The 144,179-nt window shown below is 39.9% G+C and overlaps 1 protein-coding gene across 1 annotated transcript; it reads right to left on the bottom strand.

Annotated features, from left to right (window-relative positions):
- Nucleotides 1-53,372: 53,372 nt before the first annotated feature.
- LOC126259377 (glucose dehydrogenase [FAD, quinone]-like) lies at nucleotides 53,373-125,099 on the bottom strand. Its single transcript, XM_049956127.1, has 6 exons — nucleotides 125,006-125,099; nucleotides 93,714-94,024; nucleotides 71,350-71,580; nucleotides 70,145-71,221; nucleotides 62,888-63,052; nucleotides 53,373-53,736 (listed from the first exon to the last, which is right to left on the bottom strand). The coding sequence occupies exons 2-6, from the start codon at nucleotides 94,008-94,010 to the stop codon at nucleotides 53,476-53,478; spliced, it is 2,031 nt and encodes a 676-aa protein (XP_049812084.1). The 5' UTR covers nucleotides 94,011-94,024; nucleotides 125,006-125,099; the 3' UTR covers nucleotides 53,373-53,475.
- Nucleotides 125,100-144,179: the final 19,080 nt, after the last annotated feature.

The following is a 144,179-nucleotide window of genomic DNA, read 5'->3' as shown; positions in this document are numbered from 1 at the left end:
AGAGTTACAGGGTGCTGTTCCACGTCATACCGACGGGGACGAACATCGTTACGAGTCGCGTCTCCACCCGACGATTGAAGAAGGAAGGAAGGGACGTCACAATACGACAAGCGCCACTCGGCTTGATCTAATTTGATGTATCATCGTGTGGCGTAACAAGGCCCACTCTTTCTGAAGAAGATATTTCTACAAATATCGAAACCTAGGTCAAGGGTTAATAAAGCTTTGTTTGCTACTGGATGGCTCATTTTTCACCCTCTTCAGATTTACATAGTTGCTGTTTCGCAGCCATTTTGAAATACGTGGCATATAAGGAGCTGCTCAACCATAGTATCCCATTATTTTACACTCCGAACGGACAGTCCACACGGTAGCTGAGCTGGACTGCTGGTAGCACTTCGGAAGACGCCCGTGATCCCTTTAGCTCATTTCACACGATTTGTATACAACGACCGTTCGCATTGCTTGTCGATCCCTGTCGCACAGTAAATGAGGGACGTCTGGAGTTGATTTACCTGTTCTTGCTCCTTCGTTTAGACGCGGCTGAAACATACTTGATGGATTGGTTACTCAGATGACATCCATTGAGTAGCTCACATTTGAATTCACTGAGCCCTCCTAGTTACCTCGTTCAGCTGTTGCTGCCTGACTACTGACAATACATTACTCCCCGCCTCATTTTATACCTGTCCTGACACCCAATGGTCAATTCAGCATTGTTTAGCCGTGTTCGGATACTTTTTTTCATGAGATAACATATTTCCGTGCATGAGATAGAGCAGCAAAATATAAATAACATATAAAAGACATTTAACGAAATACTGTTGCAAGGAAAAAAACTCGTGATTTAGCGCCGGCCGGTATGGCCGTGCGGTTCTAGGCGCTTCAGTCTGGAGCCACGTGACCGCTACGGTCGCAGGTTCGAATCCTGCCTCGGGCATGGATGTGTGTGATGTCCTTAGGTTAGTTAGGTTTAAGTAGTTCTAAGTTCTAGGGGACTGATGACCACAGATGTTAAGTCCCATAGTGGTCAGAGCCATTTGAACCATTTTTTTTTGTGATTTAGCAAATTGAAGGACCAGTACTAATCTTATCAGAGGACAAATACTCGTGAAGATGGTGCGTTTCTTGTATTACTTCAAGGGACGCCTTGCTATGTGTATGTGTATACGCTTGTGTATCTGTGAGTGTGTGAGAGAGAGAGCTTAAAGGAGATGGGCTGGTTGTAGATGTGTGCGTGTGTGTATGTGGCTCTCATTTTCGCAATATCCTGCCACTTCCGCTTTATGTACATACTCGCGGCGAGCCCGTGCCGCTTCCATCCTCCGGGCCGGTCGCTCTCCGGCCTCTTAGCCTGATGGCAGGGGCGTGCAAGTCTCCCCCAGCCACATTCCTCTCTGAGTGCACCACTCTACGGCTCCAGCTGGTGTTGGGCTTCCGCTGCAACTTCAGTCCCGCTCTTTGCGTCTCTGCTGTCTGTGGTGGCCCTGAGCTCAACATCAGTGGCACCAGTGCCAGTCACAACGTGCTGCACGAGTGATATTAAAACTGTCCAAAAATCTACAGTTAGTAACACTTATCTTTTTGGCTCATCAGTCTTGTGGCTGGTGTGGTGTGTCCAGCCATAAATTCTTCCCTTGTGCCACACCTTTCATTTCAGTAACTGATATTACACTGCTGGCCATTAAAATTGCTACGCCAAGAAGAAATGCAGATGATAAACTGGTATTCATTGGACAAAAATATTATACTAGAACTGACATGTGATTACAACTTCACGCAATTTGGTTGCATAGTTCGTGAGAAATCAGTACCCAGAACAACCACCTATGGCCGTAATAAAGACCATGATACACCTACGCATTGAGTCAAACAGAGCTTGGAGGCCGTGTACAGGTACAGCTGCCCATGCAGATTCAACACGATACTACAGTTCGTCAAGAGTAGTGACGGGCGTATTGTGACGGGCCAGTTTCTCGGCTTCCATTGACAAGACGTTTTCAATTGGTGAGAAATCTGGAGAATGTGCTGGCCAGGGCAGCAGTCGAACATGTTCTGTATCCAGAACGGCCCGTACAGGACCTGCAACATGCGGTCGTGCTTTAGCCTGCTGAAATGTAGGGTTTCGCTGGGATCGAATGAAGGGTAGAGCCACGTGTCGTAACACATCTTAAATGTAACGTCCACTGTTCAAAGTGCCGTCAACGCGAGCAAGAGGTGACCGAGACGTGTAGCCTATGACACCCCATACCATCACGCCGTGTGATACGCCAGTATAGCGATGACGATTACACGCTTCCAACGTGCGTTCACCGCGATGTCGCCAAACACGGATGCGACCATCATGATGCTCTAAACAGAACCTGGATCCATCCGAAAAAAAAAATACGTTTTGCCATTCGTGCACACAGGTTCGTCGTTGAGTACACCATCGCAAGTGCTCCTGTCTGTGATGCAGCGTCTAAGGGCAACCGCAGCCATGGTGTCCGAGCTGATAGTCCATGCTGCTGTAAACGTCGTCGAACTCTTCGTGCACATGGTTGTTGCCTTGCAAACGTCCCCGTCTGTTACTCAGGGATCGAGACGTGGCTGCACGATCCGTTACAACCACGCGAATAAGATGCCTGTCGTCTCGACTGCTAGTGCTAGGAGGCCGTTGGGATCCAGCACGGCGTTCCGTATTACCCTCCTGAACCCACCGATTCCATATTCTGCTAACAGTTATAGGATCTCGACCAACGCGAGCAGCAATGTCGCGAGACGATAAACCGGAATCGCGATAAGCTTCAATGCGACCTTTATCAAAGTCGGAAACGTGATGGTACTCATGTCTCCTCCTTACACGAGGAATAACATCAACGTTTCACCGGCCAACGCCGCTCAACTGCTGTTTATGTATGAGGAATCGGTTGGAAACGTTCCTCATGTCAGCACGTTGTAGGTGTCGCCCCTGGCACCAACCTCATGTGTGTCAGTTAAATTTCGCGTCTGTAGCACGTCATCTTCGTAGTGTAGCAATTTTAATGGCCATTAGTGTAGTTGGACGTATTCCACTCTGCCTCTCCCCCTAGTTTTCTCCTTATACTGCTCCCTCCTGTGGCATGGATGCTTTTCCGTGATGTCTCAACACATGTGATAACAACGTGTCCCCTTTTCTCGTCAGTGTTTCGCACACGTTCGCTTCCCCGCCGGTTCTGTGCAGATCCTCCTCAATCCCTTCCAGTGCACCCGACTTCCCACATTCCTCTCTAGCACCACATATTAAACACTTCTATTTCATTCTACTCCGTTTTTCCCATAATTCTTCATTCACTACCACGCAATGCTTTGCTCCAAATGTACATTCTCAGAAATGTCTTCCGCAAATTATGTCCTGTATTTGATGCTAGTAGGCTTCCTCTGGCCAGGCATGTCTTCTTTACCAGTCCTACTTTCCTTTTTACGTCCTCTTTGCTTCGTTTGTCATCTACTGTGATTCCAAGGTAGTAGAATGCCTTTACTTCTTCAGGATTCAACAGTGGAATTAAAATTCAAAGTGATAGGATCTCAGTGATAAGATACGCTGATAACATTGCTGTCGTCAGTGAAAGTGAAAAATATTGCAGGATCTACAGAATATAATAAACAACCTGTTGCGTGCAAATTATGGATTGAGATTAAATCGAAACAAGACGAATGTAATTACATGTAGCAGAAACTTAATTTTCCTTCCTTTGTCAAAACACATGATAATGTGCAGAAAGAGAGTGTCACATTAAACAAGCACCTGCTGACCAGTGAATACCTTACTTTGTTACGTTACAATAACATAAGTGAAGAAATGTCATATTTGTTATCATACTAACAAACTTTGGTCTACCACATGTCGATAACTCGTAAAAAATTACGTTACCACATTGAAAAAGAAAATAAAGTACTACAACTACTGCTGTATCACCACAGGTAAAGAAGTTCAGTGCATTTATTTTGTGGAAAAATATTCACCCCTTCGCATAATATACACTACAGGCCATTAAAATTGCTACACCAAGAAGATGACGTGCTACAGACGCGAAATTTAACCGATAGGAAGAACATGCTGTGATATGCAAATAATTACCTTTTCAGAGCATTCACGTAAGGTCGGCGCCGGTGGCGACACCAACAACGTGCTGACATGAGGCAATTTTCCAACCGATTTCTCATACACAAACAGCAGTTGACCGGCGTTGCCTGGTGAAACATTGCTGTGATGCCTCATGTAAGGAGGAGAAACACGTACTATCACGTTTCCGACTTTGATAAAGGTCGGATTGCAACGTATCGCGATTGCGGCTTATCGTATCGCGACATTGCTGCTCGCGTTGATCGAGATCCAATGACTGTTAGCAGAATATGGCATCGGTGGGTTCAGGAGGTAATACGGAACGCCGTGCTGGCTCCCAACGGCCTCGTGTCACTAGCATTCGAGATGACAGACATCCGCATGACTGTAGCGGATCGTGCAGCCACATATCCATCCCTGAGTCAACACATTGGGACGTTTGCAAGACAACAACCATCTACACGAACAGTTCGACGACGTTTGCAGCAGCATGGACTATCAGCTCGGAGGTCATGGCTGCGGTTACCCTTGACGCTGCATCACGGAGAAGAACGCCTGCGATGGTGTACTCAACGACTAACCTTGGTCCACGAATGGCAAAACGTCATTTTTTCTGATGAATCCAGATTGTGTTTACAGTATCATGATGGTCGCATCCGTGTTCGGCAACATCGCGTGGAACGCACATTGGATGCGTGTATTCGTCATCGCCATACTGGAGTAACACGCGAAGTGATGGTATGGGGTGCCATTGGTTACACGTCTTGTTCGCATTGACGGCAGTTTGAACAGTGGACGTTACATTGCAGATGTGGCTCTACCCTTCATTCGATCCCTGCGAAACCCTACATTTCAGCAAGATAATGCACGACTACATGTTGCAGGTCCTGTACGGGCCTTTGTGGATACAGAAAATGTTCCACTGCTGCCCTGGTCAGCACAGTCTCCAGATCTGTCACCAATTGAAAACGTCTGGTCAATGGTGGCCGAGCAACTGGCTCGTTACAATACGCCAGTCACTACTCTTAATGAACTGTGGCATCGTGTTGAAGCTGCATGGGCAGCTGTACCTGTACACGCCATCCAAGCTCTGTTTGACTCAATGCCCAGGCGTACGAAGGCCGTTATTACTGCCAGAGGTGAAGGTTGTGGGTACTGATTTCTCTGGATCTATGCATCAGCCGGCCGAAGTGGCCGTGCGGTTAAAGGCGCTGCAGTCTGGAACCGCAAGACCGCTACGGTCGCAGGTTCGAATCCTGCCTCGGGCATGGATGTTTGTGTTGTCCTTAGGTTAGTTAGGTTTAACTAGTTCTAAGTTCTAGGGGACTAATGACCTCAGCAGTTGAGTCCCATAGTGCTCAGAGCCATTTGAACCATTTTTCTATGCATCCAAAATGCGTGAAAATGTAATCACATGTCAGTTCTAGTATAATATATTTGACCAATGAATACCCGTTTATCATCTGCATGTCTTCTTCGTGTAGCAATTTTACTGGCCAGTAGTGTAGTTTTCCAAAACTCGTTTTAATACTTTAAACAGTTTGAGAGATACAACTGATGAAACGAATATTACATTCTCGCTCGATTACAGCCTTACACGAAGAAGTGAACTAGCTATATCAGATCGATTTTATAGAGATTTGAGGCACCTACAGACATCCTCCCTTGTTTACATAAATGGAAATTTTCAGTTCGTCTAACATGAACATACGCAAAATTATAGCTACCGCCATTTTATAATGGCAAATTTTCCATACTTCTTGCAGTCTCTTACTTATATGAGAAATATGACAACGAGGGTGGCCACCAGCTGAAAGATGTGAACTTGAGTGTGAAGACATACAGAGCTATACACTGAGATGACAGAAGTTGTGGGATACCTTCTAATATCATGTCTGACCTCCTTTTGGCCAGCATACTGCAGCAACTCGATGAGGCATGGTCTCAATAAGCCGTTGGAAGTCCCCTGCAGAAACATTGAGCCATGCTGAATCCACAGTCGTCCATAAGTGCGAAAGTGTTGCCGGTGCATGACTTTGTGCACGAAATGGTCTCTAGATTATGTCCCATAAATATTCAAGTCGGGCTATATGAGTGACCAAATCATTCGCTCTGGGTGGCTAAATCATTCTCTCGAATTGTTCAGATTGTTCAAGCTTATCACGAACAGTTGTGGATTGGTGACAAGACGCATCGTCATCCATAAAAATTCCTTCATTGTTTGCGAACATGATGTCCATGAATGGCTGCAAATGGTTTCCAGGTAGTCAAAGGTAGGCATTTTCAGTCAGTTGGCCCATAGAACCGAGTCAGTTCCATGTAAACGCAGACCACACCAGTGTGGAGCCACCACTAGCTTGCCTCGTTGACAACTTTGGTCCTTGCGCCACACTCGAACCCTACCATCAGCTCTTACCAACTGAAATCTGAACTAATGTGTTGAGGCCACGGTTTTTCAGTAGTCTAAGGTCTGTTAGAATAGACACCCGCGTCGGTCGTCGGCTACCGTGGTTCACTGGCTCTCAATTTCACTGCGGTGTCCAACGGATACGTTTTTTAATTGACGCAGTGTTACTTGTCTATTAGTACTATCAACTGCTGCTTCTCGCGGTCGTTAAGTGAAGGCTGTCGGCCACTGCGTTGTCCGTGGTGAGAGGTAATGGTAGAAATTTCGTATTGTCGGCACATACTTGACACGATGGATCTCGGAATATTGAAATTTCTTAACGATATCAGCAATGTAATGTTCCATGCGTTTAGTTCCAACTACAATCCCGCTTGTAAAGTCTGTTATTTCCCGTCGTACGGCCGCAATCCCGTCGGACAGCTTTTCACATGAATCACCTGCTTGCAAATGACAGCTCAGTGAACGCACTGCCCTTGTCTACGCGAAGTAAATGTCCTCGGAGTAGTGAAGCAACTTAAATCACTTAATAAATGCAAGTCTTTTGGTCCTGACTGTATACCAGTTAGGTTCCTTTCGGAGTACACTGATGCATTAGTTTCATACTTAACAATCGTGTACAACCGTTCGCTCGATGAAAGATCCGTACCCAAATACTGGAAAGTTGCACCGGTCACACCAATATTTTAGAAAGGTAGTAGGAGTAATCCACTAAATTACACGCCAATATCGTTAACGTCGATATGCAGCAGGATTTTAGAACAGATATTCTTTTCGAACATTATGAATTACCTCGAATAAAGCCGGCCGTGGTGGCCGAGCGGTTCTAGGAGCTTCAATCCGGAACCGCGCGACCACTACGGTCGCAGGTTCGAATCCTGCCTCGGGCATGGATGTGTGTGATGTCCTTAGGTTAGTTAGGTTTAAGTAGTTCTAAGTGCTAGGGGACTGATGACCTCAGAAGTTAAGTCCCAAAGTGCTCAGACCCATTTGAACCATTTTCGAACAAAAATCGTTCTTTTACTTTTTTACCGAATAGTTTCCAAAAATCGCTTAAGAAAGTCTGCAGTGCGCAACCCTATTTGTCAGGGCAATGCGTCGTCACGGATGCTGTAAATCAGTGCCCCGTGCTTTCCCGCTCGCTGGCAGACACGTGTCTGCACCAGACGGCGCCGCCAAGTGCCACCATTATGTGATGCTCAGTTAGATAACAAGGGGTCATTCACAGCCCAGTTTGAAGCCGTCTCACGCTGGCCTATATTACGCATGTGACTCACTCTCTTTGAGTGCACATTCTAGACCAGCCAACGATGACCGGAAAAGGTAGAGCACGAAAAAAATATCTTGTAGTCGCAAATTTATTTACAGTGGTAAGAGGTAGTGTAATGAACAACATATTAAAAATCCTCACCGGTTGGGTACATGCGTGGAGTGTGGCGGCCGTTCAAAGGTGGACTTTTAAAAGTTTTTCTTGGATAACTGGAAAGCCGCTGTTTCTAGTGAAAATACTCCTCTGTACAATACTAAATTCTATCAAAAAATATCGATGTCTTTGTTCCTCTAGGACTAATATGCAACTCCCGGGTTGCAGGGAATGGAAAAACAGCAAATAGTGTTCGAAGGGTATAACATTACTGTTTTCCGTTAAGTGGAGTGTCTTAAAAATAAAACGTTCAATATGTGCAACTCGTCTGAGGGCAGTAGAACGGTATTACTGGACGAAATATGTTCTGAGTCTGTAACAGGATGGAGATGCATGAGGGTGGAGAGTAGAAACTCGAGGGAATGTAGGTCACCAGATTGTCACAGTGCACATCCCTCCTTCATAAGTCTGCAGACAGAAGAGAGAGAAGGTGAGTCCCCACTATATGTACCGTAGCACGTCACAAGGAGCAAGTACAGGGCGTTTCACAAAACTATACTGACCCCGAGAAATGCGCACTACGAATGAATGGCGAACAGTGCACAGACACGCGCGGGTCATTGGGGGGGGGGGGGGGGAGGTCTGTTTGTTTACTGTAATGTCAAGGGGAGGCCACGATGTTGGGGTCACGGACTGTCTTAAAATTTTGTACATCTTTTGTAGTCCATTAAAACAACATGATAAAATCGCAATAAATGTTTTACTTGTTTTGTGACTGATCTATGTGCGCAAAGTAACAGTTAGTAAAAAATCGTATTGGTCAAGCGGTTAGCTTTTGTGCGTTACAAACGATTCGAGGAGGAGGTAGCGGTTCGAATCCCTCTTCCGCTTGTTCCTACTCAAAATTTTCGGTCCGTGATCACGTTTAATTTACAGGTCATTTGAAAGGTAACATAATGAAAAAACTAGTACCTTTTCATGAAGCTGTAGTGAATTCCATACGTTATTTGAGTATTTGCTGTCTGTAAATTTTCAAGGACGAAGGATAGGCTTGGAAAGCTCAAGTCAAACCTCGATAAATAGAAATCGAAATGCCGTGTGGCTAGGTCCTCCCGTAGGGTAGACTGTTTCCCTAGTGCAAGTCTTTCGAGTTGACGCCACTTCGACGACTTGCGTGTCGATGGGGATGAAATGATGATGATAAGGACAATACGACACCCAGTCCCTGAGCGGAGACAATCTCCGACCCAGCCGGTAATTCAACCTGGGCCGTTAGTTATGACATTCCGTCGGGCTGACCACTCAGCTACCAGGGGCGGACTACCTCGATAAATAATGATGCGGATGAAGTTATTCGCAATTAGTAATGTAGGATGCCACCATTCACCAGATCACAAGAGTAATGTAGAATTAGTCATCCGATGTGCTCTATACATCACACGTTGCAGGAGGTATTTGTCATAAGGGAATGGCAAACATGAATTATAACTTCATGCAAATAGAAGTCATTTTTTTTATTATGTTATCTCTGAAATCTCATATAAATTAAGTAATGTTACCAGTGACGAAAACATTATTGATTACGAACGTATGTATGAACTTTACTTGAACCGCCGCCCCTGCTACGACCCGTTTGTCCCGGCGAACGCTAACCTTTTGACCAGAATCACTTCTTGAGGCGGGACCCTCCGTACAATACATTAATTATATAATAGACCCTTATTACTTCCGCGATTTTCTAGGAACTGCTAGAGTAGTGGACCTTATTAACTACGCCTTTTGTTGTTTTAATGGCTTACTAAAGGCATACGAAGTTTGAAGTAAATTTGATATCCCAACGTTGACGCCTCCCATTGTGAGCAGTCTATTGCAGGAGATACAGGCATGAGTTAGAAATAATAATAATAATACAAAAGACCCATAAGGACACATCGGCAGTAGTATATTTGGCACCTGAGCCGCTTTTTTGATATTCCACTTCAACCGTCCTCTAGCTGGCGTACCGAAAAAGCGACTGCAGCTGCCCAGAGCGTTCAGTATAATAATTTTAAATTCATCATTGAGTTTCAAAAAGGTTTTCCTCTGTATTGTCTGCACAAATATTCCACCCTGCAATGCTATATAAAACGTTTACTTGAAGCTCGCCCGTCTTTTTAACATAGTGCTCCGATTTACATTGAATAACATTTATATGTAATAAAATTTATATATAGCCATATAGTATCAGGTCATAATTTTCGAGAACAATTCTTTTGTCATAATAAAATGAAAATTCTTTTTGAACTTGTTTTTTGACAGATTTTTTTGTTTTTATGTCTCTAGTTACTTGGTTGAACTGTAATGATATTTTGTTCTTTACTTCATCCTCAGTTAATCTTATCATAGATTCGCCATTCAATTTTCGTAGATTTTTATAGTTCTCAGTGTATACTATACTGTCTGTGTCATAATGTATAACAGCTTCTCTGAAATTACTCTTATCTTTTTGTGTAATGTTATTCTTGCATTTGCTGTAGTAATGTCACTATAAAATTATTTGTAGATGAGTTACTTTCTACATAATTATCTTTGAAATTGTTCGATATTTCTGTTAGTAAAATTTATACCTATATTATCTAGTCGGTCATCCAATAATATCGTGTAAAATCGTTGTAAATCTGTAACATATTCAGTTTTACTCACATTTTGGCTTTGTCCTAATTTTCCTCATAAAGAATCCAGACATATCGTAGCAACAGCTCGTTTTCTAGAATTTCCACTGTTTTATTGCGATCTTACTCTTTAGTAATTTTTCTTTTCAGATATTTTTTATGCGCTTCACATCTTCAAAATTGTGTTTACTGGTTTCTAATTATCTTGTCATAAATTCTTTCTCGTAATCTTTAAACTATATCACTTTTTGCATCAAAGTTCCACACATGGTAGATATATATAATTTTCTATCTTTTTCTATTGCTTTATTGACTTCATTAGCTAGCCAGGTTTGAATAAAACCCTTTCTCCATCCTTTGATTTCATTTGTTTATTACTTTTTCTGCACATTTGACATACAAAGGAATAACAGTTTTCCATTTTTTAAAATTTTTATTCACACTGGCTGCACTGGATGATACAAGCCTTTCGATGCCAATATTTCACATTTCATAAAATCATGCAACTCATTATTAAATTTTTCAGGGTTATATATTTTTTCTGGAGAATGTATGGGATAATAATCATAAACTGTTCAGTCAGATAAACACTACAAATATCAGAAGGCAGTATCTTCTTTTTATGATAACCATTTTCATATTTAAGTTTTTTATACACAGCTGAGAAAACCCAATTACATTCACATATTTCTACTAAATTACAACCAGCTTCATGTATTTTGGCATTTCTCATTATTATGTTTTGGTATAATTCGCCCGTTTTTCTTGATTTTGATTGTTGATTCTCTCATTTTTAAAACATTTTTTTGACACTCTGCCAAAAGCAGCTATGACACTGATAACCACTATTTGTTTCCTTATGAACTCCATCTGCATTTCCTCTGGCTATTTTTACTTCTTTACCATTAAGTACACATTGAATACTCTTATTGGTTAAACTATTTAACAAAGCTATAGATTCTTTACTTTAATTTTCTTTTTCTTCTTTATCGATTACTGTGGTTGTATTTCCAAGCAAATATTTTCATCTGTAAATTGCCATACTAACTCCAGCCATCGTTAAATAACAGAATGGATGGATATTCGATATTTATAGAAATTGCTTTCATAGTTCTAAGCAACCTCCTCTCAAAATATCTACATCAGAATACCAATATTCGACAATTTCTTTTTCATATTGACTTCATAATTTTCTTTGTCTTTTGACTATGGCATTTCACAATTTCATCTGCATATTTTGGTTTCATAGTGTCAGCACAATAATGATCGACACCGGGAATCAGTCCTACATAATTTTCCTTTTCGTTTGTATTGAACAGATGTGTGATGTAACCTTTCTTTAGTTCTTTCAAATCAAACATTTCTGAAAATGTAATAAGTTCTGCTTGTAGAAAGTCGTTACTATCTATAATGATCACACCAAACTGTCTGATCTACAATAGCCTTATTCAGTTCCACATTATATAGTACATGGTTTCATTGCATTTTCATCACAATGCTTCAGAATGAATGGTTAATGATAGCCTAATGTATATGGAGCAATGAATGTAAAACTTTTGATTTCTTTAGATATCAACTACTTAAAGAATTTGTCATTTGGTTTAAATTTATAAGCGGTACCAGCATTAAAACTATAAGGAATTATGAAATGTGGAATTTGTATTCCTGTTTCTTGTTGAACTTCATATTCAAAAAAGATGTATTTTTCTGTATGTGTGTTCTTAATTGTATTTTGCTTTGCTTCCTCATGGTAGTACATAAATTCTTTTCTGTCAATTATTGTCTCATTATTGCAACATTTTAATAAGTAACATTTCTTAAATTTATTGTTAAAAAACAGCCATTTTTCCAACATTTTGTACAATGTTTGACTTCATATTTTTCGAATATCCCTTTCGCTAATAGTGCCTTTTTGCAATTTGTATTGAACTGAAATGTGTAATTTTTAATTTCTTCTCATTGTTTGCAGTTTCTACAAAATTTAAGAGAGAATTTATGTTCTTTCAATCTTAAACAAAACGTTTTATCTCTTTACATTTATAAGTTTTGTCACAAAATCTTTGGTGAATGCTTAAACACTCGTCATAATAAGAGATTCTATTACAGTTTTCACTATATTTTATATATTTCACAGTTTTGTGTTTAGGTGTATTGCATAACATAGATATTGCTTTCTTGTATTTTGCATTCATGTTTCTTCTTGTTGCTATATGGCTTATTACATTTATCAAAGAAATATGAGGATCCTAAGAACAGTGTTATACTGTCAATTACATGGAAATGGTTGTTAATTTTATACAGATATATAGGCTGTTTCGTAAGTGATGGTCATTGCTGAGGATATGATGGATTAATCATTTGAAACAAAAAAGTCAAGTCGGTTCTAAGATGCATACCTTAAGTGCTATGAGCTATTCTTTATCTTCTATATTGTGAAACAAATCTGATAAACTGCAAGCTCTTTGTTTTCCATATTTTGGAGTGTGGTAGATAATGAGTGTACTCTAAATAAGGTCAACCTGAGGGAATTCGATTGTGAAATGGGACACTTAAAGTAGTAGATGAGTTTTGCTGTTTGGGGACCAAAATAACTGATGATGGTCGAAGTAGGTAGGATATAAAATGTAGACCGGCAATGGCAAGAAAAGTGTTTCTGAAGAAGAGAAATTTCTTAACATCGAGTACAGATTTAAGTGTCGGGAATTATTTTCTCAAAGTATTTGCGTGGAGTGTAGCAGGCAACTATTGAGAAGGTACTGAATAGAACTGGGGAGAAGAGAACTTTTTGACACAACTTGCCTAGAAGAAGGTATCGATTGGTAGAACATTGTTTCGAGGCATCAAGGGTTCATCATTTTAGCATTGGAGAGCAGTGTGGAGAGGAAACACCATAGAGGGAGACCAAGAAATGAATATACTAAGCAGTTTCAGAGGGATGTTTGGTGCAGTTGTTATTTGGAAACGAAGAAGTTTGCACAGGATAGAGTAGCATGGAGAGCTGCAGGAAACCAGTGTCTGGACTGAAGACCACCACAGCAACATCAACTTGAACAACTAGTCTAGCATTATTTGATGCTTTATAGCTTGTAGAAATTGAATGAGACATTCTCCAATTTAACACTTTTATGTTCAGCTCATCTCCTTACCGAATATTCGTTGTTCCTTTAGCTACTCTTGCCACAGACATGAGTGCTTTCATTATGTAATCTGTTCTTTTGCTAAAAAATTCGAGGTTACTAATGAAATTGGAGTTAAAAATTAATTTATATTCAAAAGGGAAAGCTTTATTGTTTTCATCTCTGATAAATAAATTTCAATGGCATGTTCTCTTTTTCTTATTTGAATTGTTTGCTGCCGAATGGATAAATTTGATCAAATGACACTATTTTTTCTTGCTCGCTGAAAGTTTTTTTCCAAAAATGTGATCATCAAAACTGAAAAAATAATTTATATTTGGCACATGTTTTGTTCTTGTTCTTGTCTTTTTGAATAATTCTCAACATATGGAAATTCTTGTAACAAATTTGAAGTAATTAATTCGCATTTAGTCTTTTTGAATAAATCTTGTAACACAAGTGCGTCAATTAATTCTGGTTTATTTAGTCTCTAACTGTCATAAATGCTGAGATTTTTGCTTTGTTTCTGAATTAGGCAACTCTGAAATTATTAAAAGTTTTTGTTGGAATATAAAATTTATTTGATGTAATTAAATTAATAAATCATCTTTTCTTTACCTGGTTGAAATAGTTAAATTATAATTGTTGTTGTGGTCTTCAGTCCTGAGAGTGGTTTGATGCAGCTCTACATGCTACTCTAACCTGTGCAAGCTTCTTCATCTCCCAATACCTACATTAAATTATTACTTCCACAATAATCATGAAGTTGTGCAAGTGTGAATTTGCATCACACATCATCCATTTTTAGTCTTCTATTTGTAAGAAAAAATTAACAATTAAAAATAAAAACAAATTGAAATCGTTTAGATTGTTTGTTTTTCATATAATCTAAAATGCATTATTTACATTTGTTACAACGTTTATCTATATAAGATGCCTTTCAATAAAAGCAATTTAGAGTTTTAACTTCTTGACAAATGATACATTTCTTTCCTGCAATTTCATTTTCTTGTTCTTTATCTCTGTTTATCAACAACAATATCTTCGAATGTTCTTCACTCTGAACTCAGTATAAGTGAGTTTTATAATAATACACATAAATGCTATTTTTTGCAGATACAATAAACTTGTCTTGTATGATATTCATTCATACATTGTCAGCACATTATTCTACAACTAACTCATGTGTAATTCTGTTGAGTATAGTTTTACAATATCTGCAGAATTTGGGTTGGCCACAGGCCAGAGCTTGTTTCAACTTTCACTTGATGCAATCTGAAGAGCAGTGTTGCTTCTTTAGCTGACTTACACTGATGTACAAAAGATTTCATTTATTAAAATATAAAAGTGAAGATTCAACTGCTTTTCCATATTTAAATTTTGTACAGCAATCTTAACGATTTTTGTATACATCTAACACACGAAATTGATTCATACTTTTAAGGTGACAGTCAACAGCCATTAAGTAATGTATAAAATGCATATTTGACCCTCAGCCACTTTTATTTTAGCCCCAACCACTGACCTGTTACAGTCATGGACCACCTTAAAGGGAAAGAGTTAAAATAGATTAAGACATAAAATACATTTGTCATTACGTAAATAAAGTGTAGAGCATGTCATGAATTTCAATATACCATACAGGTCTTTTAGAAACAACCATACTAACAACTAGTGCACACAGAGCCACATTTCGTATTAGTATGCTTGCTTCTGAAAGTCCTTCAGTTTCAAATATTTCTGAAGATCAATTGTCTGTTAGTCCTTTCTTCGAGATTATCTTTAATTTATTGATTTTTACTTTATCACCTGTTTTATATTTAGGCCAAGTATATGGAAAATTATATACATAAACAGTTTTCTTTCAGGTTGTTTACTCATGTCTTCCTGTTTCATTTTTTCGTTTAATGTTTTGTGTTGCTATATTCATCAGTTACATTTTTAACTAAATCGATCCATTTAAAATTATGGTTAAGAGGAAGTTTTTCCACAGTCTTTCTTTCAATGTACTGTTCAATCTTTCTACTCCATACACTTTTAATTTAAGAAAAGATGAATAGTGATTAATGCTGTATTTTTTCACAATTTCTCGAAAATGTATATTATATAATGCTTTTCGATTTTTCAAAAGCATCAACTACATCCTTACCTGTTCTATCTTTAGCCTGAATAGCCCAAACAAATTTTGGAAACACATCAATAATGGTTGTTAAATATTTATATTCTTTATTTATTTTCGAAGCTCCTTTTAATTGACTGAATCCATTTCGACAAAATCAGTCATTAGTACGTAGAGAAATGTCACTTCCTCTTTTAAAATTGGTTTATATAATTCACTAATACAGGGGTCGCGCCAAATGTAATGCGTCCTATTTTTTGTGTTGACTTTGGAGGTCTGTGCTGGATGTCATTAGTGTAGTGCTGATTCTTCAACATTTACTCTTTCATTTACGAGTGGTTCCGTTGTGCTGAGGCAGTTGGTGCCAAGAGAGGAGTGGTCCAAAATGAAGTCTGATGTGGACACAGGCATAAAACAGCATTGCGTGATTGAATTCTTCACTGCTGAAGAAACTGCAGCAACTAAAATACATCGACTCTTGCTAAAGCTGTACAAAGACGACACAATAGACGTGAGCAATGTGATACTAAAGGGAAGGCCTTTTCAAGGTGGTGGAATGTGTGTGAATCACAAGCCAGAGCCCGGTCAATGCTGCACAGGTGTCATCGCTCGCAATGAACAGCATCTTGGTCAAAGCATCCGTGAAGATCGGCGGACAACGACCAGAAAATTGTGTTGAAAAGCTGAATGTCGGTAGTAATGCCTTGGAAACAATGTAGGAACATTTTGGTTATCGCAAATGCTGTGGACGGTAGGTTCCACAGATGTTTACAGAAAAAAAACTCATTGAATGGAATTTTTTCAGGACCTACTTTACCAATCTGAAGCAGAAGGGACTATTTTCTAAATTGTATCGTCACCAGAGATGACACATGGTGTCTCCACTGCGAGCCAAAAACAAAATGACAGTGCATGGAATGGCGACATGAGAATCCTCTGTCAAAGAACAAGTTCAAGCCACAGCCATCTGCAGGCAAAGTGATGTGCACTGTCTACTGAGTTACACAGGGTGTGGTACTTTTGGATATCCCGGAGCCTCAGAGAAACTAATTCCGCACACTACAAGATGACACCTGTGACATGATAAGGTCAGGCCTCACGTAAGTATTTCGACAACAGAATTCATTATGGAATTCAGCTGGACTGTCTTACCACATCCACTATAAGTGACTTCCGGCATCCAACACTTTGGGCCTATGAAAGGTGGACTCGTTGCAAATATTTTCAAGACTCGAATTCTATTGTCATAGGTGTAAGGAAGTGGTTAACCACAGCTTGTTCAGACTTTTACAACCACAGTATGCAGGCTGTGGTTCATCATTGGCTTAAGTCCATAATGAATTATGGTGACTATGAGGAAAAATCATAGTCTGTGTCTGAAATATTTCTCTATTTAGATGTACTGTTGTGATTTATGTATCTCTTGCAATTTCCACGGATAAAAAAGAAGGCATTGCTTTCGGAACGACGCTCGTAATTTCTTCTTGAATGCTAACAGTTTTCAGGCTACCACTTACAAAATTTTTTAACGAATTTACTTTCTTTAGTTTTACATAATGTGCAAAGGCCTTCAATTTTTGTCTACTATTTTTAGTTTTTCACAGATTATGTGTCTCAGTAAATTTTTTGCATTTCAAGCACCACATGGTATTGTCATGAGGGACTGACAGACTGTCCATTTACAAAGATTGAAAATTAAATAATTATTGGCACATTCGATCATCATCACTTGATCCTAAAATCAGTTCACCAAACATGAGTAATTCGATTGGAGTAGGTGCAATTTTATCTGATTCATTTAGTCATATTAATCATTTATCTTATATTCCCATTTCAAGTAATAGATTATTTAACTGTGTCAGTTATAATATTTGTGTCATGTGTAAAATTTACTTATTAATGATATTATATCTTTTTATCTATTTTAAAATCATAAATTGATGGGCCAACATCTATATTGGATCCTGATAAAATAATTGCGTTGACTTGTGTCTTTAAATATTTCATCACTCCTAGCAAAATGTAATTTTAGACTGAGTTCGTCATACATCCTTTTTTGAAGGTCGCATGATTAACTAAGTCATGGTGCTGAATGTGCCTCTGAGAAGTGGCTGAGAATATTTTAAAATCTCCAATCTTTGTAAAGTAATTAGTTAGATTAGTTTTATTAAGTTGTTGTTATTAGTTTTATTAAGTTCATTACTTCATTAAAATGTACTGTAGTGACATAATTACTGAATTGTGTTAGAATACTTGAGTATTAAATTTTTTGTAAAATGGCTGACTAAAGTCTGCTTTAGCTGACACAAAGTCTTCTTTAGCTAGTGCTAACTCATTTTGTAAATATTGTTTAGTAACAGCATCATAACCACTAATTGGTCACTCACTTCTCCTAATCATCTATCTTTAAAAGAAATGTTGTGCTAGTTGCTTTGAAAAACTGACCTACTTAATTTTGAAATTGTTTAATAATATTTCCTATTTTTGGATCTATCTTATTAATACCTAAATCTAATGAATTTAATCATTTATTAATATTTGATTCCACTTGTCCATTAAACTTAGTTCTAATAAATGTACTCGTTCATTAACATTTGGTTCTACTCCCTGACTAAGTCAGAGACAAAAGTCTGTTATAGCAGTTGCTAAAACATATTTTATAGATTCAAGTGGCTGACTGAAATTGTCAGTAACTGATGAGAAGTCTGCATTAACTAATGCTAATTCCTTATTGATATTTGATTCTCATGATTCTTCTTGCTGACTTAATTTCTGACTATGTCAGTAACTTAAGCCTTTAGTAGCAGGTGCTAAATCCACTTTAGTTGACACTAATGACTGAAAAAGTCGCAGATTAAAGTCTGTGGTAGCTGATATTAATTCTTCATGCATTATTTTATTCCCAAATTTCATTATAACGATTATACGTTTTAACGATCTGATAATAATTTTAACATGAATAAACACAGATGACATAAAATGAAATCGTTATAATTCTGTATTCCTCATGTTGTAAGTCACATTTGCCTAAATAATTAATTAATTTTTCCAGTCTATTTCCACCAAATGCATCAAAATCGAAATTCGTATTTTTCAATTTATAATAACAAATTCAATTAGTACTGACATTATAGAAGATATTTAAATTAACTAACTGAAGTTCATATTCTCTGAGTCGAATAGGCAGTTCATCAGTCATGAATACACCAGAAAAGTGTTTAATTCTTAAAACCCCTGAACCAGATTTTCTGTATGAAACTCACATAATGCATTATGATACAAATGGAATATTTCTTTGATTTTTTTCCTATTTTCAGTCCATTGTCTTTCTTGTACACTACTGTATTATGTCTCTTTGTGCCTGTACTTTTTATGAGCTTTTTGCTTATTGACTGCTGTATTATGTCTCTTTGTCCCTATATTTCTTTATGAGCTTTTTGTTTATTGGTAACATTTTACACAATAGCACGTACACCACCATCTAATGAATTACGTTTAACGCTGCCAATAAGAAAACAACATTCATGCGTTGTTATCTCCTTACCTTGTCTCTTTTCCATTAGATATTGTATATTTTTTTCACAACAGTAATAGCTAATGTTATAAGCAAATTTTGGCCAGTTTCCTCTCTCTTTCTATTTTGAGCTTCAGATAAAAATTATCAATACTCTGTAACTGTTCAATATTGAGGTTAATTTTAATTGCCTTCGGTTTTGCCTTGCCATTAGGTAGCAAAGTGTAATCAATGCTGAAGTTATTCATTTATATACACTAAAAAAATCAACAAAGAATTTTTATAACCCCAGTAATTTTCATCGGTTTCAGTACCCATTACTAATGTTTATTTTCCATATATTATCCCTCTAACAGCTGTTGCCGATCCTTTTCACCAAATAAAGCATCTTCAGCATGCATTCCGCCATATGCAGCTAATTCAAGTTCTTTACAGGCTTTGTGTCTTTTTCCAAAACCTTCATTATCTCTGTAGGCAATATCATGTTTTTATAAGCTTCATCTAATTGACCAACTCTTGATCACCACATGCTAATCTTTCTTCTAATTTTGTTCCTGAAGTACAAAAACTGCAACTAGGTAGAATAATTTCAAAAACCAATTTATGAATTAAGGTATTAACCACTTCTGGGATATTGGCACATATTTGGCTTATGCTGAATATGCTGAAAAAAATTAGTTACTGTAATGGGCAGTGGTTACATTTGTGGCCATTGGGCTCCATTAAGTTACTACACAGTCCATAGTTTATTACCTCTGATTGTTATGGAGCAAGATGTTTTATATCTGTGGATAGTGAGCGGCTGCCTGTTGTTTCGTATGTGCGTTTCAAATCATAATTTACACTCTTTTGCAGCAGAAATTTTCGTCTATAATTTTTGTTGTGTGTTTTTAACTTTTATCATTATAGTGTTACGGTTGAAACAATGATATCTGAGAACTATTTTGCAAAACTCGACTGTTTACAAATGTGGGCATTTATGTACACAGTGCAATAGGTAACATAACTTGAAATACAACGCAACCACAACTGTCTCAATTATAAAATACTGTTTTTGTCATTTTGTTACTTTAATTTATTTTACAGTTTTTCTTCCAACATTGTTAAAAAACGAATCGAAGGAAAAGATTGAGCCCAGAGGAAATTTTACACGTTTTAGATTCTGTTGATAATGCCAATTGTTCTGATTTGGATGTAATTACAAGTGATGACGACAGAGATATTCCTGATGACGATTCTGATGATGATAGTGTTGTTGGTGATGATGTTGTTACTAGTGGTGATATAGCTGTTGATAGCGCAATTACGCCAGTAACGTTGAAGACAAATAGTGCAACTAGAAGTACAGGTGCCACAGTTTCCAGTTCTCCAATATCTTCACGTATTATATGGTATTCAAATAACGACAATGAGTTCGTTGGTAACAGTCCTGCACTCTGTGGCGTTTAGAAAAGTAACAGTGATCCTTCAGTAGAAGATACACTATATTTTTACTACTGCAACACGTTCATTCCTGAAGCACTGGATGTGATTGATAGAGAGACAACACGGTATGCTTTTTCAAATGGTGAATGCAATTTCTCTGCTCAGTAAGTGAAATTCATTGCATCTTAACGATTAATTTGGTTATAACATATACTATGTATTGGTCAAGTAACCCAACTTTGAGAATGGATCTTATTCCTAATATTATGTCACTAAAGAGATTTGAGAAAATTAAAACGAATTTACATTTTGTGGACAATGAAAAATCCCTGAAAACAACACTGACATGTTCGTGAAGGTGGAATGCAATGTGGACATACTGAAAGACACATTTTCAGGGACAGTAACTCTTACTGAATATCCAACTATAGATGTAATGATTATGCCCTTCAAGTTTAGAAGCAGGGCAAAACAGTATACAGAGTCCTAACCCAAAATGTGGGGATTCAAGGCATGGGTATGATCTAGCTCAGATGGATATATGACATTTTTGGAGATGTACTAAGGGAAAAGACAGGAACAGAATTACACTGAGGGCTAAGTTTGGTCCTAATGGGAACACTGTCGTAAAATATTGCCAGGTGTCAGAAGGAAAGAATCACAAGACCATTCTTGGCAATTTATTTACAATAATCCCATTGCTTACGTATCTGAAGCAAAAGAAAATTCATGTATTGGGAATCATAAGGTCAAACAGACTGAAGGATGCATAGAGTAAACTGACCAACAACAAAGCTCTAATGAAATCAGTTCGAGGTTCAATGTCTATTGCTACTTCTAATGACAAAATTACAGTTGTGCGATGGGTGGATAGAAACATTTCCACGTGATATCTATCTATGCTGGAGGGTCACCAACTAATACTCTCAAAAGATGGGACATGAAGAACCATGCTCACATAGTTATAGAGAGGCCACATGTTGTACAATGCTACAACAAATTCATGGACGGAGTAGACATGACTCACCAGATTGTTACACACTTTGAGAATATTCTCCACTTTTATAATGTTGCACTAGTAAATGCATAGATTCTTTACAAAAGAGACATGCAAAGAAATATTTCTTTTGTGGAATTCAAAAGATCTGTCGCTACAACAGTTATAGAGCTTGGAAGCCCCCAAAGGAAGCTTAGCAGACCATAGAATTTCCCTGACCATGCTCACCTGAAGAAAAGGTGATGTACTGGGTGCTCTGTAGGTATATGCCTACAGGTATTACCTGTAAAAAATAAGGAATGTAAAAATCCTTCTACGTGCAGAGATAAAAACTGCAAAAGAAGAAAAGATACATCTGCAAAAAATACAAGGTTCCTGTTTGCCCAGGATGTATCTAGTTCTTTCATAATACATGATCTGAACGATGTCTTGTTACTTGAATTTTTCCATTAGTTATCATATTTTTTGGTTTCTTTATGTTTTCACCATGTTTGCTCTCATGTAACTTACTGTGCACCATGTACACAAATGTGACCATTTCCTATTGTCATTGTTGTACAGTAAACTGAAGCATTTGTTGAAAGAATGTATTTGTAATGACGTCATAAAATATCAAAAATAGCGTTAAAATAGTTGTCATAATTGAAATTATTGAAAAGTGCGTCCCTGAAGAGGGTTAACTAATTCTTTTCCTTATTTCTTCGATTCCCAAAACTTGTGAGGAAGACTATTCAAATATCTAATGAAATGCTGAATTCCTTTTGGATTATTAATAATAAAATAGTTAAATTCATTTTTTAACATTTTATCAACATCTTTTTCATTGCAATAATTTTTATTGGCTGCTAACTCTTCACTAGGGATTACTGCCAATCTATCGATTAATTGACAGACATCATTCATCCAAACACTTTTGATGGCCTATGGGCTACTCTATATTTTTTGACTAAACCCATGCCTGTCCTTTTATTTGCATTTTCATTACTTCATATCTTGTACCACAAAAGACGAAATATATTCATCCAATTATATTCCTTAGTTAATTGTGTTCTGTTCCTATCAGCATCATATTTGTCATAAAATAAATTTGTGTTGATTCATTTTTATTTATAGTTATTTAAATCATATTATCTATCATCACTATTGTGTATAATCAGTATTGTTCAGCTATTTTCCTGTTAACAGTTTCAATAATCCATCTGCACCAACCCATTTTTTATCTTTAATAATTAATTCATCAAAATAAAAAAATGTAACCTTTGCATTTCCAACTAAATAATCAACACTCACAGTTGTAATTCCGAAAACGGTACCATTAGCATTCATCAGATATTTCTTTAAATTTGGCCCAATATATACAGTGAAACGCCCCCTTAGGAAGATTAGTGAATTACTGTGCTGAAAAAGCTCTTACATTATTTGATTTTCAAACAGCTGAGCAGACATCTCTCTCTTTACTTATTCTGATCAACACTAAACTGACAAACAATATCTTTAATGCAACACAGTCTGACTTTCAGTAATCTCTACAAAAGAATGGCCCTGACTAACAATAACCTATACCTTTCATGAATCACTTACCTCACAAAAACCTTCGTTACTCGAACTACTGCAATACAGCAAGCGCCAATACTGCCAGCTAAATAAAAGATTCTAATTACTGAAGGCACTAACTACTGATATCCATAGTTAGCAAATGAAAGATTTTGATAGAAAACAAACAATGTATTTACCTTCAAAGTCATTATATATATATATATATATATATATATATATATATATATATATATATATATATATATACGTCCAGATCAACCACTCTCAAAACTCCACCATCTCACTCCCCACATCCACTACTGCTGGCGGCTCACCTCCAACTGCACAACGCTACATGCTGTTAACATACAGCTGCCCAACACTACAATAGAGAATATCACAACAATGCCACCAGTCACAGACTGCACACAGCACAGCCAGTGATTTTCATACAGAGTGCTATGTGGTGTTACCAATATAAAAACCTAAACAGCCTACTTACATAGCCCCCATGCTCCCTACTAAAAATTTTACAAATTGTTTAGGGCAGTGGCCAATGCAGATTTGAAATTTTTTTTCATAATTACAATAACAAAGAAATCAAAGCACACATTTATCGATACAATGTTGCCCAGAAGCTAAAATTTTCTCACAGTCCATAAAGACTATCCTGATCATTCATCACAGTAAAATTGCTGTGTTTTTCTCAAAGTTTTAGCAGTAAAAGAAAATGCACGCGGAAGTAGTGGATTTCCATACAGTCTTGAAGAAGGAGTGTTGTCCTTCCAACGGAAAGACAGTGCTGACTCTTGACATGCAGACAGGTAATAGGCAACAACAAAGCAAACCCACAGCAGAGCTAGTCGAACTTTAGAAGAATATTGGTAGGTAGGTCATCAAAGAGCAGACCCACTGTAGTCCTGGTAGAGAGTATGGTATTGATGCGCCATCAAACGTGCAGACCCACTGCACTCCTTGTTCAAATTATGGTATTGGTGGGCCATCAAAGATGCAGACTCACAGTAGTCCTTGTAGAGATAGTAATGTCTAATACCTATGTCAAATCTTAACACTAGAATGATGCATCACGATAACTTACTCTAGCAGATAAGTTACCAAGTCGTAAAAAAATTACTTATGCAGTTCCTGTTAAGGGAAATGTCTATTTATGTTCCTCGTTTTCTTGGAAGTAGATCATAAAGTTATTATTTACTGGATCTGTAGGCATTACATTACTATATTAGTGCATCTATTAAATTTAATTTTAACCAATGCTTCACTGCACCTAGAAACTAGATATTAAATGAAATGTTCAAATACATACAAAGCAATATGTGAAACGTCATTCACTAGGCAAATAGCGTCTCCAAAGGCAGTAAAAAAAATCTCTCAACTAGAAAGACAATAGATGTAAAACGTTTCTCAACATTTAATTAGGCATTTTAGTAAACATCATAAATTAAGAGCTCCACAGTGTAATCATATGTTTTCAAGTGTGAATGTGTCGTATTTACGATGCTTTCTACAAAGAAATGTGAATAGCGAGGATAATGGCCTCTTTTTGTTCACCTATTTGCTGTTTCTCCAGGTGGCTGGCACAGCTGGACACCCACAATGCATTATGTCAAGGTCACATAGCTTTCTTACCGAAATGTTTACGACAGGAGTTTCCGCTACAATGATAGTCTCACATAAACATTTTCACAGGTCGAAAATTTGCGTTACAAAGGTGTAGAAACAAAAACCTATAAATATAACAGTGTCCAAAAATTTTCCTTGGCATTGTGATACATTCACGCATTTACACAAATTCATAACTCTTGAAGTATGATTCTTGGTTTCCAACATCTGTTTTCACAAATCAGAGTCCCTAATCACTACTCATTATTTCTTACCTTATTACTCATATGTTTTACTTTCCAGAATAATACAGAAAAACTGTTCAGATATAAAACAGATACACCACAAAAGCAACAATATAAATTGTGTCACAAATTAGTGATATAGTCGTGTAGCTATCAAAGAAACCAAATGCTAAGTCATCTTTAGTCTCACAGAATGTATTTCAAGTAAAGAATATCTTTTCAATTAAACCAAAATGTTGCATTAAAATCTCATTAGCAGTACCGGTATATGTTCTAAGTATGTGAGCCTTATAGTCATTAAGTAATCGTGCAACTAACAAGCAAGAGTGTACATACACAATAACACTGTGTCATCTGTTCACTATAACAATGCATTTGTAAATACTTTCTAACTATGTTCCCTAGGTTCTAGACTGGATAGTTAAATTCAAAACATTGTTGCATGTTAACAGTTTGTCAGTGGGACAAATTGTACTAGTAGCGTGAAGTGAAAAATTTTATGGCAAAGTTTAATTCAAAAAGCAGATTATCTTTCAATAATGGTTTTCCACGTGAAGTGTGGTGTAAACCTTAACTCTTCCTAGTACGCAGATTTTCAACTTCAAAGCAATTATCATGTAGTGTACATCGGTAAGGAATGCTAGAATTTTTCTCAAGGCTAGTGACTATGTTATTTTTCGCTGAGCGAGCCGGCGCACGTGGCAACCTGCGGTGCGAGTCATTGTCTGTCTCTTTGTTGGAGTGCGTCGTTATTGGGATGAGGACACATAACTTCTACAAATTCACCTTGTCAAGAGGGCCCTGCCCTGTTTGAATCCCGCCTGTTCTAATGTAATTCAGGTTTGTCGTTACGATTATATCGTCTGTCGTCATGTCAGTAGATTCCATAATTTCTTTCTTGTCGGTCACGTGGTGGAGAATTTCTCCCTGAATTGTAACTGTTGCGTCTGAAGTTATTCTGTCTCCCTTGATAATAATTATTTGCGTTTCCATATTGTCTGTTTCTCTGATTGTCTCTGTGATAGTCATTACCGTGGAGAGGTGACCTTTCCCTATAATTATTGCTACTCTGCCAACGGTTGTCATACAGGTGGTGTGTGTTTTGGTCACGATTTACGTTGTAAGAATAGCCTTGTCGTGTCCAGTTATTATTTCTTTCGTTGCGGAATTGTGATGGATGTGACCTGTAATTTTTGTGCTCCTGTTTTCGCGTTCCGCAGTTGTCAGTGTCAATTTCCAATTGTTGTAACAGTCCCTGAAAAGCTTCAATGTCGTCTTTGCAACGTCCTGACAAAACTAATATGTCGTAAATTTTCAGGCAATTTGATTAATCTAATGCTGATGAAATCTGAGGGGCTGTTTGGGTTTGACAGGTACTGATTCTTGTGCAACATGTCTTCAAAACATTTCACAAGACTGGAAGATTCTGATTGTTTGAAATGTTTCATCATAATGATTCTATGTTTTACTCGGTCTTGTGTGGCTTGAGACCAATATGTTGAGAGAAAGGCATGATAAAATTCTCCTTCAGTTTGACAATCTTGAATGACCGATCGCATCCTTACAGCTGGTTCTCTAAATAGCCACACATAAATTCTAATCTGTGCTCTAATGACAAGTTGGGAGGAAAACAATGAGAGAATTGATGAAGCCACGCTTGTGGGTAAATGTCGTTGCCGGAATTCTTAAATGTTTTGAATTTACGTGTAGTAATAAACAGCTTATAGTCAAAATCATAATGTCGGAAAGTCTCATATCGCTCATTGTTACTTCGTTTCGGCGGTTCCATCACAAAATTCGGCGTACCTTGCCATTTTCTTTCATAATTTCCGAAGTGCCCCATGTTATTATTTTGTGGCTGTTCCGTATTTCTATGTCCCTCTTCTCGTATTGGAGCGCGAGTGTCCTCGCAATTACGTAATTCTTGTATTACCTGTGTCAACTGATCTTGTACTTCCCGGATTTCTCTTTAGTGTTGCGTATTAATTTGATTTTGAATTTGTTTGAGTTTCTAATTTGTTCATACTCTTCTGTGTCATTAAAGACTACCGGTCTTGTGTCATTTAGATTATCATCTACCTTCATAGATAAATTATTTAGCTGATCTGAAAGTTCGACTACTTTCTCTGACAATCAACTAATTTCCTCCATGTGTCTTTCTAAACCAGGTTTCAGAGTATCTACTGTATCCTTTAAGTTCTCCTGTGTTTTTGCAAGTTGTGTAACCGAATCGGTAGATGCAACTGAGTCAGTTTTAGCTTGCAAGGTCTCATGATTTTCAGGAACAATAGTTTGCAGTTTTTTTATGGCTGCTTCATGATTCTGTAATGCATTGTCATGCTGCGAAAAAAATAGGTAGAAAATGCTCACAAATTTGTGTTTTTACGTCATTACAGACTTTTTGACATTTTGATTCCTTGTTTTGTAACTCAGTAGTTAAATCTTCATGTGTTTATTCAAGCGTGGTGTCTAACTTTTGAAGATTTGGTCCCATTGTGTCTAACTTCCGAAGATGTTGTTCCATTGTGTCTAACATTTGAAGCTTTTGCTGTGTTTCTCTCTGATTTTGTTCCATTGGGCCTAACTTTTGAAGATTTTGTCCCATTTGCTTCTGACGTTCTTCAAGCTTTGTGTCTAACTTTAGCAGTCTTTGTCCCATTTGTTGCATTAACTGTAATAACAATGCACTGGTGTCTGAAACATGTTCTTCAGTGCTATTCGGCAGTCCATTTGAACTGGCAATATTCGCATTTTGAAAAGCAGACAATGTGTTTTGACTTATTTGAGAAAACGGTGAGGGCGCAAAACCTCAATCTACAGTATTTGCAAGATGGTGTGCTGTCATTTCGGATTCCTGAGGCGAGCTGTTGCCGACCGATCGATCGATAATGCTTCCCTGTTCACTAATTGTTTCACTGTCTACGTCATTATTTGCCACCCACTCGATTTCCCTATGCACAAATACCAAATTACTACTTTGAATTTCTGTTAATTCATTACACAGTGGTGCTGATATGCGACACTCGTTGTCACTATTATTTCTCCGTTTACTCTGGAGCCTAGTGTTACGTTTTTCACACGCCATTATTGTCACAATATTTCACACGATAACACAGAAAATCACAATTTGAAGAGCAAAATAAGAAAACATATTAACATAGCATTGAAAATAATATCTACTTAATCGCAAGTGCAGCTGCGAAATACCTGGTGCAAATCTACATGCATGCCACAACTGTTTTACTGTACAACAACGAAAAACTACAGCTACAAACGAAATTCTCTCTATAATTATGTGCTAGCAATAAACAATAGCTACACTAATTACACAAACTACAAGAAAAAAATCAGAAGATTCCAGTGAGGTATCCTGGCAAGGGTCGCCATATGAAATGTCCCCTTAGAAAAATTAGTGAATTACTGTGCTGATAAACCTCTTACATTATTTGATTTTCTGACAGCTGAGCAAAACTGAATGTACTCAGACATTTCTCTCTTTACTTATTCTGATCAACACTAAACTAACAAACGATATTTTTAGTGCAATGGAATCTGACTTTCAGTAATCTCTACAAAAGAATGGCCCTGATTAACAATAACCTACACCTTTCATGAATAACTTACCTCACAAAAATCTGCTTTACTCGAACTACTGCAATACAGCGAGTGCCAATACTGCCAGCTAAATATAAGATTCTAACTACTGAAGGCACTAACTACTGATATCCATAGTTAGCAAATGAAAGATTTTGATAGAGAACAAACAATGTATTTACCTTAATAGTGTTCAAAAGTCGTAATATATATATTAGTTCATGACGTCCAGTCTTACAAATTTACTCTCTCTGATGGACACATGTCCAGATCATCCGCTCTCAAAACTCCGCCATCTCACTTCCCACATCCACCACTGCTGGCGGCTCACCTTCAACTGCACAATGCTACACACTGTTAACATCCAGCTGCCCCACACTACAATAGCGAGTATTACAAAAATGCCAACCAGCCTCAGACTGCACACAGCACAGCCAGTGATTTTCATACAGAGCGCTATGTGGCGTTACCAATATAAAAACCTAAACAGCCTACTTAGAACTGTACTTGATGAAATTTTTAATTGCCCTTTTTTCATAATTTTTTCTCTCTGCTGTCGTTCAGTTCCTTCTGATATTTTCTCGAAATGCTTCTTTGTTGTTGCTGGTATGAAATCATTGTCATCAGTTCGAAATAAACTCTTATTGGAAGATGATTCATAAGATGCTAATGGGATTGAAAACATACCATCATAATTTTTATGGCAACATGGAACAATTAGTTTTTCTGCTTGTACATGTCCTTAATTTGCTTGTGACATGTTATCACTTCATCCTTCTATTCCTTGTTTAACTTGTTGAGTTCCATCACTAATGGGTTGATCTTCATTTTTAAATTTTTCATTTGTGTTCCTGTTTCTTTAAAATATTCCTTTAATTGTTGTTTTCCTTTTCAATTTCGTTTAAGTTTTTTTAACAACCTCTGGGTGATATTTCGTAAAAATTTATTAAGCATAAAAAACAATCAATATTTACAATTTGTATCCTGCTTAACATTCTTGTGTCTTGCTTATCTTTTGATGTTCTTGCTCAACATTCTTGTTTAAAGTACTTATTTAACATTCATGTTTAATGTTCTTGTATAATTTTTATATTTAAGTTACATTTAAAAAAATTCAATCTTGTGTCTATATTTACCAGATATGTATCGTAATAAGGCCTAATTCATCATTATTCTTGCCTTTGCTATGCATTTCTTTAAAATCACCAAATATTAAATGGTCGCCAGTAAATTTGTGACAAATATGATTTGTGTCATCCTGTTTAAAACATTTAATAAATTGAGATTACTTCTGACGTTAGAATTGCATGGAGAGCTGCATCAAACAGTCTTTGGACTGAAGACCACATCAACAATGTCTCTGAGCTAAATAAAACAATATATTCCTTTTTGTCTGCCTCTAGTGAAATATTATCTAACTACATCTTGATTTTCAAGAACTAAATGATCAAATAAAATAACTGAATTATACTCACATTCATCTAACAGAATAATTTCGTCGCTGTTTTAATAAAAAGAACAGTCTTCTCATTGCAATTATCTTCAATTTGTTCACATCTTTCGATACATTTTTGATATTCTGGTATATCTAAACTTTTAGAATAAACATAAAAATGATTAATTTTATTATAATTCTACCAACCAGATGCCAAACTATTAACGTTGATCATTAATGTCGTTTTTCCACATACACACTGACAAGTTATAAGATATCAGATAGAATTTGGCAAAGACTTGCCAGGTTAACCTTTGTCCACTTCTCTGGAATTCTTATTTTCGGTTCCCAATCTGGTTTGCGACTGCAAGAGCAGTCATGGATGTATTTCATTTATCATTATTGTGCTCTTCAGTCCAAAGACTGGTTTGATGGAGCTCTCCATGTCACTCTATGCTGTGCAGGCCTGTTTATCTCCAAGTAACTACTGCAACCTACATCGCTCTGAATCTGCTTACTTTATACATACCTTGGTCTCCGTCTACAATTTTTACCACAGCCCTCCACCCCACTGGTGATCCCTTGATGCCTCAGAATGTTTGCTACCAACGAATCCCTTGTTTCAGTTAGATTATACCACAAACTTTTGTTCTCTGCAATTCTGTTCAGTACCTTCTCATTATTTATGTGATCGATCCATCTAATCTTCAGCGTTCATCTGTAGCACCACATTTCAAAAGCTTCTATTCTCTTCTTGTCTAAACTGTTTGTCCTCCATGATTCACTTCCATACATGGCTAGACTCCATACAAATACTTTCAGAAAGGTCTTCCTGACACTTAAATCTATATGTGATGTTAACAAAATTTTCTTCTTCAGACTCTCTTTTCTTGTCACTGCCAGTCTTGCCTTACATTTACGCTAAATTTAATTATTATAATTTTTATTAATAAGAAGAATTCTGTTTTTCAGCTCAGTGGTAAATCATCCATTCTTAAAGAAATATTAACTGTTCATGTAAGAGGTACTTGTAAAAATGTTGCACCAGACGCTTTTAATGCAACTTTTTAACACCACACACAAAAATTATATTATAATGCAGAAGCAATAGAAATCCCTGTTGGTCAATATAACTTGAAAAACTTGGATATACTGATTCAATCATTAAAGCCTAAAATACAAATTAAAAAGAATTAAATTTTAAATAGAGTTACTATTGAGAGTGTTGATAAATTGTACATGGCAAAAAATAGTATTTGGAGTGCTCTTTGATTTACTAACCACCATGTTGGAATTATTAAAAAGACTGTTGTTAATGATGTCCGTATAATTATCCTTTACAATTTAATTGACATAAATTTTAATTTGACCAGCAGTATCATTATTCATTGACAAAAAGTTGTTATTGTTTCATTCAAGTTAAATGTGAAACCAATAATTTATTAATTACATTATCTTGTGTATGTTCCGATTTTTCAAAATATACAGGATTGACTTTATCACAGCTACTCTATCAGGTAATTTAAAAACGTTTTAATAATTGTTTTCCTTTAAAAATGAATAAGATTGAAAGTAACCATTTTGACTCATTCCCAATGAATAAGAAGATAATTTAAATCTCGCTAGTAAATTAGTGGAGATTAATATAAATATTACAGACCATTGGATTCACCATAATCATGCACTATTATTGAAGCTGATGGTACAGATGGTGCAGAATATGATGGAAACTACAGTAAAATTTAGTTGATAATTATGTAGCAAAGTTGTTTGAAGTTATCACAATAGAAAAAGGAAAAAAAAAACATTTTGTCTGGGATCGAACATCCATTTATTTCTACATCCACTGTTATTTGGTTAACTGTGGAAGGTCATATTCTTAATAACAGAATAATAAAAGGAAAACAGGAAGTAACTTATCCATTAGAATTATTCAGTGGAATATTTAAAGAAATAATTTGGAAAGCAGATTTAACAGTAATTTTTTTCTTGGAGTTCAAGTGCTATTCTAAGATGGTCTGATAAAATTCAGACAGTGGTTGAAATAAATGATACCTTCAAAGAGAAAATAAAATTGTTCTGGAATGTATAGAAATCCGTGTTCCTGTGGTTAAAAATGAAGCTAAATATTCGCTTGAACTAAAACAAGAAAGACCAAAAATCGAGAAATCCATATCTTTCTTTGAACCTCAAACTATGGAGATTGCAGGAATAAGTGGAAAACGCAATTTTAGCGCAGATATCACTAATTACTATAGTTCTACATAATTTGAAATGCTACATTTCATCTTCTTTGTTTTCCAGAAAAAATGAAGGATAATCAACTGACTGATTCTTTTATTGAGTCATGTTACATTACAGAATATCTATATAAAGAACTGTAGAAATAAAGTTTTTCTTCAGGGATTATGGAATCTAGATCAGAAAAATATTTTTTTAAAAACTTTCGAAACATTTGCAGATTTTAATAGAGTAACATAATTGAACACTGATATTAATGCAAATCCATTCAGTTTTGTAGGAAGTTATCCAGTCTGTGATATAAATATGACGAGAAGAATGAACGTTCTGATCTATAGAGAAAACAACTATGAAACTATGTGCCACTTAACGATAACATTTTCTGGATGCCACACTTTAACTTACGATTCACAACAGACAACCGTAACTGAAAAATTTTCATTATATTAACTTTTTGAATTATTAAAATCAAAATATTTCCCAGCTCAGGGGCGCAAATATTACAGCTCCTGCCTGGCGCAGCTTTCTCAAGCGACTGACGACTGTGAGACCTGTAATCTGTAGTTATCTGCATCCAACCGACCGAGTTCTGTTATCTCTGCCCTGTCGCACCTGAAGCCCAGCCAATGTCAGAGCGGTCTGCCGCTCGTAGTTGGTACATTCATTCAGACATGGCGCAGTGGCTGCCTGTCGTTTAAAATTGTATTGTAATATACTTCGCTTTTCACATAAAATATTCTGTTTCAACGTTAATTTGAGTGTTATAATTGGCATGTACATGTTCTTTGCAATTAATCTCTTCAAATAAACCACAATACCAGCTAAAATATCATATATCATTTTATCAATGACCTTGGGCGCTCGAAAATGAAGACGAGTCGTCATGTCTTCGTTTCATGAGCGCCCGAAGTCATTTATCCACTGGGGCCCCCGGGGTCAACATGGCGGCGGTCCCTGTCCCACTGAGATAATTTGTCCTTTTAGGACAATTATCTCAGCAAGCACCCACACCAACAAATGGTTGGCACGTGTAACAGTTATCGTTATGGAGTGACAGACATGTCACTGAAGTTGGTTAGGAACCAGTCCAGTATATAAGGGGCATGGTATTGTCGTCTGCACATTATGTCCTCTGAAACGACCCCGAGAACTTCTATCGTCGCTAACGAGCTGCCAGAAATAGTAAGTACACTTCTATTACAATGGAAACTTTGTACAAACTTGCATGAATTGCTGTTTGGGGGAGACTCCAAAATGCCTGGGATGTTTGTCACTTGGGGTTACCACAAACTATACGGGAAGATATTCTATTGGAATTTCGTGTTTCAAAATTTAATTTCATGTTAAATTCGTATGGGTTGCCAGAATGTTACATATTTAATAAAAGTGAGAATGTTCCCATGATTTGTGAAATCATAAGTGATGCAGTAGAAGGTTGTGCAAAAATAAGAGCGGGAATTCCAGTTCCATGGGAAACACTTGGTTTGATTACAATGTCTTCTTCTGACATTAGTACATTCTGGCAAAGTAGATTCAAAATTAAAGTATTTTCTTACGAAGTTACTTACAATCATTTCGTATATACTATTTGTGAGAAATGTTAATGCAAATTATCCGATTGATGGCAAAACGCGCTACTGCAACCACTTCTTATTGGAATGAAAATTAATATGGTAACCAAGACACCATCATTTTCATATGGTGTAACTTGTCCGCCACATATTAAACAATATAGTCATTGGTGCATGTTTTGTGCAAATAGTCCATTGTTCAGAAGTGTACATTGTGGTGGCTCGTTAAGCAGTGTATCGGATTCAGAGGAGGACGATAATGATATAGCTAATTTGTTGTTTGTAGACTAATGCAGAATCTCTTGGAAGCCGTCCAGACCGTCTTCACTCTATTGGAGGCAGAAATACCAACACCGTCCTTGAAGGCAATGATATACTTAATAACGAGATTGAATTGCAAGCTGGCACAGGGAGATGGACTCTTAGGCGAATATATCTTTATCATTTTGAACTATTTGATGCGATTCGAAAGTTCTTCATTAGTCTCGTCCTTTGGTTTCCAGAGCTTCTCCGAATATCTGAGATCTCTGAAAGATGGTATTGCACTGACGTTATTGTCCTCAGAGGAGAGAACGAAATTGATGAATTCTGTAGACGAATTAATATCATTGCACAAACCTACCCTGGCTAGATTATCATGTGGAAACATGATGGGGACCACATCCACCTCATACATGACTGTATCTACTCATCAAGACGATGTTGCTGTAGGTTTCGAACTGACGGATTTATTGCCAGTCGAATTAAAAAACAACAACACGCACCAGAGCAATCACAGCCATGTCAGACATCGACTGGCTCAATATTCTTTAATATCCCTACTTGCAAAAACGGCCAAGTAGGGGACAAGTTCGGCTTAGAGGAACCGATAAGCGATTGCCTGGTGAGCTTGAAATTATACAATGGAACAGTTTCGTCGAGCAATCCCTCACAGTACTGGAGGGGCAAGACACGGGACATGTTAAACAATGTGGAAGCGAACTCACCAGTGATGCAGCATGTAAATGGCCTCATAGCAAGAGCCAGCCTATCGTTACAGGAAAAGGGTGCAATGCTGAAAAACAGCGAAAAAGGTACTATCCCTTTTATTAAGTTATAATTGTATCCCTCCAGAAAATATAGTCAATGTAATACCATCTGCTCATCCATATTTTATTAATTTGATTGACCCTAAATTCAAACGTTTTTTTGATATGGGCTTAGAATTGTATAAAAGAACAATAAATAAATTGGATTTACATAGTATAGAAAATTTGTTGTGCTCTGGTTCTGAAGATAATTTTTTTTTCACATTCAACAAATGTTTGGGAATATTATTATACTCTTCAAGATTCTCTTTCTTCGCTAAATAAAATTTTATTATTTCAATGTGAAGATGATACTGATGAGGCTACGAAATTTTTAACAAATCTTGTATCTTGGATTAATAAGATAGGATTATATCAATGGCAAGAATTTGAAGGTAAAAATATATATGTACCAAATAAAAAGTTGAACACATTATGTATTATTGGTTCGCCAAAATGTGGCAAAAATTGGTTTTTTGATTGTATAATTTCACTTGGTTTAAATGTTGGCCACATTGGACATTGTAATAATAGAATGAATCAGTTTGCATTGCAAGATGCTGTTAACAGACGTGTCATTGTTGGAAATGAAATTTCTTTAGAGGAGGGTGGAATTGAGGACTTTAAAAAAGTTTGTGAAGGAATTGCATGTAACATCAGAGTGAAGTACAAAGGAGATGCTATATTAAGTGGTACTCCATTACTGTTAATTTCAAATTCACAACCAGTTATTTGTTCTCAGCCAGATTTTAAAGATATTCATGTACGTACAATTAGGTGGAGAAAGTTTGATGAATTAAAATATGCTTGTGAAAAGCTGTATCCTCAGGCTTTCTTTCAATTACTTCAAATGTATAGTATTGATTATTGAAATGTAACACTGTTATAATGTAGTAATTCATTTATTTACAATTTTGTACAATACAAATGTTTTTTACAATAAATACAAGATATTATATTCAAGCTTGTTTAATTTCATATTGTCCCTTGTACACTGATGATTCCTGATTCTTTTTCACATTTGACGTATAAATCATATAAGATACCTGAACATTTGGTACATTTGTTCTAGGATAATGAGTTTCCAAACCATCTGAATAAATAGAACATTCAGCAATAACGTCAAACAACATTTGAGTATCAGTATATTTAACAATATCATTATTTAAACTGTCAGTGATTAAAGCATATGTAGGGTTTATGCCTACATGAAGACTAGGTTGGACATTTTTATCATGGAGTCTAATATTGTACCCAGCAGAAGCAATATCTGCCTTTTCTATTAAATCATCATATCGAGAGAAATCATTATTCGTTACTGGAGTAATAGCTTGTACTAATTTTTCCTGAATTTGAGCTGGTCCCAAAGGCGTTGTTGTAAAATTGTCACATGCCATAAACTGATTACAGTGCTTATCACCAGTAATTGTATACCACTGAGGTACTCCTTGTGCAGTAGCTGTAATGGGGAATATATCAACATTTGCCACTTTTGGTATTTTGCCAAGACCTGATGTTGGTTAATAGTCATAGTTAACAATAACACTGCCAGTACGAGAATCTGCATCTACCTCAGAAACACACGAATGAACACATTTCCATCCCCAATTATGCAGCCCTTTTGTCTTTGTACAAGACACACAAGCATAATAATATGTCAAATTAATGGGTTGTCCGAATTGATGGGCAGGTACTGTAGTTAAAACCGAGTCTTCATTATTCTTATACCCATACCACGGTTTCCAAATTGGATTAAAATTACGTTTATGATCTATACTACTTGTTTCCATAGGTGCTGATGTGCCAAATGCAGTAGGCGTAACATTAACACCAGGTATTTTTAAATTAATACCCACAGAAGTAATCATATTCTTATTTTGATTTAAAGTAGCAAGTTCAGAGTCACTTGAATTTGTTGGGAAAGCAATCCTGGGATTACGTGCAATCACTTGTGCAGAGCAATGATCAGTTGTACTACCATGTGGTAATAAATCAAATTCAGAGGGGGTCATGTACAAAAATGGTCGATCAACAGGAATTTCTGCCAAAGGGGTAATCATAAATACAGCATTTTCATGTGTGAGTACTTTATAAGCTAGACCATACGTAAAAAATCTTTGTACTTTTCTATAGCTGGTAATGTTACCCATATCTAATATTGACGGTGCAGGTAATGGCACATCACGTGTGTTAGCGGAATCCCCCATTCCATTAGCTGAGAGAGCTGCTGTGCCAGGATGTGTTTTTTAGCCTTCTTTGCACCCTTCCCTTCTCGGGCCGATGCTGTACGCTTAGCTGTTTCTTCGTTCATAGCACTATTTTCTGTGTCAGAGTCAGAATAAGGAACTAATGGTCGAACGGGGTTTGGATCCTCTCCGTTGTCGTAAGAATCTTCTACGTCCTCTTACGAGTCGATGTCAGGAACACTTTCTGAGCTCGGTGCTAATGGTGTACTGCCAGATGTTGATGGACGTTCGTGATCTATGTGCAAACCACGACGTACACGTGACATTAGCCACTGTTGATATGCATAATGTTTCTGGCCTTCATGCATTTCATTCCAATTTGGGCGTTCCCAAGGAGCCAATCGTACTTCTGCTGAAGGCGAGAAACGTTATTATTAACATCGACATATAATTTGTAATCAATTATTGAATATTCATATGCATGTAAATATACATACCTTCTGGTTTGGCATCTGGTTTTACTGGATATAAAACTTTTCCAAATTTTTCATCAACAAACGATTTTAATTTCAGTCCGTATTTTCCTGCAAACGAATGCCAATTGCGTGTATGGCTCCAATCTATGGCAAAGTCTATAATAGCTTTAGCATCCAACTTTTGAACTCGTTGTCGGAATTCTTTTTCAGTAAATGCACGTTCTCTAGCTTCTTTTAACAGGCGATCGTACCCGACGTCGTGTTCCTTGGCAATTGCATCTGCTGCACTTCGCGGTGCGTCTATATTTATAGGGTTACCAGGCCCAACATAATCGCTACCTGGAAACGTCAGTCCTTTGTTACTTATTCGATCAGCAAATTTTTTTGTACCATACGCTACTCCAGCACCGGCCAAAGCAGTAACACCAGCAGCTCCAGCAATTTGAGCTGTTGATAAAGTCGCGGCAGTTGCGGTACCTCTTCCAAATAAAACTGTGGTCAAGGTTGCGCCGTCCACTGCTGTTTCAGCCGTTCCAGATAAAGGCGGTGTATTTTCGTCTGTATCTATATCTATTGCAGTGTGACCCTCCTCGCCGTACTGATATGGATGACGCTGGCGCAGTCCAATATTAACTTCTTCTGATGGCATTGGCTCCAACTGAAATTCGACGACTTCTTCGTCTAAATCATCATATGCTGGATTTTCTCCATACCTAATTTCATCTGCGGCATCTTGTCGAAACATTGTCCGTATACTATTATCTCTATTAACATTAAAGGTGTTTCCATGTTCCGCCATTTCAACATCGTCCACTGGTCCTAGATATAAAGTTCCTCTGTCGTAGTGAATTGAACTATGCGATCCTGTGCTTAAATACTGATTTAACCACGACATTGTGCTGACTGAATAAAATGTAGAAGATTCTGCATTTATATACATATTGGACAAAAAGGGGGCAGTGCATGACGCTCGAAAACGACAACTTTTACACGTGCCAACCTTTTGCTGGCGTGGGTGCTTGCTCAGATAATTGTCCTAAAAGGACAAATTATCTCAGCGGGACTGATAAAAATGTAATTCAAATAGCAAATATATACATAAGTCGCTGAACTGTTTCTTTTTACCTTTTTCTCTCAGGCTCTACGTGGGTACATTGAATGAAAGATTGTTGCCGTAGATGTAATGACGTATTAAATGCTAGCCATTCGAAAAAACGTTCTCTGTTCTCGCTTACCATACGTAGGATTCATCCCCATCTCCTGTGTTTTAGACCTCCCCTAAAGAAGAAGTGGTGTGTTTCAGTCGGAATTATGGAGTGTTCTGTTAAATCAAGGATGGTCTCCATGACGCGCTGACGTGCAGAGCGACACAGGCTGGAAGTGCAATGAAGGAGTTGGTGACTACTGAGTCGAAGGCGTTACATATGGAACGTTTGAAGCTTCTTGAAAATAAATTTAACTCAATAAATTTATTTGGTTAAATATTAAATTTTAAGTGATTGGGCTTCAGAAAACCGAGGGTCTACTCCAAAAAATTTACTGCGTGGTTGTTGACCTAAGCAAGTTTCGCCAGTGAGGCAGAAAACCGAAGCAAATTTCGTTTTTCCCTTAGCGTACCCAGAAAAAAAAAATCCTCGTAAAATTGTATGTGGGGACCTTGTCCGCAGTTGCGTTCCAACAGATTATCGATTTTAGACTAGCCGGCACTAGCGGATGGGTGACATGGAATAACAAAAAACATACTGCTACTGCGCTATAGTTGTTAAGTAGGCTGTTTAGGTTCTTATTTTGGTAACGCCACGTAGTACTCTGTAGGAAAATCACTGGCTGTGCTGTGTGAAGGCTGTGGTTGGTTTGCATTGTTGGAGTAATATTCGCCATTGTAGTGTTGGGCAGTTGGCTGTTAACAGCGCGTAGCGTTGCGCAGTTGGAGGTGAGCCGCCAGCAGAGGTGGATGTGGAGACTGAGATGGCAGAGTTTTGGACAGAGACAGTAAATTTGTGAGACTGGATGTCATGAACTGCTATATATATTATGACCTTTGAACACTATTAAGATAAATACATTGTTTGTTCTCTATCAAAATCTTTCATTTGCTAACTATGCCTATCAGTAGTTAGTGCCTTCAGTAGTTGAATCTTTTATTTAGCTGGCAGTAGTGGCGCTCACAGTATTGCAGTAGTTCGAGTAACGAAGATTTTTGTAAGGTAAGTGATTTGTGAAAGGTATAGTTTAATGTTAGTCAGGGCCGTTATTTTGTAGGGATTATTGAAAGTCAGATTGCGTTGCGATGAAAATATTGTGTGTCAGTTTAGTGTTGATCAGAATAGGTAAAGAGCGAAGTGTCTGAGTACGTTCAGTTCTGCTCAGCTGTTTGAAAATCAAATAATGTAAGAGGTTTATCAGCACAGTAATTCAATAATTTTTCTGAGGGGACGTTTAAAAGTGCCACATCTGGTATTATCCACCTCCGCAAGCATTGCTCGCTCTACATTTTTCAGCATTTACTGATTAATTCAGTTACCTGCAGAGACAACATTCATTGAGCCCTTGTTTATGTAGTGGAATTATTTTCAGTTTCTGAAATGACTACTTGTTTCTAGTTGATATGTGAACTGCTATGTAAAAAAGTCCTACAGCTGGAGCTGTAAACTGTCTACCACGCTGAAGAGCCTGTCACAAGTATATCCTCTTGTCACTATGTATTGAAAAATGCCTGTTTCACTGTCTCCGCTGTCGCCGGCGTGAATACTTTTCACAGCATCAATGTATCAAATGCGTTACCACAGTCTCAGCTCTGACATGGCCCAGAGGTTTTATACATCTCTCTCTGTTAAAGAAAGACACTGAGGTGACATGCACATATACAGATGGCAGTCATATTCCCGTACTCGACCTATAAAAGGACAGTGCATTGGCGGAACTCTCATTTGTAGTCAGGTGATTCAGGCGAAATGGTTTCTGATGTGATTATGGCCGCAGGACGGGAATTAACAGACTTTGAACGCAGAATGGTAGTTGGAGATAGACGCATGGTACATTCCATTTCGGAAACAGTTAGGGATTTCAACATTCCGAGATCCACAGCGTACATAGTGTAATGACAACCCCAAATTTCAGGCATTACTACGGACAACGCAGAGGCCGACGGTCTTCACTTAACGACCAAGAGCAGCTGAATTTGAGTATAGTTGTCAGTGCTAACAGACGAGCAGCACTGCGTGAAATAACAGCAGATATCAGTGTGGGACGTACGACCAACATATGCATAAGGACAGTAGGCGAAATTCGGCGTTAATGGATTAAGGTAGCAGACGACCGACGCGAGTGCTGTTGCTAGTAACCCGACATCGCTTGCATTCGCCGGAATAGTAACCATATCGGTCGGACGCCAGACGATTGGAAAATCGTGACCTGATCAGATGAGTCCCGAAGCCATGGACGCAAGTTATCAACAAACACTGTGGAAGCTGGTGGTAGCTCCGTAATGATGTAGGCTGTGTTTACATGGAATGGATTTTGTCCTCTGGTTATGCTCGGCTTCTTGGAGACCATTTGCACCCATTCATGGACTTCATATTCTCAAAAACAGTGAAATTGTCACCGGGTCAGAATTGGTTTCATGAACATTCTCGACAGCTCCAGCAAGTGATTTGGCCCTCCAGGTCGCCCGGTTGGTTCAAATGGCTCTGAGCACTATGGGACTTAACTTCTGTGGTCATCAGTCCCCTAGAACTTAGAACTACTTAGACCTAACTAACCTAAGGACATCACACACACCCATGCCCGAGGCAGGATTCGAACCTGCGACCGTAGCTGTCGCGCGGTTCCAGACTGTAGCGCCTAGAACCGCTCGGCCACACCGGCCGGCACAGGTCGCCCGGTATGAATCCCATCGAACATTTCTGGGACGTAATCGAGAGATCAGTTCGTGCATGGAATCCAGCACCGGCAACGCATTCGCAATTATGGATAGAGGCATCGCACGGCTGAATACATCTACAGGTGAATTCCAGTAACCTGTTGCATCCATGCCGCGTAGAACTGCTGTTCTACGCCTCGCAAAAGCATGTCTGATACGAGAATGGGAGGTATCCTATGACTTTCGTCAGCTCACTGTAGCTCACCTACGTGTTATGAAAACTCGTATTTCTCAGAATTACTCAAGCAATGCGATACAGCAGATTACTCTTGTAGACTTGAACAACAAGTCTAAAGCCATGATCCACATTCACACCACCTACAGAACGTATACTGTGGACGCAGCCCACTTAACAAGTGCCGGCAATTCCTGAATGGAAGCGATTTCAGTATTTTTCTGCCCAGTCATTAAGTCACCAAATAATTCCACAGCTTGTAAATTTCTTTAAATGATCTTCTCTGTCTGTACGTTGAATGCAATTAGTGTAACGTTCTTTAAAAAATCTTCTTTGTAATAGACTCAATGAAGGCCTGAACTGGGAATGCATGCAGAACTGGGGTTATCGTATAGCGTGTTGTAACTGCAAGTGGTGTACTTACCCTTTGTTATTGTAAGCAAAAACTATACGATGTGACTTGGCGACGCAACTCCCACTACCAATATAGAAATTCAGTCACCGCAAAATACATTCAGCCCCTTAGGCACTGAATCATCTGGTCCTGTTCAGAAATGGTAACTTTGGTCCCTGTGCACATAAAAAACAAACAAAATTGTCTTACCTCTAAAGCAACAACGGTGGATCGTGGTGTTTTCTTGTCTATCATCAAGAAGAAAAAGATATACTAGCACAAGCTCAGCAGGTTTCAATGCTGACAGTATTACTTTGAAATGTACATGACATTCTTTGACTGGTAAATGAAAACATTGAAGGGAAATTCAATGTGTTTGGGAAACGCGTAACCTGGACAGGGAGACGGCACTGATTTGGGTGAATTACTAACACCGACCTTTTCAATAGTGAAATTGTAGTCAAAGTTAAGTTTGACTTCCCAAAATATCTGACAACTGAAATTATATTACAGAGAAAAATTACATTCTTTTTACTAATTGAGTCACAAACAATGTGATTCATTCAGCACGTATTATCTAACCTCACTAACAAACATAAAGACAAATCATCAAATAATTTGTATAGGCGTGTTGACAAATCTTACAAACATTACAAAGGGGAAATATCTATAACTAGCCTTTACATAAAATCTGTTTACATACATTCTGTGGCTACACAAGAATGGCCAACTCATCTACATTAATGAGCTGGAAAAAAGAAAATAATAAATATTTCACATATTGCTTTCGAGAACACTTCCGCTTCCACATTTGCATTTCCAGTAATACATGTACTCGTAATTTCTACATTATAATCTAACACTTGGTGGCTTTACAGAGCGCACCACAAAAAGTGCTTACTCCATCCTATTTCGCTCACAGTGCGCTCTCTTACTCCAATACAAGAGTCTCAGACGGGAAGCATCTTTGGCGTTGCGGTGGTGCAGTCAGGGATCCGCTTTATAGAGCCCATCAGAGATATACATCGTTTGTAATATACTGGTCTCATTTTAGTATACATTAGTAATGTATCCATACTCGGGCGCCACATTTAATTGTACCCCAGTATACTCTTTTCAGATCTCCCCTCCCCCCAACCCCCCCCCCCCAACCCCGGCATGTGGACGCAATGGCTCCTCCGCTGCGAAGGCTCGGTATAACTTTATGGAACACTCTGTATTTGCTTCTTATTACGAAGAGGGGTAGATGCAGTGGGAAACCAAGTGCATACTCTTCAGTTTGCCGATCTGTAAAGGACAGAAGTGCATTACGAAAATCCGGCGCCCTCTCTTCGCTCGCTCTCGTATCTTCCAACCCCTCCACCCCGTCCACCCTCTTTCACACACCCAGAACACATTTTATCCTTTAATGTGGCTCTACTGCAGTTAGACGTGGTATACGAATTTAGTATTTGTTCATAACTCACTTCATTTAATAACAAGCATCCATTTTATACTCTTAAAACCCAATTTTTAATATGTAGAAAATGCATGTTTGACCATCCGCTGCTTTAATTTTAAAACCAAATATCGACCGTTTTCAGTCATGAACCATCTTGACGGATAAGGGTTAAAACCGTTTAAGCCACAGCATCACACCTGCCATTACTTCAGTACTGCTCTGTTTACTCTTGCTATTAAAACGTTTGCTTCTAAAAGTGTTGTAAGAGGTCCATGATTAAAGAATTTGTTGCTAGCGCACTCGAGCAGATGTAATTTCGATGGATTGCTCACGCGCTGCCTGCGACATGTAAGATATAAGAGAATCTGAAACCAAAGAGCAGTGTTTACTGCAGTAGGAACTGTGTAGCAGTAGCAGTAAGTAGTTGCTAGCGAGCAGTCCAGTCTGGTGTATCGTGTTGGCTGGGCCGGTCGTGGTGCAGCGATGGCGGAGCCTGAGCATTATTGTATAAGGTAAAAGCAGCCTCGCGCATATGAAGTATTGTTATATCAAGTCCCAGGTAAATGTTTGAAAAAAAAATCTATCAATAATAATCTTTCTCATAAAAAGTAACTTTTGACGATCATTCATTTCAATTTAAAGAATTTACTAATTTCTCCAATTCTTGGTCATCCCGACTATTGAAAATAAAAATCAGTTGTTTCTTTTTATACATGACAAATCTATCGGCCAGCATTGCACTCTACTGTGCCAGAATAATTTCTTATAGGAGCAGATATATACGCGTTATCCGACGACCCAATTGAGGTAAGAATTTTCAATATTTTCAGAATGATCTTTCGGGGCCATGACGCAGCACTGCTGACGTCCAAAATATACCAGTTTAAATTCACAGTTATTGAAAGGTTATAAGTGAGCCACAATTTTTTATTAAAAGATTAGTCACATTGTATTATTAGTAGGTTAAGGAATATATTTTGTGGGGAGGTTACACTGTGTCGTATACTGGAATCAATGACATGTCCAACGGAGTATTTAAGTAATGACAGATATGATGCTGTGGCTTAAACCATTTTAACCCTTATCCTTGAAGATGGTCAATGACTGAAACAGGTCGATATTTGGATTTAAAATAAAAGCAGCTGATGATAAAACTTGAATTTTATATATTACTTGACGACTGTTGATAGTCACTTTCCAAAAATTCTATTTTTAATAACCTGCTCTTTCTACATCCCTATCAACACAGGAAATGTTAGTGCTTGAGATAATATGATTAGAGCACGTTTTGTAGGAATGATTAGAACATGTTTTGTAGGAGTTTAATGTAGCTTAATTTTGCACTGAGAGACATTATCGCTAGAGGCTGGAATTGTCGAGTTATTCTAGGGAAATAATGAAAAGTGACCTAAAACTCTCACTCCGACCAGCCGCGACTCTCACACCCCGCGAGTAGAGATACTTTGTATGTTGTACACACCTCCTACCACTCTCCACAAATTTGCGACTGCACTATATTTTTCCGCTAATTTTCTTTCTCTGATTGAACTTTTATGGTGCTCTGCACCGATGGCCAGGTGAGATGCGGCAATCATGAAAAGAAGCAAACACTGACCACAAACAGAAACCAACCTAGAAAGACGATTTGCGAATTTCCCGGAAAAGGTACGTTTGTTCTCTTACCCATACTGTTCGTGTCTTCTGAGTACCAGAAGAAGTGTGTCCCTCTGTCCACAACTATACCGCACAGCGTCAATTCTGTAGTGTCATTTCCTCAATGTAGATTCGTATATATGGTTGATAAATGATCTTTTACCTTCATCCATCACTCTGGAGGTTCTTAGGGAGAAATGGGGGTGAGCTGAGGCGAATATTAGGAAGGCTCACTATCGTCTGTCGTTGTAATGGAAACAAGCGCCCCTTTCAAAAGTAAAATAGCGGGTCTTTTCAATATGAGGAACGTTACTGGGCGAACATCCAGAGATAAACGCTTAGGGAAACTTGCCCCTCTTTTCCTAGGTCCATATTCCATTGTCAAAATTTTAAGCCCGGTCAATCTTTAGGTCACGGAACCGGCGAAGGGGAAGCTCATAAGGGTTCATCTCAATCAGATTAAACATTCCAGTGGAGTGAGGGGTTCTTAGCCCCATGTGAGGCTTGTTCAGGTTTAAGAGGGGCAGGTTGAGTCGTGGCGACATATCAGTAGACCATTGTCTCCGGCGCCACTGGCTCATATCGACTATCCCTCTTGCAGTCCCTTTGGCAATCTGTGAGTTGGTGTCTGTGGGTTGTGTCCTTAGAAAGTCTTTGCTTGCTGATATATATATGGGGTTCACTGGCCCCAGTAGGAGCCAGGAAGTTTGCGGATTGGCGGTAGCGTCGCGACAAGACGTGGTCACGCGGTGCGAGCGGCTGAAGCCTCGAGCTGCGCAAGGAGGGCCTGCGCAGAGCGAAGATACAGTAGTACTCCACCGAGGTCGGCGTCGACTACAAGCAGCAGGCCGACATCCCGTCGGTTGGATGGCAACATTCGTGCCGGACGACCGCTCATGGCCTGGCTGCCCCCTTCTATATGGCTTCCATCGGCACCACTCAGTAACCGCTGCGACGCACTGTAAATCTAGGGAACTGCAAGCTGATAAAGGGGAGTAATATCCTGTAATCCTCGTGGTGATTTGTTTCATTTTCTACTACCATCCTAATTTTTTTCTGCTTTGTACCCGACCCTTAGGTGTACTCGGTCGGCTCTTTGGTCGTAAATACAGGCAGTAGTAATGGACTAACAAGGGAACCTCCGCATCGCAACCCCCTCAGATTTAGTATAAGTTGGCACAGTGGATAGGCCTTGAAAAACTGAAATCGAGAAAACAGGAAGAAGTTGTGTGGAACTATGAAAAAATAAGCAAAATATGCAAACTGAGTAGTCCCTGTGCAAGATAGGCAACATCAAGGGTAGAGTGAGCTCAGGAGCGCCGTGGTCCCGTGATTAGCGTGAGCAGTCTTCCCTCGAGTGAAAAGTTTAATTTTTTATTTTCAGACAATTATCAAAGTTCAGCCACTCACACGTAATCAACTTCGCTCTCCAAAATTCCAGGGCATGTTCAGATTTGCTTGGACATACGCAGGATTTGACGGTCTACATACTGAAAAATTTGAAAACGTTAAAAACCTATGTTTTGACAGAGCACAGGGAAAACTGTGCGACTGTGAAACTGTTGTATACATTTGTTGCAGTTTATGTGACAAACTCTTATGTTTTCATCACTTTTTGGGGAGTGATTATCACATCCACAAGAAAACCTAAATCGGGCAAGGTAGAAGAATCTTTTTACCCATTCGAGGGGAGGTTCCCTTGTAAGACACTAGTTGTCGTTTGAAAATTTGTCCCGCTATTATATTTCCTTTCCTTTCTGGTTTGTACCCGATCATTAATGTTCTAATTAATCAGCTCTTGGTTAGAAACACAGCCGGAACGATTGTACTAAGGCACATGTTGCCGTTAAACAAAAGAGGGACTTGGTTGTTAGGTTTAGCTGTTAACCGCATCAATACTTTGATTGTAATTGCATTTCTCAATCATTAGTTATAATCTGAACAACCTGCTGTACTAAGCTGTTCGCTTCTGTGTTTGAAAGACCGGGTCATTAATGTTTTATTTTAGCTGGATCTCGTGTTGAGTGAGTTCTCTTGTAATAAATGTTCACAAGTAATATTTTAAGACGTTCCTTCAGAGCAGGTCTTAATAACTTACAAAGAGTTTAACTTTGAAAATATTGACAGCCAACTTCCACCAGGGTTGAAGTCAAAATTGTCACACTGGACCGGTTGGGATCCAGTCGCATCTTGGTTGCCGATTCGAATTAAGAGATGGGTTGCTTTGAAGTACGCCTTATCATAGTCATGTTAATAGGACGAGGAATTCCGCCTTGTGCAATTCACCTTTTTTCTGTTGTTTCACATAAAGATATTTCAGCACTTTTCTTGCTGTCTTCAGTGTGTTATTTTTTATTTTCTGACTATAAAATTGTTTTTACATATAAACATTTAGCGAAACTTTTGGTGCGTAATATTTAGAATTTTGAATGAATCATTGTTGTAAAATATTCTACGTCATTTATTCGTAGTTCGCAGCTGAGATATGTATAAACGCCCTGATCCACTGTGTGTCGTTTATAATATTATGACAAAGTTCTATTTATAGCTTAATTAGCCAAAACAGTGGATGTATGCATTAGTTTACATACCTTAACGATGCTATTGGACCTTTATTTTGGTAGCTGTTCTGCTGCTCAATCTACAACTTCTCATCTGCAAATATCAAAGCGTAATATTTATTTTTCTGTTTATTATGCATTTACAAACGGAGTATATATCACGTTGTTAGTGTGTACCTTACGGTTCTGATATCGTGGTGCTTTATCATATGTTGATGATGAAGTGAACAGGCTGATATTGTTACCTATGTTCGCCCGACACTGCTATTTCTCGAATTTTTCGAAACATACGAAGAGTTTTCGCCGCCATTACGTGTTGTTGTGGCTGCGCAGTATTCATTAGTTTCGTTGCGTGTTTGGCTGGGCGAGGCGCGCGGGTTTGATGTGTATTTGGCGTCTGTGGCGTTCTGTTTGTGTGTGTGTGTGTGTTCCGGACGGTGGCAGAGAGAGAGAGAGAGGGGGGGGGGGTGGGAGAGGGAGGGAGGAAGAATTTTTTTTCTTTTTTTCCATGAGTGGTTTTGGTTTGGGTGATATTTGTATAGGTCTTCTATTTTGGTGAAGGAGGTTTTATTGCACAGTGATGTGCATTCATTGAGTCTTTCCTTGGGCAATTAATTTTTGGATGTCACAGTCTTCTTCTATAGTTAATTTTTGGTGTAATCTTCTATTAGTTTTAAGGATGTGTAAGTCAGTTTCAATGTTAGTTTTGTGGTGATTTTGTGCTATCATGTGGTCTGCAAGTGTTGAGTGTGAGCTATTGCTTTTCAGTGCTCTGAGTTGTTCTGTATACCTGGTTCTGAAATTCCTGCATGTTTGTCCCGCATATATAGACTGACAGCAGTCGCAAGTAAGTTGGTATACACCAGGCTGGCTGTATTTGTCAGTGTTGGTGATATTTCTTCCCAGACTGCTTTGTATTGTGTGTTGGTTCTGTATGCTATGTTGAACCCTTGTTTCTTTAGTATATTACCCACCCTGTGTGTGACTTTGATGTTGTAAGTCATTATATGCCATTTGTTGCTTACTGTCTGCTGATTTGTTGTGTGTTGTGTTGTTTTAGTGTGTGTTTCATGGTTATATGCTGTTTGTTTTTATATTTTATAGTTAATTTTGTCTACTCCCTTTGCATAATATCCAGTGTCCGGTGCAATTTGTTTTATTGTGTTTAGTTCTTTTGTGTAATCATGTTTGTTCATGGGTATTTTGTTCAGTCTGTGATTGTTTTTTCTGTATATTGTGAATTCATGTTTGTTGTTTCTCTTGTGTATGGTTAGATCTAAGAAATTAAGTTTTTCGTCTGTTTGTGTTTCAATGATGAACTGTATTTGTGGGTGAATGGAATTTATGTTGTCATGAAGTTCCTTTATGCGAGTCTGTGGTTCATCTATTAAGCAAACTATGGTATCTACATATCTGTACCATAATATTCCTTTGTACTGCTTTGGTATTACTATTTTGTCCAATATTTTTTTTTCTACCTGATTGAGGAAAATGTCAGCTAGGAGGCTACTGATTGGGGATCCAATGGGTAGTCCATCTTGTTGAGAGTAAAATCTGTTGTTGAATGTGATGAGCCTGAGTATGGTTGATATTTCTTGTAAGTTTGTTGTGGGTATGTTTCCTTGTAGCTGGAGGTTTCTTTCTATGGTGTTGATGTTTTCTTCTTTTGGGATGTGTATGTACATGGAAATTATGTCAAATGGAATCAATATTGCTGTGTCTGGTATTTTTTCATTCCTTTTTTTCTGTTAAGTCACTTGATTTCACTAGAATTCTGTTTTCAGTGTATTTGTACATTGTCTGTAGCAGAGTGCGTTGTATTTTGCTAAGTAGTATGTTGGTTGAACCGTTAATTAGGGCTATTCGCAAACAACAACTTAAGTACACATGTTACTCCAAAAACGTTTTCATGGAAGTAGGGGCCAGGAGGTGCTGGTGAAAAAACACACATTGATAAGGTTATCTTTTATTTTAAAAGCTTTTCTCAGTAATAAATTTTTAAGTCTGGCATTCCTTTAAAAAATTATTTCAAAACAATTTCAAATATCTTGACAATTTTCATTATGAAAAGGAGATTACCAGGTGTGACATTAATAACTTGCCACTAATGAGATTTTAACTTGATATATATAAGACAACAGTTAAAAAACTCTTTTAAAAGTAGCTCTATGTAAAGGATATTGCAAGGTTTGACGTTGACAATAAGAATATTTTAAACTTGTAGTATCAATAAGGGAACAATTCGAAAAAAAACTTCGAGTAGCTAGCTTGTACTAAGCAAAGATAGTTTTCTCTCGCCAGTTGCATAACTTATATTTGGTACAAGATAAATGTGAATAAGCCAGCACACAAACCTTCACATTAAAGGCAGTACCCAAGGAAACAAAAAATCCTTAGCTCGGCGAGGGAGTGACACGTGTAAAGGGGCCCAAATCACGATAGGCGGAATAGTTACTGGTGGTCTGCAGGGCCATAGCAGATCAGCCCCAAAACTTCCATTACAAGCCGCCACCTCCCCGAGTTACTGAAAACCAGAAGATGTAGCAAGGGCGGTGCCTACACAGACTCCGAGCCACAGAGAGCCGCGACATCGACCCTAAATCACCCAATCGAAGTGTGAATGAAAACGGCCCGGCCAAGAAGCAATTACCACGTTCCAGCTGATAGGCAAACGAAAACTCTGGTGGGACGACCCCAACAAATACTCAACTTCTCAAACTCTACCCCAGCGTCGGGAACACGTTACACTTGCAAATGCTCGTCAGAGGTATTCTGGGTTTGTGAACTTCAGGCAATAATTTTAGGTTGGAGGCCTTGGGATTTTTCTGTATCATTCTTTTAATCTGCGTTTCTGTGAAAATTGTTTCTATGTTTTTCAGGGTTTTCTGTAACTTACTTTGGTATTGGTTTGTTAGATCACTTATTACTTCTATGACGTTGTTGCTTTGGTTGATTTCTAATGTTTTGTAAATGTATTCCTGTTTGTTTGTGACTACTGTTGAATTACCCTAGTCGGATTTTGTGATGATGTCATTGGTTGCGTTAATTTATTCTGTAGTTTTCTGTAGGTTTTTTCTTCAGCAGTCCTTCTGTTTTCTTTTATGGTGATTTTGCTCTCTTTGATTATGTTTCTTATTTACTCAGCAACTAGTTATCTTGTTAGATTTGCATTGAATTCATGTGGGTTTAGTTTTTCTTGTTTCTTAATGATGTGTTCAGTTTCTGTTGTGACATTTTCTACTGTTCTGTGTGACACCACTGCGTTTATATTATGTTTGGGACCCTCTTCAAATAGGCTGCTTTCTTGTTCTGATAATTTTGTCGGTTAGATTTATCACCTCTTTGTGAAAGGTGTGTTTGTTGCATTCGTGGTGGGATCTGTAGCTGATTGTGTGGTTTATCATTTTGGTGATTTTCTTTTGTTGGATTGTCTGTGTTCTGCCTATTATGGTATTTCTGTATGTTTTAACCTTGTACATTAACTCATGAAAAAATGGTGGATACTTTGTGATTTGCTAGTTCTGTACGCAATCTGTATAGTTCAATATTCAGAGCCTGCTTTTTGGAATACAAAGACCGCATTTCTTGCTTTACCCGCGTGATTTCAGCCTTTCGTTTGGTCTGCTGTGCTGCTGATGACATGTTGTTTACAGTTATGGTTATATAGTTGGGTACTATTTTACAATCCAAACATAGTCCGTTGAATTTCATGTTGAGTATGGTTTTCTTTGTTGGGGTAAAGCAAAACAGAAAAATTGTGTATTGCATAAGGTGGAATTCCTAGGCCTAATTTCGGTGCAAGCACGGACATACCAAAAACTGCACCACAAGATGATCATTGTCATTTTGTTTGCTTATCTGTTTAACCCTTAAGCACAGGTGCGCATGTTAACCCCGAACCATTCGACATACACCTTTTAAATTAAAAGTAAAGTTATCAGTTTTGAGTAACTGAATCACGTTTGTCATCAATGGTGCTTTTATAGTTTCCACGTGTTGCAGAAGGGCACTTAATAACACAGACTGTGTCCAGCGCCGTAGAAAACAGCGCCATTCCATTCGATAACGGGCAGGCTGTATTCCGGTCATCTTGTAACCATTGTCATATTTCCAGAATGAGATTTTCACTCTGCAGCGGAGTGTGCGCTGATATGAAACTTCCTGGCAGATTAAAACTGTATGCCCGACCGAAACTCGAACTCGGGACCTTTGCCTTTCGCGGGCAAGTGCTCTACCATCTGAGCTACCGAAGCACGACTCACGCCCGGTACCCACAGATTTACTTCTGCCAGTATCTCGTCTCCTACCTTCCAAACTTTATAGAAGCTCTCCTGCGGACCTTGCAGAACTAGCACTCCTGAAAGAAAGGATATAGCGGAGACATGGCTTAGCCACAGCCAGGGGGATTTACCGGGCGTGAGTCGTGCTTCGGTAGCTCAGATCGTAGAGCACTAGCTCGCGAAAGGCAAAGGTCCCGAGTTCGAGTCTCCGTCGGGCACACAGTTTTAATCTGCCAGGAAGTTTGATATCAGCGCACACTCCGCTGCAGAGTGAAAATCTCATTCTGGAATCATCCCCCAGGCTGTGGCCAATCCATGTCTCCGCTATATCCTTTCTTTCAGGAGTGCTAGTTCTGCAAGGTTCGGAGGAGAGCTTCTGTAAAGTTTGGAAGGTAGGAGACGAGATACTGGCACAGGTAAATCTGTGGGTACCGGGCGTGAGTCGTGCTTCGGTAGCTCAGATGGTAGATTACTTGCCCGCGAAAGGCAAAGGTCCCGAGTTCGAGTCTCGGTCGGGCACACAGTTTTAATCTGCCAGGAAGTTTCATTGTCATATTGTTTGCTGTTTTTCAAAACAGCACTTCAGATTTGTTTTACAAAGATGAAACACTTACTCAATTTAAGGTTTAAGGTCAAAAGAATTTTGCAAATTTGTTCATTTGGTTAGAGAAAATTTGATGGTTAAATTCTTCGATTATCTGTAAAACACAGTATATAAATTGTTAAATAAACAGGTTGTGTGAAAAGAAAGTTATATCCGTGGATACTCCCTTCCACGTTTTCCTTAATTCCACCAAGTTCCACGTACCAATATTAACCGAGAGAGTAATTTATGGCAAAAATAAATAAGGACGTTGTGTGTGTTCGTGTGTGTGTGTGTGTGTGTGTGTGTGTGTGTGTGTGTGTGTATGTGTGAAAGAGAGAGAGAGTGAGTTTTTTCCAAGGAGAAATAGTGTAGGATGCACACACACACACACACAGACACTCATATACACACGATGTTAGAAAGATGAACAAACACATCCCATTAAGCAGCAGGGAGTGTGCGTGGGAACGGTATTTACGCACATACGACAAATACTACAGGTGTAGCCTTGCAACCATGATTGTTGACAGTACCGAGGACATTTACGTTACGTCTTACACGCAAAGAACGAAATGAACTCCACAGACTTTTCCGAAAGGTTTTCTGGAAACGAACACACCTTGCAATTTTGAAATACAGTTAAGGGCAATAAATAATTTTACCTTTCTCCTGTCCAGCCTGAACAAATCAGTAAACAGAAAGTGTTCAGTAATCCGTATGTTGAAAAGTTTTTATTTTCGCTGTTCCCATTACAGTAATAGCTAAGTTATGTCAGACCGATGCTGAGCAACGCCCCAACGTCTCTGTTGATGGAAGAAGTCAAATTCGATTCCCCCGGTGCTTTCCCTGCCTCTTTCCCTGTTGTTTCCCCAGTCGTTTCCGCTGGCGATTCTGCTGAATTCTTCCCTGCCGACTCCGCGGCGGGCTAGCGGTGCTCGAGCTCTGCTGGCCGTTCCAGTCGCTCTTCACGTAGTCGGCAGCCTTCTCGGCGACCATCGTGACAGCGGCGTGGATGTTGCCGCTTATGGTGCTGGGAATCACCGACGCGTCCACAACACGAAGGCCTTCCACGCCCAGGACCTGCGTGACAGGACAGGCCCGCTTCAGAAACCTAAACTCCAGTGGTTTAAAGCTCCTCACATTTACAAGGTATCCACGATTCATTAGAACAGTGATTCAATCCTAGGCCAATGCAATTTCTCAATCAATAAGGTGTTGAGGAAGAGCAAAGTTGTAAACATTTAAGCAAAAAGTAAATGATTGTGTACAATTAAAACTTTAAGTCTCACTGGAAACAGATTCCTTCGCTGTTCAGTTTCTGTAACATTCTGGCGCATATGCGGAACAGAGTGTTGTCTTGGTACACTGTCCAGACTTTCGCTACTACCCATTCCTGTAATATTAGTTTAATCTATTTTGTTATTCTATTTTTCTATGTGCTACAGTCTATTTCTAAATTTATAAAAGTTATTCATGAAAATTCATATATTTTTTTCTTTTCAAATTTGAAAGCATGTTCCGAGGGAGAATATGGTCATACACCTATTAACAAACATTCAACTGAAATTTAAAAGCGTACCTATTGCGAAAATATTGTCAGCGCCGTATTTAATCGCTTATAACAATATTGTTGCAATATGCGAAAACGATCAGGAAGAAACAATAAATTTAGAAGAACTATTAAACAAAACCAAGTTTCACGTTGAATGCATTTTGAAACAGAACCTGTTGCAGAGTAACACCAAATTCCAATTTCGAAACATGTAAACTTTTAAAGACATTAAACAAACTCAGCTCCTTTGCAACTGTTACCTGTGCCTTGATAAAAGAACTTCTTTTGTTTTAAGGTGCAAGATGGTGCACGACCGACCAAGTAGGGCTTAATTATCGTGTTATTTAAATAGTTCTGGTTATTGATAAGATTTTTCCAACCATAAAATTCTGTATCTGTATAATTAAGAACATACTTCAGTAATACAGTAGATAAAAGTGTAGAAAGCGAAATATCCACAAATACTGCACAAAAAAAACCCTCGTGTCTGACAACTCCAAAAACTGTACAGTATGGCGTGAACTCGTCATGACGGTTTCTAGTTGTGCATTCCTTCATGAGATTCTAAATTCAGTCACCCAGCTGAAGTATCGACCAAAAACCAACGTGGGTTCCTCGTACGCTGTCTTCTACACACAACACTTTCTCCTATTAAATCTTGACACTCTACCTACCTTACTTGTGTAGTGTTCAGATATATTTCTCGAGACTAAATCGCGGAAAAGTTTTTAGAATGAGCCGAACATCCAGGGTGAAATGATATCAGTGATAAGAATCGCTGATGACGTTGCTATCCTCAGTGAAAGTGAAGTAGCACAGGATTTGTTCAATGGAATGAACAGTTTATTGAGTACAGAATGTGGATTTGGAGACGAAAGTAATGGCAGCAGAAAATTAACATCAACATCGGTGATCACGAAGTAGATTAGGTTAAGGAAATCTGCTACCAGGGAAGCAAAATAACCCATGACGAACGTAGCAGGGAGGACATAAAAAGCAGTCTAGCAATGGCATAAAGGTATTCCTGGCCAAGAGAAGTCTACCAATATCAAACATAGGCCTCAATCAGAGGATAAAATTTCTGAGAATGTACTTTTGAAGCACAGCATTTTAAGGTAGTGAAGCATGGATTGCGGGAAAACTGTAAAAGAGGAGGATCGAGGTTTTCAGATGTGGTGCTACAGAAGAATGTTGAAAATTTGGTGAGCTGATAAGAGAAGGTATGAGGAGATTCTCCAGAGAATCAGCGAGGAAAGGTACGTATGGAAAACACGGACAATAAGAAAGGACAGGATGATAAGACATCTTTAAGAAAGCAGGGATAAGTGAAATCAAACCAGACAGACAACTAATAACTCAAATAAAATAAAGTAAAAAAAAGTTGTGCAATGGGATATCGTATATCTTACCTCTTATGTCGCACTCTATCTGATAATGAGTGATGTTGGATGATGTGTGAAACACAGTTATGATTTTATCTATCGATAATTTCTTATTGTAACAGGTCTAATGTGTTAGACAGCATGCATTTAAGAAAACTTAAAGATTACGGAAATACTTGATAAGAAACAATACATCAGGAGGTATTAACGAACGACGTTGTAATTGGTGGAGAAAATATTGTTCATTTTTTCTTTTATACACTTTCAAGCAAGATATTATCTTCCCCCATGACCTAACTCGATAATAAAGTATGATAGACGTGATATCTGAAGGTAAAATAAACGAAATATTTTGAAAACAAAATACTGTATAATTTTCAGCAGACTTAAAGCACGAATAATACATATTTAATTACGATTTATACACGGCAGAATGTAGAAGCTCAAAAAGAAGAAAATCTATTGTACCAGGGAGAAAGTAATCATATTACCCGTAATAAAATCTCTGGAAAAGAATATGTATCATAACTTGACTTGGAAGTGAAATATTACAAATACTACCAAATGCCTGATTTCACAAGCCCTTACGTTTACTGACTATAGCGATTCTAGTGTCGGATTTGTAGCACAATTACCATACCGCTGTTACTTTTTTTACGTATGAAATTACTTTACTGGCAAATACACGTTTATGCAGGATATTTTTCACTGCATGGAAACCTGTCATTACGATCACGTGCATCCGTGAATATACGGGTAACAACTGTTAAATTAGGCATACTAATAACAGCAACATAATACAGTTATTCTCTTAAGAAGATTCTCGTGGCTAAGCATTTAAGAAAAGTAAGAGACTAAGAATTATTACGAATGTGATCTCCCCTAACAACAACTTAAAGTTTGTTTTGAGAATAAAAGGGGGAAGAAACTATGCCATCCCAACAAAATTTGGCCACACAGCTAACAAATTAAAGCTGCTCATTAACAATGAAAGAACTGAAATTATTTATGAATGGCAACTCTTGATGTATAGAGGAATTTCTGAATATTGTCTATGTGGCCTTAGGTTACATTTGTTTTATAGGATTACATAAACCTATTCAAAGTAAACCAAAACATAGTTAGCGTAGCTCTTTCAGCCAACCGAAAGACACTTCAATCTGATTTGAGCAACAACTGAAAGAGTTGTAAACAAGTAAGTCGCCAGGTTCGGACAACATCTCAGTTTGGTTTTGCAGAATGGACTTTATGGTATTGGCTACTTACTTAGCTTGCATTTACAGCGAATCGCTCGCCAAGTTCCAAGTCCCAAGCGACTGGAAAAACGCGGAAGTGACACACAGTATATAAGGCGCATAAAAGAACGGGCCCGTAAAATTACAGACCCGTATCCTCAACATCAGTATGCTGCAGAATTCTGGAACATATTCTAAGTTCGAGTGTGATAGATTTCCTCGAGATAGAAAAGTTTATATCCACAAATCAGAACTGTTTTTGAAACATCGCTCACGCGGAAAGCAGCTGCCTGTTCCTCACTTGATATTTACCGGACCATGGATGAAGTCCTAGATTTTCGGGAAGCTTTAGATACGTTGTCCCGCTTCAGACTGTTAACGAAGGTCTGAGAATACGTTATAGGTTCCCAGACATGAGAGTGGCTAGCAGACCTCATAAGTAACAGAATCTAGCGTGTTGTCCTTGACGACGAATGTTGGTTAAAGACAAAGATATCACCATTATTGTCTCAAGAAAGAGTGATATTACCGTTCTTGTTCTCTTTATATGTAAACAATCTGACGGATAGGGTCAGCAGCAATCTGCTACTCGTAGCTGTAATATACGGGAAAATATCGCTGTTGAATGACTGTAGAAGAAGACATGCTGACTTAGCGTTTCTATTTGGTACGTGAGCGCTATGTTACTCTAAATGTTCACACAGCAGAGGTGTAAGAAAAATAATCCTGTAAATATCGATTAGAGTATTAGTGATGTTTTGATTGACACAGTCACTGAAAAATTTCAGCACATAACGTCGCAAAGCGATATGAACGATTTCAAGTGGAAGGAGCATGTAAGGACGGTAAAAGGAAAGGCGAATGCTCCAATGTGCTTTAGGAAAGTGTAGCTCGCCAATAAAAGAGACTGTTTAGAACACTTGGGCGACCAGTTCCTGAGTACAGCTCTAGTGTTTGGGATCCTCAACTGGTCAGTTTAAAGGGAACATTCAAGGAAATCAGAAGTGTGCTGCTAGATTTGTTGTTGTTATGTTCTATCAAAATGCGAGTGCTACAAAGGTGAACTCAAATATCAATCATAGGAGGAACACTGTTGTGAAAGTATACAGAACAAGCACTTCCAGCTTACAGCAGAACGATTCTACAACCGCCAACGAACATTTTGCTCACTGACTACCAAGACAAGATGCGAGAAATTGGGGCTTCGCCGGGGACATACACAGTGTGTAAACTTTTAGATGGCAGACCTCTCCCTATTCCTGAATCGGTAGAAGTCGGTAAACGTCGGGAGGCTTCGGTAGGTACGCAGTTTCGACTGCCGCCAACATTACGTAGCTGACTGTGTTGAACAAGGTAGCCATTGTCGTCTGCTTCGTTATTGTTTTGCACTGAACTGTTCTGCGTGTTTTTATTGTACAGTTCTGCTAAACATTATCAAAATGAGTGACGAAGCAATTGCTGGCCCATCTCGGGAGTCGCCAACAACCCCTACCGGTAGGCCTACGGTTAGAAGGAAACCAGTATTACGTAGCGCATAATTATATTGCGTGTGGTTGAATGCTGCGAAAGGGAAGGGGAGCAGAAATAATTGCTTCACCCCATTTACAAATCTTCAGTGAGAGCTGCTACATACACAGGACAAAGCATGCGTAGCATTGGAAGCTTCAAACAGTTTTCATTGCAATCGGATGAATGGTTTGTGAGCGCATAGTAGACAAATATACATACATTCATGTTTATATACATAGATTTTAATGTACATGACGATTTCAGTTTCGATTGCGAACAACATTTAAAGTGAGTTTTACTTCCAAGCCTTTCGTATTTTTGCTTGTATACATGACGCGCAATTTTTTGGTGCCAGCACTGCAACTGGTAGGCGTGCCTTGTCTCCACCCCCCCCCAACCCAACGGCTCTACCCCCCCGCCATCCAATGCTTGCTTCCTCCTCTCCCCGCACTCCCCTCGTACAACTCTGCTGTCTTACAGTTAACACACTGTACATTGTCGTTTCTCCATCGCTCTGTTTTCGAGTGGGACAGGAACGGAAATGACTAGTAGTGGTACGGTGTACACTCCGCCACAGACCATAAAGTGGATTACCGAGTGCGGATGGTGATGTAGATGTTCAAGCGGAAATGTAACCTCGTTTGTTTGTGTCTGTCGCAGGTTAGGTGCATCGTATCTGGACGACACGTTCCGTGTTCGATAAATAGCCTAACGAGGATAAATGAAATGATCATATGTGCAGTAGTGGCCGGTAGACCTCAGTCTGGACTTTTTCCGCCGCCTGATGCAGGTGTACATCCTCAACTAAATGTATATCTCTATTCTTCAAACCACAATAAACTGCATGGTGGAGAGAACGTCCCTGTGTTCTTAAGAGTTCCTTCCCGTTCTATTCACGTATGAAGAGTGGAGAGAACGATTGTCTGCCATTTACTATCGCGCAGCTGTGCGGTGTGGGTTCTGCATCAGCTAGGTTTGACAGAGGACATCGAAGAAGTGCAAAGAAGGGCAGCTCGTTTTGTATTTTCGCGAAATATGGGAGTGCATGAAACGGATATGATATACGAATTGGCGCATTCTTCGTTGTGGCAGGGTCATCTCACGAAAGTGCAGCCACTAATTTTCTCCTAAAAATGCGAAAATACTCTGTTGAGGCTAATCTTTATAGGAAGGAATGATCATCATAATAAAAAAAAAGAGAAATCAGAATTCGTACTGGCTGAAGTGTTCGTTTCTCCCGTGTGCGGTTCGAGATTGGAACAAGTAGAAAAATAGCTTGAAAGAGGTTAAAGTAACCGTCTGCGAGTCATTTATTTATGAAATGTAGAGTAATCATGTAGATGTAGATACACCTGTGTGTGCTTTAATTAACCTAATCTTGTCTTCACGATTCCTATGTGAGCAACACGTAAGGGGTGGTAGCATACTCACACAGTCGCCATATATAGCTGTTTCTTAAAATCTATCTCACAAGGGAACCTCCCCATCGCACCCACCTCAGATTTAGTTATATGTTGGCACAGTGGATAAGCCTAGAAAACTGAACACAGATCAGTCGAGAAAACAGGAAGAAGTTGTGTGGAACTATGAAAAAATAAGCAAAATATACAAACTGAGTAGTCCATGTGCAAGACAGTCAACATCATGGACAATATGAGCTCAGGAGCGCCGTGGTCCCGTGGTTAGAGTGAGCAGAGGCGGAAAGAGAGGTCCTTGGTTCAAGTATTCCCTCGAGTGTAAAGTTAAATTTTTATTTTAAGTTTATGTGACAAACTCTAATGTTTTCAACACTTTTTGGGAGTGATTATCACATCCACAAGAAACCCTAAATCGGGCAAGGTAGAAGAATCTTTTTACCCACTCGCCAAGTGTACAAGTTAGGTGGGTCGACAACATATTGCTGTCATGTGACGCACATGCCGCCACCAGTGTCGTATAAAATATATTAGACGTGTTATCCTGTGGAGGAATCGGTTGACCTATGAACTTGCGATCAAATGTTTTCGGTTCCCATTGGAGAGGCACGTCCTTTCGTCTACTAATCGCACGGTTTTGCGGTGCGGTCCCAAAACACAGACACTAAACTTATTACAGTGAACAGTAAACTTATTTCAGTGAACAGAGACGTCCATGAACGAACGGACAGATCATAACTATGCGAAAATAAAAAAAGTAAACTTTTCACTCGAGGGAAGACCTGAACCACGGACCTCTCGTTCCGCAGCTGCTCACGCTAACCACGAGACCACGGCACTGTTGAATTCACATTATCCTTGATGTTGCCTGTCTTGCACATGGACTACTCAGTTTGTAGATTTTGCTTATTTTTTCGTAGTTTCACACAACTTCTTCCTGTTTTCTCGATTGATCTGTGTTCAGTTTTTCAAGGCCTATCCACTGTGCCAACTTATAACTAAATCAGAGGGGGGTGCGATGGGGAGGTTCCCTTGTCAGCATAGCTATCTTTAAGAGTCTGCCACTTTAGTTTCTTCAGCATTTCTGTGACACCCTCTCACGCGTCAAACAAGCTTGTGACTACACGTGTTGCCCTTCTGCGAATGCGTTCAATATCATGTGTTAGTCCTATTTGGTACTGTTCCACACACAAGAGCAATATTCTAGAATAGGGCTCAAGGGGTTTCTAAACAAATTCCTTTATAGACGAGTTGTCTTTTCCCTGTATTCTACCAATATACCGAAGTCTACTGTTTACTTTAACCACGACTGAGCCAATGTGATCATTCAATTCCGTATCGCTACAAAGTGTTGCACTTAGGTATTTGTATGCGTTTCCAGCTCATTGATATTATAGTCATAGGAAACCACTTTTTATTCAGTCTCCGACTCGGCCGTTAATCGAAGAAGGGGCCTTACGATCTAGATGCAGCGGTGATAAACACTAAACCATCAAATGTGGCCGGATTGGTGCTAAAATAGTAACCTAATGGACTAAAATTCTTCACAGTATTTCAAGATGTCCGCCAATATAGCTGAGTTGAGTTGGAGACTTTCTCCGCTTACGGACTGGGTGTTTGTATCGCCTTCATCATCATCATTTCATCCTAATCGACGCGCAAGTCGCCGAAGAGGCGTAACCTCAGAAGACTTGCACCAGGCGGTCAGCTCTATCCACATGGAGACCCTTGCCACACGGCATTTCATTTCGCATTTGAAGCAAACATGTCTCCTAAATGTTACATAGAGCTCCATTTACCTTATGTCTTCTTTTGCAACATTCTGTAACTATTGATACGAAGAACACATGTGTACTATATGTCATCAGCCATTTAGATGTTCTTATCCTTATTCAAACACGAAAACTCCTAATTATTTCGTTGGAAAGTGCTGAAAGTGTTGGAAAAAATGATGAGTATCTTCAGTAATGGTCGTTATAATATAACCTATCTTGTTAACATTTAGCGTAATGTTGTAATAAACTTTTGGTGTAATGACTTCGTTTCTAAGTGGTAGGAGAGTAAACGCATACCGACCAGTCGCAGAACAAGTACGTATTAACTTTTATCAGTAAAATGATAACATTTTAGTATATTCAATATTGTAATAAATTGCAAATAAGCCAAACAATACCTCCAAAAGAACATATTTGAATAATCAATGTTGTTGCGCCCATTTTCTCCGAACTTGTCTCCTTTTCCACTTCCTGCAAATCAGCAGTGCAGTACTTAAGCTCATCATATACTAAATTTTTAGGATTAAAAGCACAGGTGACATTTGCCACGTCTCCAGTCATCTTTGTACTATCTAGTATTTTTCTACAACCGTAGGTTTAATTTTTTTCCCCTTTCAAAGAACATCTGTCACGATATGGCGTGATAGGTGTGTTTGTAACCTGTCCCATTTCCTACCTAAGGCTCCATACGGGGTTTTGCTTTTGTTCTCTCACCTATCTCTCACCATACCATTTTGTTTCTTCCATGATGTGTCTAGTGTGATTTGTTTTCTTCTATACCTCTACATGTGAAATGATGTCACTATCCTTTATTCTGTGTTTTCCATGGAGCACATTCCAAAGCCCAGTCCCAGACGTGCACTTCCAGGAATAACTTTCTTAACACCGTGTCAGTGTTTGATACCAGTACATCGCTTAAGCTGGAGGAAGCTCCTGTAGGCCTGTCTCTACAATCTTGCTTTCCTCCTTACATCCATTACCTCCTGCAAACGCAATAACTCGTAATTCTTATATTACGCCCCCCTCATAATTTGTCCCTTTGTCCTGTATTGAATCAAGGAAGTGAAATTATGCAGGCGCTAAGCAACAACCCATCTTTGCAGCAAACGTAAATTATTAATATGGTTCTGTACCTCATCCCCCAGTAGCCTCATTCGGTACATATTTGTTTAAGTAAGAAACACCTTTGGTATTGCCGAAGTCTGGAGATAACGATGATGATAGAAACGACACATGAATATCCACCATTGATCCGTCACTAATTTATTGACCTTTTTCTGCCTGACGACGGAAAAATAGTTTAAATCAGAGAATTTCAACAGACGAAGAATCTGAGAGGTACACTGTGTATCTTGTGGCTTACCTTGAGCGTTGGGTCGACAACGGCCGTACTTTCGTTAGAGACTCCCATCTTGCAGGTACCCACGGGGTGGTATATGGTGTAGCCCACTTGTCTTACTCCACACTCCCAATACTCTTTGCTTGTCTTCTCGTACTCTGAGCATGCCTCCAGGGTAACAATTTTTACCTGTCAAAAATAAATGCGTAAATATAACTCCTACCATTTAAAAGATGATTATCTTTCTATAAACCATTCGTATCACATAGTCGTCCAGATATCCAAGTATAAGTTTTGCGAAATTTATGAAATGTTTCGGTAACGTTGTTGCTTTGTAAAAGCATCTACCGATTTCCTGCTGTGTCGAATTGGAGCCTGGGTTTCACCCAAATCTAATATCATCGTCAACAATGTTAAAAATTCGGAACCAATTGTATCTGATTTTCTATATGTGTAAGTGCAACCAACAACTTCCGCAGGTGGTAACTGGCAATAGATTTCGGTATTCCGTCTGTAATTCAATATGATATTAGAGGCAATTTGTACAAGGGACGATCAAAAGGTTTTCGTCTGAAGGCCATGCTGCCTCGTATATGCAACCCAGCGTGACTTCGATGTAGCCATACAAGCAGAGACATGAAGGCAAGGGATTACTCTGGCATTTGTGTCTTTCCGACGTGCGTACGGCAAATGTGGAAACGTGAACTATGGCGACGCTATTTCCAAATGCTACCAAACAGGACCAACGTGGTGTTATTCTTTTGTTGGCTACCGAAAGACAAACAGCGGTGGACATGTATCGGAGAATGAAGAACGTGAGTGGGGTAGCATGTCTATCGAAAAACACCATTGTGGAACAGCGCGGCAAGTTCGTGTTGGTCCCGGTTCGAAGCAAGACTACGTCTGTCTGGGAGGCCAGGATTCATTACCGGAAACAAATGGACAGCTGATGATGCGCTTAGGGCACGTCGGTACATGACCATTCCTCCACTAGCCAAGGATAGTGACATTGGCTTCGGTAGCGTGCAGCACATTATCCATCAGCAATTAGGATATCGTAACGTCTGCAACCAATAGGTATCCTGCGTTTTCAATGCCGAACAAAAACATAAACGAGTAAATGGATAGCTGAAGCGCCTGACTCGTTTCAGTTTTGAAGGCAACACGTTTATATATAGCGTATTCTTGCAGGCGACGAAAGCTGGTGAAACCAAATGGGAACCGGAGTTAAAATCGCTGACGATACAGCGGTGTCAGCCACCCACCGTGCAAAAGTTACGCAAACTCAAGAGCAGCCGTTCTATAGTCCTAATCACTCGCCAAGCTATTTCGACGTCTTCGGGCTCTTATAAAAAAAAAAAAAACCTGGAAGAGTCGACGATACCTTTCGGACAAGAACTTGCAGCAGTTAGTTACGGACTTCTTCACGCAGAACGAACAGGTATCTTCAACTTGATGGAGGAGGGGGGGTCGGGTGATATGATTGCTTCATGGTTATTTTATTTGACTGGAATACTTATTATGGACTGCATGGTCGTGGAAAAGAAATTTTAATCACCCGTTATACTTAAAATTTGCGATTATCGGAAATACAATGACGCAGAAGTAAACAGCGGGTTTCCTAGTTTGCCTGAAAAACGTTCTGTGCACTCATACTTTATCTAATTTTCATATACAAATTACAAGAAATTTCGAAATTATTTATTTACTTTTATGTCTCTAGACTATCGTATATCGTTCTGTTGACAACAAGTTATTGGTTATATGAGATGCGAAAGTATGAGGCAGGAGATCTGCGTAACCCAGGGTAGGGAAACCTCTGGACGCTAAAATCTCGGTAGCCAGACAGACATTTGAAGCACAGATCTTCTTAATCAGAGCTATGTGTCTTACCCTCAGCACCGTGAATCGCTAAGGATGAGTAATCTACAGGGCGCGCTTAACGGAAGGGGCTGCTCACTAAATTCCGAAATCCGATCTTCACTGAGGATGTAGAGCATATATTATCACCACCACCTTTCAAATCGGTCAATGATCACCATTCCAATATAAAGGAAATTAGAGCTCGTACAGAGGCGTTCAGACAGTCTTTTTATCCTTGCGCGATCCGCGAGTGGAATAGAGTTGGGGAGGGGTGGGGGATATATGACTCTGGCGCGAATTGTGCCCTCCGCTACACATCGCTTGGTGGCTAGCGGAGTATATATATAAGTGCAGATGTATCACAGAAATGTTACAACAAGCTTCGAGGGATTGTTGAGAGGATCACGACAGCAACTTCTATTTTTGAATTCAACCAACAGCTACATGAAATACTGATGAACAGATATTTGTTGCTCTTTGGAGCTGTAGGTCAAAGAAACTGCAACTGAGGTAGATGGATCGTATTAATCGTTTAGTAATATACAGGTTATGCCAGAAATGTTGCCACAAACTTCGAGGAACTAGAGGGTGTCTTGAGGTACACCATAGTGTAGGATCCCGTGTCCAGAAACGTCATTTAACGGCGATGCAGATCGTTAAGATTACAGGCGCCAGCGCCTACAACTGGGCAACCAGTGTGGCAGCAAACATATCTGCATAGGCTGACGGACCATGGGACGAAAATGTCGCAATGTTCTTTGTATTCTGGAACTGGAGAGGATGGAACTAGAATGAGATTTACACTCTGCAGCTGAGTGTGCGCTGATATGAAACTTCGTGGCAGATTAAGAATGTATGCCCGACCGAGACTCGAACTCGGGACCTTTGCCTTTCACGGGCAAGTGAGATACCCAAGCACGACTCACGCCCCGTCCTCACAGCTTTAATTCCGCCAGTACCTCGTCTCCTACCTTCCAAACTTCACAAAAGCTGCTGCTGCTTAGAGAAGCCTCGTCTCCTATGAATGCAACCCACTGTTAGACTTGGTGGATGACGGTTTCAGACGTGGATTTCCACCTGCAATTTGTTTCTCTCTTGTACACCGAAAAACAACGGAGATTTTAGAGGACTCCAGCGGGAAAATAAACTGCAGATGGAAACCTGTGTCCAAACCACAATCCATTGAGACAACAGAGCATAGCATTCATAGGAGACAAGGCCTTTCTAACGCAGCAGCTAGATCTATCTCTTATCTCTTTCAAATTCTGAAGGTGGCAGGGGTAAAATACAAGGAGCGAAAGGCTATTTACAATTTGTACAGAAACCAGATGGCAGTTTTAAGAGCCGAGGGGCACGAAAGGGAAGCAGTGGTTGGGAAAGGAGTGAGACAGGGTTGTAGCCTCTCCCCGATGTTATTCAATCTGTATATTGAGCAAGCAGTAAAGGAAACAAAAGAAAAATTTGGAGTAGGTGTTAAAATTCATAGAGAAGAAGTAAAAACTTTGAGGTTCGCAGATGACATTGTAATTCTGTCAGAGACAGCAAAGGACTTGGAAGAACAGTTTAACGGAATGGACAGTGTCTTGAAAGGAGGATATAAGATGAACATCAACAAAAGCAAAACGAAGATAATGGAATGTAGTCAAATTAAATCGGGTGATGCTGAGGGGATTAGATTAGGAAATGAGACACTTAAAGTAGTAGAGGAGTTTCGCTATTTAGGGAGTAAAATAACAGATGATGGTCGAAGTAGAGAGGATATAAAATGTAGACTGGCAATGGCAAGGAAATCATTTCTGAAGAAGAGAAATTTGTTAACATCGAGTATAGATTTAAGTGTCAGGAAGTCGTTTCTGAAAGTATTTGTATGGAGTGTAGCCATGTATGGAAGTGAAACATGGACGATAAATAGTTTGGACAAGAAGAGAATAGAAGCTTTCGAAATGTGGTGCTACAGGAGAATGCTGAAGATAAGGTGGGTAGATCACGTAACTAATGAGGAGGTATTGAATAGGATTGGGGAGAAGAGAAGTTTGTGGCACAACTTGACTAGAAGAAGGGAGCGGTTGGTAGGACATGTTTTGAGGCATCAAGGGATCACAAATTTAGCATTGGACGGCAGCGTGGAGGGTAAAAATCGTAGAGGGAGACCAACAGATGAAAACACTAAGCAGATTCAGAAGGATGTAGGTTGCAGTAGGTACTGGGAGATGAAAGCTTGCACAGGATAGAGTAGCATGGAGAGCTGCATCAAACCAGTCTCAGGACTGAAGACCACAACAACAACAACAACAGATCTATCTTCACCACAATGGCAGTCAGTAGCAATTACTGAATAATCAACAACCTTGCGCCGGTGTCTTTACTTTCGACGCTCTTTAGCATCGTTCGAATATGTTTCTGTACACGGTTGCTGTCCTCGATATGTTCCTCAAGGCATCCTGTGAAGCCCCTCGAAGTTTATCGCAACATTTCCGGGACACCCTGTACATTAATAAACGATTGAGATACTCTTATCTCTGTTCAAATGGTTCTAAGCACTATGGGATTTAACATCTGAGGTCATCAGTCCCCTAGACTTAGAACTAAGTAAACCTATCTAACCTAAGGACATTACACACATCCACGCCCGAGGCAGGATTCGAATCTGAGACCGCAGCAGGAGCGTGGTTCCGGACTGAAGCGCTTAGAACCTTTCGGCCACCGAGGCCGGCCTCTTATCTCTGTTGCAGATTCTCTGACCAACGATACCGAAGAGCAACAGATAGTTGTTCATCTCTATTTCGTGCAACTATCGGTTTTATTTCAAAATCGAAGATGCTGTCTTGGTCAACTAATCAGCAGGTATAAACATAAGCTAAGGTTATATAGCAACTGCTCAGGTCGCCGTTATGTAGTGGGTAGAGCGATACTGTCCAGCTTTGGAGGTGCCGGGTTCAATCCTTGATATGAGTGGGGACTTTTTTTTCGTTCCATTTCCTGCATGGAGGGCCCATATCTACTCACCCTGCTATGAGACGAGTGCCGGAGTCCTTTCCTCTAGGTAGAAAGTGACGGTGACCTATGTTCGCCACCCGCCCCAGCCTAATGCCACGGCGAGAAAGGCAGTCACGCTAATAGTCCGGTCATGGGCCTCAGACACTAAAAATAATTTTAAAAACTTCAGCATCTCGCACGAAGTTTCAATGTATTAGTTATTTACCAATAATTCTGTTCGCAACACATTTTACAGGCAGTACCGACATGTACCACTGAATTTACCGGTAAAGTTATACCATATTACAACCCAGAGTTTATGGGACATGTCGTCGTAGATATTAAGATTCGCGAAAGTCTAACTTTCCTTTGAACTCAGTTGTTAAAGAATCCATGATTGGCAGTTACTTGTAATGTGCTACAGTATTAACTGCTGGTTCTTTGACCTTAATTTAGAAAGTTTCAGTCTCCATCTTGGGCAACGAAGTATATTGTAGAAGAATTATAAAGACTATCTATGGGATGTCTGTTTTCGTTGTTGCTTGGAATCTGACAGTCTACTTGGACATAGTTAACCAAAGTATTACACCAAATCTTACGGTTGAGTCCACTTATGATCTTCTTTTCTGTTACACAGTGCGAGTCATACTGTAAGTAACCATACACCTGCTAAAAGTGGTGACTAATTTCCTTATCGTTTCCAATATCGGGAGCCAAAAAGAAATCCCATTATTGGAAGAAGAACAGAGTAACACATTCTGTTGGCTGGCACAATATGCAGATAACTCATGACACCATGGCAAAACATATCAATAAATTCAAAAGGACAAGTTCTGTTGCCATTGCAAGCAGATGTGGACGACCAAAGACGACAACAGATCAATGTACGTCAGTAGAGGCGCTAGCAGAACTCAGGAGTCCGACACAGGGGAGCCGATGCATCTCGGCGCAAATGGGAACCAGCCAAGGCAGGGTCATGAGCGTTTAGCGCTGAAATGTGTCAACCACACGAGATACAGATGCTGCAACATCTGACAGTGGACGATCCTGATCGCCGGTAAAGTTCCCTGAGTGTTTTCTGAATAGGCACGAGATTCTTCCTCATTTGGTTGATTCCGTTCTTTTATTTCCAGACGAGGCAAATTTATATGTCAATGGCGAAGGGAAAAAACAAAACTTCAGGTGAAACTTCCTGGAAGATTAAAACTGTGTGCCGGATCGAGACTCGAACTCGGGACCTTGACCGCGAAAGGCAAAGGTCCCGAGTTCGAGTCTCGGTCCGACACACAGTTTTAATCTGCCAGGAAGTTTCATATCAGCGCACACTCCGCTGCAGAGTGAAAATCTCATTCTGGAAACATCCCCAAGGCTGTGGCCAAGCCATGTCTCCGCAATATCCTTTCTTTCAGGAGTGCTAGTTCTGCAAGTTTCGCAGGAGAGCTTCTGTTAAGTGTGGAAGGTAGAAGACGAGTTACTGACATAAGTAAAGCTGTGAGGACGGGGCGTGAGTCGTGCTTGGGTAGCTCAGTTGGAAGAGCATTTGCCCGCGAAAGGCAAAGGTCCCGAGTTCGAGTCTCAGTCCGAAACACAGTTTTTATCTGCCAGGAAGTTTCATATCAGCGCAAACTCCGCTGCAGAGTGAAAATCTCATTCTGAAAACTTCAGGTACTGGATGGGTAACAATCCACACTAGATGTCAGACTGTAAATGTCAGTCTGCCTAGAAAGACATGATGTGGTGCGGGATTTAGGGTGATGTTGTTTGTTCTTTTTTCATTGAAGGGGCCTCAAGGCGATGGTCCATCTCGACATTCTGAAAAATGAAACCTTCGTGTCACCCCTGGACGAACGTTGCTATTTCCGTTCTTTCTTACAGCAAAACGAGGCAACTCAGCATTACAGCATTGAAGTGCGCCCATAGTTGTCCCAGCAGTTTGCTGTACATGGGCTCGGTATATGTCCAGTAGAATGACGACCTATGTCACCCGTCCTCGTACCAGTAGATCTACATCTGGGGCGACTTAAAATAGCTTCGTAACAAATCTATAATCTATAATGTGGACCATCTTTAAAGAAGAATTACATTAACTTATCAGCAAATAACAGGAGAAATATTATCAAGCGTTTGCCAACACAGATTCTAGTGACGGTTACCTTATCGTTTGTACTAATAAAAACATTAGTCACTGATTTCACCCTCTGTTTGGAAGCATATGATTTATCCTGAATGTATTTGGACGTTTTCGATTGCAAATCAGCAGAGGAAGTGGAGACTGTGTATTGCGCCTAGTCTTCACAGTAACTTTTCAGTACAAGAACCATTGGTACTCAGTAAATCTAGATCGCTAGAACGGCAGTCACAGGAATAGAGATCACGTTGTTGAGGGAATCAGTTTATTTTTCCATAATTATGGACCTATATATTTAGATTTTGTGATATTACCTCGGTTCCAATGTTCTTCATAGCTTCAGTGTTGCCAAACTTTATGGCGTATTCGTCACCGCCCAGGAACGCCTGAATGTCTTCATCTCTGGTCAAATATTGCGGGTCGATTTTGGGTGGGTCACGCGGATCAGAGCTGTTCAGAGAGATTTTACCGACGCTTCGCGGGTGTAGTAGCGTCATGTACGGAACCATAGTCATGTCACAGCTGTCGAATATCTCGTTGTATCCGCGCCTGGCGTCTTCTCCGAAGCCTGCTTTATCCAGGAAGGCCTGACGTCCACCGTCGTCCGTTTTGTTCACACAGGACAGTTGCATCTCGATGTCTGGGTATCCTTCTGGACAGTACTCGTCTGGCGTAGAATTTGTCCTGATGAAACCTAAGAAATTGTTACAAGACAGAGTTGCAAGCGGACCCGTTCTTCCTTTAAGGTACTGGTAAGTTTTGTCGTCACTGGTTAACTCCGACTGATCTCTGCGGTACTTCTCGTTATTTATGCAGAATGTGACAATTGGTGACTTGAAATGATCCTGTAGATTAGCTCCGACATTATCATTCGCTACAATCGTTGTTATACCCAAGGATTTTAGTTCATCTTCAGGGCCCACTCCAGACAACATCAGAAACTGTGGAGACTGCACAGTCCCTGCAGACAGGATGACCTCCTTTGTAACGTTAGCAGTCATTTTCTCGCCGCCATGCATAAATTCAACTCCATACGCCCTTTTGCTATCCGGATCGATAAGAATTTTCGTTACGAAAGCGTGCCTCAGCAGATGTAGATTTGACCTGCGCCCCGCCGGACTCAGAAAAGCCTTCGCATTGCTGCACCTTTCGCCATCTCTTATGTCCCCCAAAGACTCTGAGAAAACGAGGAATTTGTCCGCGACAAGGTCGACAACGAATTCGTGGCCTGTCTCTCTGACAGCTTCCTTCATTGTTTCATAGACGCTCAAGTTGGCCTTTATTTGGCTGACAGTGTAGTAGCCTCCAAAGCCGTGGTATTTGTGGACGTCTGGTTCTGATGCTATTAAATCCGAACGTAGGTCCTCCGATTTCTTGAAGTATGGCAGCACCTGGAAAATAGAACGTGCTTTGTAAAAGAAACGTAATTTGAATGCTCGTTTCTCAATGTGTGATGTGAATAGTCGGAAACGTGGCATTTCGAGGAGCCAGTTGGTTAGTGTCTTCTTATGGTACTCACGTTGTCGTAGCTCCAGTCGGTGAGACCCTGTCGCGCCCAGCCATCGTAGTCACATTTATTGCCTCGCACGTAGACCAAGCCGTAGAGGTTGCTGGAACCACCCACCATCTTCCCTCTAGGCCAGAGGCACCTCCCAGGATGCTCAAACCCGAAACAGGCCTGTTGTTGCTCCTCTGTGACGAACTGCCAGTCTTCATAAGTACGCTCCGCTCTATTCTGTAGCGCTGGTACCTGTAAATGAAAGTGTTTGCAATTTAAGATATTATGACGAGATCAGAATGTGTGCTACTTGTAGAATACTATACAGAAAAGGATAATTAATGACTTTGTCAGAGAGGACGGAGCAGCGAAAAGAGTTTCAGGGCACTCTTTTGCACTTTGGATGGAAAATTTTGCCTTAAAAGCAGACTAATCGCCATCGATCAACGGCTGAAGGAAGCAGAAGGCAAGGGATGCAATTGCCAAACGGGAGTTAACCACGAAAAAATTATTGAATAAGCAGTACCAGAAAGTTGATTATCTGAAGTTTGAACGTGGCTGGGAAAGCAGTAATTCTGAAAAGAGAAACGCAAAGATTAGATAAAATGGGGATTACTGAAGTGAAACGGAAAGGTGAATACGCGGTAGAACAACATCAGCAGAAAACTATATAAGGGGCAGTCAAATGGAAACGATACATACGGAAAGAAGAGTAGTTAAATGTTCATTAGTTTAAAAGTAAGCTCCATAAATATTAATACACGTGTCGTACTGTGAGACAAAATGGTCGTCGCCGTGGAAAAATGTTTGCATTTGCCTACGGAATCATGATTGTAACGAGGCGTGCACCCCTTCGTCCGAATCAAATCGATGTCCACGAATGTCTTCCTCCAGGGCACCAACAGTATATTAGCGTAGGGAGAGATCGTGACTCCATGGAGGATGTGTTAGGGCTTCCCAGCGAAACTTCTCCAGCATAGTCGAAACAACTTTGGCAAACACGTGCGCGGGCCCGGTCCCTCGTCATGAGATTTCTATATTTCTGGATCCCTGTAGAAGGACTTTCGTCGCCGTCGATTTACTTCGGACAAGGAGGTGCACGCGTGGGTACAATTACAATTCCATAGGCAACAGCAAATTTTTCTCCATAAAGCCATTGACCGTCTTACCTCACAGTCGAATAAATGTCAGAACAGTTACGGTGATTACTTTTGAAATAATAGTTTGCATACTTTTTCTCCATCTGTCTTGTTTGACTGCACTTTGTATAAAGAGAGTAGGATTCATCATGAGAAAGAACCTATCGTATTCACTGAGTAACACTGAACAGATCGGAGATACAATTGTTGTCATTATAAATGATGGCAAACCAACTCCTACAACAATAGTTTAGGTATAATGCCGACGCCACAAGAAGATGACGAAGACGTAAAAGAAGTATAAAATAAGAAAATAGAATGGGTAATTATATTAAGGGCGATTGTAATCTCATAATCACACGGGATTTGTAGAGCTGTGGGAGGATATGGGCTTGATGTTAGGTGTTATAGAGGAGTAAATCTGAATTTCGAAATATAATTTCCATAGGAATAGACATAATAGTGTCCAAAAATCGGAAGAGGAGAAAGTATAGTAGGAAAAGGCCAGGAGATACGGGAAAATCTCAGTTGCATCACAGCACGGTAGGGCTGGGATCCTGGAAAAATGGTTCAAATGGCTCTGAGCACTATGGGACTCAACTGCTGTGGTCATAAGTCCCCTAGAACTTAGAACTACTTAAACCTAACTAACCTAAGGACAGCACACAACACCCAGCCATCACGAGGCAGAGAAAATTGCTGACCCCGCCGGGAATCGAACCCGGGAACCCGGGCGTGGGAAGCGAGAACGCTACCGCACGACCACGAGATGCGGGCCTGGGATCCTGGAATAAAATATTGGAACGTAGGGCTTACCCACGAGCAGCTGTGGACTCAGATCACAATTTAATAATGATTAAATGTAATCAGGAAGGAAAAATGTGCAAAGAAACGGCATACTTGAGTTCTGAGAGAGGATGAGGTGAGTTTGAAGTTTTCTGAGGCTGAGGGTACTCGATAATGAATACCATAAAGGCTATTCAGGTGGTTAGGAATAGACGTGTCTAAAAATGGCAGTCATAGAAATTTCACAGAAAAAAGTGGAAGCTAACAGCAAAGAAATATCAGGAAACTGAAAATCACTATAGTTGGTTGACGAACGACAGAAGTACAAAAACGTTAACGGGAAACAGGTAGGGGAGTTTCTACATGAGGCAGTGTGTTACATGCGACTTTGAATTTACCACTGGTTGCTACAGACTTTCCTTTCAGTTGATTGTAGCAGGTGATAGTATATTTCTCGTGCTGATCGTTGGAAAGCGGGCTCTGAGTGTTAGAAAGAATGCAAAAGGAAACGTTTCTCCATCAGTTTCCAGTTACTTTTTCTGCAACTCTTTCTTTCATAGCAACGTAGTCTTTTGTAGATCAGTGCAAATTCTGTATCATGTGGATTTCTTAACTTCATATGAATGATAATATGTTTACAGTTTCTCTGCAACTGAAACCGGAATATTTACTTGCAACCGTATATGAAATGATGTTGTATGGGGTAATTTCCTATAATTTCGTTGGGGCTAGTTGTTTCGGTGCGAGAACTGCCACATGTCATGTGTAGCTTCTTATTACGTACCTCATTTGTGAAGGCAGTATGAGATAATACAAAAAAAGACAACATAAGCACAATGCCCAACGAAACATAAACATATAGCAAGCAGAAAAATGTAATGTCAGATTACCAGTAATTTGAAAAAAATGAAATAGATTTTTCGACAATATTGACAACAAATTGCACGTACTAGAAACAAAAAAATAAATAATATAAAACTATAATTTTTAATTAATGCTTAATGGGACGCACATAATATAAAAAATTACTTCGTCCCTGTAACAACGTTCCCCATTAGGGGTACAGCGTTGATATGTGCATGACCGATAATTGTGTCAAATCAGCGATATTCTTGATAGGAGAACATAAAGAAAAATATTAAATGCAGTGAATGTATAATAATGATGCTACATTTTAAAATACTGTCCTTTAACTTAGCTCTACAACTTACTTCTACAAAAATAATTAAATGGAACCGTACCAACAAGCCTTGACCACCTCTGTAAGACTCTACGAGTCACAGGGACGAAATAAACTGTATGTGAAGACAGACCAAGGAGATGAGTGGAAAGACCCTAAACAGAAAAAGTCTTCAGAAGAACTATTTGAGTGTATAGAAAACTCAAAACAACCTTCAGGGAAAGTCAAGGTTGTCGACACTAACACTGCAAAGCGAATTGCAGTGGAGAGGGCAGGCAGGTGAAATGAGTAAATTGAACAGTTCTACAAGGGAAAAGACTTGTCTGATTATGTGATGGATGAAATGGGAGTCGATATGTAGAATATATAGATTGCAGTATTAGTGTGAGAGTTGAAAAGGCATTTGGAATACATGAGATCAATTAAGATGGAAGGCATAGATAAGACGCTAATGAGAATAAACTAGGAGGAACTGAAATGAAAATTACGGATCTGCTACACGACGGTCAGTTTGGCTTTAGGAAAGGTAAAAACGCCAAAGATACGGTCTTGGAGTCGCACATGAAAATGGAAGAAAAGCTTAAGAAAAATTAAGACACATTCAAAGGTTCTGTCGATTTCTAAAAAGCATTCGATAGGAAAATATCGGTCACGATGTTAAAAACACTGAGTTAAATCGGAGTACACTGCAGCAAAAGGTAGAAAATATGCGATATGTGCCAGAATCAAGAGAGATCAATAAAAGTGGAATGACCAGGTTCTCAGATGAAGAATGGTGTAGTGTCACAAAGACCTGAATCTCAGACATAATTTACAGCTTTAGCCACAATCGGTCAGCAAAGAAAGTAGGTTAACTGAATCATTTAAATCGTGTGTTTAGCATAAGAAATGATTTATGATACTTTGTTTTATGTTTCATGTACACTGTGAGAAATTGCAGCCGAGCGATGTCCATCCAGAGCAATCTCATGCTGCAACACAGAACTGGGTGGTAGTCACCCGCTTGGCTCGAGTCAGCGACTGGCAGAAGATTGACGTCGCCGCGTAGGATTAGCCGAGCGGTCTAGGGCGCTGCAAAAAGTGATTCAAATGGCTCAGAGCACTATGGGACTTAATCTTCTAAGGTCATCAGTCCCCTAGAACTTAGAACTACTTAAACCTTACTAACCTAAGGAGATCACACACATCCATGCCCGAGGCAGGATTCGAACCTGCGACCGTAGCGGTCACGCGGTTCCAGAATGTAGCTCCTAGAACCTCTCGGCCACCCCGACCGGCTAAGGCGCTGCTGTCATGGACTGTGCGGCTGGTCCCGGCGGAGGTTCGAGTCCTCCCTCGGGCATGGTTGTGTGTGTGTTTATCCTTAGGATAGTATAGCTTAAGTAGTGTGTAAGCTTAGGGAATGATGACCTTAGCAGTTAAGTCCCGTAAGATTTCACACAATTTTAACATTTTTGATTGACGTCGGACGGAAGCATCATCGGCGGAAATTGTTACGACAGTAAAAAATCGAAAAGAACATTGTAATTATATTTTGTCAGCGGCCTTGGAATTACGTTTACTTCTAAGCAAAGTTTTTTCAGTTCAACTACATACAAATTTGTTTAAATAGTGTTTTTGAGAATAACGTAATTAGATGGAGTTTGTAGTACTGCTTTGTAACAGAATAATATTATATTTTACAGAATTGGATAAACTGAACAGATGAACTTTTCGTAAATAACTAGATGTCTGTCGATGAAAGCAAAGTGATGCAAAGTACACTGTATTGTAGTTACGAAATACTTTCACATAAAAACCTTCAGCAGAAACATGAATACGGTGGTTTAAATTTCCTCCGTCAACAGTGTCGGAATATGTAACTACTGATCTAACAAGGCATCGACATATCCGGTGATTAAATTCTCAAAATAACCTGACAAAGACCTAAATTTTTCAGTGCCTTTCCAAAGTAAAGTTGTACAGCATTATGAAGCTTTTTAATCTGCGTCTGTGTAGGTTATCCCATATCAACTTTGTCAAACACACCGGTGTAAACGCAGCGGCTTTTACAAGTCTTACAACTGAATGGATCTTTTTTATATTAACTGTGCTGATATTACATTACCTGACCTCAAACGGCAGTTTTCTACAGTTTATCAGCGAACAGATGTGAATGTGACATGCATAAAGTGGTGCTGCAGCACTGAAGATTGTAGTTAAGAGATGAAGAAAGTCAGAAACTGTTGGCTACCACATCAGGACATGGCCGTATTGTCGATGGATTGTGGGAATCAGCACACTGCCATACCACGATAACGCCCGTAACATGACAGAGAAATGACTGCAGACCTTCGCTGTTCTTTTCAATCTATACAGCAAAGAAGCAGTGATGGAAATAAAGGCAAAATTGCAGGAATTGATTTAAAATTTGGGGTGAAAGGGTATCAATGATAAGATTCGTACATGACATTGGTATCGTCAGTGAAAGTGGAGGAGAATTACAGGACATAACAGTATTATGAATCCAGATGTCGATTGAGAGTAAAAAGAAAGCAAGAAGAATAATGGAGTGTAGCAGGAGAAAAGGAAATGTCGAGAAACATACCATCAAAATCGGTGATCAAGAAGTAGATGACAGAAGTCTTCAACCTTCGAAGCTAAATAGCCGGTAATTGGTTAGGGGAAGAGTATATGAAGAGGGCAATCTGGGACCAGCCAGATTACTAGTATCAGTAATGTAAAAATAACTAGTCGTATACACTCGATACGAGCTTAGGGGAGCAGATGCAGGATTGCTGCACTACCGAACATGGCAATGTACACTACTGGCCATTAAAATTGCTACACCAAGAAGAAATGCAGATGATAAACGGGTATTCATTAGGCAAATATATTATACTAGAACTGACATGGCCGGCCGGTGTGGCCGTGCGGTTCTAGGCGCTTCAGTCTGGTCGCAGGTTCGAATCCTGCCTGGGGCATGGATATGTGTGATGTCCTTAGGTTGGTTAGGTTTAAGTAGTTCTAAGTTCTAGGGGACTGATGACCACAGATATTAAGTCCCATAGTGCTCAGAGCCATTCTTTTGAACTGACATATGATTACATTTTCACGCAATTCGGGTGCATAGATCCTGACAAATCAGTACCCAGAACAACCAACGCTGGCCGTAATAACGGCCTTGACACGCCTGGGAATTGAGTCAAACAGAGCTTGGATGCCGTGTACAGGTACAGCTACCCATGCAGCTTCAACACGATACCACAGTTCATCAAGAGTAGTGAATGGTCTATTGTGACGACCAGTTGCTCGGCCACCATTGACAAGACGTTCTCAGTTGGTAAGAGATCTGGAGAATGTGCTGGAGAGGGTAGCAGTCGAACATTTTCTGCATCCACAAAGGCCCGTACAGGACCTGCAACATGCGGTTGTGCATTATCCCGCTGAAATGTAGGGTTTCGCAGAGATCGAATGAAGGCTACAGCCACGAGTCGTAACACATCTGAAATGTAACGTGCACTGTTCAAAGTGCCGTCAATGCGAACAAGAGGTGACCGAGGCGTGTAACCAAAGGCACCCCATACCATCACGCCGGTTGATACGCCAATATGCCGCTGCCGAATACACACGCTTCCAATGTGCGTTCGCCAAGATGTCGCCAAACACGGATGCGACCATCATGATGCTGTAAACAGAACGTGGATTCATCCGCAAAAATGACGTTTTGCCATTCGTGCACCCAGTTTCGTCGCTGAGTACACCATCGCAGGCGCTCCTGTCTGTGATGCAGCGTCAAGGGTAACCGCAGCCATGGTCTACTAGCTAATAGTCCACGCTGCTGCAAACGTCGTCGAACTGTTCGTGCATATGGTTGTTGTCTTGCAAACGTCCCCATCTGTGAATCAGGGATCCAGACGTGGCTGCACGATCCGTTACAGTCATGCGGATAAGATACCTGTCATCTCGTCTGCTTGTGATACGAGGCCGTTAGGATCCAGCACGGCATTCCGTATTACCCTTCTGAACCCGCCGATTCCATATTCTGCTAACAGTCATTGATCTCGACCAACTCGAGCAGCAACGTCACGATACGATAAACCGCAATCGCGATAGGCTACAATCCGACTTTTATCAAAGTTAGAAACGTGATGGTACGCATTTCTCTCCTCCCTACACGAGGCATCCCAAGTACATTTGCGTATGATAAATCGGTTGGAAACTATGCTCATGTCAGCACGTTGTAGGAGTCGCCACCGGCGCCAACTCTGTGTGAATGCTCTGAAAAGCAAATCATTTGCATATTACAGCATCTTCTTCCTGTCGGTTAAATTTTGCGTCTGTAGCACGTCATCTTCGTGGTGTAGCAATTTTAATGGCCAGTAGTGTACTTACCAGTGGAGATGGTATGCTGTTGCCTTCCTCGGGGCTATTGTGCAGTGTTAAGTGTTTATCTGTTTTGTATATACGACTGTCAAGAGTGCTTGCACATTGTAATGTTCTGGTTGTGTTGTTATGGATGAAAGGAAGGGAGGAGGTAAAATCTGGTGCCGGCACATAGCCGGCTCGTGGCGAATAGCTTCAACGGGGCAGCTGAGTATAACGTCCCCATCCGACAGATTGTTCACAATCAACAGTGTTTCACATACCCGCACTTCATGGGACACAGCAGAGAGTTTTGGGATTTAAACTTGGATATTGGTGCAGAGTCTGGTGATCAGGAACTTAAGCCACCACTTCTCCTCCCCTTGTCGACCAAATACTGGCAGTGATAGTCTCATCCACCACCGGGGCTCGAACCAGCTTACCTCCAAGCCGAGTGCCACCATACAAGCGTGTGTTAGCGACCTTGGCTAAAGAGGGATTGTATCAAACGTAGGCCTAATTCTGAGGAACAAATTTCTGAGTATGAATACTCGGAGCACACCATTTTATGGTTCTGACTCTTGGAGTGTGGTGAAATTGGAACATAAGAGGATCGAAGCATTTGAGATGTGGTGCTACAGACAAACGTTGAAAATTAAGTGAACTGATCAGGTGAGAAATGAGTAGGATCTCTGCCTTGTTAGGGAAGCAAGGAGTACTTGAAAACAACTACAACAACAAGGGACTGGATGACGGACAAATGTTAAGGCACCAGGGAATAACTTCTATGGTACTAGAGGAAGTAGTAGATGATAAGAACTGTATAGGATGGTAGAGATTGGGATACATCCAACAAATAACTGAGGATGTAGGGTGCTAATATGGTACTCGAAGGTAATGAGTTTCCCACAGAAGAGAAATTCGTCATGGGATGTGACAGATCAGTCAGATGACTGAAGGGAAAAAAATTAAAATGAAGGATGCATGTGACACATTTGGGGAACATACTATCTGTGGGTTGCCTGAAATGTTTTCACGCTTCATATCATTTGGCGCAATGTGTTACGACAGATATAGGAGATACTTTCAGTGATGCTATCATTAAGGGTATAAGGGATGCCTTATGATTACAATGATATTCTGAGTCGAAATATAGGAACATTTCTCATCAGGTGTTGGGGTAATACTCTTGATGTTTTTGACAGAACACGGACATACGTTTAGTTTTTCCTACAGAATTAATTATTTTGATAAAATGAAGATTTGAGGTATTTTGCTTCTTCTAAACGTTAAAAAAGTTACGTATTTTAACAAGTATTTTAAAATACAAATTATTTAGTACAAAATTATTTCACAAATCTTTCAAGTCAGATATATTATAGAGCATTAACGAATAACTCCCGTAAATTTCATCCATCCACTATAAAAAGACTCTGAGAAAATGTGCCTTATATACAAAAATATTAAGCTTATGTGGAATGATCTAAGATTTTAGTTCATTGCATGCCTTCTGCACAGCTAGCATCATCCGAATTCTCCAACAGATTCCTCTTGTTTCTCCTACGCAGTTTAGCCACCCTTGGATAGTTTTTCACTGCAGTATCTGAAGACCCGAGCCGTTCCTTTTCACCGAGCGAGGTGGCGCAGTGGTTAGACACTGGACTCGCATTCGGGAGGACGACGGTTCAATCCCGCGTCCGGCCATCCTGATTTAGGTTTTCCGTGATTTCCCTAAATCGCTCCAGGCAAATGCCGGGATGGTTCCTTTCAAAGGGCACGGCCGACTTCCTTCCCCGTCCTTCCCTAATCCGATGAGACCGATGACCTCGCTGACTGGTCTCCTTCCCAAACCAACCAACCAACCGTTCCTTTTCCAAACAAGGCATAGCTGATGCAACTTGTAATCCTATACAGAGCCCTATCTTCTGTAAAACTTTGCACTTTATTATATTACCCTAACTGAATGATGATCAGCATCTTAAACACCATAGTGCAGAGTCCTTATACCTACAAAGTTTTAGCTAGTCAGCTCCATTCAAATGGTCAAGCAGTTATTTGGACTTGGAGTCCATCTGTGAAAACATTTCATTAGTAGACTAATATCTGCGTGGTTTATTTCGTACACTATGGCAGACGGCAAATGGTGAGGGGCATTGTACTGATGTTTAGTTACCTTGCTTCTATTGTACTTGTACGAAATATCTTCTCCTTTTGGACGTAGCCCATGTTGGGGAGTTGTCATTGCTTGAAACTGTGTGAGAAAATAGAGCCCAGACTGCTCTTCTCAGTAACTAAGTATCTGCTTTATTCTACCTAACCTGTAGATCATAGCACTTTTGAATGTGGTCTATCTGTCAATCCATTTTTCGTATGTAGAGTTTTTCCATCCCTGAATTTCTTGACTCTGATACTTGACTTGAACTGTAGAGGTCTTCATCCCATTCTGTTAGGAACTTGGCCAACACACTCTAGTTTGTCAGTATTCACATTATTTCCAATGTGTCTCAGTTACTCAATGTCTTTGAATGCCTATGACACTGTCTCCAAGGAATTTCTGTATCTTATTTAACTGAGTGTTGATAAATATTTATTACTCCAACTTTCGGACCGAAACTTGAACCATAATAATTTGCTATGCACTCATCTTCAAGTTTATTTTTCATTTCATACTTGCATTTGGAATGCTAGGAAACTGCCTTGCCGTGTCCACACTTCTAGCTGTATCAACACGAATCAGTGATGTGTAGCCTCTCATCTGCCAGTACACATCAAAAGCTATGAACAAGTCCCAGTTATTATTATTTTCAACAACAGCTTACTCAACAGCATTTTTCAAATTTTCCTAAGCCATTTCAACAGAGACCATGACAATAATGTGTTTGTGAAATTTTTAGGATGGCAGTTATAATGGGACTTCGTGGGAGAGTTATAAGGGTAATATTGGGAAGAGGTGAATTTACTTGTTGGGACTGGGGTTTCAGGGTGTGGCGTGAACGCTCCAGCCAAAGCGCAGTAGATGGGAAAGCCGTAGTAACTAGTACCGGCCAGCCAGTTACAGAGATCAGCAGCGTCACCGGAAACAAGTAGATCCCAAAGCTGGGAATTTGGATGGTTGCTGTTAGCATGGTCTTTGGGCAGGAGACAACGATCCAAAAATGGCAGACGAATTTTAAGCAGCTCATGCGTTTTCAACATACGATACCACATATGATAGTATTGCATCATAGCTCTCAGCCCTGACGGTCACTGATCTTTATCTATTTTATTTATGACTTATGACGCATTTTGCATATTTTTGTTATGCAGTGTTTGACAGAACATTGCATTCTCCATAATTAGACAGCAAATGCTGCACGAATACCTCACACTTTGCCATACTTATGTAGTTACTTAATGACCAGTTTACTGTGTTGACTGTAAGTTTATTTAAATATTGATTGTAAGTGCTGTTAAAATGTGTTTGTGAAATTTTGAGGAAGGGTCAGCGAGTTACAAGGGGACTTCGTGGGAGAGTTATAAGGCTGATATTAATGACAAATGAAGTTACTTGTGGGGACCCAGGGTTCAGGATGTGGCGTGAACGCCACAGCCAAAGCGCTGTGGTCAGTTGCACGTGTTACCAGGCATCACAGTTGAAAATAGAACCAAGAGATGCTCCTGTGAAGAAGGCATAAATATCGTATCATGTAACGAGAGCACACTTGTGCAAGAATAGTAGCTTATTTAGTTATGAACAAACCTCTATTTGTAATTATTGTGAATGACCTGAGTGTCATCGAATATTGTTCACATTTCTTTATTTAAATATTGATGAAATATAGTACTTTAGTGCCAGAATTGGTCGCGAGGAGTCAAATCATGTTTGCAAAATATAAGAATGATGTACTTTTGGTGGGGACAGCCTTCAGTCCATAGAAATTCAGACAGTAGTGGAACGCTAAGGCAGCCAAGCGGACTGGAACTTTTCGAGTGAAAAGCTCAAGGGAGCAATTTTGGACACTTTGTGAAGAACTGCCTAAGGAAACAAACGTGATTCAGTCGTACAGGTGATTGATTCTGGGCCGCTACCATCGTTTACCTTCTGAATAAATTTTATATTTCGTGAGGTCTGAATGTGCTTCAATGTAGGACTCTAACTTTTACTGCATGGTTTAAAGAACTGAGAATAGACAGAGTATGAGTTACTATTCTTTGTATCATGTGTGATAATTTGTGAATCATGTTGAATTCTGAACTGTTGTGAGCTGTTGTGACCACAAAATGAACTTAGTTTGTGCATATCTTTCATGACTATTTAGTTTGATGATTTTACAACCACACTCATAACTTTCTGAAAGTAACTTCACTGCATTTGATAAGGATATTTTCTGACTGTATTTTAATTGAAAAACTTTTGACCAGTTCCTGTTTATTTGAGATGTCCTCTCCTGAAAAAGTATTACTCAGTGGAATTACCTGTCGTCTACACCAAGAGCAGAAGTTAGAATAGAATCTTTGTTATTAAATTATTCATTTAACTTTTACTTTGTATTTCTATTTTATTAACCTGCAGCTCTAGCCAATGTGGTAGACCACCTCGCTGCAGGATCAGAGCTACAGGTTATTATTTATAGAGAAGTACCTGTGGGGCACGAAGAGGACAAGTACTGCTCGACCCTATCATTACCTGCAGGTATCCTTTTGAAACTAGACCTATGTATAGCCCAAGTACCTAAACGATGAGAACCACAGGTAAAGAAGTAGTTGATTTGTTGGTGTGAACTGCTTTTAGAAAGAGTTTCGCCACATTACAAAGCAGTGCACTTGTAGATTTGCCCTTACCCACAGAATATAATCCATAAACGAGTCTAATGTTTATATCATACAGCATGTCTGTATCTGCAGCAACGTGTGAGAAAATGAAAAAAATAACACTATGCTTGCAATATTGCACGTCAACTGTGTATGTTTGTATTCTGGGAAACATCAGATTTTCCTCAATGTTTCGAGCACACATTTTTCTCCAAAAGAAAAAGAAAAAACATAATAAAGACACACAAATTATCTCATATACGGCGATGCCAGAATTCAGCTTCTTTTATCGTTCTTCAGTTCTAGCTAGTTTCTTTTCTGAAGCACTCTCAGGTGTACTGACAGTGGCATCTCTAAATTTATCACTTCTAGAGTAGAGGTTAGGCACTATTGGGACGTCCGAGGCTGAATTAGAAAACTGAGTAGCCTGTACTTTCTTGCATCTATGTACATGCTTTTCAAATAACATCAGACAACGTCACGATATCTTGCAGGAAAGGAAAGTCAATGAATTTACCAAATACGACTTTCACAAGAAGAACATGGATTTTCTCGCAAAGGAAACAATACAAATGGCTTAAAATCGATTGTCAACTTTCTTACGGTGTAGCCAATATAAAAGACAACTCTCTTGTGCTCATTTACGTCTCTGGCAAGTCATGAAAAATCAGGCATGTTCCACGTCTCATGCGGAACATCCTGTGCAAGTGATCTCAATATTTTGAAAACGAATTTTCATAAAGGTCGATTTGCTCATTGAAAACTTATTCTGTATACCTTTAACACGGAAACTATCGCACACGTTAGGTTGGTACATATATAGGTGCTGATAAATGTATCCTGGTTTTTTAATCATTCAGCAGTAAATTTACGTAAACGATCGCCGAAAAAGTGAAGAAAATTAAGGAAACATATGGTACAAAATAAGCTGAAGACTAGAATCGCGATATCTCACTATGGTCTGTAGTCTGAGATGTGGATCTGCTCCTGTGACTGTGTGGATATTTGCAAAACTTTGACTGCAGTCTAATACAAATTTATGTCCTGAAATAGGTGTGATATCTGTAAATGGAACATCACGAGTTGTAGTGAAATGCGACAAGCCGCTCGGGTGGGGTTCTTTTCATTCTTTGGTCTTCTTTAATTGTGTTAAAGGTGCGGAACTGTATTAGCTTAGTGGAATACATACTCATATTTTCACCTTGATGGGATGGGATGAGTTCACTTCCTTGTTCTTAATTTTCTTAAAACTTAACTTGGTACTTTCTACTTTCATTTGCTTTCTGGGCTTACTTTAGAAGCGATGACCGCAGTGAGCATGAGGATGCTGCCACACTGCGAGGCCTAGCGGAACGGCGCTTCACAGAAATAGGGGGGTTTAGGAAGACGGAGTGCTGGTGGACAAGCCGTTGTCCATTAATGATGGTCAGCGAGTGGCCGAGAGAGAAATGACTTATTTCCAAAATGTGGAACTCTGCCAGTAGGCGACAGGTGTTTGGAGATTGTGAAGTGGTATACGTAGGGACATAAACATCTCCTGACACTCCTAAAATACTCGAAAACAGCCCTGACTTACTTTACAAATAGATTCTGTAGTATAGTCAGCTACCAGCTACGTTGCAAGCTTTCATGTTTTCAAGGGACCCGTAAAGTGAGGCAGGCTGACGGCCGAATGAGCACAGATTGCGGTATTAGTTGTGACATCATGTGCAAGTAACACTTAGTAGCAAACTTTTTAGAAAAGGGGAGTAAATGTGATTCATGGTTGGCGCGAGATCATACCTATGAAACCAATACGCTCTTGGGTGGAACTAGCAACTTCTTCAAGGATTTGTGGGTCCATTGTGTTGGCGGGAAGACCACAGAGAGCTTAATTTTTTTGTGACATCATGTGCAAGTAAGACTTGGTAGCAAACTTTTTAGAAAAGGGGAGTAAATGTGATTCATGGTTGGCGCGAGATCATACCTATGAAACCAATACGCTCTTGGGCGGAACTAGCAACTTCTTCAAGGATTTGTGGGTCCATTGTGTTGGCGGGAAGACCACAGAGAGCTTAATTTTTAGAGACGCGTAACACAAAGTCGATGGGAAGACGAGGCCAGAGGGAGCCATTGGGAAGACATGGACAAGGAGAGTCGCGTCTGGGATGTGGAAGAGAGGAGTCGATCGAGAGATGTGGAGGCTAGATTGCGGCTGATCTCTCTGGTCGCTGAATTAACGTGTCTCCATTCTGTTCACAGGACAGAGAAGATTATGGTAACCATCGCTTACAGCTCTGGTATATCATGGAACCTGACAGTGTTAACTTCATTTGCAACATAATTGCTACTGGCTCATTTACCAGCGCTTCGTCACTTCTGAAGGATCTTTGGGTGTTCGTTCCAGACGGTCATCGTGACCATCACACTCAGGCTGCTGTACCTGTCTCACAGAATTAGATCTTAGATCGGATACAACTCCTCCTCTTTCAGTAACTTAGTCCATTCAGCGCGTTAGTTGCAAATAAGTATAGTGGGGAATATCTTTGTAACGTTCTTTTCATCGTAATTGTATTTTACTGCACTGATATTCAAACCTTTTTGATAATAAACTATAGTGTTATTTAAATCTTGAGTTAATTACGGTAACGAGTGCCTTCAAAGGATAATACACTGAAGAGCCAAAGAAAGTGGTACACCTGACTAATGTAGTGTAGGGACTCCGTGAGCGCGCAGAACTGCCGCATTGACTCGAATAATGTCTGAAGTAGTCCTAGAAGGAACTCACACCATGAATCCTGTAGGGCTCTCCATAAATCCGTAAGATTAAGAGGGGTGGAGATCTCTTCTGAACGCACGTTTCAAGCATCCCAGATATGCTCAATAATGTTCATGTCTGGGGAGTTTGGAGAAAAGCGGAAGTATTTAAATAAGAAGAGCGTTCCTCGAGCCACTCTGTAGTAATTCTGGACGTGTGTGGTGTCGCACTGTCCTGCTGGAATTGCCCAAGTCCGTCAGAACGCACAATGGACACGAATGGATGCAAAGTCATATCTAGACTTATCAGTTTTCCCATATCGCTCCACCTCCACACGCCCAACACCATTACAGTGCCTCCTACAGGTGGAACAGTCACCTACTGACAAACAGGGTCCATGGATTCATGAGATTTTCTCCATACCCGAACACGTACATTCCCTCGATACACTTTGAAACGAGACTCGTCCGACCAGGCAACATGGTTCCAGTAATCAAAAGTCCAATGCCGCTGTTGATGGGCCCAGGCGAGGCGTAAATCTTCGTGTCGTCCGGTCATCAAGGGTACACCAGTGGGCCTCCAGCTCCGGAAGCCCCATATCGATTATGTTTCTTTGAATGGTTCGCACACTGACGCTTGTTGATAGCCCAGCATTGAAATCGGCAGCAATTTGCGGAAGAGTTGCACTTCAATCACGTTCAACGGATCTCTTCAGTCGTCGTTGGTTCCGTTCTTGCAGGATATTTTTCCGGCCGCAGCGATGTCCGATATTAGATGTTTTACCGGATTTCTGATATTCACGGTACACTCGTGAAATGGTCGTACGGGAAAATCACCTCTGCATCGCTACCTAGTAGACACTGTGTCCCATCGCACGTGTGCCGACTATAACACCACATTCAAACTCACTTAAATCTTGAATCCTGCCATTGTATTAGCAGTAACCGAACTAACAACTGCGTCAGACGCTTGATGTCTTACATAGGCGTTGCCGACCGCCGCGCCGTATTCTTCCCGTTAACGTAACTCTTTAGTCGATTACGCATCCCTATGCCAGTTTCTTTGGCTCTTCAGTGTATTATGTCGATTCTTCACCTTCACATATTCTTTGCTAGGGCTGTTCCATTAAAACATAGTCAATCCGTAACGCACACTAAATTTAGCAGTGGCTTCCAACGATCTACCTGCTTCTAATTTAATATGGGATATAGACAGATATTACATTTTTCTCTCACAAGCAGTTTTTGCAGTAGCAATGAAGGGAGTGAAATTTAAGTTTGGATAAGGGACAAAAGATGAATGCGGCCACCACTACCGAGATCTGCAGACCACATACCCATTCAAGTCGGATGTAAAATAAGCTATGGAGAACAACTGAAAGGAATGAACTGTATTATAGTCAGTACAAAGCAGGAATTTAGTGTTAACAAGGAAAAATAAAAGGTGAATAAATATAGCAGACAGGGCAACAACGAATTGCTTCAAATCAAACTTGAAAATGTGACAGTAGAGATAGGAGTTAAGGGACTCTTCCTTCTAGGAAGCAAGATAACACAAAACGGCAGAAACAAGAGGGATGATTAATCAGCTAAAATTCGCAAGGGGATAGAATATATCATCAAGAAAATGAAGTGTAATTGTGTGTGATGAAGATACGGATATGAGGAAGAATCTCCTGAAAGAATACATCTGGAGCACAATATTGCAAGGAAGTGAGACGAAGACTGCTGTAAATCAACAGAAGGAGAAAGTGGAAACATTTCTGATGTGTTTCTGTCGATTAATTTCTAAAATGAAGTGTACTAATACAGTATAAGAAGCAATGAATACCAACTAGATTAAGTGAGGAACGAACTGGCAGGTTCTCAGGACTCCTGCAATAGCAGCTACGAATACCTTCATTACAGCTGTAAAAAGTACTAGGTTCTAAATATGGGATAGGAACATCAACAACAGAACATGCACGAAACATGATAAGGGATTTCCATCCAGTTCTTTCCTCACGTACTTTAGTTAGTATTAACTACACCTTGTACTTTATTAGTTCACTTAATTTTAGGAATTATTCGACAGAAACAGATTGTAAATGCTTCCAATTTCTCTTTCTGTTGATTTACAGCAGTCGAGGTCGCACTACCGTCCAATTCTGTCCTCCAGATGTGTATGGACCTTGCCGTTGGTGGGGAGGCTTGCGTGCCTCAGCGTTACAGATGGCCGTACCGTAGGTGCAACCACAACGGAGGGTTATCTGTTGAGAGGCCAGACAAACATGTGGTTCCTGAAGAGGGGCAGCAGCCTTTTCAGTAGTTGCAGGGGCAACAGTCTGGATGATTGACTGATCTGGCCTTGTAACATTAACCAAAACGGCCTTGCTGTGCTGGTACTGCGAACGGCTGAAAGCAAGGGGAAACTACAGCCGTGATTTTTTCCGAGGACATGCAGCTTTACTGTATGATTAAATGATGATGGCGTCCTCTTGGGTAAAATATTCCGGAGGTAAAATAGTCCCCCATTCGGATCTCCGGGCGGGGACTACTCAAGAGGACGTCGTTATCAGGAGAAAGAAAACTGGTATTCTACGGAACGGAGCGTGGAATGTCAGATCCCTTAATCGGGGAGGTAGGTTAGAAAATTTAAAAAGGGAAATGGATAGGTTAAAGTTAGATATAGTGGGAATTAGTGAAGTTCGGTGGCAGGAGGAACAAGACTTTTGGTCAGGTGATTACAGGGTTATAATTACAAAATCAAATAGGGGTAATGCAGGAGTAGGTTTAATAATGAATAATAAAAAAGGAGTGCGGGTTAGCTACTACAAACAGCATAGTGAACGCATTATTGTGGCCAAGATAGACACAAAGCCCATGCCTACTACAGTAGTACAAGTTTATATGCCAACTAGATGAAGAAATAGATGTATGACGAGATAAAAGAAATTATTCAGGTAGTGAAGGGAGACGAAAATTTAATAGTCATGGGTGACTGGAATTCGTCAGTAGGAAAAGGGAGAGAAGGAAACATAGTAGGTGAATATGGATTGGGGGGAAGAAATGAAAGAGGAAGCCGCCTTGTAGAATTTTGCACAGAGCATAACTTAATCATAGCTAACACTTGGTTCAAGAATCATAAAAGAAGGTTGTATACCAGGAAGAATCCTGGAGATACTAAAAGGTATCAGATAGATTATATAATGGTAAGACAGAGATTTAGGAACCAGGTCTTAAATTGTAAGACATTTCCAGGGGCAGATGTGGATTCTAACCACAATCTATTGGTTATGAACTGCAGATTTAAACTGAAGAAACTGCAAAAAGGTGGGAATTTAAGGAGATGGGACCTGGATAAACTGAAAGAACCAGAGATTGTAGATAGTTTCAGGGAGAGCATAAGGGAACAATTGACAGGAATGGGGGAAAGAAATTCAGTAGAAGAAGAATGGGTAGCTCTGAGGGATGAAGTAGTGAAGGCAGCAGAGGATCAAGTAGGTAAAAAGACGAGGGCTAATAGAAATCCTTGGGTAACAGAAGAAATATTGAATTTAATTGATGAAAGGAGAAAATATAAAAATGCAGTAAATGAAGCAGGCAAAAAGGAATACAAACGTCTCAAAAATGAGATCGATAGGAAGTGCAAAATGGCTAAGCAGGGATGGCTAGAGGACAAATGTAAGGATGTAGAGGCTTGTCTCACTAGGGGTAAGATAGATACTGCCTACAGGAAAATTAAAGAGACCTTTGGAGAGAAGAGAACCACTTGTATGAATATCAAGAGCTCAGATGGCAACCCAGTTCTAAGCAAAGAAGGGAAGGCAGAAAGGTGGAAGGAGTATATAGAGGGTTTATACAAGGGCGATGTACTTGAGGACAATATTATGGAAATGGAAGAGGATGTAGATGAAGATGAAATGGGAGATACGGTACTGCGTGAAGAGTTTGACAGAGCACTGAAAGACCTGAGTCGAAACAAGGCTCCGGGAGTAGACAACATTCCAATAGAACTACTGATGGCCTTGGGAGAGCCAGTCCTGATGTATGAGACAGGCGAAATACCGTCGGACTTCAAGAAGAATATAATAATTCCAATCCCAAAGAAAGCAGGTGTTGACAGATGTGAAAATTACCGAACTATCAGTTTAATAAGTCACAGCTGCAAAATACTAACGCGAGTTCTTTACAGACGAATGGAAAAACTGGTAGAAGCGGACCTCGGGGAAGATCAGTTTGGATTCCGTAGAAATGTTGGAACACGTGAGGCAATAATAACCTTACGACTTATCTTAGAAGAAAGATGAAGAAAAGGCAAACGTACGTTTCTAGAATTTGTAGACTTAGAGATAGCTTTTGACAACGTTAACTGGAATACTCTATTTCAAATTCTGGAGGTGGCAGGGGTAAAATACAGGGAGCGAAAGGCTATTTACAATTTGTACAGAACCCAGATGGCAGTTATAAGAGTTGAGGGGCATGAAAGGGAATCAGTGGTTGGGAAAGGAGTGAGACAAGGTTGTAGCCTCTCCCCGATGTTATTCAATCTGTATATTGAGCAAGCAGTAAAGGAAACAAAAGAAAAATTCGGAGTAGGTATTAAAATTCATGGAGAAGAAGTAAAAACTTTGAGGTTCGCCGACGACATTGTAATTCTGTCAGAGACAGCAAAGGACTTGGAAGAGCAGTTGAACGGAATGGACAGTGTCTTGAAAGGAAGATATAAGATGAACATCAACAAAAGCAAAACGAGGATAATGGATTGTAGTCAAATTAAATCGGGTGATGCTGAGGGGATTAGATTAGGAAATGAGACACTAAAAGTAGTAAAGGAGTTTTACTATTTAGGGAGTAAAATAACTGATGAGGGTCGAAGTAGAGAGGATATAAAATGTAGACTGGCAATGGCAAGGAAATCGTTTCTGAAGTAGAGAAATTTGTTAACATCGAGTATAGATTTAAGTGTCAGGAAGTCGTTTCTGAAAGTATTTGTATGGAGTGTAGCCATGTATGGAAGTGAAACATGGACGATAACCAGTTTGGACAAGAAGAGAATAGAAGCTTTCGAAATGTGGTGCTACAGAAGAATGCTGAAGATAAGGTGGGTAGATCACGTAACTAATGAGGAGGTATTGAATAGGGTTGGGGAGAAGAGAAGTTTGTGGCACAACTTGACTAGAAGAAGGGATCGGTTGATAGGACATGTTTTGAGGCATCAAGGGATCACAAATTTAGCATTGGAGGGCAGCGTGGAGGGTAAAAATCGTAGAGGGAGACCAAGAGATGAATACACTAAGCAGATTCAGAAGGATGTAGGTTGCAGTAGGTACTGGGAGATGAAGAAGCTTGCACAGGATAGAATAGCATGGAGAGCTGCATAAAACCAGTCTCAGGACTGAAGACCACAACAACAACAACATGTGTATTTCGGGAGTTTCTTCATCATTTCCGTATTTTTATCTCACAACATTATGACTCATATTTTGATTACATATTCCATCCCATTGCGGATATTAGCTGATTCATTATCTCTTTTATTTGGGCCGTTCTGTGTGATCTTGTTACCTAGAAAGAAGAATCCTTTCACTCCACTCACTACAATCATATTTGCAAGTTTGATTGGAAATAATTATTTGTTGCCTACTGTGCTGTATTTCTTCGCCTTCTAATTTTCTTTGTTAACACTTAATTCACGCTTTGTACTGAGTATACAGTTCATTTCTGTCAGCCGATCTTCACAGCCTATTTTATATCCGAAAATAATTAACATCAGACAGGAAAAGATTGGGAATACTATTAAAGCAGCCCATATTGTGACGACTTAAAATTGTGAGAATGATCTGACACATAATAAACAGGCAGTTTCTAAGGCTTCATTATGCCGGTCTATGTAGTCACTAGGGACATAAAAAGCTAATTTTAGAGGTGGAAGTTTTGGACAAATGCATATTCAGTCATTAAACAAAAAATCTCCCATAGCAGTTTGATCAAGGGTTAAGTTCACCCTTAACTAAGAGGTATGGGTTATTATTCAATTAACCGCAGTACGATGTTCCATATATGGTGGTCCTCAAGATACCTGTTGAAGTAACATCCTGTTTTTTAGTTACAGTTAGCGTAACCGAAAACACTGCTTCTGGCGATACTATAGTTGCTCTACAGTTACTCCTAACTTCCATCTCAGACGAAAATGGTTAGAAATGTGTAGCATGAAGGTAAAATCCCATGTAAGCTACACAGGATAGGCTCAGAAACCAACATTAAAACTTCGTAGGTTTTTGAGGGACGTTTCCTGAGTATTTTGATATAATGGACTTACGGTCCCCGGTGGTTCGTTTCACAATAATTATATTATTATATGTTCGGGCTGTTACCTCAGTCCTCACTCAGATCAGACGTTCTGGTATAGCTCTCACGGTCAGTACCTTCCATTCTACCTCCGGAGAATCCCTTCACACGCAGCGTCCGGCAAGAGTAATCTGTTGTGGCTACCGTCGCTGCGGAAAGACCTTAGTTGAGAAGATCCTCCACTGGTTTCGGTGAATCAGTCAGGGGTTACATATCGGCCATCTCTTTATCAGTAAACCTATCCATCGTGCTGTGTACCACTGTCAACGTGGAGCTAACACTGCCGGGAAGCTTGAGGCAAAGATCTGTGACCTGCAAATACATCGAGCCAATGGAGCAAGTTTCTTTAAAATTACACACGCAGAGCATGCCGTCGACATCTGCACTGTTGTGTAGATATTTTCAGTGCGATACAGATACGAAGATACATGAGGGCAATAAATCAAACGAAATACACCTGCTCTGAATGAGGCACCCGTGACAACGGATTCCTTGTACTCATTGTTGGTGTCGTTTGGGTTCTGTGTATATAAATAACTTATAAAACAGAAATAGGTCATTAGTCATACGTAAATATGACCAGAATTTCCACTTTTCGTGGAAATACTTTCCAAGGAAAAAGTACAATATCTAAAAAAAGCAATTTTCTGTATGGGGGAAAAAAGATCTCGAAAACGAAATATGGTGGAAACATGCCACGTTTACTTCGTAAACATTGAATACAACTGTGAGACAGAATACTTATTCCATGTAGAAACGAAGTATGGTAAACTGAAAATTTTCAGTATGCTGTAAATTTAAATGGACATGCTGTCGTTAAGTTTGCCTCTTAACGTGTTTCAACTTGTGTTAACGAACAACTTTGGTTGAAGGAAACGTTATTTCATAATCGCGAGTAGGGCGTAACCCGTTCGTCCTTTCAGTCATAAGCTTCCCTTCATAATGTCTGCGTATACAGGTGATCTGACACCTAAATTTTTGTACTCTATGTGTCAGTTATAAACTGCACAGGTCTTTGGCTAAGTAAGAAGCAGTCGAGGCTTAAGGAACGAATAAAGCAAATGCCTTAGCTTACATACCTCCGTTGTGATTGAGGGATCACCACCAGCTTCGAGAAGGAGCACATTCCAGCCAGTGACCTCTGACAGTCGACTAGCCATAACTGACCCGGCAGAGCCAGCACCTATGATGATGAAGTCGTAGTCTGTGGTGATGGGCAACTTCGGCTCCCGAGGATAGGTCAGCGGTTCATTCGTGAGATTCCACGCCGACTGCAGCACGGAGGTCACCATGCCGGTGAAGAGCATTCCGAACGCCCCGGACCCCACAGGGCAGCTTTGGAGGCCCGATGCATTCACAGGGCACATATGGTGCATGTCTGCGACGGTACCTGGTGGACAAACGAAATGCAGGGAATATTTTGAGCAGTCCAGCAGGAGGAACGTCTGTTCATCTTCCGGAAACATTTGCGCTACTCAGAAGACAGGAATGCCATAACTCTATATTGTCCGCAGTTGTGTCACGCCACTGGGAACTACGCAAGGAAAGGAGAGTCGGAACTGTGCAGCAGTGGTATATTTCTGTATGTACTACCATAATTTTGTATCTGAGGTTGGGAATGTGCTTCAGACTGTGATATTCTGAGTTCAGAAACAGAAATCCGTCATTATTAAGCGCTAACGTAGTTGCCCAAGAAGAGCAGTTGAAACGATGTTAGTAATACATTTTTGCCTTTACATAAAGTCTTCATCAAACACTCAAATTTTCATACGCATGCCGGCCGAAGTGGCCGTGCGGTTAAAGGCGCTGCAGTCTGGAACTGCAAGACCGCTACGGTCGCAGGTTCGAATCCTGCCTCGGGCACGGATGTTTGTGATGTCCTTAGGTTAGTTAGGTTTAACTAGTTCTAAGTTCTAGGGGACTAATGACCTCAGCAGTTGAGTCCCATAGTGCTCAGAGCCATTTGAACCATTTTCATACGCATGCCATGCATAATAACACCTACAAAGGTTAATGTTAATATAATTCCAATAGGAAAACGCATTGAATAATAGCTTAAACATGTTTCCATAGATCTTTGCAGCACACTCCTTTTGTAGTGTGTGTATAAACCGACTTGTGTGAGTGAAGTCCTACTTGGCGATAGTATAGCAACCAGTTTCATGAAATGTAGGAAAAGCAGAGAAGAAGGAAATTAAAAACAGTGTATATAACAATGTAGCAGCACTTAATGATTTCTATTACAAAAACAGCCTCACACCCAGCTGGGCTCTCATGTGTGACCGAGCCGGCCGCTGGTGGCCGAGCGGTTCTGGCGCTACAGTCTGGAACCGCGCGACCGCTACGGTCGCAGGTTCGAATCCTGCCTCGGGCATGGATGTGTGTGTTGTCCTTAGGTTAGTTAGGTTTAAGTAGTTCTAAGTTCTAGGGGACTTATGACCTCAGCAGTTGAGTCCCATAGTGCTCAAAGCCATTTGAACCATGTGTGACCGTGAATAGCAGTCACAAATTGTGAAAAGAAGGTGGGACGTTAAAGCAAGGGCTACTACACTTCACCGATGTCGAACTGTATCATGTTCGCTTACGATATAGTGTGTCTGTGGCAGAATTATTGATCAGTCCATAAAATCTTATTTCCTAGTCCCAAATGAGCAGAAAATATGGAGTGAAAGAAAACCATAGAACCACGAAAATATGTAGAATTAATACGTATAACGTCACAGAGGAGCTCATCGACACATCATGAAGGAATCCTGCTGAAGAGCAAGTAAAATAATGTATGGTTGAAGACGCTAAGAGAACGTAGTGAGTAAATTATGTGAGGTAAAGGTATCATTCCCAGCCAACCGAAGAATTAAAAATTATTTCATGCGACTGTCAACAGCATTCATACTCTTGCAGAAATGCATGGTGCACACTAACAAATATATTTATTCACAACCGTTTTCGATCCCCAATCATCTTCACAGTCGAAAAATATTGTGACAACTTAACATGTCATACAAGCTATTTAACTACAAAAGACGCCACAGCTGACTTGCAAACGTCAGAAACAGGTACTTCACGCCAAAATATCGGCTTCAGCAAACAGAAAACATTGAATACATAATACTATGTCCAGTAAGTGATACCATGTTACAGCAGTAAGGCAGCCTTGCCTGAGCAGTGGTGCTTGCCACTTACATATTGTGGATTACAAGCTGAATGTGATCATCTTCAATTAAATTATTTACAACTGTGGCTGAAGTAATAACATTACGAATCATTACCGATGGCATTGACTATGTAATACGTTTCTGCTGCTACAAAACCAAATTTATTCCCTTTAATACTGTGCTGCTACGGCACAATACTGACGTGAAAGATTTAATTCATTTTTATACACACTTATAATCTAAAACATTATGACCACTGCCCATTGCGACATTGGATGCCGTCTGGCAGCGTTGCCAGCAGGCGACGCGGTAAGAGCAGGCACGGATGGGCCATCACCCTAGCGAAGATGTTGGCTTCAAATGGGGAAATCCATTGAGATAAGCGAGTTTGACAAAGAGCACATTACGCACAGCTTGTGTACGAAAACTCTCGAAAACGGCGAAGCTGATGAATGTTTCCATGCTACTGCCGTGAGCAGCTACGGAAAAAGGTAGAAGGATAGTGAAACTACAACGAGGCGTAAATGGTTGGACGTCCAAGACTATTCACAGAACGTGGGGTTCGGAAACTTGTCTGCTCTGTAAAGTAGAATAGATCGTGATCTGTGGCATCTCTACCGAAAGAGCACAATGCTGGTGCATGCACTAGTGTTTAGAAACACGCCGTTCGCCGTACATTATGGATCATGAAGCTCTGCAGCAGACCGCCTCTACGTGTCCTCTTGTTGACACAACGATATCGTCAATTATACTGCAGTGGGCATGGGGCCATCGGGATTCACCCGTAGATGAATGTAATCGTGTGGGCTCTTCGAGTGAACCACATTTTTGTTACACTAGGTCGACTAGGATATCGAGGTGAACGGCGACTAGAATCGGACAGCGAACCACAGACGCAGGCTGGGGGGAGCTATGTTACGGAAGACATTCTCCTGCGCTTGAATGGGACCTGTGGTAGTAATCGAAGATGCGGTGACAGCTGCGAACCACGTGAATCCCTTCATGTTTGATGTCTTCAAAAATGGTTCAAATGGCTCTGAGCACTATGGGACCCAACTGCTGTGGTCATAAGTCCCCTAGAACTTAGAACTACTTAAACCTAACTAACCTAAGGACAGCACACAACACCCAGCCATCACGAGGCAGAGAAAATCCCTGACCCCGCTGGGAATCGAACCCGGGAACCCGGGCGTGGGAAGCGAGAACGCTACCGCACGACCACGAGATGCGGGCTTGATGTCTTCCCCGACGGCGATGGCATCTTTCAGCGGTGTAATTGTCTGTGTCTCGGAGCCATAACCGTGCTATTGTGATTTGAGGAGCATTATAGAAAACTCACGCTGGTACCTCGGCGACCAAATTCGCCTTAAGTAAAGCCTATGGAATCCTATCGGGTCGCAATCGGGCGCCATCGGCGACAAATCAGCGACCCGTTATTTACGCGAATTGGGTGACCTGCTCGTAGACATTTAATGCCATATATCTCCAAAAATGTACCAACAAACTGTCGGAGTCGTGACACACAGAATCAGTGATGTACTTCGTTCCCAATACGGCAAACCAGCTATTAAGCAGGTGGTCATAATGTGTGTGAAATCTTATGGGACTTAACTGCAGAGGTCATCAGTCCCTAAGCTTACACACTAGTTAACCTAAATTATCCTAAGGACAAACGCACACACCCACGCCCGAGGGAGGACTCGAACCTCCGCCGGGACCAGCCGCACAGTCCAGGACTGCAGCGCCTTAGAGCGCTTGGCTAATCCCGCGCGGCGGTGGTCATAATTTTTTGAGTCATCAGTGTACAGTATTGTCTGTAGCAGTTATGGGCATCAGGCATTTAAAAAGTATTTCGATAAGATATTGATTACATTGCAACATATTTCCCCACAGATTCTGATTTCTGCTAAATGTAGTCGAAGACTAAAAGTAATTGAATAACTTACTTCTTTACGAGGTCAGTACCCTTAATTCGATCTCTAAGTTTTGAGCCGAGCACAACTGGCCTCATGCGCCTATGTTTTCTGCAGCTTCTGTTTTTTGTTAGGGAGGACCCCCCACACTGGACGTGGTGATCACTTGGCGCTAACGTTACACGATAGGTTTGTCAAAACTGCCATTTACTGTATCAGACATAATTAAGTTGATGAGCCTAGCTAATCTAAAGTAATTCGCAGTGAGAAATGGAGAGTATCGTCAAAGTTACCATCAATGATTGCCACAGCTAACTAATAAAATGCCACATTGATTTCATGTCTTGCAGGAGAGTTTAAACGAGTAGTTGGGGTTCATACTGAGGCATGATGAACAGAAGTCAGAATAACGGCGCAGTGAAAGCCAGTATCGGGACATTAGGAGGCTAGAATGAGATTTTCACTCTGCAGCGGAGTGTGCGTTGATATGAAACTTCCTGGCAGATTAAAACTGTGTGCCGGACCGAGGCTCGAACTCGGGACCTTTGCTTTCGCGGGCAAGTGCTCTACCATCTGAGCTACCCAAGCACAACTAACTCCCCGTCCTCACAGTTTTACTTCTGCCAGTACCTCGTCTCCTACCTTCCAAACTTTACAGAAGCTCTCCTGCGAACCTTGCAGAACTAGCACTCCTGAAAGAAAGGATATTGCGGAGACATGGCTTAGCCACAGCCTGGGGGATGTTTCCAGAATGAGATTTTCACTCTGGAGCGGAGTGTGCGCTGATATGAAACTTTGTGGCCTGCGTAAGGCAAAGGTCCCGAGTTCGAGTCTCGGTATGGCACACAGTTCTAATCTGCCAGGAAGTTTCCTTAGAGGGCTGTCCTATGGAAAAGATACGGGCCGCCACTACGAAGGGGAATAAGGAGCAACATAGAACAATGGTATACTGCGTGTGGGCCGAGCTCCGCTAAATAGGCGCCGTCTGTGTTTGTATCCCAAACGACGCAAAACTGTCGTGTAATTAAGCAGCGCCAAGGTACGTCCTACGAAATTGAACTGCGCACTGCGGGAAGGTCGTATTCCGGGAATCGCTGGCACAGGACTATTGAAAGAGGAGATCCGTAAGGTGGTGTGAGATTAGGACATACGGCTCTTTTGTGATTAAGAATGCGTTGCCAGCAACCATCATGCTGGTGCCAAGCTAATTAAACTTTTGCTGACACTGCCAAGCAACAGCAGGGGAAGGTACAATTGTCTGATACAAATAAATTCTGGCGTGTGGCAACAGAACTCGCGATTGCATACAAGGAGACGGTCGTATTGACTGAAACACTCTACAGGACGGATAATGGAAGTCAAACGTTGCTTTTTTCTGAGCTCCAACACTAAAACTCCCGACGATCGGTTAATTATATTAAAACTGAGCTCGGAAGAGAGGCTGTTTTGTTATTAGAATGGATCTGTGGCATTCGGAAGAATCTCTGTCATTGTTGATCAAAATTATGCGCATGTCTCACACTCAAAATGTAAGAGAAACACTTCAGCTTCTCGCTGGGAGCTCTCTGTACAACGTCTTTCATCCTAGACTCGGTGGGGTTTGCTTCAGCTGAGAGGGGGACTTTTCTTTTGGGCTGTGAGGGAAGAGCTGCCGGATTACTTACAAATTAGCAGAGACCACAGCAGCCAACAACGGGCACCGGTAATGCTAAGTATTGTGGGCAACAGGAATGTTCGTAAATCGAGTTTTAAGAGGAACATTGTAAGCCGGCCGCGGTGGTCTAGCGGTTCTGGCGCTGCAGTCCGGAACCGCGGGACTGGTACGGTCGCAGGTTCGAATCCTGCCTCGGGCATGGGTGTGTGTGATGTCCTTAGGTTAGTTAGGTTTAAGTAGTTCTAAGTTCTAGGGGACTTATGACCTAAGATGTTGAGTCCCATAGTGCTCAGAGCCATTTGAGCCATTTTTGAACATTGTAAGAGGTCCATGATTAAGGAATTTGTTGCTAGCGCACTCGAGCAGCATTGAGATGGATTGCTCACGCGCTGCCTGCGATATGTAAGCTACAAGAGAATCTCAGACCAGAGAGCAGTGTTGTCAGCAGTAGGAACTGTGTAGCAGTTATAGTAATAGTAGCTAGCAGTTGAGTGGAGTTGGCTGGGTCGGTCGTGGGGAGCGATGGCAGAGCCTGAGCATTGTAGCATAAGGTAAAAGCAACCTCGCGCATATGTAGTATTGTTATATCAAATCCCATGTAAATGTTTAAAAAAATCTGTTAATAATAATCTTTCTCGTAAAAAGTAACTTTTGACAATCATTCATTTCAGTTTAAAGAATTTACTAATTTCTCCAATCCTTGGTCATCCTGATAATTGAAAAGAAAAATCAGTTGTTTCTTTTTATACATGACACATCTATAAGCCAGCACTGCACTCGGCTGTGCCTAAAAAATTTCTTATAGGAGCAGATATATATGCGTTATCCGGCGACCTTATTGAGGTAAGACTTTTCAATTTATTCAGAATGATCTTTCAGGGCCATGACGCAGCACTGCTGACGTCCAAAATTTACCAGTTTAAATTCACAGTCACAGCCACAATTTTTATTGAGAGATTACTCACATTTTACTATTGATAGGTTACGCAATTAATTTTTTGGAGGTTACGCTAAATGCTAATGTTATAGTTATATTTTATACTGTTGGGAGGTTTCGGAACTTTTACTGTTGGGCGGTTACACTGAATGTGAATATTATTCATATTATTTATCTGTGGGGAGGTTACACTTGGCGACAACCTGCCAGGATCGTATTTTTGTAACTTTCTGAGAAGTAGTCAGTTATATATCTGTTCTTATTTACTTAATGTGTAAATGAGTTTGCATCTGGCGCAAAGCATTTACTATCTTGTCACTCTTTCTTTCACAGATCATCGGCAATTTATTGCTCTTTGTTGTAATTGTATTTGTTCCATTTTTGCTTTGTCTTTGTTTGTTTTTTGTTCTTAACATTGATTTGTGAAAATTCCGCGAAAAACTGCTAACAGTACATCGCGATGTGCAATGAGTGAAAAAGCCGACTCAAATAATTTGACCGATAATACTAATGACAATCAGTTTAATAGTGATAATCGTTAGTGAACAGATTACAGCCGTTGCCGTGCAATGTCACGATACTAAAGATCAATTGTCTACGGAAATTAAGGCTTGTGCTAGGAACAGTAGTGAAGAATTTAGATCTGTCGCACAAGAATTAAGTAATACACATGCAGCCACAACGAAATTACTTAGAGATGAAATTAGTGCAGTCGCTAAACAATGTTCTGAAAACGCAACACAGTTACGCGACGATTTTAAATTAATGTCATCAGAACTTTCACGCACACTGGATGCGAAAGTAGATAGGAAATTTGAACAACAAAACAGCTAAATTGACGAAAGTTTTAATCACCACCTACAAAACAGTGAAACACGTTACCGTAAACTTATACAGGAACAGAACAAAGTAAAGAAACAAGTCATGGAAACAATTACTGCACAGAGACAGGAAGATAAGCGTAAATTGTTTACGAATGCAAAAACATACGTAGACAACAACATTGCTGCAGTATCAGACGAAATCAATATTATCAAACAGTAGAACACCGAATTGCATGATGGAAACTCTGATCTGAAAACAAAAACAGACACACACACACTAGATTTTCAGACAGTGACCAGCAGACTTGAACAATTAGAATTAATACAGGATCCCGATGCCATTACAGCAGACGTTAAGAAATTGAACAAAACACCCGTAAAATCCAAAAACAAAATAATGTTTGTGACACTAAAAATGACGATCAGGTAAAAGCACTGACTGATAAATTTGATGAATTGGCCAGTCGTATTGACGTTGTCGAAAATAACAATGATACCAAATCAGACGATACGTCACCAATTTCTTTCAATCAAACACCCGAATTCCAAAATGTACAGCAGACAGCTAGTGAGATAAATTCGGCCAACAATACATTGCGTAGAAAAGTGTCATCTTTACAGCAAGAAGTGACAGAAATGAAAAATGTTTGAGCCTCTAACACGTCACAGCATACGCCACATTGTGAACATTTGTCACATTCACACAGCCAGTGTAATCTAGATAATTTACAGACTGTATAATCAGACATACAGAGACGATTATTTTGATTATAAGCACTTTCTATCCGTGAGAAAATTTAAGGTATTTAAGAATGACAGAACACAGATTCATCCCTTGGATTGTGTACAACGATTTAGCTTTGCTTTTCCACCAACTTGGCCCATAACACACAAACTTGAATTTATTTGCAGTTTTTTGGAAGGCGAACCGGCAGCTTGTCACAGACAAACAGATTATCATACAATCCTGAACCTAATCAGACATACAGAGACGATAATTTTGATTATAAGCACTTTCTATCCGTGAGAAAATTTAAGGTATTTAAAAATGACAGAACACAGATTCACCCCTTGGATTGTATACAACAATTTAGCTTTGCTTTTTCACCAACTTGGCCCGTAACACACAAACTTGAATTTAGTTGCAGTTTTTAGGAAGGCGAACCGGCAACTCGTATGAGACCGATCGCGAGACAATGTTTTTCGGTAGAAGAATTTCAGAATGCTATTTTGTCAGCGTATTGGTCGAAGACGACACAGCGCAGAGTCAAGGATCAATTCATTACCTTACCGAGTTATGAGAACTCAAATTTTCCCACTGTCACGCAATTTTTTGAACACATGGTCCAACAAAACCAATACTTAAGTGAACCATACAGTGAATCTGCACTTATTCAATTATGTATTTCTAAATTACCACGAGAGTGTCACTTGTAACAGGACAGCAGAAAGAAAATATTTCGGCATTTAGAGATCTGTTACAGCTTTTTGAAGTTCAGCAATCAGATTATTCATTCATAAACAAAAATTTTTCACATCATAACCGAGGCCAACAAACATACAGTAATTACGATCAGCCACGCTATTTCAATAGCAAAGGTGATAGACGCTCCAGGAATAACAACCACCAGAATCTTAATAACAGACTAAATTTTAATTATCAGTACCGTCAAAATTATCAGCAACAGCAAACGCATTTTGGTAACAATAGAGACTTTTCCCGACAACAGGAACAAAACCAGCCGGTTAGCATTCCTAACCAACAATGTGGTTAGCAAGTTCAACCAAGCTTTAATGTTTCGCCGCCTACACGTATAGCGTCGGCCACACCAAATAGTAACGCAAAGCAACAAGGAAATTACTACGTACAGAAGACACATCATTTCAACTCGTATCGCAACGCGCCGTATAGCAATGATTATTATGACAGACGTAAAAGTAATGAGCACAGTTTTCAGCGTAACAGTCGGTATTACCAGCAGCAGAATCATCCGCAACAACAGATTATCATGGATAAACCAGACAGTCGGTATCATCCCGAACCTAATACGTCAGGAAGAAATAACAGAACAGTACAAATAGTTGAAATGCCACATCATCCTCCCCTAAATAACAGCACGTCAGAAAGAATTTGACTAGATATAGTACAGGTTGCATCCTGCAGCAACGTAAGTCATACTTTTGACACACAGAATCTTGTTCACGAAAATGTTATTACTTTTGACGACATCCGAGACACATATTTACATGAAAACCAGTTATACAAAAAATTGTTTCCCACCCTGTCATTGAAGTAAAGATTGGATCATACACATTTTCAGCAGTAGTCGAATCTGGATCACCTATGTCAGTTATAAATGAGGAAACATTTCAACGAATGTAACAAAGAGAATACCTATCCTACGTTACCAATAGGCAAAACTAAAGTAAAAGGAGCAGTATCTGGTAAAGGAGTAGATGTAAAGCTACATACACACTTATCGTTTTGTATTGCATGTCACCCGTGGTCTAGGGGTAGCGTCTTTGATTCATAATCAAAACGTTTTCGGTCCCGGGTTCGATCCCCGACACCGCCTAAATTTTGATAAATAATCAGAATTGGCGGCCGAAAACTTCCGGCATAAGAAATCAGCCTCATTCTGCCAACGGCCTTGCAAAGGGCGGAGGAGCGGATGTTCAGGGCACTCTCTTGTCCTAGGGGTGGGAAATTGCCCGTAAAGGCGGAAGAATCAGCAATTATCAACGACATGAGGATTCAGAAGGCAATGGAAACCACTGCATTAAAGAAAAGTAACGTGTATCCACAGGACATGTGGCCTGTAATTGAAGAAGTGTCATGATGATCTCTCACCATTGGCAAAAGATTCCGGAATAGTCCCCCAATCGGATCTCTGGGAGGGGACTGCCTAGGGGGAGGTTACCATGAGAAAAAGATTGAATAATCAACGAAAGGATAACGTTCTACGAGTCGGGGCGTGGAATGTCAGAAGCTTGAACGTGGTAGGGAAACTAGAAAATCTGAAAAGGGAAATGCAAGGGCTCAATCTAGATATAGTAGGGGTCAGTGAAGTGAAGTGGAAGGAAGACAAGGATTTCTGGTCAGATGAGTATCGGGTAATATCAACAGCAGCATAAAATGGTATAACAGGTGTAGGATTCGTTATGAATATGAAGGCAGGTCAGAGGGTGTGTTACTGTGAACAGTTCAGTGACCGGGTTGTTGTAATCAGAATCGACAGCAGACCAACACCGACAACGATAGTTCATGTATGCATGCCGACGTCGCAAGCTGAAGATGAACAGATAGAGAAAGTGTATGAGGATATTGAAAGGGTAAAGCAGTATGTAAAGGGGGAAGAAAATCTAATAGTCATGGGCGACTGGAATGCAGTTGTAGGGGAAAGAGTAGAAGAAAAGGTTACAGGAGAATATGGGCTTGGGACGAGAAATGAAAGAGGAGAAACACTAATTGAGTTCTGTAACAAGTTTCAGGTATTAATAGCGAATACCCTGTTCAAGAATCACAAGAGGAGGAGGTATACTTGGAAAACGCCGGGAGATATGGAAAGATTTCAATTAGATTACATCATGGTCAGGCAGAGAATCCGAAATCAGATACTGGACTGTAAGGCGTACCCAGGAGTAGATATAGACTCAGATCACAATATAGTAGTGATGAAGAGTAGGCTGAAGTTCAAGACATTAGTCAGGAAAAATCAATACGCAAAGAAGTGGTATACGGAAGTACTAAGGAATGACGAGATACGTTTGAAGTTCTCTAACGCTATAGATACAGCAATAAGGAATAGCGCAGTGGGCAGTACAGTTGAAGAGGAATGGACATCTCTAAAAAGGGCCATCACAGAAGTTGGGAAGGAAAACATAGGTACAAAAAGGTAGCTGCGAAGAAACCATGGGTAACAGAAGAAATACTTAAGTTGATTGATGAAAGGAGGAAGTACAAACATGTTCTGGGAAAATCAGGAATACAGAAATACAAGTCGCTGAGGAATGAAATAAATAGGAATTGCATGGAAGCTAAGACGAAATGGCTGCAGGAAAAATGTGAAGACATCGAAAAAGATATGATTGTAGGAAGGACAGACTCAGCATACAGGAAAGTCAAAACCACCTTTGGTGACATTAAAAGCAACGGTGGTAACATTAAGAGTGCAACGGGAATTCCACTGTTAAATGCAGAGGAGAGAGCAGATATGTGGAAAGAATACATTGAAAGCCTCTGTGAGGGTGAAGATTTGTCTGATGTGATAGAAGAAGAAACAGGAGTTGAGAAGAGATAGGGGATCCAGTACTAGAATCGGAATTTAAAAGAGCTTTGGAGGACTTACGGTCAAAAAAGGCAGAAGGGATAGATAACATTCCATCAGAATTTCTGAAATCATTGGGGGAAGTGGCAACAAAACGACTATTCACGTTGGTGTGTAGAGTATATGCGTCTGGCGACATACCATCTGACTTTCGGAAAAGCATCATCCACACAATTCCGAAGACGGCAAGAGCTGACAAGTGCGAGAATTATCGCACAGTCAGCTTAACAGCTCATGCATCGAAGCTGCTTACAAGAATAATATACGGAAGAATGGAAAAGAAAATTGAGAATGCGCTAGGTGACGATCAGTTTGGCTTTAAGAAAAGTAAAGGGACGAGAGAGGCAATTCTGACGTTACGGCTAATAATGGAAGCAAGGCTAAAGAAAAATCAAGACACGTTCATAGGATTTGTCGACCTGGAAAAAGCGTTCGACAATATAAAATTGTGCAAGCTGTTCGACATTCTGAAGTAAGTAGGGCTAAGCTATAGGGAGAGACGGGTCATATACAATATGTACAACAACCAAGAGGGAATAATAAGAGTGGACGATCAAGAACGAAGTGCTCGTATTAAGAAGGATGTAAGACAAGGCTGTAGCCTTTCGCCCCTACTCTTCAATCTGTACATCGAGGAAGCAATGATGGAAATAAAAGAAAGGTTCAGGAGTGGAATTAAAATACAAGGTGAAAGGATATGAATGATACGAATCGCAGATGACATGGCTATCCTGAGTGAAAGTGAAGAAGAGTTAAATGATCTGCTGAACGGAATGAACAGTCTAATGAGTACACAGTATGGTTAGAGAGTAAATTTGAGAAAGACGAAGGTAATGAGAAGTAGTAGAAATGAGAACAGCGAGAAACTTAACATCAGGATTGATGGTCACGAAGTCAATGAAGTTAAGGAATTCTGCTACGTAGGCAGTAAAATAACCAGTGACGGACGAAGCAAGGAGGACATCACAAGCAGACTCGCTATGGCAAAAAAGGAATTTCTGGCCAAGAGAAGTCTACTAGTATCAAATACCGGCCTTAATTTGAGGAAGAAATTTCTGAGGATGTACGTCTGGAGTACAGCATTATATGGCAGTGAAACATGGACTGTGGAGAAACCGGAACAGAAGACAATCGAAGCATTTGAGATGTGGTGCTATAGACGAATGTTGAAAATTAGGTGGACTGATAAAGTAAAGAATGAGGAGGTTCTACGCAGAATCGGAGAAGAAAGGAATATGTGGAAAACACTGATAAGGAGAAGGGACAGGATGATAGGACATCTGCTAAGACATGAGGGAATCACATCCATGGTACTAGAGGGAGCTGTAGAGGGCAAAAACTGTAGAGGAAGACAGCGACTGGAATACGTCAAGCAAATAATTGAGGAGGTAGCTTGCAAGTGCTACTCTGAGATGAAGAGGTTAGCACAGGAAAGGAATTCGTGGCGGGCCGCATCAAACCAGTCAGTACACTGATGACCAAAAAAAAAAAATTGCAGGTCATACGTTGCACTCAAATTGTTGGATTGTTCCCTTATTGACAACAGACGTTATTTTAGGTACGAATTTTTTGGTACAACATGACGCAATTATTGACTTTCAAAATTCCTATTTAATGTTAAAGGATGAAAATGTACAACTGGCATTAGAAATTCAGCACGCTTTATCTGCAAATGAACAGGCAATTAATCGAACAGAGGTCTTTTTTAAATCGCGTAACACGGACTGTCATTCCACATTGTTCACAGATATGCACGTACACAACTATAATACACCAGACGAAGTCGATTATGACGTTATGCAAATGATTTCTGATAAAGTAAAACAAAGCAGTGCAAATACAGACGACGAACGTACGCAACTACGCAAAATTCTTTTACAGCAAGCTCCAGTTTTTGACTACATCCCTGGTACTATGTCCGGTTTTATGTATGAATTTCAAGTTAAACAGCACGATACATTTAAAGCCATACATTATCCCATTCCATATATACACAGATAATAAGTTAAGAAAGAATTGCAAGCTATGCTTGAACAAGGTATTATTTAACCGGCAGTAAATCCGTACATAAACCCGCTCCATATTGTTAAGAAAAAGGATGGATCACTTCGCCTCGTACTTGATTCGCATCATGTCAACGACATTATTATTAATGAAACAGACTGCTAACAAACACTAGAAGAACTTTTACAGAAATTTCATGGTACTGCTATTTATTCCACATTAGATTTGAAATCGGGATTTTGGCAAATTCAGCTCCATCCGAACTGTAGAAAGTACACAGCATTTCTCTATTTTGGTGACTGTTATCAGTTTTGCAAATTAGCGTTCGGTTTAACAATTTCTTCAGCAGCATTTATTCGCGGTTTGAATACTATACTTCCGACAGATCACAACATGTAGACGCCATCCTTATCGCAGAAGCTAATTGGTCTGAACACAATTTGATTATGGAACAACTGTTGCAAACTTTTCGTGCACAAAGACTGACAGTTAATCTTAGTAAATCACACTTTGGCAAAACTTCTATAAAATTTCTTCGACATGTAATTTCAGCATAAGGCATTGCTCCTGAGCCGGAAAAACTTCAAGTTTTACGTGACATTACTGTTCCAACGACGAAGAAACAACTACGCAGCTTTCTGGGTTTAATTAACTTTTTCCGTAAATTTATTCATTCCTCTGCTTTAGACACCCCTAGATTATGCCAACTGACGGGTAAAAACGCTGTTTGGTCCTGAGATAGCGAAACACAGTCTGAGTTTGTTAATCTGAAATATGCCTTGTTAAATGCACCACTTTTACCACACCTAGATCGAACCAGAAATTTTTCCATTGCCACCGACAGTTCTAGCACCGCTTTAGGCGTACACATTTTCCGGGAAATTGAAGACGGTACTACAGTAATCAAAATCATCGCTTTTGCAAGTCGAATTCTGTCACCTGCTGAACGCAATTGTTCTGCTATGGGCATTTACCATATTTAGGCAGTTTCTTCATGGAAGACATTCCACCGTTTACACATATCATAGAGCTATACAGTTTTTACTTTCCGCTAAATTTACACACGACAGGTTAAGCAGATGGAAACTTTATTTACAGGAATTTAATTTTACAATCGTTCACATTCCCGGTACACAAAATATTGTAGCAGACGCACTATCCCGCTCTCTCAGCAACAATCAGCAAGACATCGCATCCAACTTCAGCCAAGCAAATTCTAGCGTCATGTATATTCAACAAGTTGCATGTGAAATTTTCATTTCGTCATCATTACGAGACATAGCACCAGAACAAAACAACGACAACGTGTGGAAAGAAATTAAACAACTTTGGCAAGTTAGGAATAACGTTACCATTAGAAACCATTATACTGTACGCATGAACATTCTGTTTCGCCGCTCTCATCCTGACAGCAACAATTGGTTATTATGCATTCCTGACGAACTTGTTAACAAATTAATATGGTATACTCATTTAAGTTACGCACATTACGAAGCCAGAAAATGTATTCCTATACTGAGACAGAACTGTTATTTTGCGAACATGGAGATACGTATTCGACGAGTTTTAGCGACATGTAAAATCTGACAGAAGGCTAAAGCAGACACGACTTCACATATTCCTCCGTTACATCCCATTGTACCCGTTAAATTGAGACATATGGCCGCTGTAGACATTTTTGGTCCGATTCCCAGATCTAATAGAGGTTTTGGTTACATCTTTGTCGCTGTTGAACTAACATCGAAATTTGTTACCTTCACTCCGTTACGCAAAGCTACTGCTAAATCTATTTCGACTGCATTTGTAAAACATTTTCTATTTCATGTAGGGCACGTATTGAAAGTAATATCCGACAATGGACCACAATTTCGATCTGTAATATGGACACGTATGTTACGAGCAAAAAACATTTCTCCGATCTATATATCCAGGTATCACGCTTTTTCGAACGCTTCTGAACGACTGATGAAAGAAAGTATGTAGAATATACTGCCATAAAAGACATATTTATTGGGATACCCACATACTCTCATTCCAGGATGTAATTAACTCCATACCAAATGAATCCACTATGCTATCTCCGACTGTTATATTGAAAAATGTTGAACCACCTAACAAAATTAAAGAATTAGTATCTTTTCCTACATCTCGTCGACTACGCCACCATGAAATAATTGCGTTCAACATCAAACGTGCCGCAGAGCGCCGGAAAAGACAGCAAAATCAGGTTTGTACACGCCGTGACTTTCACATAGGACATAAGATATTAGTACACACACATTATTTATCCAACAGAGGAATGACTTGATGCAGTAAATTTGAGCTTCTATACGCAGGTCCATATAGAATGCGCAGCATTCCTCACCTAAATGTAGTACATGTCGAAACTCTGAGAACCAGAAAAAGCAAAGGCAATCACCATGTCTCCAATATTAAACCCTTTATTGAATGAACATACTTTACGATTTATCACACTGTAATGCCATTTCCTGATATTTATATGACCACTTAAGCAATTATATCTGTGTGACTACTTACTGATGATGATTATGTTTTTTCTTGGCAAGTGCCCGGCAAGGTAAGGTTAGCAGGTCACTTTTCTTGTCGTTACATATCAGACCGTGCACATTTTCCTATTTTTTGTATATGCATGATTGTTTTCCTATAGAAAGTAGAATTTTTCTCTGTATGCACTATGAAATCTTTAAAATGTAACAAACACCAGTTCACTTTGACATTTCTGCCTTATGATACCTCAATATTTTGACTATTCTAGATTTTTTATGTACTACATTATGATATTTTGTGTAAATTTTTTGCACTTAAAAATTGTCTATGTTTTTGACCTAATACGTTTTCTGTCATGCTATGCTGTATGCTTAGTCATGTCACTAGAAACAAGTTTTCATTTAATGGGTATATGATTTAAACGCAAGATATAAATCCTTATTCATTGTTTTCAGAAAGCAATATCGTGTAAAAGAAATAAATTAAACAAACCACAGTAGTTTACTAAGAAATGGAGATTTCACCATCGGAAAGAACGAAAGAAAATGCAATACCTCGTCATGAAGAGTAAATGGATCAGAATTAACAAGCCTTAACAAGAACATAGTATACACACTGTATAATAGCAGTCTTAACTAATTATTTTTCTTTCAGAATACGACGCGATTGAAGCAAGCTGTCAGACAGAACTACATATGTTATTTTTAGTGATGAAATACGCTAGAAGTAATAAACTCTATACTATGAATAGTTGTATGAAGTAAATGGTAATATGTATAATGAAGCGTATTTTTTTTCCAGATGATAATAAAAGATGATGAACAACTATATGAAGAATATGGTAATATGAATAAATGAGTTTTTTTTAAGATGATGATAATGATGAAGTTATGGTAACATGAATAATGAAGTTTTCCTTTGCACATGATGATAATGATGAGGTTTATATATTTTGTATTAGTTAGGAGATGCTATGTAGCTATTTAAGTATTTGTTGCAGTTCCTTTTGACAGTATGTCTTATGTCACATAGTATAATGACTCAATGTTTTGGGAAAGACAGCTAGAGTACATGCATATTAAGTACACGTTTCATTACCTGTTAATTCGAAGTTTACTTCTTTTCAGCATAATATGAATACATTTCTTCTTTCAGCTCAATAATCCACTTTGTATTTTTTCCAGGAGAAGCTTTTCATGATTCTAATATGTTATAAGCACTTAATTATCAAATCTGTTATAGTACTTGTATTTTTACCCAGTTGTGTCTATCATTTATGAATGTGATCACAAATACTGTACTTGTTTCATAACCTTGCTACAGCTGACTCATGACGAATGATGGTATTAATCGTTATTTCCAGCAATAAGTCAAAAACAAAAGTTTTCATACCCCAGTAATTAATCGTCGATCCCAACGCAACGCATTGCTAGCACAAAAAAAAAAAAAACCAGTCGCAACTATTACCAGTATACAACTAAAAAATTCTATCAGTTTAAGGTATATTTTTAGTCGTAAATATAAAGCATGTTTTTCTGTGTGTGATTCCATTATGTCTATGTATTATTGGACTACCAACCTTGAGTAATAGTTAACAATGTCTTACATTTTAAATATGTCTTATGTCACTTACATGATATCATATATAAACACCAGTAGCTTGCTGCTACACTCACTAACTCCTGTTTTGAATGATGACTTGTGAATAATACTGAATAATCTTTTGTAAAACCATATGAATACTTTGTAACTGGCCAATGAGTGCCAATAATTACGGCAATCAGATGAGTTATGAATAGTGTTTTGTAATACTCAATACTTACTACATGTTTAGTAACTGGCCAATGAATGCCACTGATTACTGTAATGAGATGTCTGATGATGCCAATGATTACTGTAATGAGATGACATGATGCCAATAATTGCTGTAAAGGGATGAGTTATGAATGATGTTTTGTAATACTGCATAGATGGTATGCCAATGATTATTATAATGAGATGACTTGTGCATAAACGCTATTCCAATGATTACTGTAGTGAGATGACTTATGCAGAAATGCTATACCAATGATAACTGTAATTACATGACTTATGCATAAATGCTATGCCAATGATTACTGTAATGAGATGACTTATGAATGACACTTTCTAACACTGCATAAATGAATGTCAATAATTACTGTAATGAGAAGACCTATGATGCCAATAATTAGTGTAATTAGATGACTTATAATTAATGTTCTGTAATACTCCATACATAGTACATAAATGTTTAGTAAATGGCCAATGAGTGCCAATAATTATTCAGATCGGTTGATACACTAATGTACTTCTGGATGATGACCAGCATACGACTTAATGTCCTTCACCTTCTGACCTAATTACCAGCAATTACTGCAATATTCGTATGTCTGGTCCATCCTCATGATCACGGAGCACTAGATTTGCTTTCTGCACTAATTCTACGTTGACGTAAGAGTATGGATTCTACAAGAACGTGGTGTTGACATATCAAGCTGTTTACCACCTTGAACGATGGAGATGTCATTATGGTCCTGCTGTTCGGTGTACCTAATGTACTACCAAAATGATAACATAGGACAGTAACCCTAGCATTACCAACGTATTTTTTGTTACATGTAATACCAACGGGGGGGCCTCAAAGGCCCATAAAGAATACCACAATTTATTTTATCATAAATCAAGTTTATTTACTTCTGATACCTCTAATAACAATTCAAAATGCTTAGACATTGTTTTTGTATACTGGATAATAAAAGATGTTATTATAATAGGAATAAAATGAACAAATCACGAGATTCAGTTTATATATTTTTTGGAATAATGTTTCAAAATAGTGTTTTCTTATAAAAACGACTTTTTTAATTCGATACACTACATGAAGCAAACAAAATTTACTGTCTCATTCTGCAACGCATTTTTCACACAACACTGTCTTCCTGCAGTGTTTCCCACAGACATGTTTGTGGCACTGAGAGCAGGTAACAGTTGACTTTCCCAGCTTGTTGTACTTGATCTTTTTAGATGCAGCTTCTTGGCAGCATAGGTGGCACCGTCCACGTGTTCCTGGTTCTGCTGTTGAGGATGATGGTTCTACAGAGCAGCTGAGCTTCCGTTGTGTGATGCTTTCCATTGCCATTATTACTGGCTTCTGAAGTCCATACAAATTTTGTGCCCGTTTATCTACTTGAGATCTTATTAGTTCGAGACCTAAGTTAGTGATAAAAACTCTTCTGCGGTTTAGCAAATTCTTTTTCCAATTCGGAAAGTTGAGGAGGAAGAGTGAATATGCATTTATTGCTGCTATGTCAATGAGTGTGTAGAAGAGGGACAAAGGCCATCTTCTTGTTCCTCTCTTTGTGCTGTAGTGTCTTGCCATCTGGTCTATGGTGTCCACGCCTCCCTTTGTAGAATTATAAAAAAGATTTATGTTAGTCTTTTTTGAGTCTTCATTCAACACCCCTTCTGAGTGATAAGTTGAAAGCATCAACAGCAGTCGTTTTGGCTTCTCGCGGACTAGCGTTGATGCAAGAGTAACTGGTGGCCTCTGTGTCAGTATAAGCAAAGATGGAAGAGTGTAAACTGCGGCCAGTTGTAGTCTTCAGCTCTTCAGGTATGTGTCGTCTGTTAGACTGTAGGGTGCCAACAAGTGTGAGGTGAAAATCATTCCATAGAGTCTCAGCAAGCTCCACTGAAGTATAGTACCGATCTGTGGTAACATTACGGCCTGATTTTTCAATAGGTTTTATTAGTCTCTTTACAATTTCCATCGGTCCATTTGAATGCTGTGTATTTCCTGACTTGCCTGTATAGATGTCCATGCTGATCACATATCTAGTCTCAGAATCAGACAGCATTCGAATTAGAATGCCGTATTTTCCAGGTTTTTCTTTTAGAAACACCTTGAATGGACAGCGGCCACGGAACAAAGACAACATCTCATCCACTGTTGTATGTAGACCAGGAATGAAATACAATGGAAGTGAAGAATTGAAGCTTTCAAAAATTTCCCACATTGGAGCAAACTTGTCAGTCTGGCGACGAATTTCTCTTGTGTTCTTATCATCAAACCTCAATATTTTAGTCAATTCGAAAAATCGGGTCCGACTCATTGATCCATAGTCCACTTGTCGGCCCTGAAGCAAAGACCATAAATCTTGGACAGGTATCTTATTGTCATGATTTGAACCCATGATTAGCAAGAGTCCTATATAACAAAATAACTCATCTTCATCTGTGTGCTGAATACCTAGTCGAGAAGCCTCTTCATTTGAGTGTAGTTTTATTAGATTCATAATTTGAGGTGTAAAAAAGAGCTCTATAGCCTCTTTCAGAGACGCAATTCTTCCTTGTTGTCCTAGCCCCATTCTTTCTCGCACTATATTTTGTACAGAACGCCGATATTGTCGAGATGGCTTCGTAATATACTCTCGTCCACTTTTTGCAATGAATTTATCACATTCCGTATCTTTATCATCTGGAGGATTGGCTTCAACCTCATCTTCATTCTCAGACGATGAATCAGTTCTAATTTCTTCCACATCATCATCCACTTCACTTTCCTCTAAATCTGATTCGTTCAAAACTTCTTCTAGCACTCTTTCAATGGAACTATCACGTAAACGATGTCTACTCATGTTGCTGGTTCAACAGCAGCAGAAACACTGAAAATAACAATGGTCCGCTTCATAATAATATGTCTGAAGGCAACAATGCCAAAATTCGTTTCATGGTAAGAATTTGAAACGAGAGACTCAACCTCGTAAATCTTTCCTTGCTATTACCAACGGGTGGGCTTCTAAGGCCCACAGAGAATTAAATCAAGTAAATGAATTTTAATTACATTTTTATTCCGAAATTCTGTAATGACTCAATAGTACATTCAATAACGAACAATTACCTTTGCTTTCAAGTTCATATATCAAAGGGTGTGGATACAACATAGATAAACTGAGTCAGTGGGCCTAAGAGGCCCCCCCGTTGGTAATGCTAGGGTTAATACAACATTTCAGTGTCTTGGCTACACTGATAAATACTTTGGGAAGAGAACTTCAGATTGTCTCACTTGGTGTTGTGCTTGTGTAGAAAGATATGGACTTTTAGTGCAGCTACGTGCAACCCACTGTGCTACAACCATGATGCTATCCTTCCCATTCCCTTCCTACTTCTTGTAAAATGTTAGAGACTTATACAGTGCGTATGCACTTTATTTCATTTCCTGATGTATTCAGTTCTTGTAAAAATGCTAAAGACTTTTACAGTGCGAGTGCACTTTATTTCACTCCCTGATATATTTAATTCGTGTAAAAATACTAAAGACTTGTACGGTGCGAGTGCACTTTATTTGATTTGATAATGTATTCAGTTCTTGTAAAAAATGCTTAAGACATATGCAGTGTGTGTGCACTTCATTTCATTTGTTCATGTGATCAGTTCATGTAAAAATGCTAAAGACTTCTACAGTGCATGCGCACTTTATGTCATTTGTTAATATATTTTGTACTCATTGCGTATACTTTTTTCATTTCTCAACATATTCAGTACACAGTGCGTGTGCACTCTATTTCATTTCTTACTATGTTCTGTACTTATATTATTTATCAATAATGTTATATATATATATATGTATATACTCTATGACTGTAGACTTAGTAAACTAAATAGATTATAAAAAAAATTTGTTGCTCATGGCAGGTCCAGTTGACTCACCATCGCTGCCAAATTTTGCCCCCGCCCCCCTCCCCCAGTGGAGGGTTATGTAAGAGGTCCATGATTAAGGAATTTCTTGCTAGCGCATTCGACCAGATGTAATTTCGATGGATTGCTCGCGCTGCCTGCGATATGTAAGCTATAAGAGAATCTCAGACCAAAGAGCAGTGTTGACTGCAGTAGGAACTGTGTAGCAGTAGGCGTAAGTAGTTGCTATCAGTTGTGTGTGGAGTTGGCTGGGTCGGTCCTGGGGAGCGATGGCGGAGCCTGAGCGTTGTAGTATAAGGTAAAAGCAGCCTCGCGCATATGTAGTATTGTTATATCAAGTCCCATGTAAATGTTTAAAAAAAATCTCTTAATAATAAACTTTCTCATAAAAAGTAACTTTTGACAATCATTCATTTCAGTTTAAAGAATTTATTAATTTCTCCAATCCTTGGTCATCCTGATAATTGAAAAGAAAAATCAGTTGTTTCTTTTTATACATGACAAATCTATTGGCCAGCACTGCACTCGGCTGTGCCAAAATAATTTCTTATAGGAGCAGATATATATGCGTTATCCGGCGACCTTACTGAAGTAAGACTTTTCAATTTATTCAGAATGATCTTTCAGGGCCATGACGCAACACTGCTGACGTCCTAAATTTACCAGTTTAAATTCACAGTCAGGTATTGAAAGGTTATAAGTGAGCCACAATTTTTTATTGAGAGATTAGTCACATTTTACTATTGATAGGTTACTGTTGGGAGGTTTCGGAACTTTTACTGTTGGGAGGTTACACTAAATGTGAATATTATTCATATTATTTATCTCTGGGGAGGTTACAAAGTCACTAGTTCAGTTTGTCTTGATCCTTCATACGCTTAGCTAGATCATTAAAATTTGGAATCCCAAGATGTTTCGAGATAGATTCTGCTACCAACGTGGTAATTTTACGAAGACGAGAGCAAAAATCTACTCCGTTCTAGCATCTCGTAAGATGTGTACAGCCCTGTAAAGCGCACTTTGGCCACCTGTACAGTGCAGGGCATCGGTTATATTCATAACAGATTTCACACGCTGAAAGAGAAGTTGTAGATTCAGATTTTTCAACTGAGGAGGGAGAACTTTGGCATCCTAAGTAGGAAGATTGTGAGGACCTGATCGGAGACTTTGGTCCTACCAAATCTCATGCTGAGCTTGTGATATCAAGATGAATCAGTGGAACTTGTAGATGAAAGGGTGCAAGTATTGGAACAGCGTCTTAAAGCATTTTCCAGCTTTTTCTCCTCGTTAAAATGACCTGCGCATCTGACCCGATGTGACTCTTCTGTTTGACTTGGTCAAATTACAGTCCAAACTAGTGGCGCGTTTTCGTTGACAACTCATCAAAGTGCCTCAGAGTTGTTTTTTCGTACACTCATTTTATGGCTCATTTATTTTATTTTAACGAACTGTACAAAAGTGCCAGGTATTTGTTATAATCTTTGAAATATGGTCAATATGGCTGGGAATTAATGGTGGGAATTCGGATTGGCCTCAAAAGTGGTTTTGCTACGTTTCTCTGGTTTCCTTGTTTTGGGATGGCAGAGACTGGCCACCGAGAAATAAATTCCGCGTATGAAAGAATAATGTCAATTGGGAACCACTGGTAGATCCAAAAGAACTGTTGATGAATCCGTCACACTTAAATTTGGGCGTAATCAAGCGGTTTATTGGAGGCCTGACGTCGGTGTCGGCGGCCTTCAGATACCTCCTTGGAGTCTTTCTCAAACTGAGGCAAAGTTAAAAGCCGACGTTTTTGTGGCACAATAGATAAAGAAGTCCTTGCCATACTGGAAATTTCCAAGGACGAACAGCGAGGAGGAGATAGTTGTTGTAAATTACCTTGTCGCCGTCGTTTGGGCTGTTACAAGGGCGAGAACTATGTGGAACTGTTCAAGGCTACTGTGAAGAACATTGGCTTGGTGAGACGCACGATCTCTTCCAGGCTGCATGCTACTGACGGTTATGTAGAGAACGTGGCGTCGTTGTCGGAAGCGCAAAGTGAACCCTTGTAAAGGTATACAGAAATTTGAACATCGCTACCAGAGACAGTGTAATGAAAACTTATTGGTAAACTACCTCTGGAGACAGATTCGGAAAGGGGTCTAGAACAGAGCCCAAAGTCTCAAAAACTTGCTGAATTCTAACTTACATGTGTCCACGTTTCATTATGTATTCTGGTGAAATTTAATAAGTACGATGATATTTGACACAGGGAAAACAAAAATTTCCCAGCTTTCCCGATTGGAAGCGGGTAACTTTCAAAACATTACTGGATTATTCTTAAAACCAAAGTTTGAGATTAGTAATTGGTATTTTTTACTCTTCTGAGACGTAAGGAGCTAGAGAATAAAATTTACAACGCAAAGAAATAAATTGCGACACAATGTCTTAACTTATTTCAATATCAACGTGATGACAAAACGTACAAGTACAATTTCGGAGGCGACATTTTAGTAAATATTTGTTCAATCAACATTTTTGTGAAACAGATCAACCGATACTCCTTGATAACTCATTTCTCTAGCAGAAAGCAGGAAAGTAAAAAGCTGTGAGATATTTATGGAGGCAAACAACGTATATGAAATAGACAGGAGGCGGAGTATGCATTTCAGTCGACAAAAATTGAGCCTGACTGAGAATTCATCTGGATGCGTGCAACAGGTCTTGCTAAACTCAGTTATTAGATAATTTTGCAGTCCGATAGTTTAAGAATCACTTAAAGTAAGTTTACACTTAGTAACGCAGAAATACCAAGATGACACAATATTACTTCGAGGCAAATTTAACCTATTGAGTATAGACTGAGATATCTATGGATTAATTTCAGGTTGTTCAGACAGGTAGTCTCCTGAAATGCTATTGAAAGCGTTTCGCGAAAATTGTATGATCAGCCAGTTCGGCAGCTCTCGCGCAGTGGAAATATTTTACACATTGTAGCTACAAACATGCATTCTTATCGACAGTGTCGGTATAGCTACAGGATGGTTTTATTCATTGTGGTTTCATAACAAAATTCGAAAAATGATGATGAAGCAAAGACTGCTGCACTCCCGTTTCAAAAAAGAACGCACAAATGACGACAGGTAAAATTTAGTAGATATTGGAGCGCATGTAAAACTTAGCAAAAGGTCTTTCCGAGAATCCGAGAAAATTCTTGTTCTATGTAAAATCGCTAAGCGGCGCGAAGCTTCCGTCCACTCAGTCGTTAACCAGTCGCGGGTGGCAACAGAAAACAACAAAAGGAGCGCTGCAGTTTAAAGAAAAATGTCATTAACACAGAAGGATCGCACAAAAGCACAATCGTCTGCTCGTCGTAAAGACATCCATAGGGAGGAAATAGTAATAGGCGTACCTGGCTTAGAAAGCAAGTCACAGAGTTGAAAATAATGAGTCGCGAGGACCAGAAGTTCCATGCGGCTTTTCGCGGATGAAGCTGTAGTATACAGAGAAGTTGAAGCATTAGAAAATTTCAGCGAAGTGCAGTAAGATCTGCAGCGGATAGGCACTTGGTGCATGGAGTGGCAACTGACCCTTAACATAGACAAATGTAATGTATTGCGAATACATAGTAAGAAGGATCCCTTCTTGTATGATTACATGACAGCGGAACAAACACTGGTAGCAGTTACTTCCGTAAAATATCTGGGAGTATGCTTACGGAACGATTTGAAGTGGAACGATCATATAAAATTAATTGTTGGTAAGGCGGGTGCCAGGTTGAGATTCATTGGGAGGGTCCTTAGAAAATTTAGTCCATCAACAAAGGAGGTGGCTTACACAACACTCGTTCGACCTATACTTGAGTATTGCTCATCAGTGTGGGATCCGTAGCAGGTCGAGTTGTCAGAGGAGATAGAGAAGATCCAAAGAAGAGCGGTGCGTTTCGTCACAGGGTTATTTGGTAAGCGTGATACCGTTACGGAGATGTTTAGCTAAATCAAGTGGCAGACTGTGCAAGAGAGGCGCTCTGCATCGCGGTGTAGCTTGCTGTCCAGGTTTCGAGAGGGTGCGTTTCTGGATCAGGCATCGAATATATTGCTTTCCCCCTACTTATACCTCCCGTGGAGAACACGAATGTAAAATAAGAGAGATTAGAGCGCGCACGGAGGCTTTCCGGCAGTCGTTCTTTCCGCGAACCATACGCGACTGGAACAGAAAAGGGAGGTAATGACAGTGGCACGTAAAGTGCCCTCTGCCACACACCTTTGCGTGGCTATCGGAGTATAAATGTAGATGTAGATGGAATCCGAAATCGGTTTTGCAGAGAGTGCTCCACGGCAGCGGTCCCTCAGCGAGATTGCATTTATTGCAATTTTCTCGCCCAGCGTAAAGTTCCAACCGTATTTGACCCTTGTGCATGAAGGTGTAAAAGAACGGACGAGCAAAATTACAGACCAACATCCTTGAAAGTGGTTTGCAGTAGAATATTTGAACAGATTCTCAGTTCGAACGTGATAATTTTTCCTTGAGACAGAAAAGCTCCTGTTCTCAATTTAACACAGATTTAGAAAGAATCGATCGTGCGAAAGTCAGCTTGCCCCTTTCCTCACATGATCTCCTACGAATAATGGATACAGGGCAATAGGCAGGTTTCATATTCCTAGATTTCCGGAAAGCATTTGACGCGGTATCCCCGCCTATTAACAAAGATGCGAGCATACAGAAGAGGTTCCCAGACATGTGAGAGGCTTGAAAACGCATTAAGTAACAAAGCCTAGTACGTTTTCTTTGACAGCGAGTGTTCTTCAGAAACGAGAGCATCGTCAGGTCTGCACCAGGGAAGTGTGATAGGACCGCTCTTAATTTCAGTGTACATAAACAATCTGATGAACAGGGTGAACAGTACTCTGCAGCTGTTTACTGATGATGCTGTGGTATGCGGAAGGGTAACGTCGTTGACTGAGGATACAAGATGACTTAGACAAAATTCTAATTGGTGAGATGACAGACACCTTGCTCTTAACTTAGGAAAAAAAAGTTAATGTAGGTGAGTAGGCAAAATAATCACGTAGTGTTCGAATACAGCATTAGAAATCTGTCAGTACTGCTTTACGCACGCACATCAAATGGTTCAAATGGCTCTGAGCGCTATGGGACTTAACATCTGAGGTCATCAGTCCCCTAGACTTAGAACTACTTAAACCTAACTGACCTAAGGTCATGACACGCATCCATGCTCGAGGCAGGATTCGAACCTGCGACCGTAGCAGCGGCGCGGTTTCGGACTGAAGTGCCTAGAGCCGCTGGGCCACAACGACCGGCGCACGCACATCGATTAAATATCTGGTTGTAACGTTGTAAAGCGATATGAAATGGAATAAGTACGTATGGACAATAGCAGGTAAGACGAATGGCCGATTTCGGTTCATAGATAGAATTTTAGGAAAATGTGGTTCATCTGAAAAGGGCACGTCTATTAATTTGGGTCGAAGGGTGGGAAAGGATTCAGAAAAATCACACCAAATTTCGTTTGAATGTATGGGGGTGAGGTGTAATGAAAATCTCAAAACGTTTTAATTCATAGAACTTACCTAGATATAGTGGATCAGATTTTGTTTTACAAATTTAATCCGTAAGCTTGACAATATTACAGTGACCACCAGTTTATTTGGCCTCTTTGAAACGAATTGAATGGTTTACACTTGTGCATGCCCGGCTTTTCCCATTTTGAAACAAATGCTGTACAAGTGGCGGATTTCATTCGGGCGCCGCGGCAGTAGAGATGAATGCGTGTCAGTGAGTCTGCCGTGATATTCTGGAACGCATAAAAAGCCGATTTTATTCTGTTCAACACAAATTTCTACATCTACGTCTTCATGAATACTCTGCAAATCACACTTCAATGCCTGGCAGAGGGTTCATCGAACCACCTTCACAATTCTCTATTGTTCCAATCTCGTATAGCGCTCGGAAAGAATGAATGCCTAAATCTTTCCGTGCGAGCTCTGATTTCACTTAGTTTATCATGGTGCTCGTTTCTCCCCATGTAGGTCTACGTTAACAAAATATTTTCTCGTTCAGAGGAGAAAGTTTGGAATTTCGTGAGAAGATACCTCTGCAACGTAAAGCGCCTTTGTTTTAATTATGTCAATCCCAAATCCTGAATCATTTCAGTGATACTCTCTTCCCTATTTCGCGATAATACAAAAAGTGAACTTTTTCAATGTACTCCGTCAATCCTATCTAGTAAGGATCCCACATCGCGCAGCAGGACGGATAAGCATAGTGTAGACGGTCTATTTAGTACATCTGTTACATTTTCTAAGTGTCCTGTCATTAATATGCAGTCTGGTTAGCCTTCCTAACAACAATTTCTATGTGCCCCTTCCAATTTAAGTTGTTCGTAACTGTAATTCATAGGTACGAGGGCAGTTCAATAAGTAATGCAACACTTTTTTTTCTCGGCCAATTTTGGTTGAAAAAACCGGAAATTTCTTGTGGAATATTTTCAAAAATTCCCGCTTCGTCTCGTATAGTTTCATTGACTCTCGACAGGTGGCAGCGCTGTTAAAATGGCGTCTGTAACGGATGTGCGTTGCAAACAACGGGCAGTGATCGAGTTTCTTTTGGCGGAAAACCAGGGCATCTCAGATATTCATAGGCGCTTGCAGAATGTCTACGGTGACCTGGCAGTGGACAAAAGCACGGTGAGTCGTTGGGCAAAGCGTGTGTCATCATCGCCGCAAGGTCAAGCAAGACTGTCTGATCTGCCGCGTGCGGGCCGGCCGTGCACAGCTGTGACTCCTGCAATGGCGGAGCGTGCGAACACACTCGTTCGAGATGATCGATGGATCACCATCAAACAACTCAGTGCCCAACTTGACATCTCTGTTGGTAGTGCTGTCACAATTGTTCACCAGTTGGGATATTCAAAGGTTTGTTCCCGCTGGGTCCCTCGTTGTCTAACCGAACACCATAAAGAGCAAAGGAGAACCATCTGTGCGGAATTGCTTGCTCGTCATGTGGCTGAGGGTGACAACTTCTTGTCAAAGATTGTTACAGGCGATGAAACATGGGTTCATCACTTCGAACCTGAAACAAAACGGCAATCAATGGAGTGGCGCCACACCCACTCCCCTACCAAGAAAAAGTTTAAAGCCATACCCTCAGCCGGTAAAGTCATGGTTACAGTCTTCTGGGACGCTGAAGGGGTTATTCTGTTCATGTCCTTCCCCATGGTCAAACGATCAACTCTGAAGTGTATTGTGCTACTCTTCAGAAATTGAAGAAACGACTTCATGACAACACAAGACCTCACACAAGTCTTCGCACCCGAGAGGAGCTCACAAAACTTCAGTGACTGTTCTTCCTCATGCACCCTACAGCTCCGATCTCGCACCGTCTGATTTCCATATGTTTGGCCCAATGAAGTACGCAATCCGTGGGAGGCACTACTCGGATGATGAAGAAGTTATTGATGCAGTACGACGTTGGCTCCGACATCGACCAGTGGAATGGTACCGTGCAGGCATACAGGCCCTCATTTCAAGGTGGCATAAGGCCGTAGCACTGAATGGAGATTACGTTGAAAAATAGTGTTGTGTAGCTAAAAGATTGGGGAATAACCTGGTGTATTTCAATGCTGAATAAAACAACCCCTGTTTCAGAAAAAAAATGTGTTGCATTACTTATTGAACTGCCCTCGTATTTAGTTCAATTTACGACCTTTATATTTTATTGATTTATCGTGTACCGGAAGTTTAACGGATTCTTTTTAGCACTCTTTTGGATGACCTCACACTTTTTGTTATTTAGGGTCAATAGTCAATTTTCACACCCTTCATTTGTATCAGAACTTTTACAGTGCGTTTGTTAAAGAGCATGCCTACGAGATGAAACACACGTGCTAGTAAGTTGATCGTTTGTGGGAGAAAGCACAGCTGAATGTCACCAAGAAGAATTTTCATAAAATGGTTCAAATGGCTCTGAACACTATGGGACTTAACATCGGAGGTCATCAGTCATCTAGGACTTAGAACTACTTAAACCTAACTAACCTAACGACAGCACACACATCCATGCCCGAGGCAGGATTCGAACCTGCGACCGTAGCGGTCGCGCGGTTCCAGACTGAAGCGCCTAGAACCTTTCGGCCACACCGGCCGGCAGAGTTTTCATAGAGATCGTTCAAATCAAGATATAGAAAAGCTACAGAATCATACAGATTAAAACAAGGTAAAAACAATGTTATTTCTCATCTGCAAAGTAGCTAAAGGATTAATAAGAGCTGATGTGTAGCGCAATATTACAACAAAATGTCAATATTTCAGGAATCCGTAAAAATAGTTGATCCTGTTTTCTTGAAGCCTATTTGTAAGAATATTTCTGTCTGTTTTTCCATCCGAATACTAGTTAGGGCTGGTATGTTTAAGATAAAGTGCTTTTAATCACGCATTATAAGAAATGTTTATATACTTTCTAAATAATACATGTTTTTATTAAAGTGTTCTAATCAAAGTTCCATTAAGTTTCGGGTGTGCAGCGGCTGCACACCCGAAACTTTTGGAGCTGTTCTAATCAATGTTTAAAACAAATTTTAAAAATCTCATTTATAGGATTTTTACACAACTTTTGGGGCAAACGTCATATCGTGGGGAGGGCACGTCCCACCACCTCTCACTAGATCTCAGCAATGGAACAGGGGGAGTCCAGGTTCATGAAATAAACTTCATCTAACGAACGGACTTCTCGAAAGGACTCCGGAAAGAGAACACTAGTGCGATCCATTCTTGAGTGCTGTACGAGTGTTTGTGATTCTCACCAGGTCGGACTAGAGAAATACATCAAAACAATCAGTTGCATGCTGCTAGATTTGTTACCGGTAGATTCAATCATCGGGTGAGTGCTACAAAAATGTTTCAGGAACTCATATGAGGTTCCCTGGAGGAAAGACGACTATCGTTTCGCGTAACACTACCGTGAAAATCTAAAGAACCGGAATTTGAAGCTGATTGCACAGTGATTCTACCGCCACCGACGTACTTTTCGTATAAGGACAGCTCAGATAAGACATATTAGGGCTCGTTTTCCCATCGCTCTGTTTGATTTTGGAACAGGAAAGGAAAACGGCTATCAGTGGTACAAGCTATCCTTCGCCGTGCAACATACGATGGCTGGACAAACAGTTACAGTACAGCAGAAATCACTCCGTTCCCTATAACAATAACTTATTTCTATCAGAGAAGGAGCTGAAACACTAGTTTCTTCATCAAAACAAAGCTAATCCCTCACTATTTTTCAGAGAGTAGCAACGCAAGTCAAATGGACAGACTGTGAAGAAGGACGTACCTTAACGCTGGTTGGTTTGGAACACCTCTTGTGTAGACCTGCCTACAGCAGGGCGCGTCGACCTGTCCATATATACTGCCAAACTCGCTGCTGGATGACCATCTTCACAGCAAGGGTATTACCGGTTTTCTTATCATGCGTGATAACGAGCTGTCATGGTGCCCTGTAATTATAACTGTTAAGACTTGTTGTTCTTGAGGAAGGAGTGGCTATAATTATGTGAGTGATGGGATGGCGTACGATACTTGCGCAAAGATACTATATTTAGACCGACACTTTTCCTCTATGCAAATATCCGCAGTACGAAAAGCTATCTCAATACTGAAAGGAGCTTGCAGGTTTCTCGGAACGAATGCCTCGCTATATTGCAGAGCCTTACTGATACCTGACGTTCATGATCAATTTTTATAACGACTATACCCCCTTTAGTTTACATAAGATCCACTAAACGGTCATATGAACTGGTTTCTGCGATATATCTGAGTGTACGGATATCATTTTTCTTTTAGGTTTCTCTTGTCTTCAGTGCCGACTTTAAGATTCTATGCACTGTGAATGGCTGCCTGTATTTTGCGTTAATTACTGTGTTCGTGCATATCAACTTCCGGTGTGAGTTAAAACACGTTATTTATTCTTACGATTCGCAAAATTATCCAATCGCGTCTGTGTATTTAAAAATTTAATACAGCTAACAACAGACGCTAATCTTTCAGACCACATGCTCTTTGAGGAGAGCACACACACTATCACATTTGTAATACGCAGGAGACGTCAGAGTAAGAGCAGATTAATGGAAACACTTTTCAGACTCTCGCCTCCAGCCACTCCTGAATAGAGTTTAATATAGTGTCTGATTCCATTTTGCAATCATAGCATTTGCTTTAGTTGTGCAGCAATCTATTTCTGACACTACAAAAATTACTCGGGATATCGGTTGTTCCAAATGTAAAATGCTGTTGCAGGGTACAGCATTGTCATGTACCTAGGAAAAAATATGCTACCCAAATTCAATAGTTTATGTGTTGCGTTATTAATCTGATACATACCATAGGTGAAGTGATAAGGTTAGGAATGGGGAGGTTCTCCGCAGAATGGGGGAGGAAAGGAATATATGGATAACATTGACAAAGAGAAGGGACGGATGACGTCTGTTAAGACAGCAAGGAATAACTTCCATGGCAGCAGAGGGACCTGTAGATGGCAAAAACTGTATAGGAATATACAGATTGGAATATATCCAGAAAATAACTGAGGACGTAGAATGCAAGTGCTTCTCTGAGATGTAAAGCTTGCCACGGGAGAGGAATTCGTTCGGAACAAACGCTGTTGTCAACTTCCACAAATTTCCATTTTAGATACAGGGAAAATTGTTGAAACATACCACGTGTTTCATATGGGAATGTAGGCTTTCCCGATGTATACTGCTGATGAAATCTTCTCGGGCTTCCACCTGTATAGCTGCTTCGAAAATCCGCGAAGTTTCGATGAGTGTCATTTGCTAGAAGATGATGAGAATGACATCGAAACGTCGCGGACTTTGGACGCAGCTACCCACATGGAAACCTGACAAGATTTCATCAGCATACCACGTGTTTCAATGTAAAGAGGTCTTTTGTTCCAAGAGACATGATAGTGCACGACTGACGAACTGCAGATTAAAATGTAATACATATTGTGATAATTTTTAAAAATACGCAGAATTTTACTCACCATAAAACTCTGAAGAATTAATAGTGTTAGCTATAATATTTTGTACATCGCTGAGCTATGCACACATGTATTTTTTACAAAATCTACACAGAAGCCACCTTATTTCTCACAACATAAAAAACAATAGAAAATACTGGAAACTGCTTATGGTGGTCTCCAGTGCTTCATGTGATTCTCCAGCTGGTCACTAGACTGAAATGTTCACCAGGAAACAACATGTGTTCCTAGCTCACTATACTTCCACGTACAGAACATAAACATAAACCCATAAAAATAATTGAAAATCAGCGAGTAGGACTCTACAGTTAATGTATCTTAGAGTAAAAATGAATCACTGACGATAGCGAGTTATCCCTGAAACTATTTTGGGAATAATAATGACAATTTTTGCATCGAAATGAACACAAATCTTCCATAACTTATAAATTGGAGGTTCTCATACGTTAGTCACTGTAGTTTTATTGAGTACATTGTTATCGTTATGACTGCAATTTTATTTTAAAAGCAGTTATTTTCTCCTATCTGTAAGGAAGTTCAAGAATTTTAAGATAGATTATCTGAAAAATGGCCCTATAAAACAAAACGTTTGAATACCGACTCTAAGTTTAATCACATTGGCATGTATAAATCCCACATCGAAGGAAATTCTACAGGTGTTAAGAAAACAGCTGTAGTGTTGTCGTTAGTCTGAAAACCAAAACTGACATTATTGATGTATCAAAGAAAAGTTTAACCAACACATATCAAGTTTATTTGATTAGCCGTTGTGAAATGACCAAGGGGCCATTTTGAATAAATTCCGGTGCAGTGCATAGTGCTGACGGAAAAATGTCGCAACACCAAGAAGAAGTTGTGCGACATAAACGTACGTTGGTAGGCGTGTTTTTCTCAGGTTCGGTTTATAAACGCTGTAACGTTCGTGATCGTTAGATAAGAAAGTTATGTAACCAGACTGACGTACAAATTCACAGTCAGAGTGCGCGGGATAACCACGAAATGGTTCCTAATGTCATATGAAATCGCAAACCAGACCATGACTCCAGTCTAGGTCCTGCGAGTCTAGCACGCAGACAGGTTGGCTGCAGGACCTTCACTGCCTCCTTCCAACCAATACACAGTCAATAGTGGCACCGAAGGAAAACCAGCTTTCATCAGAAAACACAACAGTCTTCCACCCTGTCCCCCCCTCCCCCCCTCCCAAATGAGCTCTCGCTTGACACCACTGAAGACGCACATGGAGGTGGTTTGGAGACGGTGGAATGCACGCTACAGGGCGTCTGGCTCAGAGCAGTCCCTGAAGTAACCTATTTATAACGTTTCGTTGCATCACTGTGCTGCCAACTGCTGCTCAATTTACTGTTGCAGATGCAGTGCGAAGCACCAGAGCCATACGCCGAACCCGATAGTCTTCCTTTTCGGTGTAGAGTCACGTGGCCATGTGGAGCCTGGTCTTCTTGTCTTCTTGTGACCGCATATTCTCGTGACCACTGCTTCTCGCAATCGAGTACAACGGCTACATTCCTGCCAACTATTTCTGCAATATTACGGGAGGAACACCGATATCAATACGGGTGCAACGCATATTCATGGATTCACTGTATTATATTATGTAAGTGTTATTTTGTTTGAGTTTGACGGAAGATTCATTTGGTTTCCATATCCTCGAACTCCATCGACAAGCCCACCCACAATAGTGGAACGACTTCCCGTGCAGATGAAGGATTTGGTTTCTAAATAATCGTATGGTTGACCAAGTGTTAAATGACTGACTGACAGCCTGTAAAGAGAGGATTGAGAGCCGATGATTTTTGTATACATCGGAAGTAAAAGTAATTCTATACCCAGGGAATGAAGGTAGGGAAGCAGACACATTCACCTGCATCGCCGCTCTTAGCAAAGTTCTAGTGATGATGGTTCGCAATTGCCTACCTTTGATCTCTTATGGAATGTCAAGTTTGCATGTGTGTCGTGTAGATGACTGTGATGAGTGCTTGTACAATGCAGAGTTGGATATTTTACATGTCGGCGGTCATTCCTCTTGCCAGTTAGACGACATCCACTTTCTAAGTAGGGGTATCATGCCTGCGAGAGAGAACTTGTAATCTGTACTTGCTTTATCAGAGATCCCTTCCTTGCTACGGCATCTACCTGTACATTTCCAAGTATCCTAGAGTGACCTATCATCCATACCATTAAAAACCTGCGACAGTTCCTCAGCACCCAAAACATAACGTCGAAAGTTGCTGCAACTGTTGGGTTGGTAAAACTATTATGATGGTTTCTGATCAGTTGTAGAGAGATGATGACTATTGTGCCTGCTGTGATTGTCTACACGAATAGTAGGTCTCCAAAAATGGCAAACAGCTCGGCAGATATAACAGTGAAGTATGGACCCAGGTTGTGTAGCCCTTGTTGTTATTTCGGGGTACCGAATAAGCATTAACAGCGCCTTCACTAGATTTAGACCCATCTGTGTACACCAACCACACATCGTCGTAGTGAGATAGGAATTCCAGTCCCGTTGCATTAGTGCGTCCAGGTTTTGAAACGTTAAACTGATCCTGGCGGCAGTCTGCCGAACGGACTGCTGTAACGCGGTATAAGAAGAATTTCCACACATAGTGACGAGTGGATGTTGCTTTTATCCGGTATCGGCCCCTCACTAAGTGGAATGTTAATTCCCGGTTTTCTCGTTGAGGGGCCCCATATTCGTCGAGACTGAGCCGCACGAGCAATTTTTTACAGATGAATGTCGGTCACAGCATTAAGGGTAGTTCATTCGCTTCAAACAGTAACAAAACTGGTAAGGTTGACATGAACGCCTCAATAACCATACGCAAGGCTTTGTACTGCGTAGTGTCGATTCTATGGTGCGTGCTGACTGATGCTGATACGTGGTATTGGTGCTCATAATTCATGTGTGACCTTGCTAGGGACCGGCGGAAAGTCATCGCTTCCCCACCATACTCCTGTCCTAGCTACGATGACATTGCAGACTTTTTCACATCCAGTAATTATGTGTCGGTTAGGAGGACACCATCTTGGTTTATTGTCGATAATCATTCAACGATATTGAGTTGTTTTCGAAACCGGAAAAGTATGTCGTCCCAGTTGCAATGTATGGATAAGTGAAATACAACGGCGAGTAGGAATCATGAGAATAGACTTGCTGTCAGAGATTTTGCAGCCACTTTCTGTACACCACTCAGGCAGACGTACGACTGCTGTGTGCATTTTCTGTCTACTGGACTGCAGAGTATTGTCTTCGGAATACATGCATACGTCGTCTGCGTACTGCAATATTTGGATGTCACTGGTAAAGGTTATGAAGGCCTACAACATAGAGATTGAAGAGTGAGGGAATTCTCTACAAGTTTCTTTGGGTCCAAGTGTAGTTCCGTGTAGCAAAATTACTGTCCTCCTATTGCTTACAAGGGAACCTCCCCATCGCACCTCCTCAATTTAGTTATAAGTTGGCACAGTGGATAGACCTTGAAAAACTGAACACAGATCAATCGAGAAAACAGGAAGAAGTTGTGTGCAACATTGAAAAAAATTAGTAAAATAGACTAACTGAGTAGTCCATGCGAACATAGGTAACATGAATAACATTATTAGTCTAGGTGCGCCATGGTCACGTGGTTAGCGTGATTAGCTAGAGAACGAGAGGTCCTTGGTTCAAGTCTTCCCTGGACTGAAAATTTTACTTTCTTTATTTTCGCAAAGTTATGATCTGTCCGTTCGTTCATTGGCGTCTCTGTTCACTGCAATGAGTTTAGTGTCTGTGTTTTGCCACCGCACCGCAAAACCGTGCGATTAGTAGACGAAAGGACGTCCCTCTCCAATGGGAACCGAAAACATTTGATCGCAGGGTCATAGGTCAACCGATTCCTCCACGGTAAAACACGTCTGATACATTCTATACGACACTGGTGACGGCATGTGCGTCACATGACAGGAATATGTTGTCAACCCACCTAACTTGTACACTTGGCGAATGGGTAAAAAGATTCTTCTACCTTGCCCGATTTAGGTTTTCTTGTGGATGTGATAATCAGTCTCAAAAAAGTGATGAATACATAAGAGTTTGTCACGTAAACTGAAAATAAAAAATTAAACTTTTCAGTGGAGGGATGACTTCAACCTACGACCTCTCGTTCCGTAGCTGCTCTCGCTAACCACGGGACCACGGCGCTCCTTGGCTCCTAGTCTTCTTTATGTTGCTTATCTTCGCATGGACTACTTAGTTTGTTTTTTTACTAATTTTTTCATAGTTCCACACAACTTCTTCCTGTTTTCTCGATTGATCTGTGTTCAGTTTTTCAAGGCCTATCCACTGTGCCAACTTATAACTAAATCTGAGGGGGGTGCGATGGGGAGGTTCCCTTGTTAGAATATTTACAGAGTTCCATATGAGTAAATTTGGAATCTCGAGGGCTACCAGATTTTTGAGCAAGACTGACGAAACGACGTTTACTTGTGCTTTAGTGAAGATTATGAACGCAGTTATCATACGATTAATCCGAGAGAAATTTACCTGTATTTCAGTCACTAAAGGTAAAAAGATTTCAGTTGTTCGTTTTCCTTTTCGAAACCCTAGTTGTTTTTCCGGTGGTATTTTCTTGTTTTCGCACCACTATTCTGAGCGCCGTTTTATGATACCTGTCATTACCTTCGTCAAACAGGGCATCGGGAGTTGAGTGATCACTGTGAAGCAAACGGAAATGAAGCGAAGTCTTCTGAGACAGCGTTATCAAGATCTGACAATAGTTTGAAAGGGGCCTCATTCTGGAAGTTTATATGCCTTTCTGGTCACATCTTGCAATATCCAGATATCTGGAGCACTGTGATGTGACAGTGTGTGAAATTTTTGGCTTAGCACCCGTAATATGTAATTCCAAGATTCTTTCATCTGAGGGCAGAAGTTGCAGCATTGTGCGTATGACGTAATGTGTTGTGAGGTATCAGTGGTAGAAGGTGCTTGTCTGCAGAAATGCCACCAGAATTGTGGGCTATCAATGTAACTGGCTGACACGTTCGGAGGATGCGCGCCAAAATGCTGACTTTCCTACACTATTATTTTAATAACAGAGCATTACATTTACTCCACATTCTGGAATAGGTACCTGTAAATAACAAGCTATCACCTGAATATTGTGAAAGTAGGAATTAAACGCTAAACTAAAAACAATAGCTAAATAAAAAGGCAGACGAAGCTCTTCGGCTGTCTTCGGGGATCCGCCTAGCTCGGGCTGCCAAGTGAAGTAGCGTCGCTGCCTAATCAGATTGGCGGAAATAGTAGTGGTGGATAGACGTGTTGTTGAATGCGAACAGCTATATTTCAGATTTATGCAAATTCAGTAAAGTGCTAATGAGATCGGAAGGAGTACTGATTGGAGACAGATATATTGGCATTGTAAGTATTGGGTAACGCCACGTAGCGCTCTTATGTAAGTTGGCTATGTAGATTTGCATCAAGTATTTCGCAGCTGCACTTGCAATTAAATAGATATTATTTTCAGTGCTATGTTAATGTGTTTTCTTATTTTTGATCTTCAAATTGTGCTTTTATTGTTATCGTGTGAAATACATAATAATTATGGCGTGTGAAAAACGTAACTCTAGGCTCCAAAGTAAACTGAGAAATGATAGTGACGACGAGCGTAGCTCATCAGCACCACAGTGTAATGAATTAACAGACATTTGAAGTAGTAATTTGGTAATTGTGCATAGGGAAGAGGAGCGGGCGGCAAATAATTGTGTAGACAGTGAAACAATTAGTTAACAGGGAAGTATTATCGGTCGGCAACAGCTCGTCTCAGGAATAGGAAATGACAGGACACAATCTTGCAAATACTGTACATTCAGGTTTTGCGGCCTCACCGTTTTCTCAAATAAGTCAAGACACATTTTCTGGTTTTCAAAATGCGAATATTGCCAGTTCAAATGCACTGCCGAATAGCACTGAGGAACATATTACAGTTAATGCAACAAATGGGACAAAGGCTTCAAAAGTTAGACACAACGCTTGAACCAAGTCAGAAACAAATGGGACAAAAGCTTCAAAAGTTAGACACAATGGAACAAAATCTTCAAAAGGTAGACACCACACTTGATCAAACGCATGAAAGTTTAACTGCTAAGTTACTTAAAATCGAAAAAGTCTGTAATGGCGTAAAAACACAAATTTGTGAGCATTTTCAACCTATTTTTTCGCGTCATGAAAATACATTACAGAATCACGAAGCAGCCATAAAAGAACTACAAAATATTGTTCATGAAACTCACGACACCTTGCAAGCTAAAATTGACTCAATTGCATCGACTGATTCGGTTACGCAACTTGTAAAAGCTCAAGGAAACTTAAAGGACATAGTAGATACATTTTCAACACAAACGGACACTCTGAAACTTGGTTCAGAAAAAGACACTGAGGAAATCAATTCATTATCGGAGATGTTTGCCGAACTTTACGATCAGTTCACTAACTTATCTACAGAGGTAAATGATGATCTGAATGACACAAGACTGGTAACCTTCACTGACACAGAAGAGTACGACCGAATTAAGAAATTTAAACAAAATCAAAATCAAATTAATATGAAACACAAAACAGAAATTCGGAAAGTACAAGGTCAGTTGGCACAAGTATTACAAGAATTACATATTTCAGAAGACACTCGCGCTCCATCACGGGATGAGGGACTTAGAACTACGGAAAAGCCGCAAATTTGTAACACAGGGCATTTCAGAAATTATGAAAGAAATTGGCTAGGTGTACCGAATTTTGAGATGGAATCACCGACACGACGTAACAATGAGCGATATGCAACTCGCCGACATGATGATTTTGACTATAAGCTGTTTATTACTGTGTGTGAAATCTTATGGGACTTAACTGCTAAGGTCATCAGTCCATAAGCTTACACACTACTTAACCTAAATTATCCTAAGGACAAACACACACACCCATGCCCGTGGGAGGACTCGAACCCACTACTGCAGCGCCTTAGACCGCTCGGCTAATCCCGCGTGGCTGTTTATTACTACATGTAAATTGAAAACAATTAAGAATTCCGGCAACGACATTCATCCACAAGCGTGGCCTCATCAATTCTGTCATTATTTTCCTTCTAACTAGTCACTAGAGCACAGATTAGAATTTATGTGTGGCTATTTAGAGAATGAACCAGCTGTAAGAATGCGATTGGTCATTCATGATTGTCACCGTGAAGGTGAATTTTATCATGCCTTCCTCTCAGCATATTGGTCTCAAGCTACACGAGACCGAGTAAAACATAGCATCATAATGATGAAACATTTCGAACAAACTGAATTTTAAAGTCTTGTGTAATATTTTGAAGACATGTTGCATAAGAATCAGTATCTGCTAAACCCATACAGTCCCTCAGAACTCATCCGCATTTGCCGAATCAAATTGCCTGAACATTTACGACATGTTATTTTGGCAGGTCGTTGCAAAGACTACATTGAAGCTTTTCAGGGACTGTTACAAGAATTGGAAATTGACACTGACAATCACGGGACGCGAAAAGGAGGAAAACAACAATTACAGGTCACATCCGTTACAATTCCGCGATGACAGAAATAATATCTGGACACGACAAGTCTATTCTTACAAGGCAAATCGTGACCAAAACAGACACCACCCGTATGTCAACCGTTGGCAGAGTAATAATAGTTACAGAGAAAGATCGCATTTCTGTAGTAATGAATATGACAGAGATAACCATAGAAAAAGACAATATGGGAACCCAAACAATTATTATCAATGGAGACAGAATAACGTCAGACGCAACGGTCCACCGCGCAGTTACAACTCATGGAGAAATTCTCCACCATGTGACTGACAAGGAAAAAATTACAGTTACAACCGACATGACGACAGACGACATAACCTTAACAATAGACCAGAATTCAATCGAAACTGGCGGGATTCAAACAGGGCAGTGGCCTCTCGACAAAGTGAATTTGTAGAAGTTAGGTCTCCTAATCCTAATAAGGATGCGTGCCAACAAAGAGACAGACAATGACTCGCACCGCAGGCAGCCACGTGCGCCGGCTGGCTCTGAGAAAAATAACAGAAGCTAACCTTGAGAAAAATTGCAGTATTTTTTACCGTCGTATACCGCATGATAATTGTGTTCAAGTTGAAACTCTGAGTACTAGGAAGATTAAAGGTTTGCACTACATTTCAGATGTAAAACCATTTATTGAGAGATGTTGTTGTTGTGGTGGTCTTCAGTCCTGAGACTGGTTTGATGCAGCTCTCTATTCTACTCTATCTGTGCAAGCTTCTTCATCTCCCAGTACCTACTGAAACCCACATCCTTCTGAATCTGCTTAGTGTATTCATCTCTTGGTCTCCCTCTACGATTTTTACCCTCCATGCTGCCCTCCGATGGTAATTTGTGATCCCTTGATGCCTCAAAACATGTCCTACCAACCGATCCCTTCTTCTAGTAAAGTTGTGCCACAAAATTCTCTTCTCCCCAATCCTAATCAATACCTCCTCATTAGTTACGTGATCTACCCACCTTATCTTCAGCATTCTTCAGTAGCACCACATTTCAAAAGCTTCTATTCTCTTCTTGTCCAAACTGGTTATCGTCCATGTTTCACTTCCATACATGGCTACACTCCATAGAAATACTTTCAGAAACGACGTCCTGACATTTAAATCTATACTCAATGTTAACAAATTTCTCTTCTTCAGAAACGATCTCCTTGCCATTGCCAGTCTACATTTTATATCCTCTCTACTTCGACCATCATCAATTATTTTGCTCCCTAAATAGCAAAACTCCTTTACTACTTTAAGTGTCTCATTTCCTAATCTAATCCCCTCAGCATCACACGATTTAATTTGACTACATTCCATTATCCTCGTTTTGCTTTTGTTGATGTTCATCTTATATCCTCCTTTCAAGACACTGTCCATTCCGTTCAACTGCTCTTCCAAGTCCTTTGCTGTCTCTGACAGAATTACAATGTCATCGGCGAACCTCAAAGTTTTTATTTCTTCTCCATAAATTTTAATACCTACTCCGAATTTTTCTTTTGTTTCCTTTACTGCTTGCTCAGTATACAGATTGAATAACATCGGGGAGAGGGTACAACCCTATCTCACTCCTTTCCCAACCACTGCTTCCCTTTCATGCCCCTCGACTCTTATAACTGCCATCTGGTTACTGTACAAATTGTAAATAGCCTTTCGCTCCTTGTATTTTACCCCTGCCACCTTCAGAATTTGAAAGAGAGTATTCCAGTTAACGTTGTCAAAAGCTTTCTCTAAGTCTACAAATGCTAGAAACGTAGGTTTGCCTTTTCTTAATCTTTCTTCTAAGATAAGTCGTAAGGTTAGTATTGCCTCACGTGTTCCAACATTTCTACGGAATCCAAACTGATCTTCCCCGAGGTCCGCTTCTACCACTTTTTCCATTCGCCTGTAAAGAATTCGCGTTAGTATTTTGCAGCTGTGACTTATTAAACTGATAGTTCGGTAATTTTCACATCTGTCAACACATGCTTTCTTTGGGATTGGAATTATTATATTCTTCTTGAAGTCTGTGGGTATTTCGCCTGTCTCATACATCTTGCTCACCAGATGGTAGAGTTTTGTCATGACTGGCTCTCCCAAGGCCATCAGTAGTTCTAATGGAATGTTGTCTACTCCCGGGGCCTTGTTTCGACTCATGTCTTTCAGTGCTCTGTCAATCTCTTCACGCAGTAACTTATCTCCCATTTCATCTTCATCTACATCCTCTTCCATTTCCATAATATTGTCCTCAAGTACATCGCCCTTGTATAAACCCTCTATATACTCCTTCCACCTTTCTGCCTTCCCTTCTTTGCTTAGAACTGGGTTGCCATCTGAGCTCTTGATATTCATACAAGTGGTTCTCTTCTCTCCGAAGGTCTCTTTAATTTTCCTGTTGGCAGTATCTATCTTACCCCTAGTGAGACAAGCCTCTACATCCTTACATTTGTCCTCTAGCCATCCATGCTTAGCCATTTTGCACTTCCTGTCGATCTCATTTTTGAGACGTTTGTATTCCTTTTTGCCTGCTTCATTTACTGCATTTTTATATTTTCTCCTTTCATCAATTAAATTCAATATTTCTTCTGTTACCCAAGGATTTATATTAGCCCTCGTCTTTTTACCTACTTGATCCTCTGCTGCCTTCACTACTTCATCCCTCAGAGCTACCCATTCTTCTTCTACTGTATTTCTTTCCCTGTCAATTCTTCCCTTATGCTCTCCCTGAAACTCTCTACAACCTCTGGTTCTTTCAGTTTATCCAGGTCCCATCTCCTTAAATTCCCACCTTTTTGCAGTTTCTTCAGTTTCAATCTGCAGTTCATAACCAATAGATTGTAGTCAGAATCCACATCTGCCCCTGGAAATGTCTTACAATTTAAAACCTGGGTCCTAAATCTCTGTCTTACCATTATATAATCTATCTGATACCTTTTAGTATCTCCAGGATTCTTACAGGTATACAACTTTCTTTTATGATTCTTGAACCAAGTGTTAGCTATGATTAAGTTATGCTCTGTGCAAAATTCTACAAGGCGGCTTTCTATTTCATTTCTTCCCCCCAATCCATATTCACCTACTATGTTTCCTTCTCTCCCTTTTCCTACTGACGAATTCCAGTCACCCATGACTATTAAATTTTCGTCTCCCTTCACTACCTGAATAATTTCTTTTATCTCGTCATACATTTCATCAATTTCTTCATCATCTGCAGAGCTAGTTGGCATATAAACTTGTACTACTGTAGTAGGCATGGGCTTTGTGTCTATCTTGGCCACAATAATGGGTTCACTATGCTGTTTGTAGTAGCTAACCTGCACTCCTATTTTTTTATTCATTATTAAACCTACTCCTGCATTACCCATATTTGATTTGTATTTATAACCCTGTAATCACCTGACCAAAAGTCTTGTTCCTCCTGCCACCGAACTTCACTAATTCCCATTATATCTAACTTTAACCTATCCATTTCCCTTTTTAAATTTTCTAACCTACCTGCCCGATTAAGGGTTCTGACATTCCACGCTCCGATCCGTAGAACGCCAGTTTTCTTTCTCCTGATAACGACGTCCTCCTGAGTAGTCCCCGCCCGGAGATCCGAATGGTGGACTATTTTACCTCCGGAATATTTTACCCAAGAGGACGCCATCATCATTTAATCATACAGTAAAGCTGCATGCCCTCGGGAAAAATTATGGCTGTAGTTTCCCCTTGCTTTCAGCCGTTCGCAGTACCAGCACAGCAAGGCCGTTTTGGTTAATGTTACAAGGCCAGATCAGTCAATCATCCAGACTGTTGCCCCTGCAACTACTGAAAAGGCTGCTGCCCCTCTTCAGGAACGACATGTTTGTCTGGCCTCTCAACAGATACCCCTCCGTTGTGGTTGCACCTACGGTACAGCCATCTGTATCGCTGAGGCACGCAAGCCTCCCCACCAATGGTAAGGGCCATGGTTCATGGGGGGGTATTGAGAGATAATCTGCTTTTTAATTTAGTCTTTGCGATAACATTTTTCACTTCACGTTACTAGTACGCTTTGTCACACTTAGAAACTGTTAACATGCAACAATATTTTGAAGTTAAATATCCAGTCTAGAACCCAAGGATCATATTTAGACAGTAATTACGAATGCATTGTTATAGTGAACAGATGACACAGTGTTATGTTGTGTGTACGTTCTTGCTTGTTACTTGCATGATTACGTAATGACTATAAGGCTCACATACTTAGAACATATACCAGTACTGCTAATGAGATTTTAATGCAACACTTTGATTTACTTGAAAATACATTATGGATTTAAAGTGCTTTCTGAGAGATACCAGATGACACAGTGGTTAGTTTATTTGACAGCTACACGATTAAATCACGCCGCTACTAATGAGTGACACAATGAGGAATGTGGATACGTGTTTATATGTATATGAATAATGAATAGAAGTTAGGGACTCTGATTTGTGAAAAAGGATGTTTGAAACCAAGGATTATACTTTAAGCATTACGACTTGTGTATCCATGCGTGAATGTATCACAACACTGCTATTCATGATATTTCGTTTTTATGCATTTCTACTGTAATTTTTCGAACTGTGAATTTTTTTTTGTAGTGGAAACTGCTGTCATAAATTTTTGGGTAAGAAAGCTAACTGACTTTTTTGTAGTGGAAACTGCTGTCATAAATTTTTGGGTAAGGAAGCTAACTGACGTTGACATAACGGTTGTGGGCGCCCAGCTGCACCAGTCGGCTGGAGAAAAAGCCATTAGGTGGAGAAAAAAGAGGCCATATACCTCAATATCGACATTACTTTGTAGAAAGCATCGCAAATATGACATGCTATTACTTGGAAACCTTTGGATTATACTGTGGAGCTCGTAATTTGTGCTACTTACTGAAATGCTTATGAATTGATGGGAAATGTTCTTACATCTGCACACCTGATTATGACAAATGTCTTTGTACAAGAGTTGAGAGAATTTCTACTGACTTATGAAATGCCACATGGCTACTGAATGATGTTTTTATGCTTTGCTTTGTATGTAATTGCTTATTTCATTTGATATCTGGTTTCCAGCTGTGTTGCAGCATTGGTTTTATTAAATTAAATTAAATGCATTCGCTAAGGTGAACACTTTCTGTCAACAGATCTATTAAATAATAATCTATGATCCACATTCTTCGAAAAAGGAACACTTGGAAAGGAAAGAACAATAAGAAGGGTTATAATAACAGTAACTGCATACATAATTTTCTTATCAAGTATTTGGTAACTTTTTGTAGAATAAGTTGTTGTGCTGCATCACTTTAATGACATAGACATTAAGATGTGAATAGGAATTTCCCTTATCTGCACTGTTGTCTTAAAGTACTATTTTTTATGCTTGATCTATGTAATATTTAGGTATAAGTTATAGGATTTGCTGTTGCTGTTTGCCAGGCATAGTGCTACTGAATTTCACTTTGTATTACTCTGTTAAGCCAGTTTTACTACTGATTTATTTTTCTTGTTGCTGCACATTGGCTTATATTTGTTGTAATGTTGCATTTGCTTTGCTAATTTATATATATTGGTGCTAGCTTTGCCAATTTGCATTTTTTGTCATTGCTGTTTGTGTTGATTGTTTTGTACTGATGCATTGCCTCATCCCTTAATTTATGCACCTCAGCTCAGTAGATTTAAGTTACTTTAAGAGGGGTAGGCTATATAAGAGAATGAGTTGCGATGAATTGGAAGAAATGCATTGAGAAGTGGTACGAAAAAAGTTTGTAAAAAAAGGTACTGTACAATGAAGAATAATTATTTCGAAAGAGGATATGAATAGAATACAGAAAGCAGGTATACATAGGACTTTTTGGGAATAATGATAAACGAAAGGAAATCTCCAAGAAGTAAAGAAAGTTTTGTTTGCAGAATACTTCAGTAAAACAATCTTTGTCCTTTCCTTTTGTGTTATTCCGCTATGTGTTTGTGTACCTTTGTGTATTTGTGTTCTTCCTGTCTTTATGTGTTTATCTGATAAGAGTTATGTTGTAGAATTTTTCTAATAATATGTTATTTTCTATGTAAAGGTGTTTAGGCATTATTTATTCTGTTTTAATGCTCATGTGTGAAAGTAATGTTTTGTAAAGTATTCTCATTATTTTATTTATTTACTTATGTCATAATTCCTATAACATTGATGTATATTTTTATTTCTATTCCTTTGTAAAGCCTGGATTACTACAAATGTTATCTGTATTATTATGTTTTTAATTATGTTTTCTGTACCTTTGTAATCGAATTCTCATGTTAGAAAATTGTAATTGACACCAGTTCATCAAATTAAGTAACTTGTAACCATTAATTTCACTGCACACATTTCTGTTGGTCATAGTATATGCACAATATGTGAGAAGTTGGGACTGTTAGTGTTTGCAAGTGTGTTAATAATTCAGCAAGGGACTGGTTAACAGCACTTCTGGTTTTAAAGACAATTCCAAAAAGTTAGTGAGTGCACAAGTGGTGGTTTATGGACTTGCCATATTGTCCACAAGACACTTCGATGGTGATTGTGCACCTGCGCAGTCGCAACAGAGGGCTGCTGGCCATCTCTACAAGGACTGCAGTGGGTCTGCACCTTTGATGGCCCACCAATATCATATTCTCTACAAGGACTACAGTGGGTCTGCTCTGTGATGATATACCTACCAGCATTCTTCAAAACTTCAACTGACTCTGCTGTGGGTTTGCTCTGTTGTGGCCCATTACATGTCTGCATGTCAAGAGTAAGCACTGTCTTTCTGTTGGAAGGACAACACTACTTCTTCAAGACTGCATAGAAATCCATTACTTCCATGTGCATTTTCCTTTACTGCTCAGACTTCGAGAAAAAAACTGCAGCTACTACTGTGATGAATGATCAGGACTGTCTTTACAGACTCTGAGAAAATCTTTGTTTTTGACCAACATTGCATTAATAAGTTTGTGCTTTTGATATGTTTGTTATTATAATTATGGAAGTGTTTTTCAAATCAGTATTGGCCACTGCCCAAAACAATTTCTAAAATTTTTGTGGGGAGCATGGGGCTATGCAAGTAGACTGTTTTCGTTTTTATGTTGGTAACGTCACTTAGCGCTCTGTATGAAAATCACTGGCTGTGCTGGGTGCAGTCTGTGGCTGATTGGCATCTGGACGTGTGTCCATCAGAAAGAGTAAATTTTGATACTGAATATCATGAACTGATATATATATATATATATATATATATATATATATATATATATATATATGATTTTTGAACATTATTAAGGTAAATAAGTTGATTGTTCTCTATCAAAATCTTTCATTTGTTAACTATGCCTCTCAGTAGTTAGTGCCTTCAGTAGTTAGAATCTTTTATTTAGCTGGCAGTAGTGGCGCTCGCTGTATTGCAGTAGTTCGAGTAACGATGATTTTTGTGATGTAACTGATTCATGAACAGTATAGGTTATCGTTAGTCAGCGCCAGTCTTTTGTAGGGATTTCTGATAGTCAGATTGCGTTGCGCTAAATATATTGTGCGTCAGTTTAGTGAATGTCTGAGTACGTTCAGTTTTGCTCAGCTGTTTGAAAAACATATAAAATAAGTGGTTGACCAGCACAGTAATTCATAAAAAAATTCTCAGGGGATGTTTCAGCTTGTGCGGTTGGGAAAATCGTAATTTTGTGCAGGAATAATTTTTGTAGAGCAACCTGATAATCTGTGATATGTAATCGGTTACAGGTGTCGCAAGATAAAGTTGATAAGCATATTAATAACGTGCGACTTGTTAAAGTCCACTTTCCCGGGTTCTGCTAAAATGAATACGAATGGCATCCCCTTCAAAATAAGTAAACGAATCATTTAGTTACATAAAGTCAGTTTATCGCTAACAGTTTATTACAGCCTCAAGACATCTACGATCTAAGTGGTGCTTTCTGAGTCATGACACACTTTTACAAGACAGCACTCTGGTCAAAATTAACAGAACTCTATGCACTTCAGTCGGAGCGGTGTAAGGAACCAGGCAGCTGGCATGTAATGCATTCTCAGAACAAATAAGATTATTATCACGACATCTGTGGTGGCACAGTGGAAATTGATGTGACCTACATAACAATATTTTACGCCGTAAGTGGCCCGATGTTCGACTACATAGGAACGTGAAAAGAGGCATAGTTGTTGCCAGACTTTTTGTCGACCATTTCTGACTAACAACAGAGATGATCAACGTGTTGTACACCAAGGACACCTTTCGACCTGCAGCTGCCGTCCGAATGCAAGTAATGTATTCCCTGCTATATTCTACGTTCACGCCATAGATCGAAGGTCAGAGGTAGCCGGCCCAGCGAATGACCATCTCACACGTAGGCTGACGTTAGCACCACAGTGGAGGAATGATGGTGTGTCCAGAAAGCTCATGCTTTTCCTCGATGTATGGCGGTGCAGCTCTAACCCAGTTGACCATCATCAGGGAGTACATCAGCGACCGGAGAGAGGCATAGCAGTCATTGTGGCATCCAGTTACGAGGCGCCTAACTTTTGCTTGCGACATTCCCGTGATTTACAAGCACTATGTTCTCATGGTCTTCGTCTACAATTTTTAACCTCCATGCTTCCCTTCATATACAGGGTGAGTCACCTAACATTACCGCTGGATATATTTCGTAAACCACATCAAATACTGACGAATCGATTCCATAGACCGAACGTGAGGAGAGGGGCGAGTGTAATTGGTTAATACAGACCATAAAGAATTGCACGGAAGTATGTGCTTTAACACAAACCTACGTTTTTTTAAATGGAACCCCGTTAGTTTTGTTAGCACATCTGAACATATAAACAAATACGTAATCAGTGCCGTTTGTTGCATTTTAAAATGTTAATTACATCCGGAGATATTGTAACCTAAAGTTGACGCTTGAGTACCACTCCTCCGCTGTTCGATCGTGTGTATCGGAGAGCACCGAATTACGTAGGGATCCAAAGGGAACGGTGATGGACCTTAGGTACAGAAGACTCTGGAACAGCACATTACGTCCACATGCTAACACCTTTTTATTGGGCTTTTTCACTGACGCACATGCACATTACCATAAGGGATGAGGTACACGTACACACGTGGTTTCCGTTTTAAATTACGGAGTGGAATAGAGTGTGTCCCGACATGTCAGGCCAATAGATGTTCAATGTGGTGGCCATCATTTGCTGCACACAATTGCATTCTCTGGCGTAATGAATGTGATACACGCCGCAGTATATCTGGTGTAATGTCGCAGCAGGCTGCCACAATACGTTGTTTCATATCCTCTGGGGTTGTAGGCACATCACGGTACACATTCTCCTTTAACGTACCCCACAGAAAGAAGTCCAGAGGTGTAAGATCAGGAGAACGGGCTGGCCAATTTATGCGTCCTCAACGTCCTATGAATCGCCCTTCGAACATCCTGTCAAGGGTCAGCCTAGTGTTAATTGCGGAATGTGCAGGTGCACCATCATGCTGATACCACATACGTAGACGCGTTTCTAGTGGGACATTTTCGAGCAACGTTGGTAGATCATTCTGTAGAAACGTGATGTAAGTTGCAGCTGTTTCGGCCCCTGCAATGAAGTGAGGACCAATGAGGTGGTCGCCAATGTTTCCGCACCATACATTTAAAGTTCACGCTCGCTGTCGCTCTACCTGTCTGAACCAGCGACGATTGTCCACGGACCAGTGATGCATGTTCCGTAGATTCACTGCCCCGTGGTTTGTTAAACCCGCTTCATCGGTAAACAGGTAGAACTGCAACGCATTCTCTATTAATGCCCATTGACAGAATTGCCCTCGATGATTAAAGTCATCACGATGTAATTGCTGATGTAGCGGCACATGAAACGGATGAAAGCGATGACAATGCAGTATG

The sequence above is a fragment of the Schistocerca nitens genome, chromosome 5, assembly GCF_023898315.1.
Source record: "Schistocerca nitens isolate TAMUIC-IGC-003100 chromosome 5, iqSchNite1.1, whole genome shotgun sequence".
NCBI classification, from domain to species: domain Eukaryota; kingdom Metazoa; phylum Arthropoda; class Insecta; order Orthoptera; family Acrididae; genus Schistocerca; species Schistocerca nitens.
This window is presented reverse-complemented; position numbering and strand designations above follow the sequence as displayed.

Coding starts and splice junctions, on each gene's coding strand:
- LOC126259377 (XM_049956127.1), bottom strand. CDS start 94,010: ATGCACCATATGTGCCCTGTGAATGCATCGGGCCTCCAAAGCTGCCCT. Junction 63,053..70,144: donor TGAAGAACATTGGAACCGAG/GTAATATCACAA, acceptor TATTTTTGACAG/GTAAAAATTGTTACCCTGGA. Junction 53,737..62,887: donor TTGTCGACCCAACGCTCAAG/GTAAGCCACAAG, acceptor CCTGTCACGCAG/GTCCTGGGCGTGGAAGGCCT.